Source organism: Setaria viridis, chromosome 7 (genome assembly GCF_005286985.2).
Source record: "Setaria viridis chromosome 7, Setaria_viridis_v4.0, whole genome shotgun sequence".
Lineage (NCBI taxonomy): Eukaryota > Viridiplantae > Streptophyta > Magnoliopsida > Poales > Poaceae > Setaria > Setaria viridis.
In genome coordinates, this window is record NC_048269.2 from 23,382,764 (window position 1) to 23,519,903 (window position 137,140).

Below are 137,140 nucleotides of genomic sequence, written 5' to 3' on the forward strand. Positions count from 1 at the left end.
ATGGCTCAAATGTTGACGAAATACAGTGACCTTGACGTCATTGTTGCAATAGCTTCCATACATCACATTATGATACATCACCTTGACGGCTGATTTCCTCGCACCGGCTGAGCCTAGCTGCGGAGGGAATCTTGCATGCGTGGTGCCGAGCCTAGCTGCGGAGGGAATCTTGCATGCGTGGTGCCGGAGGGAATCTTGCATGCGTGATGCCTGACCAAGTAGATACACAAATCAAACAAACAGAAAATCTTGCACCGGCAGAGCCGACTGAGGCTGATGTAGGCAACCAAACGCCCCTCTAGCTGCTGCAGCTTGCGACGTGGTGGCGTGAAGCGCGCCGCGTGATCTGTCGTGCTCTCGGAGTTCCTGGACAGGGCGAGTCTGCTGCTGCCCGCACGCCTTCCGCGGCACCTAAGGCCGGCCGGCGTCGCGCCGACCACAGGGATTGCATGCGTCATGGTCTGCGTGGACTTTGGTGAGGCCAGCACTAACGACTGCTTCATGTGCAATGTTAGCATCAACCGGTGCAGAGGAACTCTCGTGGCGCGCCGACGGGGACAGGGATACCGCTAGGGGCTTCGTTGGCTCGCTGCCAGTTTGGCACCCTCTCGTTCGAGACTTCGAGCTAAGAATGGAGGTGGCGGCGCAGGGAGAGGGGCATGACCCGTACGGTGCAACGGCAACGGTGGCGTCGGAGACTGGCAGCTCGCCGACGCATCCCTTCCTCCCCGCGCTCGCTTGGTTCATGCCATTCCGGCAAGTTGTGGACCTCACTTGAACCGAGGGCAAATTGGAATTTTAACCCCCTTTCTCTCTCCTCTAAGCAGAAAATTAATATTTTATTCAATGTGGTGTCCTCCGAAGGAACAGTGTATTCCAGCAAAGACACAAATGAACAATGTCCTGTGGCCAAATCCAAAAATTTCTAGGATCCAGCAGCAAATTTGCCGCTTCCGGTCTTTGAGTCTTTTCGTGCAACAGTTCCGACTCCAAACTCCAAAGCCAAAGTCTTACGTGGGTCCTACTCTACTCCGCTGGCTTATCTCTCCGGTTTGACTCTACCCGCCCACCGGAACGCTTATCTTATCAGAACGCGAGCGGTTCGGCGGTGGAATCGCACTGAACGCTCACGGTCAGTTTCGTCTTATCTTCCAGCACCAGACAAATCTTTTTCTCCTCCTTTAAGCTGAGGTGGATACAATCAGCCCTGATGGTAATACACGTTATTCAAGAGTTGTTGTCACGCGTTGCCAATCCGAGACGTCAAAACTTTCACTGGTGAGCTCCATGGGGTTCCATCAGGCGTTGTGTTAGAGATCATGATGTGCTAACTCATGTTCTTCAAGAACAGCATGTGCAAGGAGATCCACTCCTGCACTATGTACTAGCGAAAGTAAGCTTGCATTTTGCAAAAAAATAATAATTAAAAACTAACTAATATTATTTGAAATAAAAAAACAAATTAATCTTCGTAGCCTTAGGCTAGTCCCAGTGCAAGGTTTCATTGCACTATTTCCAAAGATGCCACATCATCCCATGAGGTGTATTCTCATGAATAAAATAGGGAGTCTCAGTGCACAGTTTCATTTCACGATTTCATAGGATGTCCATGACATTTAATTGTGAGGCACGTGATTGGATATGGTTCGATGAAATGAAACTCTATAGCCCAATGCAAGTTTCAATGTGTTTCATAGTCTTGGAAACAGTGTATACACAGTTTCATCATGATGAAACTCCTTCCCTCTCACTTCATAACTACCATGTCATGTCATCACATATGCTATGTGTCACCGTATTTAATGTGCATGAAAACTCTATAAAACTACCAGCCTTGTACACGTACTCCTACCAGACACTTCTGACCGGAGGAAAAAAAGGGTGATAACCGATACTTTACACACGCACTGGCGCACACCATGGTGGTGCCGCTGTACACGCACGATCTTCGCTTTTGGTGGCCGTAGCAAATGCACCCGGGAGAACGTCCAGTCACCGCTTCGCCCCATAAAAGGCGGCCCCGCCACAGCGGCGACGCGTCCCCCACCTGCCCACCACCCGCCCCTGCCCCTCCCACTTGCCGCCGCGCCTCCCCAGTCCCCAGTCCCCCCTCGTCTTTTCTCCCCTTCCCCTCTGCTCTGCACACCTACGCATCGCCGCCTCCTCCTCCCCCTCTCTGTCCAGTCCAGACCCCCAGAGGCTAGTCGTCGTCTTCCTCCCGTCCCGCAACCACCTCGTTCCTATCCGCAGCTACCGTTCGCCGCGCCGCGGCGCCGCGCGTAGACCTGCTTGATCCGACCGACCGACCGGCGGCCATGGCTCCCCTGCCCCGCGCGGCCCGCCTCCTCCGATCCGCCGCCGGGCGGCTGAGGTCACCGCCTCCGCCGCCGGCGCGGCTCTTATCCAGCGCCGCGGGGACCGGGACCGGGGTGGGGGCGGGAGCCGGGCGCGAGGCCGCGATCGTCGCCGCCGCCGTGGCGGTGGCCGGGTCCGGGCTCGGGCTGTGGCTGAAGCCGCCCTCGCTCGCCGACTCCGGCGAGACCGAGGCCGGCGGCCAGATCTCGGTCGCCGGCGCCGGCGCCGGCGCCGCGGAGGCGAGGGGGGAGAAGGGTCGGTTCCTGTTCGCAGGTGAGCGTCCGGTCCTCCCCGCTTGCTTCCTCGCGGCGCGCGATCTTCTCTGTGTCCGTGCTTGATGAGGGGTTTCATTGATGGACTCGCGCGTTCGTTTTTGCGGTTTTTGCTGCCACGGCGGCGCCGCCGCTATTGTTTCGTGTTGGTGTGGCAAGGCTTATTGCTTTTCGTTACGATTTTTCGGAGCTTTGCGCTGTATAAAGCTACAAAGCCGTGCCAGGTCGTCTCCCCGCAAGGCCGCAAGGGGTGTCGCTGCTTTCCATCGCCTGTTTGCACGTCCTGCTTGAGTTGCGAGCAGTACGGTCCTGTCCTGGCTGTACCCCTGTAGCGATCCAGCTAGATAAGTGACAAGCCAATTGGTCGCTAGATTCCAAACTAGGTGACGCGGCGGCACCGTACAGGAAAGTCCGTTACGATTTCTGCCTTTTGATCAACAGCACGTAATGGTGCGCTGCTAAATGTGTGTAGTGTTGCTTAAATGTTTGTCAAGCTAAGCAAATGTGAGTGGTGTGTTGATCTGATCAAAATCATATCATGTTGTCTTATCTTCAATCTGCTCGTCCTACAGACTCATTCCGCAGAAGGGTGTTCTTTAACTACGAGAAGAGGATACGGCTTCTCAGCCCACCTGAAAAGGTAATGTATGAAATTCTGCATTAATGTCAGTTCGTGGTAATTTGATCTAGTAAGTTGGCATACCAAATTTCTAACCATGGAATATTTCTGAGTAGATCTTTGAGTACTTTGCGTCTGTGAGGAAACCAGAAGGGGAAGTTTGCATGTTGCCTGCTGACTTGATGAGGGCAGTAGTCCCTGTTTTCCCTCCATCAGAGTCAACTGTAGTCCGCGAAGGGCGATTAAGGGGGGAACGGAGCCCTGGAGAGTTGCATTGTGCTCCATCGAAATTCTTCATGTTGTTCGACACAAATGGCGATGGCCTCATCTCCTTTGCCGAGTAAGTGGAATGAACTTTAGAAAAAATGTTGTATCAATCACTGTATTCGTAATATTGAACTTGTGACACTTGGACTCCTGCATAAATGTTGTCACCAGTTTGTTGTAAGGAAACCTTGAAAATCTATAGGTGTTTATATAGCACCTGTTCAGGATAAACGAAGTAGTATGTATATCAATAATCATGACGCGATGCTATAGGTATGATGCATATATTGCAAATCATGGTGCAAGCCATAGCCATTTGCTGTATGATGCATCGTTAGACAGGTATATTATTAGTTTCTAAATTGCCTGTGGTGTCTTGACAGGTACATCTTTTTTGTGACATTGCTCAGCATTCCTGAGTCAAATTTCAGTGTGGCTTTCAAAATGTTTGACGTCGACCACAGTGGGTGAGTTCTTATCCTACCACTGCACTTGGTTTTGATATTATGTTCCTGCTGTAATATACCTGCAGTGTAGCTGTTTCTTAGTTATCAATTTGTTCAGTACTATTTGTGTTTGACAAATAAACAAGAATCTGATTCGTTGAGAGAAAATTGAACTTATGTCAAGTCTAGTCCACTCCAGTTTGAAATTCCCTTTTCCTGTGTAATACGTATGTTGTTTAGTAAAGCTGCTAAAGGTACGTTTTCCCTTTAGTTTCTCTTGTATTCATGCATGGACAAGAATATATTTAAATAGTCTTGTTTTGTGCTATATTATTGTTTACCTGTGATCATTGCCTGCAGTTAATTTATCTCGCCCAGAAAAGGACCTGCTCTTTATGGGCATGTTCAATCATCTGACTTCTTAGTTGATGATAAAAGAAGGGTATGGATAAATTTTGGCCATCTTCTCACTGTAAATTTGCTGTTCTCATCTGGGACATGTCACTTTTTTTTCAGGGTGATCGACAGAGAAGAATTTAAGAAAATAATGTCACTGATGCGGTCTTTTAATAGACAAGGAGCAACCCATAAGGATGGCTTACGTATTGGACTTAAAGTTGGCCAGCCTGTGGAAAATGGTGGTGTGGTTGAGTTCTTCTTTGGTAATGATGGGAATGAACCTCTACACTATGATAAGTTTTCAAAATTTTTGAAGGAATTGCATGACGAGGTGATTTGCTGCTTTCATTCTTTTAGTCAACACATGATGACTTGTCCACAAATATTGCCTCCTGACTTGACCTGGAAGGAAAATGCATTTATATCTTTATCCAGCACCTACTTTTCACAGCATATGTATAGATATATGCCTGCTTGCAAATTGTAGTTCACTCTTGCAGGAAAAGAAGGGTTTTTCCTCTTTATTCATTGCCTCAATAATTTCTATTGAAGTCTGAAATTTTCTTTTAAGTAGGTTAAGATAAAGTTTTCTGAACTTTATCCCTTTTAAGTAGGCAAAGTAGACTATCGCAATATTTCCTAGCTTGGCTGAAGTTCTTAGAATAGCACACTTTTTTTGCATTCGGCACAGACGCACAGTTCACTTCTGACTATTTCAAGCTATTTGTATTTAACATTCTATCTGTTCATTTTCTTGCAGATTATTCGTCTTGAGTTCAGTCATTACGATGTCAAGTCATCGAACACAATACCAGCAAAGGATTTTGCATTGTCCATGGTTGCTTCTGCTGACATGAATCACATAAACATGCTGCTTGATAGAGTTGATGATTTGGTCAATGATCCTGATCTGAAGGACATGCGCATCTCCTTTGAGGTTTGATTTGCCTTCTTGGTCTCATGAATACTATTCTACTGAGGTTATTTCTCTTATTGTTCTCATGGATGCTTATCTGCCACTTCAGGAGTTTAAGGCATTTGCTGATTTGCGCCGAAGATTGGAGCCACTGTCGATGGCCATCTTCGCATATGGGAAAGTGAACGGGTTGTTGACAAAGCAGGATCTAAAACGCGCGGCTCAACACGTAAGATTTTTTTTAACAAAGTTTGGCATGCTTGTTAATATTATTTTGTAATCGCAAATTTTAGTGTTGAGACAGTGAACTTTTGGGCTATCTGATCAAACAATCAGAAGTCAGTTTTGACGTACTTGACAAATGATCAGCATCTCTCTTGGTGACTGAGCCGCTAACTGATGTTCTAGCTGTCTAATTTTTCATTTTGGTTTGCTTGTAGGTTTGCGGGGTCGACTTAACTGATAGAGTGGTGGACATCATTTTCCATGTGTTCGACACAAATCAGGATGGGAACCTGAGCTCGGAAGAGTTCTTAAGAGCGTTACAAAGACGAGAAACTGATATTCGTCAACCAACAATACCAGGTCCTTTAGGGTTCTTGTCTTGCTGGTTCGGTGGTAGGAAGTCTTCTTCACTTCGACAGATGGTGTTCTGATTGGGTCCCCCTATGATCCTTGATGTAAATGTCATGTGCCTTTGATTGTCATCTCGTGGCAAGTATGTGAAAAAGCTTGTTCTACTGTTCTGTTATGATATCCTGTACTGACTATTTTCACCGATGTTTAGGTGCAGAAGATAACCACCAAGTAGCGGACTGCAGCTGACCGTGGAACCGATTTTGCTGTAAATATCGCCGGGTGGCCGAAGCTTGCCTAGCAGCTGTAACTGTAAATAGTGTCTTTTCTTTTGTGTAGTCCTAGGACGGAGAGAGTACGTTGGTTATTCTCACCTCATGTAAATTAAACCCCATATGACGACCTTAAACATTTGAAACATTGTCAACTGTGTTCCATTTAGCCGTATTTTTAGTCGGAAGACATCAAAAGTTTATGCCCGTGGAAAAAAAAAGAACTCTCAAGTTTTCTTTTCAAGCAAATTTAGCCTTCTGTTTTCCACCATCGACGACCTCAAAAGTTTATGCCCGTAGGAAAAAGGAAGTTTCCAGTTCTCTTTTCAAGCAAACTTAGCGTTGTTTTCCAGAAAGAAAAGCTTGCAGCCGTCATGTTTCTAATTCAATGGAAGTGAAAATAAGTGGAACTGACGAACTGCTAACGTTTAACCAAAAAATCTGTGGAAGCATAGGTAAAAGAAAAGTTTCTGGCCTGGAAACGGTTTGAAGTGCCAAGAACACTGGAAATCAGTGGAAAAACTGACATGGAGACGGAGACGGCGAGGCTGCAGAAGGGGGCACCAATTTCCTCGCGGAAGTCATCACATCAAAACTGGCATAAAGCCTATTATCCTATTGAGGACTACCACGATATCAATTTACGACCAACCAAAGGTAGGAGTTACTCCGTATCTAGCAGTGCGCCAATTCTATTTACACAGCGGCACCCACACGGATAGGGAGCACGGCATATTTACAATTGTTCCTTCCCAATCCCATCACAGCATTCGTGGGGAACGGGGGTACACGGACGCAGTAGCCCGGCGCCCGTCAGGCACACCGACACGACAAAAGACCTATTTACAGACTGCTCAAGCTTGTCCTGGCAAAAATATGTACAACAGTTCAAAAGACAAAAAAAAATAATATGTACAGGTCGGCCTGCCCTAGTCAGGCACCATTTGCTTACAGTTTCAGGTCGCTGCTGCAAGAGTGCCGGCCGGCCGGCCGCATCACTCCGGGCGCACGCTGATCAGGTTGGGGAGGGCGGCCAGCCGGAGCTTCTTGATCTCGGTCGGCGTCACCCGGCAGGACTCCAGGGACAGGGAGCGCAGGTTCTGCAGCGGCTTCAGGTGGTGGAGGCCCGAGTTGGACACTCGGGAATTGGACACGTTCAGCGACACCAGCGCGGTCAGGCCTGTGGCCAGACGAAACCGTAAGACGAGAACAGGCAGCGTACTGATAAACGCGTGTTGAAAGAACATGTACCGGAGATCAGCTCCAGGGTTTTGTCCGTGAGGTTGCCGTTTTGAGATAGGTTCAGCAACGTCAGAGCTTTCAGGTCCTTGATGTTCTTCACGCCAGCGTCCGTGATCAGCCCACCACAGACCTCCAGGGACTGGAGGTTCTTGAAAACTGAAACAGCGGTGTGATGTTCAACATGCGGTGAGATTCCTTATTTACAAATGGAAGAATATTCGCTGGCATAAATGAATGCAACACTCCTGTAAGATGGTTGCAAAGAAATGAAACACCTCCCCTAGCAAGATAGTATCGCACCAAGCAAGCTGTTGCATTTTTCAGCACCAACATAGTAAGTACTCCACATGCATCATCTTTTGAGTATGTGCACTTACATCTGAAGCAATTTGTGCCAGCATCAGTTATGCGAGCTCCAAAGAGGTCAAGGTGTGTCAGTCCAGTGAGACCTGCATTAACCAAATGATTTTAGCTAATGCCATGATATGATCAGGTAATCTAAAGTCTATAACAATGCAAAACATTGCGTACTGACACTGGGAAGCCCATACTATAATACAATTTACATGTGAAACAATCATCATCGTCAGAAGTGAAAATAAGCTAATCAGAGAGATGATAACATGATGCAAAATTAATATAGCTGTCAAAAACATTTTTCTGTCAAGGAAAGTCCTTGTAGGTGATAAGATGCTTCTGTTCAAATAAAACAATCATACTACATCCAACTAATGTGAGAAGCATACTTGTAAGAGCTGCTAAACCAGTATCTGTGATTTGGCGATTGTCAAGATTAAGAGACTTCAGTGAACTCAAGCCAGAAATCTTCTTCAGACCAATGTCAGTAACCAAGGTAAAAGAGAGATTGATGCTCTGCAAATTACGTAGACCTGCAGAAAAAGAACAACATTAAGAACTGTTTTTGAAACAAACATAAACTACAATATATTGTAACAATTTAAAATCATCCTAGTGTAACAACTTAAAGTCAGAATTCATGAAGTGTATGGGTAAGAAGCATCTACTGAGAACACAGGTTAATTTTATAAAAGGCTGCAGAACCAGCAGTGTAAGTTAACAAGCCAACACGGAATCTGAACTGTTCTAGGGTGGATATAAAAAAGAAAAGAAAAAAAAACATCAACTGCAAATACTGCTAGCATTTGTGCAGGGTTAAACAAACCAGAGAGATGACGAAGTCCGTTGCTCCCAACTTCAGTGTCTGAAAGCTCCAGGCTTTTTAGCTGCACGAGGCCTACAGCACATCAAGATGCAAAGATTAGACCAACAGATGCTTAGCAACAACAAAAAAAAAACTCAAAATGGATAATGTAGTACTCCATAGCAAACAATGAAAAAAAAGAACATATAGGGGATTGCAGCAGACAACCAAGGATGATAAACAAAAATAAAATTTAAAAGCAACAGCATATGCCATTTCACAAATGGTAAGCTATGACTTACGTCTTACTATAAGAGTCTAATTATTCAGTATCTTTTGTCTTAACCTTTTCTTAATAAAATACCAGGTAACCATAAAATAATTAACAATTGCCAGCATAATGTAGAATTTACCAAATACCAAGGCATTGAAACCTCACCTTTCAGGTGAAATAGGCCCTCATCACCAATCTTGCATGAGTCCAAGTTCAAGCACTCCAAGTTGATCAAATCTGAAAGCAAAGAAGCGCATCAGAAAAAAAGCAGTTTATGCATTAATTGATACACAGTGACATTATAATTCTGATGAACTTCTAGAAGGAATGAAGGATCAATATAAGAATTGTGTGCTTCCATGATTCCAGTAAATGCTGCACTTATAGGTTTATAGCACGTGCAAAAAATATCATGCCAAAGATTACAACACCTTCCTTGATGCCTTCCAGGCTTGCATCTGCTTTCATCTTATCAGCATTACTTGTGCATGGAAGAAACAGTGAACACTGATTTATAAGGATAGCTCTGGTTATTTTTCTTATATGATATTGATCATGTTTTATGGAATACCACATTAAAATGCTTTACCAAGAAATGTGCAAACATAATTGTTACTTACATATAAATCCTAAGGTGAATCAATTTAAAGATAAAAAATGAAACAATATATACCTTTTAAATGAATTAAACAGGCATCTGTAATGTGGTTGAACCCTAAATTTAGAGCCTTCAATTTGACAAGACCTGCAAAGCAGCACCATCAATGAGCTAAACAAAAGTCGTGGCCTTAAAGGATATGGAATGAGGTTGCATACGCAGCCAGCTTGCAGCAAAACTGGTCCAAGCACATATGTTTAACAAGATATTAGGTGCAGTGAGATATATATTGATAACCTACAGTATAATTATTAATATAGCCAAGAAAAGTGATGAACCACTTCCCTATAAAAGATAATTGAGTTTGCCAAAAGTTCAGTAATCCACATCATGGTTACCTTCCAAATTCTCACAGCCTTCATCACATATGCCACACCGACTTAAATTCAACAAGACCAACGAAGCCAATCCTGCGACAGCATGACTCTTAAGTCTCTTAGTAAAGTTTTGGTATCCAAGTGCTTGACTAGTAGCTGTTTATGCAACAGTCTAAATGGATATTACTGTAGAGTCAATCAGCAAATGTGTACATGTAGGGAAGAGTGAGGGGATTAGATGTATTAAAAAATTAGGGAGTAGTCTAACAGCTACATGCCATGGTTAGGCTTCGTAAAGGAAAACACCCTTTGTCAAAACAAATGCCTCCTCCAGTCAACCAATTACTTTTGAAACTAACTACAAAATGAATTGTGTTTGCCACACCGCAGCATATTCTGTTACTGTTTTACTGTATATGTAGCGGTAACCTGTTCTATTGTAGCTGAAAGCAGTCTCAGGTTATCTAGTTGTCTACTGATACAAGCACTCTTATTCTGACCCTTATCGTAACATATGTAATGACAACTGTGTTATCAGTGATGCTTGCACATTTTCATAGGCAGGAACACCTACAAGGATTTCTCAAGACTAAATACAAGATAATTCACGGAAGACGGAAGTGACAATTGATAGCACACTATGCCTAGGGAAAGATATAAAACCTGATATAACCTCCAAACAAGCTGCAGTGACTGCACAGCCCTCCAGGTTTAGATGAGCTAGCTTGTGTAGACCTGAATCAAATGAGCAAGCAATATAAAACATGAGCTAACTTCAAATGAAACATCATGTAGGTCAAAGAAAGCAATATACTAAAAGCAATGAGTTAGTCAAAGAAAAAAATATAAATACAACTACACAAGGGCATGCAACTTTATACGGTAAAATAAACTAAAGCAAAACAAGAACCAAACATTGTAGTGAATAAAAGGAAGGAACTTATTTGTGTTCCTTGGAGTTACCTCTCAGATAAGAAACACCAAAATCAGAGATTTTGCAGGAAGACAGTTGTAGCTCTCTCAAATTTGTGAGATCTGCAGGAGGAAAATGGTGTTTGTTAGCCTTGGAGATCATTGTAAGTACCATATACTGATCTACACTTCACAACAGTCAGTTAAGGAGAGGTGCTACCTGACAAATATTTCATATCTGAATCCGTGATGCAATTACAGTATCTCATATTCAGTTTTTCCAGTTTTTTCAAGCCTGCGACACAAAGTCTGTTAACCATCCAGTGGAATTTAATTGGAATTCACATCATAGATGCATGCTAGTTCTCTTTTGCTTTACAATATGCAAAGATAAGCATTAGGCATGTTGGCACACCAAAAGGCTCACAGCTATTCAGTTGTCTTTGTAACAAATGGTTATAGGCGCGCAAAGTCTTCCAAACTTGCAGTAAATAAGGTGGCAGTCTGCTCATAATTCATAAATAACGAGCTTAGAGAGAAAAGGATACCTTTCAAGTGCACAAGCCCACCATGAATCTTTGGGCATCGCTCAAGGTCTAAGTTTACCAAATTAACTAAGTTTGCAAAGGCTTTTGCTCCTTCAGCAGTAACAGCCGCACATTTCTTAATGCTCAGTGATGTCAAGTTTGAAAAGCCTGCAATGTTAGGAGGTTATCGAGGCAGAATAACAGCTCAGAGGATATCTAATACTGAAAGAGGATGATACCAGTATATCATACAGTTGGCAGCAAACTCAGCTGTTGTGCTATCAGCATAACACTGACCTGATAATGTTTTAAGTCCATGTTCTGAGATTCGATCACAGTAATCACATGCCAAACTTTGCATGCTTGAGCAATCTTTAAGAAGATTCAATCCACTATCAGTCACATCTGAGCAAGAGATGTCAACAGATAGCAAGGACTGCCCTTGAGAAGCCACTACTTCCATCCAAGCATCAGTCACTCCAGGGTATTCTCCCAGACAAATATCCTGTTACAAGAAGATGAGCCAAGTTAGGTCCTGTTCGAAGTACCATCAGTAAGCTTAGGACTAGGTTATGCAGGCCCCTACAGAACAGTAAACAACTAGACATCAAGACCTGGTAACATGCCTTTTTTTCGTTCCCTAATAGTAAGCACCTTGTTCAGATTCCACAGGAAAGGCAGAGTTGTTTTTTTTGGAAAGACCAGGACCATTGCCGGCATATATTATTATATTAATAAAAAGAAGAGATTACATGCACAAGTTAAGCAAATTTATTTTCCTGGAGCAAGCAGACCACCCAGTCCAGGCGATTAGAGCTAAGGGACTACTCGCTAATTCTAGGAACCACCAAAGACGCAAGGGATTTAGCCCCTCAGACACTAAGTTTTCGCCTCATCCTGGATAATATTCCTTAAATTTCCACACAAAAGTGTAAGATTCCATGCGTTTAAGTTCACCCAGAATGGCGTGCCAAACAAGAACAGAATCATCACCTGCAAATCACAATCATGGAAAGCCCCAAGCGATGCCTCCGTGAGGTATCCGGACTCCACCAGCTCATTGAATATCTGCTGACTAAGATCCCTGGGCAGCTGGGAGAAATCAGAGTACCTATTCATGTCCTGCAATTATCCCCATCAATTCAGCCAAGAACAAGCACTCCTTCAGCAAACAGCAAACAGAAGGCAGTAAAATCACCTCGCGGACTTTGGCCACGCACAGCTCCATAAGCGACGGGCACCGGCCCGGCGCTGGCCCCTGCCCTCTCCTGTGCACATCAGCAGAGTTGCTGCGGGGCAGCGTGTGCAGCAGCCACTTGAAGCTGCCGCTCTTGGAGAACCTGGCGCTGTAGAGATCATCCTCGTGGACCAGCTGGCCCCTTTTCCTCGAGCAGGCGCTGCCCATGGCGACGGCGTGCGCGGCGTGCACTGAACGCAAACCAATCACCCCCTGACCCTCGATGGGCTCAAAAGAAGACACAACAGTATGGCTTCAGGCTGATGCCTGTGTGATTTTTTACGACCTTATCATCCATTCCCCCGCGTGATTACGACCAGCGACAGACTTCACTTTCTTCGTCTCCATCCTGAAAGTACCATCAAAACATTGTACGGTTTTCAGATTTTTCACTCTCACTGCAGTAAACAAGCTCACAAGCAATAGCTAGACTATGTTTGCAAGCAATACTGAAACCCCCCAATTACTCAATTCCGGGTGCAGATGTGCACGCAATTGAGCGACTAACAATGACACCTGCCAGTCCCAAATGCAATCAAACTCAAAAGAAAAAAAAATGATCCTACCACAGTAAAATCAGACATCACCTACGCAGGGAGCAAAGCATAAATCCCGCGAGAGCCCATGATCACCAAACCAAGAGGGAAATTCGCGAGCGCTGCGGCGGATCAACAACCGCCGAAAAATCGCCCAAATTAACAAGCAAGAGATCAAATCTACCCCATCGGATACGGGATTCTCACCGAGAAGCCGCTGAGCCGCCGGGCCAGGGTTTAGCCCCGGATTAAGGTTAAAATAAGCTCTGCGCCTCGAATCATCATCGCATCTAAACTAAAACGAACCCGCGAGAGAGAAGGGAAGAGGCGACAGGGACACCAAGGCGAGGAGGGAGAGGCGGAGAAGAAATGGTTAAAGCGAGAGCCGAAGCAGCGGGTGAGTTCCACGTGTCGCGAGGCCGGGCTGCGCCGTACGTCCGCTGTTAGTAAATCATCCACTGACATGCGGGGCATGAGGTATGTTGGCCACCTGTCAGTGACTGGCGCTGGATTTCGGGTTGGTGGCCGATAGAGATGAGGAGATGGGGGCCACGCCACAGGGGAGCGGAGCGGATAAGGCAAAGGAGGAGAAGCACCCGGGCCGGGCGCACGGCGGCACGGCTCCAACCACTCCCGGGTTGCGCTGCCGGTATTTGTGGGCCCGTGGCCGCTGGTCCGTCCTGTGGCCTACACGTGGCCCCCGCAGTTTTACTCGTTCAGTTACGATTTTTTAAAAAATTGGTTGTAGCGTACGGGTACTGTGGCCTCCCGCCGTCCTGCGGCCTGCACGCTGTACGCCCGCAGTCCTGCGGCCTGCACGCTGTACGCCCGCAGCGTACTACACGTACGGTACATTGGCATACTGCCATATCGGCATGGTCTGTGTGTAGATTTTGAGTGTACGTTTTTTTTCCGGAAGAGAGAAATAGTCACGAATCTGCAAAGTGGTATCCACGGGTCCCCAGGAACTTATCAGCTCTCACAAGTCGGATTACCCGACCATGCCGATCGGGTCAAGGCATGGAGATACGTGGAGTATAAATTCGTAAGCTGGGCAAACGGATTTTTCTTGAATATCACGAGATACTTGTCGGGATATTTATTGTAAACTGACTTAGATTGCTTTCCATGTAACAACTAGATCCTATCCGATTGTAGCCCTATGTCATAAGCCTATATAAGGCGGCCAAAGGGTGTCTCCCGAGGGTGACTCATCCCATCTTATGTTAACTCTTCGCCTCTGCGATCAGCAATACAATCCACTAGAACACAGGACGCAAGGTATTACTCTCCGAAGGCTTGAACCTATCTAAACCTTGCGCCCCTATGTTACCATTCGAGTTATAGGTCTCGCGATCTCCCCCGCCTACAAATCTACCACCTGGATAACACCCTGGTGGACTGTCGGTCACTAAATCCGACAGTTGGCGTGCTAGGTAGGGGTGGTTGTCAAATCCTCCTAGCGAACTTGATGGCATCCCGCCCGGGTGTCATCTTCCCCGAAAACATGAAGGACTTTCTCGCCCATCCGATCCAGCTCCACTTCGGGAGCATGTCGGTGGACTCCGACTCCACTGCCTCTTTCGCCGACTCGGCGTCCGCCGCCAGCTCGGCATCCGTCGGATCTGTTTCGACGGAGCAAAATGTTCACCCGAGAATCATCACGCCGCTTACCAGGTCAGCGATCTCTCTCTCAGAGAGAGTCCCATGAATCCTCGCGGCAACCCGCCCACCCACACCCTCCGATCTAATCGCGGGGCTCGATCGCATCAACAACATGCTGAGTGCATCAACCTCTCCGAGGTGGCACTACGCTCCAAAAGGTCGGTGTCGTTGTTTGACTACTAATTATTAGTCGACGACTCCGAATTTATTAGATTCAAACTTTATATTGTAATCTTTGACTAATAATTTGACTACTAATTTTTTATTTTTATAATGTAAACTTTATATAGTTGGATTCATGATCAAATATATTTTACCATAATTATAAGTTTATAACCATAAGTAATATAATATAAGATAAATAAATGGTCAAAGTGTTATTTGAAAGACCATGCCAAATCATACTATACCTTATAAAAATAGATGGAGGGAGTATAAAATACAAGAATTTCCTAAGAGGATCACCTATCATTTTCCTCGATCAGCACCAAGCATGCTGCTAGTGTAAAGTGAAATCAACATGTCCTTTATGCCCCATTATCTAAATAGAACGAGAACCTATAGCCAGAAAGAAAAAAAACAAATACTACTAGGGAAAATGGTCCTAAGTACCGGTTGGGAACCTCCTCTAAAACGGTACTTCCCAACCGGTACTAACCGGTACTGGCAATTCAGTACTAAAGGGGTACTTTAGTACCGGTTGAAATAACCGACACTAAAGGTATTAAAAACTTAAAAAAAATACAAACAAAATTCTCACCCAGCCCCGCCACACCCCCCCGCCGCCGACCCCGTCCTCCGCCCGCCGCCCCCGCCGCAACCACACTCTTGTAATTTATCTCATATATAAATATGCAACCATGACGAACAACTAAAACAGCGCCAGGGGCGATGAATGTAACGAGCCGTTGGCGGAGCATTTGTTCTGATGAAGCCGCCGTTGAGCTGCTGAACTGACCGAGAAATGTCTCCAGAGTTGACCCAATCCAACACAATCCCCGAGCCCAGCCAGCCTTCCTCGTCACTTCCGAAAACCCGCGTTCGGGACCCCACCCGTCAGCGCCGCACCAACCCACCGCCCCGGTCACCGGCGCGCGGGCCCAGGACCCACATGGCAGCAAGCCGCCCCCGGTTACAATATCCCGCGCGTCGGCGTCGTTTACCAGTCTCCCCTCCCGGTCGTCGGTCTCGACTCTAGAGCGACCCCGCCTCACTCCTTCCTGTCTTCCTCCGCCTCCGGCCCGGTCCTGGCACACGGTTTCCACGCCAGCAAGGGGCCAAGATCCCATCAGATCAAAAGGGAATTCCTGAGAGAGAGAGAGAGAGAGAGAGAGAGAGAGAGAGAGAGAGAGAGAGAGAGCGGAACCCTTCTTCGCCATTTCCGTCCAAGTGTTTCCCCGTGGAGTCGTCGTGCCCTGTCCGGTTTAGGTGGGCGCTAGCCGGGGCGGCGGGACGGGAGCATCGGCCGGCCGGCTGCGGCGTGGCGGCGCTCGAGTTCTCTTCTCCCCGGCGAGGCGGTGAGTTGTCGCGTAACATTCTTGGAGCTCCCAGAGTTCCAGGACTCGGCTCCCAGCTGGCGTGTTCCCGCGATTGGTTGCGGTCTGATCAGGTCAGATTGCTGTCTGGCCTGTTTTTCGGTGGATTGCAGACTAGCAGCATAGGTTACCTTTATGGCATCGCTGACAGCAATTGATCGGGGGGTGGGGGGTGGGGGGCTTGACCTACTGATTCCTGAAGCAGTGAAGCTGCTTTTTTCCCTACCCTTTTTGAAATGCTTGGAGCTACAGTTTTGCTCTAATTAGCAAGGGATACCATGTTTGGTAATTGGTACTGTATGCCATTTGAGGCCTGTGCTTCCTTTTCTCATAACTTCTTGTGCTGGTGCATGATCAACTGTCATCTGACAGATATGGATAATTTTTTTTCTCTTCTTTGCCAGTTTGATGTATCCGTCCTATTTGCCTGCCTATGCTGCAATGATTTGGTCCTGGTAAAGTCCGAGTACTTACTGTTTGGACTGTACCAATTATAGACCTCGCACACTTGCACGGTATCGGCAGAAACGAGATATTTTTCTCACTTTCCTTATTTACTCCCTCCGTTCCAAATTAAACGACATTTCTAAGTTCGTAGATATTATTATGCACCTAGACATACACTATATCTAGATGCATAATAATATCTATGAAGTAAAAAAGCTAAAACGACCTACAATTTGCAACGGAGGGAGTAGTTGCTTTGAGCCTTTGAACATGTAGAGCACCTCTAGTTGTATTGTACAATAAATGCATGGTCGAGGCTTGTGCCACGAAAATGGAAAATAAGCATTTTTGTTTCCTAACCGAATGCATGTATTGTGAATGCTTTGATGATATAAGCATATCAAGTGCCAGCTCATATTGTACTACAGTAGCTAATTATATTTCTCATTCATTCCAAGTTGCTAAACTGAATGCTTTATTGTTTTTTTCAGTTTTGATTGAACCTACTAGAAGGAAAGGAGGACAAATGAAGCACACTGCTGCACTTTGTACGAGGATTGAAGACAGGTAGCGCTATGGTAGTTGCTACAACTGCAGGAATGTTTCTTGTGTGTTTTGAGTCCCTCTGCCCCTGTTTTGGCTCAAAAAGGAAAGATGGAAGTGAAGACCATGTTCTTGCAGGACATTCCAATTCCTGTAAGTTAAAATGACATCTGGGTGATCGTGATGAAACCTCTAGGCACAGCAAAGCATGTCTAACCTGTTTGTTGGATGAAGTTGATACTAGCAAACAAGAGACATGCTTGTAATTTCTGGTGGTACAAAACAATTGCCATCGGTTGTGACATATTGCTTTTATTTTTTCAGTGAGTTCTTCTGAAATGAGGTCAATTTCTGATAGAATTCCTGGAAGCCCGCTTCGAGTACCTGCAAGTCCATCTAGATTTTCATTGTCTTCGCCTCCAAGTAGAAACGAGCCTTTAAACCTCAGTCTTGAACATGTTGTTAAACTGACACACAACTTCTCACCGACCTTGATGATTGGCGAAGGCTATTTTGGAAAGGTCTACAGAGCGGAGCTGCGAGATGGACGTGTCATAGCTATTAAAAGGGCAAAAAAGGTAACTTATTTTGTCCGGCAACGGGCAACTATACTAGCAACTTTCCTTGCTACAATAATTTAACTTTAGTCCGCATGTTTCCTAGGTAGATGGTAGAGCCATTAAGTGAACCATATTTATAGACCAAAAGAACAGTAGATGGGTGATGATCGATGAACTATGCACTCATATTCCATTCTTTTCCAGCAATAGGATATTGTTATGTGCTGCTCTGTATTTTTCTATATGCTTGTTCATAAGTTTCTTTTTGCATTGAGAATTTTATTACTCCAAGCCATTGTTTGCAGCATGAACTGTGGTTTTTATATGATTCATTTTGCAGGAACATTTTGTTTCTTTACGTGCTGAGTTTAGCAACGAAGTCACGTTGCTAAAAACTATTGAACATAGGAACTTGGTCCAGTTGCTTGGCTATATTGACAAAGCCAATGAACGGATTATCATAACTGAGTACGTATCAAATGGCACTCTTAGGGAGCATTTGGATGGTAAGCTGCAAACCGGATTGATAGTTTGTTGTATTCCTTCCAAAAATGCTTGATCTGATATTTGAAATCATCTTTCAGGTCAACATGGTCTAGTTTTGGGATTTAATCAGCGGCTTGAAATAGCTATAGATGTTGCCCATGGATTAACTTATTTACATCTCTATGCAGGTACACTTAGACTACATATGTCCATTTGTTAAGCATCAGGCAATTCAGTTAAATACTACCTAAATGTTCTTCTGCCTTTTTTTCCGATCCAACTCATGCACTTGTACTACTTCACAGCTGCAGTAAGGAAACACAGTGAACCATCATTCCTAGGGCATTTTTTTTAGAGAATATTTTCCTTTTGCTACTAATGCCTGTTTGGATAGGTTGATTAGGATACAATTCCTTAAGAGTTAGTTCAGAATTTGAACTAAACCTGAAATTGTTAGAGCAAAACCACCCAATCCAAATAGGCCACAGGAAGTTGTGACTTGCGACCGCGTTTTTGTTTGATCAAACTATTTTAATCTTCGACGTAATACCACATATGAACTAACATCATGAATATGTGAAATTGTAACTCTCTTCAATAAAAAATGATTGTAACAGATTTATGTGCTTTAGTATTTTAGTGTTGATGCTGTATGCATCCAGATAACAGGAAGATTCTGTTTTGTTCATTCCTATTGACCACCTGCATATGTTTATTAACTCATAGTTTCCTGCCATTCTCTTTTGCCTTCAGAGAAGCCCATAATACACAGGGATGTGAAGTCATCGAACATTCTACTCACAGAAGGCTTCAGGGCCAAAGTAGCCGACTTTGGATTTGCAAGAACAGGTCCTACTGAGCCAGGGCAGTCACAGATTCAGACTGACGTGAGAGGAACGGCTGGCTATGTAGATCCAGAGTATCTGAGGACAAACCATCTTACAATCAAGAGTGATGTGTTCTCTTATGGTATTTTGCTCCTAGAAATTCTTTCAGGCCGTCGTCCTATTGAGGTGAGGAGGGGTGCAACAGAAAGGATTACAGTAAGATGGGTATGTATTCACTAGCCTACCCTTGTCCTGGTACCAATTCAATCTTTGATGTTTTTGCTGATGTATTTTTGTCAGATTCCCATTAGTGTTGCCTATGAATTGGGTATGTGGGATACCTAACCGGTTGCCAGTATTTTGGGTGAGGGAAAAGGTCCTTTCAGTTGCTTTAAAGTGATATCTCCAAGAGACATAGGTCTATGTGCCAGTTAGAAGTCATTGCAAACAAATTAGTACTAATAGAATGAAACAAGTATATTATAGAGTTGAAGAGATAAATATGAGCTCATTGTTCTGTGGGTGTGGTGTTTTTTTTTTTTTTTTTTTGGGGGGGGGGGGGGGTGGGGGGGGGGGGGGGTAGTTTTTCATACACCTCTTCCTCATGTGTGTGTGTTTTTTCATTGATGCATTAAGGTGGTGTGCATGCATTACAGCATCGCTTCGTTTCTTGACCAGCAAATTGGTAATTTTGTCACAATGTAAACCAAACACGAAGCTAGTTTTCATTGGTTAAATCAGTATAAATGTACTCTAAAGAGTTAACTGATGAAAACACCAATACATTGGATTTGCTAGTAGTAGTTGTTAAGTGGGCCTTTTCTGTTGTCAACTGTATTCTAGTGTTTAAGATATCTGAGACTCAGACTATTGTTGATGCAGGCTTTCAATAAATACAACAGAGGCAATATTAGGGACATACTGGATCCGATGCTAACTGAAGTAGTAAACGAGGATATACTGAACAGAATCTTCGATGTGGCGTTCCAGTGTGTTGCTCCTACCCGTGAAGACAGACCACACATGAAAGAAGTCGTGGAGAGGCTGTGGAAGATAAGAAGGGATTATACAAAAATGCAGAGAATAGCAGAATTGACTCTCTGAGTTCTTAAACCATATGATCCTGCTTGCTCTTTTTGCTTGGGATATAGATCAGTTCCTGGTGGCTGGTGAAGACCAAAGATTCCACACAAAAATAATCCAAAATTTGTGATTTGTGAAAGTACTGGGATTTGTACAGGGTTGCATTGTTGTATGTTGTATATCGGGCTCCATGTTTAAGAGATCAATGTGCCGTACAGCGGCGAGTGGCCTGCGATTGATGATTTCCCTGTATAGCCCTAAGCCCATTAATCAACTTAATCTGTTCAGTAATCTGCATCCTCAAGGAAAGCTTCTGTGTTGTGGCTCTTGGACTCACTATTAATACGTGCACTTTTGGAGTACGAATGAAATAAGAATTACTAACTTCTCCTGGATACGGCTAGATATAAAACAAGCTGGAAGTTATAGTTCCTCATTAGTCATTCACTCATTCGTGTCACCTTGTAGGCAAATCTGAAACGCTTCTTTGGAATGTCTATAGATTCTATAATGGAATCCAAATTCCAAATGATGCAGCCAACATATACAACCAACGTGATAAATAGGACACATTTGGATGGAGCCAGAATCCAAATTCGAAACAAATGCTGAAACAATCACAAATACAAAGGTCCCAAATGGTATCGGTTAGCAGTACAAACATTCCATCAATTACAGCCCCTCATTAGGACAAAATCCTCTCAACTAGACAGCCAGTAGCTAAAACCATCTATCATTGTGCAAAGCTTCCTCCTCGTCAGAACGCCTAGGGTACATACAAAAGCTGACATGAAAAAGAAACAGCACTTTGTTTTGGTATCTCCCGATAGATTCACTCAATGACCCAAATAGGCCGGACAGATGTATGCTTAACTGTTATGTTAGAAGTTCGAGTCGAGATTATGGTAAAATGAAGCTTGCTCCATTCATGTGCTTTATTCTAATCTACCACATAAACCTTTGTGTCCCAGGCTCATGTTCCCAATTGAATGGTCGGAACAGAAACATCACCAGAGTAAACACGTCAGCAACCGCATAGAGTAACCCCAGAGCAAGCAATTTGCGGTTGCCAATTACTGGAAAATGAAGAACCATTATGACAAATGGAATTGTATAATATCTGAATTCAACCAACGGGGCAGGTACGAGAACTAGCATAACTGACAGAACAAATGATAGCACCCAAACCCTCGTCTGCGATTTCCCTGTAAGACAAGACAAATCAGAAGATACAGTTCATTATAATATACGAAAGTAGTTAGCTTCCCTACTTATATAAGTAAAGAGACCTACCTAAGATGTTGATGATTGAGAACCATGAGTACACATATAGTGGGATCAACATGTATTTCATCAACCAGTTAACTTGGATAACCTTCCTCCAAATGTAGAAGGTATAGTGTCTATTGTCAGCAAGAAGATATGGATGAGCAATGCTGCATCAAAAGATGGGTTCCTAAGTTGGGAAAACAAACAGAACATAGAGAAGAAAAGGACATTGTTGTCTGACTAAAAGAGAAAAGTGAGCTGATCAAGATTATTGTGGCATATATTTCACCACAAATCTTGTTCCACGCTTAAAATAAAGCATTATGACAGTCAAACTGTTTTGCTACTTTCCTTTTGGCTTCATTATGGTTTCAACAAAATAATGAGACAGCAATGGTAAGCGTGTAAAGGTTCAGCAGGAAGTCTTTGTGCCAGTTCTCATACTTGGATAAAAAAACCAACATGAAGGAAGTGCCTAGGTAACAAACCTGAAGAAATGTACAGCAACGAAGCTTAAACCAAGACCCATCAATACTGCCAGAAAACTACATGTTTTATTCTTTCCAGACAAGTGGAACAGGTCCAATACTCGTCTGGGAGAGAAATGCCATGGTAGGAGGGCAGCGGCTGAAACTAGACCGAAGTACAGAAACTGTGCAAAGTGGGGTGAAACAACATGAGCTTCCTTAGCACCTGCATCACTCAAAGCAAGGGAGTGCTTTTAGCAATTTTCAACCTTTTACAAAACAAACAGCTAAAGCCTTTTTGAATCACTTAAAAGTAGGAGCAAGGAGAGATAAAATTACCTAGTACAATACCACCATTCCAAATTATGAATGCAACAAATGCCATCATGACAACTGCAAATGGCGCAAAGGCAATCAAAACTTCACACTTCGAATTCCATAACTTCAAGCAGATGTCCCGTAATTCCTCTGCAAGACCTGAACATTACTCATGAGTCATAAATTAAATATATGGCATCAAATTATTGCACGTAATATAAAAACCAGAATCTCAGTAGCTGTAAATGCGAATTTCTTAATTAAAGGAGAAGAGCACTCACTGCTGTAGAGGTGACTAGATTCAGAAATAACCAGCTTCTTACTTATGGGACTATTAATTCGCCGCCTTCTCAAACCTTGAGCAGCAGTTTTGTTACCCCTGCCAGACACTACTTTGTTTGACTGATGTGTTGCTTCAATGTTCTCTTGAGAAACATTGTCCTTGGGATACAAATCTTGTATATATGAGATAGCTCCGTTGGCAGCAAAAAATATAATCCATATTACATTTGTCTGACGAAAAAGTATTGAAAAAGCACCAAACTGCAGTACAAACGAAATTCATTTAAGTTGATGATCGTCAACAAATTTATGACAAACATCATAACCCTGATTGCATGTTCCTACTCTGCAATCTATAATTTAACAATCTAGCAGTACATGCTCCCTTGACTGAGGCAAGATACACAGGGGGAAAACCCCCAAAATCAATATTACAAGGCATCCATCCTCTACAGCAAATAACTACGATTAAAATGGTTAGTCTATAGAGGATGATGTGGAGTCTCAAACAAAATCATGGATCCTAATAAGCTTATATGTGAATCCAACAATAGCATATATATTTAGCAGAAGGTGTCAACTTTTCTCACTGAATTCTATAAAGCATTGTTTGAGCACTCACCGTTGCACTGATCCAGAACTGTTTCTTCAAGCAGAACAGGTACATTGCAAGAACTGCAGCTAATGATGCGACATCAGTGTAATAAAGAAAGGTGAAGAACCAGTGAACAGGATACAACGCTACAAGAATAGCATAGATAGTTGCCTTCCTCTCTCCAATTCCTGGCCGAATGCACAAAAGCAGGTCATGAAAAAGAACAGCGCAGACCATTGCCATGACAACATTAGTTGATCTGAGAGCTGCTGTGGAGCAAATAACATCAAATGTTTCTGCTAGACGAAACATCCAGGCAACAGGAAAGAAAGAAGCAACATATGCTAGTGAAACATAATACCTGCAAAATTGTAACAACAATCCATCATGAGGTAATTTGAGCTTGAAGCAATGAGGAATTGTCAAAACTCACAGGCCAGGAGGGGTAGTGATCATGGGATCCCACGTCAAGAAATCTCCACGGCAATACTGCTGTGCTTGGGGAACATGGAAGATCTCATCCTAAACAGAAGGCATGAGTTAGCATGTCACTAATTGTATTTTTATGGTTTACTCAAAAGTATTTGTTTTTTCTACATTGCTGAATCAATGTATAACAACATGGAACGAATTACCCATTCCCCCAAGTAGTTTGTAACAAATATATAGATACCCCAAAACCCCATCTGCTTGTTCGACTTATAAAAATATTGAGAATTCCATTTTCTAGAAAGCCATGACTTATGAAAAGATGACTTGTGATGCATGCAATATTTACTCGTGTTTCTGCATGGAAAAAAAAATATGGATCATTTGTGTAAATGCTCAAATTTGTATTTACTTGTATAAAATTACAAACATACATCAAACACCAAAGTGTCTTTGCATCATTCATGGAACGAAATTAGCTCGACCCGAGATGGCGAGATCTATGAAATAGGTATACCGTCCGATTACTTGGTGGGTGAAATTATTTCCCAAAGCACAGAATGCATAGCCAGTCATTTGGCTACTAGTTCACTCAATTTTTTGCTTGCATCCTCAATAGGCCATCGAAACCAGATAAATAGCATTCCATAGAATAGAAACACACTCAACACTCACGAATTGTAATGTCAAATATCAAAATCTCTCCTCAACAAGCGTAGCAATAGCATCCTGGGAAGAGAAGGAACTCACCATGTAGGGCTCTGGCACGACGGAGTTCACCAAAGCCGCGATCGGGATCGCCCACCCGGCCACTGTCGCTGCGACAACCAGCCTTCCCATCCCCCCAGACGGCTGGCTCGGCCCTCCGATTCGTAAACTCCTCTTCAGATCCAGCACTGCGCCCGTGAATGCGCTCCCTCGGTCCTGGGTCCTCACGACTCACGAGACCGTCGGAGGCGGCGGCGCAAGAAACCGCTGCGTCGGGAATGATTAGGGAGCAGTTTTCCGCGCGATACGAGTATACGACCCGGCGTGGCGGCTCCTACGCCGCGGTGGTGCCGTGGTCTCGCCGCCGCCGGAGCGCGCAGCGATCGTTGCTCGGCTCCGGCTCGGACTAGGCTGGCGATTTCGGGCCACAAAGATAGGCCCAGCCCAATAAGTTAAGTAACCAACCTGAAGGCTTGGCCCACAACCAGTTCGAGTGTTTCGTCGCAGACGGGGAGAGAAACATCGTCATTCCTTCATCCGCCGTGCTCAGGTCTCCTACCCGATCCCCGCCCCCGAGTACGAAGACGACGGCGGCGCTCCGGCGTTTTCAGGCGGTGAGACCGCGCCCTTGCGGTCTTCCCTGGTACTCCCTTCCATGTGAACTATTATTACTTTCTTGTATGCCCAGTCCCATGTCTTGTTGGTTTTGAGTGGTCAATTTGTGTGTGGAATTTTGCCATTTCGTTATCCCTGCGTCAGTGGAGAATTTGCGTAAAGACCCACCGTTGGTAGGAGGCCATGGAACCTGAGCTAGAAAGGGCGATTTAGTTGCTAGATTTTGCGATGTCAGATGCAAGCAGGGGCGAGAAAGGTGCTTTAGGTGTAAGATCCAGCGAAATTAAATGAGCGGAGGTGTCATTGCGGAGCTTGAACTGGCTTTGCTAGGACCTTGATCCGGCAAAGCCACGGGAGCAAGGAGACATGGCTATAGGAGTGAAGTAGAATAATATTCAGATACCTTATTTGAAAGGTTTATGGTTCAATTGAGAAATTTGGAACTGATGATTAGTTTCTACTTATTCTTTAAGGCAGTTTCAATCCTATTGTTGAAGCAGTTGTCTTTGATATGATGGTGATCGACTATTCAATTACCTGTACAGTCCCTGGCACCTGAATCTTTCATAGACTATCTGTGAATAGCACAGCATACCTTAAGTCCAACAGAAACTGGCAACCATTCATACTGCTACCAGTTGATGAGCAGCTTAGAAACCAAGAATTTCCTGCACTAGACTCCAATTGCAAACTCACCCAGACTTGAGCAATTGTTGGGGCTGCTAAAGGTTTTATTCCATTCTTAGTGACGATCGCTTGATTAGCAGAAGTACAGAACTATATGAGCCCTGTGTGTGCCTTGCAATCTCTTCCATCTCTGCAAATTGATATTTTTTCACTAGATCATTTCTTTTAGCACAAGGAAACCCAATTCTGTACAAAACATAAGTGTTCCAAGGTCTTGATACAAAAGTTTCTCGAATAAGAACAGCATAGCGTTTACCTTAACTAAACTTCATGACATAGCAGAACTGAGATAACATACAGTTGCCACTAAACTGCCTAGCTTAGATTATTCGGTTGTTGGCGTTTATTAATGTAAGCCTCATTTTGTATCGTTAACTCATCAAGCACCTTGGGCAGCTTGTGTTGTACTCAACTTTCAAGAACTCGTTTTCTTCTTTGTACAGACTACAAAGATATAAGCTCTCCTGTGTGTTCATGAAGAAGTAACCATTAAATACCCTTGTGCCTTGTATACGGAAACAGAAGACATGCACATAGTTCCAGATAAGGTTACCATGGATGTAGAACCATAGTTTCATATGTTTTGTCCATCTATAATCATTTGTTCATTCTTTGTTTGAAATGTATAATTCCATCCTTTTGGGTCTAGGGTATCTGCATTAATTTTTTCTGAGGAAACTGTTTATATGTCGAAGGTTCTTCTGTTTGCAACCTCTGAAGATTGTTGTTGGAGTGAAATTAATCTAGGTGCTGGTGTGAATGACAAGTACAGCATGCTTTGTGATTGTGAGTAAGAATGACATACCGATCTATGAGGCAGAAGTTGGATCCACACCAAAAGTAAGTACTTTGGACTTCATTTCCTTCCTATATATTAGGTTAAAATTACACTTATCTATATGGCTATATCGTTCCTCTGCAATACTGCAGAGAAACTCGCTCTCACTGGTATGTGGGCCATGTCACAGTGAGACCCATACATCAGTGGAATGAATCCCTCTGCAGTACTGCACAGGAGGCTCGTCCAGCTATATCTATAACATTTCATTTTCTTTTCTCCATGATATGAACTATTTCATTTTGTTGATATGATATATTGGTATGTTAAAGAAAATTGATTTGGAAATAGTTGATAGATGAACATAATTCATGTTAGATCAGGTTCTTCATATCTTTTTTTAGAGTTCAAGGGGAAACAACCCCCTGTCCATATGCATTGCAAACAGGACAACAGGTTTAAGTAGTTACATCTCAGGGTCTCTCTTCAGTGCCTCAAGCCCCACACAGGAATTAAGAACTGTTAAAAAGCCAACAAGCTAAACAGCAGTACTACAACACTCCAACTACATTGAGAACCCCCAACTCAATTCACCTCTACTGAAACCATCACTCTCCAGCTGCACACAACAGGAGTAACTGGGAAACCCTGCTACTGTCTTTCTTTGCCTTTTTCCTGTTTTACAGCTTGGTGCTGATCATGAGGAAGCACCATCCTTCCAACAAATCCTCCCCGGCATCGCCGCCAGTGCCTCCAAGCTGCTCAGCCACGCATTGTATCTCTCCAGATGTTTTGCAGGGCACAACAGGGACCAATTCTTGAGCATTCCTGACATACTCCACCAAAGCTGCGAGAGATCCTTCCACCTGTAGTTCTGAAAACATAAGGAATTCCTCAGTTTCCAAATGGCCCACATGGCCGCGGCACAAAACATATTCATCACACAATGCTTCTTATCACTTATCCAAAATCTAGCCACAGATTCAAAATCCCTAAAGCCATTTGTGCCATCTATCTCAGCTAGTCCTACCCAAATCTGTTGGGCAACCACACACCCAAAAAACAGGTGATGAACAGTTTCAGTTTCAGCGCAGAAAAGACAAGTATTGTCTTCTAGTTTTCTTCTCTTGGCTAGATTATCTCTGGTTAGTAGTTTGTTCTTTGAGAGCAGCCATAAAAAAATATGCACCCGTGGTGGGATGTGCAACTTCCATACTGCTGGAGTATGCACAGGCACCACACCCCTAAAGTTTATAATTTTGTAGAGGGATTGCGACGAATAGATACCACTCAAGGTGTATTCCCAGGTTACCACATCATCTTCACAAGTAAATGTAATGGTGGATGCTATCTGAACTATTTCCTCCCATTCTAAACTGGCTTGGTGTAACATGTTGGCAATGGCCAAGGTGAGTTTCCTAAACTCACAGCCACTCTCTCACACGCCTTGAGGTAGAAGAAGGGATAGGAGAACAGAGCACACACACACACTCTTGAATTGAGCTGACCTGAATTGAGCTGCAGCTGCTCTTCTACTCTTTATAGAGACTAAAGTCAAACTAGAGTACATACTAGAATGAGTGCTTCTACCAACTACCTACTACTTAGTACAATACATGACAGGGCATGCTTGCCCTTCTACTCATGGCACTGCTGCCATATACGGCAGGCAGGAGCCAGTAGCAGGCTAGGAGCTCTACCAGCTCCATTGACTTTGCAAAAGGAAGAGAGAAGCAAATGAGCTGAGCAATTAACTAACATAACACACCTTCGAAAAGTACATTTCAGAGTTGCCCCATCCCACAACTCTGCAATGGTGGCTGATTGTTCATGAACCAGCATATAAATATCCCAAAACAGAATGGCTAAGCTAGTAGACCCCAGTCAGTTATCTTCCCAGAACTTAATTTGTTTTCCATTTCCTATGTGCCACCTATAACCCATTTTTGCCACTTGAGCTGCCCACATCACACCCTTCCAAAACTGGGAGGTGTTAGTGTCCCTACAAGAGAAAACATTGGGTTTCTTGGTGTTATACTTAAAATCAACGAGCTGCTTCCACAACTGATCCTCTCCACTCATGTATCTGGCAAAAGATAAATTGGTATGCTAGCTAGACATGTTTTAATTAGCACCAATCTCCCACCATAGGACAATAACCTCCCCCTCCAGCCTGCTATCCTCTTCAAAATCTTATCTACTAAAGGCTGCACATTTTCCCTCCTCAACTTAGAGTAGTGCGGGGGGACGCCTAGGTAGCTCATTGGAAGGGCACCCACTGGGCACCCCAGGACATGCGACAAAACATGTGCATGATCTCCGTCAATGTTCATTGGGACTATCTCGCTCTTACTAAAGTTCACTCTCATTCCTGATAGTCTCTCATAGCAGTTTAGGACACATTTCAGATTTCTCACTTCCCCTCTTCCGCCGAAGAGAAAAGGATCGTATCATCAGCATATTGCAATGACACAATACCCCCCTGCTTAAAGTCTCCTAACAGGCCTTGCACGAGGCCATGTGCTGCTGCCTTAGTCAGCATTTTAGTAAACACATCCCCTGCTAAGTTAAAAAGGATGGGGGACAGGGGGTCACCCTGTCTAAGACCTTTGCCAGTTTTAAAATAATTGCTATCTTCTCCATTCAAGGTGATCCCCACTGAACCCCCCACCACCACATGTTTGATCCATCTAAATCCATTCTGGACAGAAACCTCTAGTTTCTAAGACTTCAAATAGAAAATCCCAGTTCACCCTATCGTAGGCCTTCTCATAGTCTAACTTAAGAATTACACCAGGCTCTTTGCTTTGGTGTATGCTATGAACTATTTCGTGTGCAACAACCACACTTTCCAATATATACCTCCCTTGGATAAGAGCACTCTGCTGGTGGGAGATCAACCTATGAGCAATCCTATCCAATCTATTTGCCAAAAGCTTAGAGAGGATTTTAAAGCTGCAATTCAACAGACTAATAGGCCTAAACTTCTTCACGTGTCTAGCCTCATTTTCTTTTGGAATAAGTGTGATTAATGCAAAATTTAGTCTAGACAAGTTTAACTCCCCTCTATGAAAGGCTGACATTAGATCCACCAATTCTGATTTGATTATGTCCAAAACTTTTGGTAGAACAGGAAGGGGAGACCATCAGGCCCAGGTGCCCCTTCCGCGTAACTCTCAAAAACTGCTACCTTAATTTCTTCCTCTGAAAAAGGAGCCCTAAGACCCTCATTGTCCTCCATTGTCAGCATTTCTTCTGCCCCCCAGAAGTTCTCTGCCAACTTTACATTCTTTCTATCCTCTCTCCTAAACAGCTCTTTATAGAAATCAACAGCCACCGCCATCATCTCTTAGGGGTCCTCAACCAGCCCATTGGCCCCCTCCAGGACTGAAATCAACTTCTTCCTTTTTCTCCTATTTGCTCTGTAAGGGATGGATATGAAGATCAGTTCTTCATATCCATCCCTTACAGAGCAAAGCTAAGATATTTCATGGAGTAGTTTACTTCTCTAAAATTTCTTTGTTTAGACTAAAGCTGTGGTGTGTATCACTGTATATAGATATATAGAATTGTACCCTTTATGGCAGGAATTTTTTTTCTTTATGAAGTAACATATCCGTACTGTATTACTAAGATGTATGCCTAATCCTACCATTTGCTTTCTGTGGCAGAAAGAAGATCTGTCTTATGTATGCCTAATCTTGCATTTGCTTTCTGTGGCAGAAGGAAGATCTATCTTATCACCATCAGTTTATCCTGCATGCTGCGTTAGATGTTGTTCAGGACCTAGCATGGACCACAAATGCAATGTGAGTATTTTATTGGTTGTGTCTTAATGTAGGATGTGGACACAATAATTCACAACCCAAAGTTATCCTGTAACATTTTATATATTGTTTACCTCACCTAGAACTTATAATCTTTTACATTCTTTTTGTCAGGTTCCTGAAGTCAGTTGATAGATTCAATGACCTTGTGGTGTCTGTTTATGTAACTGCTGGTCATATCCTTCAAAAAGTGACAACGACAGTCCTTTTGTTGTTTTACATGACATTGACTATATATCATTATCTTCGTTTTTCAAAGTTTGATCATAATGGTGTTATTGTTTCTTTAACTGCTAGTATGACACATACCAGATTCATGTTGCTTCATGACTCACGTAGTGAAGATGGAATAAAAAGCTTTTTTCAAGAGGTCCATGAATTTTACATCAAGGTAAGACAATTATTGGTCATCTACAGTCAGGAGAATTTCCCCAATGCATTCTAGATTGAATGCATTCATGTTTATCTCTGGACATGGTATTCAATTATGATGCCTCTATTTATCTTGTTCTTTGTGGCAGACATCATTTTCAACAGTAGCTGGTGATCATGCGATTCTTTTCATTTGAATTTTCTCATGACTGTGATGGCACTTTTTTAATTCTGTATCTTGCAAGTTGATGCTGATGTGTAGTTGTATGCAGTATCCGGGATGAATTCTGGAGTGTATATAGAACGCATTATAGTTTCCAAAATTGCCTTCTTTTTTTGAAACGAAGTTTCCAAATTTTCCTTACGTCAACCTACAGTACTTATTTTGTAGTATATAATATAAGGTTGTTTATTGCTGTGCAGATATTCCTCAACCCGCTTTACCTGCCTGGCTCTCGCATCACATCTTCTCATTTTGATACCAAGGTCAGGGCCCTCGCAAGGAAGTACCTGTAGTATGTTGGCATGGGTGTTTTATAAGCTTAGCATCATAATGTAGAAGCAGGCAGCAGAAGAGGCAAAAGTTCATTGGTCTGGCGCCATTTTTCCGTGCCCTCGTAGCTCGACTCTTTGAGAAATGCTGAAATGGGATGTTATTGACTTATGCGCATCAAATCCGAGCTTCCTGTAATTTTTCTTGGCTTTGGCTTGTGTTGTGGCCTATGAATCATTTTTCAGAACCAAATGACCTATGATTTGTAACTTTTGAGAATTTACTCGATTCCGGGAATTCAAACCTGAATGGGTTGTGCTGTACATGTCAGATCTGTAAAAGGGTGACATCTCCATGTAACTTGGAAGCATTACATGATTCCCCATCTTTGTCCTGTTCGGGGCTTGATACGGGAGCATGGCTGTGCGAATTTCACTCGTCCTTTTACCCTTTTTCCTTTGTTTGACATCATACCTTATGATCGTACCTTTCACTTGAGGTTGTAGATATATGCATCCATGACCCGCGTGCACCATGCAGAAAAGATTGCTCGAGTGAGATTTGATGAGTGCCAGTCCACTAGAGAGGAAGCTCAAGTTGTGTCCATGATATGGCCCGCCTTTTCTTTCTTTCTCTCCGCTTTCTGCCAGCCGGTCTCCAGTCTTCGCCACTCAAGCTCGTCAAGAACAGCGCTCGCACGTCTTCTTTGTGCAAAGGCGTGTCCCGATTACGCTCGCGAGTCGCGACCGTGTACTCATGCCGCGCCAGTAATCACTTGCTCCTACTAGCTATCGCCAACATCGGCCGCTGTCTTGTTGCACAGGCGAAAACAGTAACCCCGATTAACGTCAAAAAGCGCGGCGGGTGGCATGACGATCCGTGGCGCCAGTCGTCGACACGGTAGGCCAAGCGGCAGCGGATTCAATAGAGGATCTTGGGGGCAGATCCGTGCCGAGCGAACACGACGAAATAACACACGACACCCTCTCTCCCTGATCCTGACGACAGTAGCCTAAGCCTAGGTAGCCACCCTAGGCCAATCATGTGATGTGCCGTCTCCCAATGCAAAACCCCGTGGCCTTGATGCCATCTGTTGGGATTAGGCCTCCTGATTTGGCTAAACTCCAGATCGAGCTGGCCTCCTGATTGCAGTCAAGCACTTGACTGGGCAAACCCCGGTGGCGAATGGCGTCGCGGCGCCAGTTGCAGTCGCAGACAGCAGGCACACAAGAGGCGAGAAAGACGTCGTGCCCGCTGCCCGTCTTTCGCTTTCCCGAGATCCTGGTATCTTGGGCGACGAGCACAGGCACTATATATCCGACTACCGAGCTCCGCTCGCTGCCCAGCCAGCCGCCCAGGGACCCAGGATTACCACGTCGCATTTAAAAATAAACCGGTGGATTAGCACTCGCATTATTGGCCCAATTGCTCCGTGCCTCCGTGTTCTTGGGAGCACGTACGGCTGCTGTGATGGGAGAGGTCCAGTACTCCAGCTGCTCCGGCACATGGCTGGCCTCCAGCCAGCGTGCGGTCGTCTCGAGGCTCAGCTGGTGTCTGGTGGCCGGCGGTGGGGGCTGGTCGCGCTCGCGGGACACGCCACGGGCACGGAGACGAGCACGCGCACAGTACAGGAGTCGCTGCGCTCCGATTTCTCTGATGAGTGAGCAAGGGGTTAAAACCGGAGAGGGACGAGACGCGCGGTCAGTGCTGGCCTTTTTGGCGGATGGGTGCGCGGGGGAGGAGTACGCGGCGGATCTTACCGTCCCGTGCCGGATCCTTGGGAAAACGAAAGGGGCGCGCAGCGCAGGGGGGCTGCTTGTTTTGTTGGGGGTTGGGTTGGGGCGACTCGTCGCCGTCGTCGGCGCGGTTCGTGGTGGTGGCGGTTGGCGACCAGGGACCATGCTACGAGAGCGCTACTACGAGTGTTGGGTCGTAGGGCGGTAAAAAGGCGTGTGCATTGGTGGTGCAAACCGGACATGAAAGTCTTCGGGGCTTTGGTCTGTGTTTGGACCTTTTTTTCAGATGTCTGTGTTTGGACATTATTGAACTTGTGGGAAGAGAGCGTTCTTTATGTCGAGAGGAAGTTTGCGCTTGGATTTGGATGGCCGATGGCACGGCTTAAGCGAAACGGATTGGCGGTAGTGCATGATAAGATGGAAGTAGTGCAGAGTGGAGTGGTGGAAATGGAGGCGCGCGCTTCTTTCGTGTTGAAGCTTGCATCCCTCTTCTTGCTTATGGCGCATCAGCTGCCGTGCTTCCAAGCGCAACAGCGATGCGTCGCTGTGACCTGAGCCCGTTCAGTCCTTTCAGAAAAGGTGCTACCTCTCCCAGAAAGGCACTGATCGATTTTCCCAGTGACGGGTGACGGCTGACGCTAATGGTTTCCGTTCAGTCTGAAGAGAATCGGCTACGGTTACACCGCACGCCACAACTTCTCTCCGCCGCTCACCGCAACAGAAAGATGCCCAAACTTACCGAAAAATCGACGGCACAAACTTACCGAGAGAAAGGTCAGCATCCACTCTAGTGCGAACTGGGAACACCCTCGAGGCCCGAAGCAAGCGCGGAGCCACGAGCCGTGTCGTTCACTTGAGTACTTGACCACGGCCTTCTCCTCGATCTCCAGGCCTAAACGCGACGCCGCCGATGCGTCGCGGTACACCAATACGATAAGAGGGAGCATGCCCAAACAAAAGCACCAAAAAAGACACGTTCCTTTCCTCCCCGATGCGGATGTCGTCGCGCCCAGTGACGAAGCTAGAGCAAAATTGAGAGGGTGGGCCACTTTACCACTAGTACAGTGATACCAATGCACTTTTTCCATATCGAATATTTGTTGCTATTAAATTTTCTTTGCAATACCATCTTATTCAAAAATTTATTGTAAATATATGAAAAGATAAGTTATTGTTAAAGTACCTTTGATGGTAAAATAAGTCCCACATACAAAATAAAATGGTAATTACATAATTTTTTGAATAAGACGAATGGTTAAACATCGTGACTAAAAGTCTTGCAGCGACAAATAATCGATATGGAGGTAGTAAATAGCACTAAAAGTATTCAAAAGTCACTAATGACATTGTTAATGTAAGGGTGTGTTTGGTACCGGGGACGGGACGGGACGGGACGGGACGGTCCCAAATTTGATAGTGTTTGGTTCGGAGTCACGAGGGACGGGACGGTCCACAAATGGGAATATGCTCCCAAGATGCGGGATGACCCCGTCCGGCCAAAACGAGCGGACAGAGTCATCCCACTTCGGGCGCCGTCTGCTCCGTCCTTCTCCGTTCGCGAGACTGGCGCGGGGCTGCTTCGTCTCCGGCAGGGCGGGGTCCTCCAGCGGCGCGGCCGGTGCCCAGGGTCGGCGGCCGGCAGGGACCTCCGACGACGTGGCCTGGGACGAGCGGCCGCCGGAGCAAGCGGGTCCAGCCGGCGGGGCGAGCGCCCCCGGCGCCGCGGCCGGTGCCCGCGGCCAGCAGGCACCTCCGGCGGCGCATCCTGGGGCGAGCGGGGGCGGCGCGGCCGGGGCGGCAGGGACCTCCGGCGGGGGCGAGCGGGGGCGGCGCGGCCGGGGCGGCAGCGACCTCCGGCGGGGGCGAGTGGGGGCAGCGCGGCTGGGGTAGCAGGGAGCTCCGGCGGGGGGCGGCGGGGCCTGGGCGGCAGGGAGCTCCGGCGGGCGAGCGGGGGCCGTGCAGCCTGGGCCTTTGGGAGCTCTGGCGGGTTGGAGAAGATAAGGATGAGGAGAAAAAAAAAGAAAAGAAGATGACATGTGGGCCCATATATGACATGTGGGTCCCACTAAACACATGTAGCTAACGGTGTTACCCGAGCCATCCGTCCCTCGTTTTCAATCCATCGTACCAAACAAAAAACTGGGATGAATTCATCCCTCTCAACAAACATCAGACGGGATGATCCCATCCCAAAAAATAGGAACGGCACCGTCCCATCCCTTCTTGTCTCCAAACCAAACGCACCCTAAAGGAAGAGGAGAAGATAAAAAATCACGAATAATGTTGGGCATTAGGTGAACAAAGCATCTGACATCTCATACTTTATTGTACTAAACTAGCTGTTAGGCTTAAGCTTAACGATGTCATCCATTTATCTATCATTATTAGATTAATACATACAAATGTCAAAGCGATAACATAAATTCAAATACTCCCTTCAAATTTATTCTCTCTTATGTGAAATAATTCCATTACAATTCTCCAATTCTTTTTCGCAAGAATCCAAAAATTGAATCTAAAACCAGCAGTTATTTTTTCAACATATAACATACGGCCTAACACTATATTGCACGGTATTTACTACAACAGAAGAACCTGGAACCCTACACTCTACAGATCAACAAAAGCTACTACTCACTAGATAAGCAACCCATTTTTTGGCTCCTGCCGAACCAGTGATCATACAATGAAACATTATTTTGCAAAATTGGATGCTTTTACTGGAAAAAGATAAAGAGACAATATAATTAGTAGTTTAGAACTTCCAAAACAAACAACATTTGAGCAGCCGAGCAGCCCATCTGGAGGTATCGTGATGGCTTCAGCGTGGGTGGGAAACGAGCAAAGGGAGTGAGTAGGAAAGCTCTAGATGTGGAGGATTGATGGATAATTGATACGTACACAATCATGCATGCTGAGCTGAACGCTACCTCGCTCACAGACCAGAGAACACGCTGACGCGGCTGTGGCCTTGGGGGGTGCATAGAGTTGGACTTAGGGGGGTGCATATGGGGTAAAACAAGATGGTTAGCTCTTACTTTTGTTTTTGGCGTGGGTGCATTTGCACCCCCCAAACTATATTGAGCTTCGCCCCTGGCCGCGCCTCGTCAACCTTTTCTCAGGGACACCAGAAAAAACAGCGGCGCCCACGCCCACCCGCCCCCACCCACGCACGCCGCATGCATGGAGCCTGGGGGGCCGATCTGGTGCGGTGCCGCCGGCAAGCGGGCCGGTCTCGACCCGCCGCTAACTTGAACTTGACCTCCCCGCTTTTCGACACGACTTGCCAGCCGGGTCGTCCCTCCCGTCCCACACGACGGAGGTGAGTGAGATGAGATGAGCGTGAGGTCCCTTTCGGCGGCTGTGGTGAGGGACGAGCCGAGCGCGACGGGTGAGTGCGCCCCGGATATGCCCGGACCTCCGGCCGGCCGGCCGCGAAACCTTGGCGTGCATCCGTCCTCCTCCGGGAACAGTCACACTTCACGCTCACGTACACTGCTCCTGAAACTGCTGCAGCTGGTCCAGTTTCCTCTGGATTATCGTGTCGTATGCTTAGATGTTGTCATGTTGATCACACGAACGATTTCTTCGTAACATCGTCTGACTAATAGCTCTCGACGAGAAAAATGGGCACGGCCGGGCACCAAGAGACAGACGGTGCTGCTTCCATGTGTTGTCTACGCACGCTTGGGGCCTTTTCGGCCTTTTGGGTGGGGAGGAGGAGGTGTAAAAAGCTGACGACGGATGCTACGCTTACGTCCCTGTTGGGCAGTTCGGGAAAGATTCCACCCGTCATGGTGTGCCTGCCAAAGCCAGTGTGTGTGCAATGCGCATATCGGCATATGTGCCTGTTCCTTCTGAATCTGGAACAGATTGCTTCCCTTCCGCTTTTTCTCCACTTTCCGTCGTCGCTTAAAACAGACAGTTCTCTTCACGGAGAGAAAATGGGGACAAGATCTTTTGTACCTGAGGAGTGAGGACATCACATGAATGGACAACTGCATGGGTCGAATCACGAACATACTAATATCCAAGCAGGACGCAACAATCCTTCACAAGCTAAAATATTTATGTTCTCCCGCTAGCTATAGGGCATTTGGTTTGAGTAAGATGGTGATGCTGGATTATCCTAACTTCAAACTTAATCATTTTTTGTTTTTGCGAAATGGAATGGACCGGCCCATCAATCCCTTTTATCTAGTTGAGCAAAGGGTGTTGCGCATTGAGCCGACGAATGGGACAATCAAAAAGATATGCTCTGATCTTTTCGCCATCTTTTCCTTTCAGCAATGTCAACACTTTTATCTAGTTGAGCAAGCAAGCATTTGGTTCACTCATTTTGGTGCTAGCTTAGAAGGGTACGTTTTCATTGGCTATCTTTAGGTTCTAGCTCAATACGACTGGACGTGCAAACGATGCATACTATCCTGCCCTCCTTGTGGCTCGGTATAAAACACATAATCTAACCTTCAATTTTGAGCCCTATATGTCGTCGTCAATGTTTCTCACTTCCTTAGCCAACTACAATCGTGCCGATACTGCCATGCCACCTCTAGACCATATGCATTATTGACTTCGCCGCCACCATGTTGTTGCTGTTAGAGATATTGAGATTGTAAACCTATAGGACTTGTATTAGAGATAACCGAGGAACTATAATTGGTTTAAACTCTAGATTGATTAAATTTCTTTGCTATATAAATACGTAACTGTGGCGAGCTAAGATAGGCAACCACGTTCTCCGAAACTCTTACATGGTTATCAAAGCCATTCTTCCCACAAACATCTAGCCTCAACAACACCCATAGCATCCTCCTCAAATGTGGCGCCCCTGGCACTTGGCCCAACGATTTCTGAGAAACTAACCAGGGAAAATTATGTGCTTTGGAAGGCTCAAATCCTTCCTAGTATCCGAGCAGCTCAGATGATGGGCTACCTAGACGAGACAACACCGGCACCCCCGATGACGATGGAGGTTGAGAAGAAGATTGTCCCCAATCCAGAGTATACAAGCTGGGTGGTCAAGGACCAGCAACTTCTTAGCTACTTGAACAACAGCCTCACCAAAGATGTGCTTAGGTAGCAACTTTGGCAACGGCAGCCGAAGTATGGACGGCATTGGACACTATGTTCTCTACCAGATCCCATGCGTGAGCAACAAACTTGCGCATGCAGCTCTCCACCTCAAGGGAAGCACGTCCATGATGGCGTTCTTCACCAAGATGAAAGGTCTAAGAGATGAACTTGCTGCTGCCGGTAAAGTAATCGATGATGACGAGATGGTCTCACATATTCTTACTGGTTTAGATCATAATTACAATCCTGTCATTTCATCTGTTATGGGCTGATCTGATCCCATCACCCTTAGTGATCTTTATGCTCAATTGATGGCCTATGATACTCGTCTTGAGATGCTTCTTGAAGGACAAGGAAACAACTATCATTCATCTGCAAACTCTGTCTCAAGAGGACGAGATAATTATCGGGGCCGTGGTGGTGGAAACTTTGGTCGTGTAAACCGTGGCCGTGGACAGTGTGGAGGTTCCAGTGGCCCAAACATGGCAAGGCAAGGAGGCAAGTACAGCAAGTGTCGATTTGCAAGAAGGTTGGCCATGAAGCACCTTCTTGTTGGTATAGATATGACGAAGACGAAGAAGAGCAGCAATTCTCCAAGACCGTCGGTGCTGCCTCAGCTGGGTATGGAGTAGATACAAATTGGTACATGGATAGCGGTGCTTCTGATCACATTATTGGAGAGCTTGAGAAGATGACCGTTCGTGACAAATACAATGATCGTGACCAAATCCAAGCAACTAATGGATCAGGTATGACAATAAGTAATATTGGGCACACAATTTTACATACCCAAGTAAACATTTGCATTCTCCATGTTCCTACCGCTAGCAAGAACTTAGTTTTTGTTCATCATTTTACATCTGATAATGATGCCTATATAGAATTTCACCCTGATTCATTCTTTATTAAGGATTAGCAAATGAAGAAAATCATCCATCAAGGTAGATGCAAGGGCGGTCTCTATCCAATAGCTGCAAATCCTTCTGAAGGAAAATAAACAAGTTTATGGCATCAATAAACCCTCCTCTTCAAGGTGGCATAGTAGATTAGGTTATCCAGCTTTCCCCATTGTACATCGTGTGCTTAGAAACAATAAGTTACCTTACTCTCCAGATGAGAATAATAATTCGGTGTGTGATGCTTGTCAAATGGCTAAAAGTCACCAGCTTCCTTACTCAAAATCAGATAGCTTGTCTTCTTCTCCCCTTGATTTGATATATTCTGATGTCTGGGGGCGGCACCTACTTTTGTTGGGTGTTTCTCTTACTATGTAAGCTTTATAGACGACTTCAACAAGTATACGTGGGTATACCTTCTCAAAAACAAATTCGATGTGTTTCAAGTTTTTCAAAACTTCCAAAATATGGTTGAAAGGAAATTTAACAAGAAAATTATATCTGTTCAATCAGACTAGGAGGAGAGTATGAGAAGCTTAATTCTTTTTTCAGCAGATTGGTATATCTCATAGAGTTTTTTTTTCCTCATGCTCATCAGCAAAACAGAGCTGCTGAAAGAAAGCATTGTCATATTGTGTAAGTAGGTCTATCCCTTTTAGCAAATGCATCTATGCCCTTGAAATTCTGGGACGAAGCTTTTCTTACTACCACCTATCTCATCAATCTCTTGCCTAGCCAAGTTCTAAACTTTCGCACGCCAACTGAAGTTCTCTTCAAAGAGCAACCGAACTATAATGATCTCTGTGTTTTTGGCTACGCTTGTTGGCCTAATTTGCGTCCATACAATGCTCAAAAACTTTCTTTCCGATATATTCGATGTATTTTTCTTGGATATAGCTCCCAGCACAAAAGCTTCAATTGCTTGGAAGTTTCTTTTGGCCGGGTTTATATCTCCAGAGATGTTGTTTTTTATGACCAAATTTTTCCCTTTGCTAATCTCCATCCTAATGCTGATGCCCTCCTTCGCAAAGAAATCCTTCTTCTACCATCGCATCTACTTGGGGATGTAAATTGTGTTGACTCAAATGTTACTAATATTTTTTCTAGTGATGATGATCAGGATGATTCAAATGTTACTAATATTTTGTCTAGTGATGATGATGAGGATGATTCAGATGATGGTGGAGGAAATTGTGGAATTTCTGGTGAAGTTTCTTGCTTAAAAACGACGACAACACCACCTGAAGCCGCACCGGATCCGAGCGTCTGATCTCAGGACAATCCGGCAGCAAGATCCGGTTCTAGATCCTAGGTGGATCTTGTCGGGGCCAACGGGGCTGCTTCGCCCAGCCACGACATCCCAGGTGCCAATGACTCCGCGACGCGTGGGGGCTGCGTGGGAGCGCATGACTCTCCCACGCCAGCGCGCGCTCATCTCGCGTCCGCCAGCCTGTCGTCGCCACGTTGCCTTCCAGCTGACTCTGAATCTTTTGCGACCAGCGATGGATCAGATGCGGCACGGGAAAATCCTACGGATACTATGGTGTTTCATCACATGCAGCTGCGACACCAGAGTTGCAAAGACCCAGGACAAGACTTCAAAGTGGTATCGTCAAACCGAAAAAATTCACTGATGGCACTGTGCGGTTTGGAAATTTTTGTGTTACAGGTGAACCATAAATAGTAGATGAAGCATTGGGAGATACTAAATGGAAGAGAGCTATGCAAGAATACTATACGGCATTACTAAGGAATCAAATATGGCACTTGGTTCCTAATACTATAAAATCAAGAAGAAATCTGATGGTTCAATAGACAGATACAAAGCACGTTGTTGGTGTCAAGAATCACGGGTCAAGACTTCGGCAAGTAAATTTGTTTTCTATGCGCGTTAGGCCCGGATGGTTGCACGAGGGGACACGGGGTTTATACTGGTTCGGGCAGGATTGCCCTACGTCCAGTGTGGGAGGTTGCTCGTGTTACTCGTGCGGAGTTTGTAGTAGGGGTTACAAACGGGCGAGAGAGGGAAGCTGGTCCCAAGTCTCTGTGGGTGTGTACTGATGCTCGTGTGAAAGGGTTGTTAGTCGGGGGACATCCGGCTCGCTCCAGAGCCGTCCCTTTCTCGAGCCTCCTGGTCCTCCTTTTATAGCGTAGGGAGGACATGGGAATTACAATCGAGCTAGGAGTAAAGGAGAGTAAAAAAGGGGAGCAAGGAAGGTAAAGTACAGGGAGACAAGCTGAGCCACTGGGGTTGCCGTTGGGTCCCATCGATGACCCAGCGGTCGGCCACTGTAGCCGAGCATGCAAGACGTGCGTGGCGACCGACAACTGTAGCCGTGCGAGTTGATGATGATGACTGGCCACCGTAGCCGTGCACGTTGCGGACGACAGGCGACCACTGTAGCCACGCGTGCTGGCCGGGGGGTGCGGCTAACACGCCCCTACCGCCAGGCCGAGCGGGAAACTGGGCGGCGCACCTTGCAGCATGGGCGATGAGTGGCCTAAGATGAATGTCACAGGGTAGTAGGGTTAGGACGGTGCAACTATAGCCCTGTGCAGTCGTGGTAGTAGTGCTCCACCCAAAAACTTTGGCGGGTCACGTCGAGGACGCGCGGGCGCCTCTCCGTGTGTCAGAGCCGTATTCCGAACGCCCCCCCCATCGGTTGCATTTATGGCGAGATCGGTGGGGGCCCACAAGATCTGCGCCCTCGTTCGCTGGTCCACGCATGTCCTTGGGCGAGATGAAGCTCTATCCTGTGGGTCTGGATACGTCCGACCCCTAGCGCCCGGGGTCAGGCGAGACGAAGCCTTGTGACGAGGGGTCGGCTGCGCCCGACACCTCGCGCCCTCCCGTCCGACCCCTTGCGCCCGGGGTCGGGCGAGGCGGAGACCTGCTGCGAGAGATCGGGCGCAGCAGGTCGGGCACGCCCGACCCCTCTCGCCCAGGGGTCGGGCGAGGCGGAACTCTCTCGGCAGGGAAGAGGAGCGGCCTCGGGGGTCGGGCGTGTCCGACCCTGTGACCCGGGGGTCGAGACAAGTCGGCGGGGGTCACTATAGCTGGAGGTGGGCCCGGACCCTTATGTCCGTCGTTTAAGAAATATAAGGAAGTCGTTAATATTTCCCCCCAACACACGCTTAGTAGCAAAAGGTTTTAAACAACAGTATGGCATTGACTACGAGGATACATTTAGTCCATTTGTTAAAATTGCTAGTTCTGTCTATTGCGATATCTAAAGGATGGTGTTTGAGGTAATTAGATGTTCAAAATATGTTTCTGCATGGTGTTCTGGAAGAAGAGGTTTATATGCGTCTGTCACTAGGATTTGAAGATCCTAGTATGCCTAATTTTGTGTGTAAGTTGGATAACGCAATTTATGGCTTGAAACAAGCTCCACGCGCCACGTGCCTGGTATGCAAGGTTGAGCTCCAAACTTTATAAGCTAGGATTTTTAGCTTCTAAGTCAGACACCTCCTTATTTATTTATCAAAAGGGACAGGTAACAATTTATATGCTAATTTATGTTGATGATATTATTGTGACCGGTTCCTCAAAGGAGGCTATGACAGCATTACGTCACAATCTGAGACAAGATTTTGATTTAAAAGATTTGGGTAATTTGCATTACTTCTTAGGCATTGGAGTAAGTAAAGTTGGAGATGGTATTATTTTATCTCAAGGAAAGTATACTCAGGAGATATTAGCGCGTGTTGGAATGACAAAGTGCAAACCTACACCTACACCTACTCCACTTTCGGCTTCAGAACAGCTATCTATTAGGCATACAGGAGAGTTCCTTGGTACAGAAGTAGTACAAGGTACAGAAGTATTGTGGGAGCTCTTCAGTATTTGGCTCTTATAAGACCTAGCATTGCTTATTCTGTGAATAAAATTTGTCAATTCTTGCACTCGCCTACTACTGTCCATTGATCAACAGTAAAGAGGATACTTAGATATTTAAAGTATACAGCTAATGTTGGATTAAAGATTCAAAGATCTAGCTCTCGATTGATTAGTGCATTTTTTGATGCTGACTGAGCAGGTAATGTGGATGATAGAAGGTCAACAGGTGGTTTTGCTATATATTTTGGAAGTAATCTTATTTCATGAAGTGCAAGAAAATAAGTGACAGTAGCAAGGTCTAGTATAGAGGCTGAATACAAGTCAATGGCAAATGCAACAGCTGAAATCATTTGGTTAGAATCTTTATTGGCCGAGTTAGGAGTTGGTCTTGATCAAACTCCGTGTCTGTGGTGTGACAATCTTGATGCTACATATTTGTCTGCCAATCCAGTGTTTCATGCCCGTGCCAAATATATTGAAATTGATTTTCATTTTGTGAGAGAAAGAGTAACCAACAAACAGTTGTAGGTCAGGTTTATTCCTTCCAATGACCAGCTTGCCAATGGCTTTACCAAGGCGTTACCAGTTCGGAAATTTGAAGAGTTTAGAAGCAATCTAAACCTTGAGAAGAAGAAAGCTTTGGAAGGTTTAGATTGAGGGAGAGTGTTAAAGATATTGAGATTGTAAACCTATAGGACTTGTATTAGAGATAACTGAGGAACTATCATCGGACTCTAGATTGTAATCAAGTCAAACTCTTGTAATTTCTTTGCTATATAAACACGTAACCGTGGCGAGCCAAGATAGGCAACCACTTTCTCCGAAACTCTTACAGTTGCATCATATGTCCTTGACTGATCCCCATATTTTCTTTCCACTCCACTTCCTCGCTTCTACTTGTTCATTTTCTACACTTCCACTTCATCCAAGCATGTGTTGGCAACAAATTCGTCACCTCAATCCACAAATACAAGCACACCTCAAGCTTCCAATCTAAAAGTGATCAATAAAACACATCATTCCTTTTTTGTCCCTTTAAATGGTAATACGTCATCAAAATATTCACTAAGACTAGCCACGCCAGGAGGCCATACTAAGCGGATAAGAACAATTATCTATGTTTCCTTCTAGCTCTCGATTATGATGAACCTCCTCCATTATCTCCTATGAACTTATGGGGCCCAAGTTGGAGAATTAGGGTTTGGGTGGGGACTCACTAAAGTCTATCCACTGCTTAAGGGGGTGTTTGGATACGAGGTGTTAAACTTTAATAGTGTCACATCGGATGTTCGGATGCTAATTAGAAGAACTAAATATGAGCTAATTATAAAATTAATTGCAGAACCCTGTGCTAATTCGCGAGACGAATCTATTAAGCCTAATTAATCCATCATTAGCAAATGGTTATTGTAGCACCACATTATCAAATCATGGACTAATTAGGCTTAATAGATTCGTCTCGCGAATTACACTCCATATATGCAATTAGTTTTATAATTAGTCTATGTTTAATACTCTTAATTAGCATCCAAACATCCGATGTGACGGGTGTTAAACTTTAACACTTGGTTGCCAAACAGACCCTAAAAGGTTTTGGGTGATGTGGGCTAGCTCATTGGTAGTAGGTACAGACTCGGCAAGATATATAACGAGGATGCTATTTACCACGATTGACGTAGATCGACGGATGAGTGGTGGCCAGTGACAACCTTGGCGGAGCCAGGTTCGCACGGCCAGGGGAAGGAGGGGAGTCAAGCAGTTTCCTTACTGACACTCCGCCCAAAAACAAAGGCGAATGGTTAGAATGGGGGCTTCATCCAAAGTTTGAGTTTTCTCTAGGAGAAGAAGCTAGAGGTGAGTAGAGCTCGGAGAAGAAAAAAAAAATGGTAACCATGGAATCTTGATCCAACTGCTATGAAAACCGAGCATCGTTTGTAAATATGTCCAGACTAGACATTGGTTTACTGTGAAAATAATCAGATGTTACCGACGTCGTGGGAGGTGAACCATGTCAAACTCTGACAAACCGGCCATGTAGGCGTGTTTAGCCCAGCTTGATTGTACGGGATCACGTAGCATGACCCGAGCTTGGGTCCAAACCTACGGCGCAGGCCGCAGGCCTACCAAAATGTTCGCGTCTCGCCGTCTCCCCCCACTTTGTTCAACATTTGATGCGGGAGCGGGCAAGGCGGGCCCACGGCAATATCCCGGATCTCACTGCCAGCGGATACGCTCGCTCTGGGCTCGCTGACCCAGAAATCCTCTGTAGGTCGAAAGCTCCTCCTGCCCCGCCATCCTCTGCGCTGTCTCCCCCGTGTGCCCACCCCTGTTGCCGCCCGCTCGCTCTTCGGCCCCTGGCCCCTGGCCGATGCCAATCCCATCCCGATCCCGTCGTGCACTCCGTCGCGTGACTGCGTCTCCGGCGAGGACCACAGGCTACGCCGGCCCAGCTCCGCGCTAGGCTAGGTTCTTCGCGCTCGCGCTGCGGATAAGGCGCAGCGGCAGCCCTGGTGAGGTGATGGATGGGCCGGGCGCGGCGGCCACTGCTGAGGTCATAGGCCGGCCACGCATGCAGCTGCGCGTACGAGCGCAGGTACTGCGCCCCGCGCGTACAGGGATGCAGTGCAGTGCAGTCACGCCGCAGCGCGGGAATCACATGGCGATGATTCAGTGTGGGGGGCGGAAAAGACGACGCGATGCCGGAGCTCTCAGCCAAATCCGCGGCGTCAGTGCGGGGCACTGTTCGACGGGATCGCGCGGGAAGATTTGCTCTGTGCTGGCTAGCTAGCTCTGGACGGAGCAGCGGCCAGCGGCTTCAGCGCGGCAGCTAGACCACAGGTTAGCGCCACGCCTACAGTTCTCGGTACTACCATTTGATTCCCATTAGTTTGGCACCGTCCAAAATACCGATGCCTTGCCTTGGAGCTAATCAAAGTCTCCACGGTTCGGTACAAGGTTTGCTCATTGGTCGGAAATGCATGTAACTTGTAGCGGCCGGATCTTGTCCATTTGTGAACGCGTACGTGCCATTTGATTCTCTTGTTGGATTCGGCAGCATCGATCACTAGTGTACCACACGCGCACACGGTGTGCCCCGTACACCAACGGCACCGGGCACTGCGTGGACGTGTCACGAGCCATTCCCTGCAAGAAAAGTCGTCATGCATGCAGGGGGATGGCCGGACGGGTGCGAGCATCGGATCCTCGCTTGCCCGTTCACTCGCTCGCCTAGTCGCGTACGCACATCGCAAGCATGCAAGCTAAATGCAAGGGGCTAGTAGGCCTGGTTAAAGGTGTCCCGGCCGTCTGGCTAGTGTAGCCGCTGCTGCTGCACTGTTCGTATCTGGTGGCTAGCTTCAGGCAAAATCTGGCATAAGATTTCCACGCAGCGGCAGCCGCGGCCCACGGCAGGATAGTAGAGGTACCAAAATCTCCAATGCTGACACGGCTACTGCTGGGCATATTACTCGTGAACAGGGAGGGGATCGGGAGGAGAGAGACGGAGAAAGAGGTTTGGCCACCGGGCACTGACCAGTGACGACCATCTAGAGTGAGTGAGGTGAGGCTAAACTGGGATCGCCATCGCCTTCTCTACGCATTGCACTGCGCAAGCGCAACGGTGGTCCCCCGGCGGCCGGTTTTCAATCAAAGGATAACAAAGATAAAAAAAAAAAACAACTCCTCCCCTCTCTATCTCGCGCGCATCCACTGAGCTACGGCCACCCCGCGGCTGTACCTGGTCTTGGCTTCCCGTGTTTATTTATAGACGCCCCCAGCTGCCGCTCAAAGCGACAGCTGGAGGAGGAGGAGCTCAGGAAGTGAGGATCGAGGGAGCAAGCAAGCAGCCAGAGCCAGGTGAGGGGAAGGGCTACTGCCTACTGGCCGGTGTCGATCTTCTTGCATCGAAGTGGCCGGAGACCTGGTCTGGGAGCGTGAGATGGGGGAGCAGGAGAACAACAACGCCGCCGGCGGCAACAACGCCATGGCGGTGGTGGACGAGGCGCCGGCAGCGGCCAAGGAGAAGGCGGGCCGTGCCGCCGCGGACCCACGCCTCCAGGGCATTTCCGACGCCATCCGCGTCGTCCCCCACTTCCCCAAGCCAGGTCCGGACCTCCGCACCCGCCTTCTCGTCTCGTCTCGTCCCGAACATAATCATTCGGTTGACCTCGAAACCGCACGCGCGGACGCGCGAGGCCTCGATCGGGCTCTCGGGTACGGCATGGCTGCTCATCTCTCTTTTCCCGGCCGGTGCCGACGCGCATGCATGCAGGGATCATGTTCAACGACATCACGCCGCTGCTGCTGCGGCCGGCCGTGTTCAAGGACGCCGTGGACATGTTCGTCGAGCGCTACCGCGGCATGGACATCGCCGCCGTCGCAGGTAAAATCAAACCGAATCGGAAACCACCCACCAAAGCCAAATCATCATTGGTTCATCATGGTTCGTGATGACCCGCCGCTTGTTGCTTGCCTGCTCGCGCGCACGGCCGTTCACGACACCCGGTGCCGGCCGCTCGCCCGCCCGCCCGCCCGCCTCTCGTTCTTTAATGCCCATGCTGCCCTTGCCGCCGGCCGCTCGTTGCTGGCGTCAATCCCTGGCGCTGGGGGCACTGGGACTGGCCGCGGCGCGGCGGTGTTCTGAGATTCCGTAATATCTTTGGGGCAGATCTTCCGTGCTCCTTTTGTCCCCCACGCTTTGTCGTTCGTTCGTTGTGATCGGCCGATCAGGTCATGTCATGACCGTCACCACCACCTACGCCAATTTTTTTTACCCTCGCCTCCAATCTACTGCTCCTACTCCTACTGTTTGCTGTAAATTAAAGCTCCCGGCAACTGCAGCAGCTGCGCAGCAGTTCGGGTACTAGGTGAGTTCAATGTTGATACGAGTCCTGAAAGATTGGTGATACCATCTGGCGTTCTGGGCTTCCGGCCCTGGGCAATAAATCCAGGGGGTCCAAGTCCAATCCTCCAATGCCGCTCGCTTGGGAGGGGAAGGGAGAAGCCGAGAAGGTAGCAACGAGGTCAGGTCTGGGGTCTCCTCGCTACGTGCGCGCGCGGGCGTGTGCATTGGTTTATGGCCGCATGCCATGGCCCAGCCAAAGACGGCCGGTCTCGCATCAGTTTCGGGTCGCGTCCGGCCGCGCCGCACCGCGCCACGCCACGGCGACCCGGGTGGCCGGCGGGGGGTTTTTGCCTCGGCTCGGTGGTCCACCGGAATCCGGCGCATTCAATGCCAGGATCGGAGGGCATGTAGACGGGTGCTGATTGGGGGGATCGGTCGACCGAGCTCAGCAGCTCGGCGCGACCTCATGAGTAGCGACAGCGCGAGCGAGACGCACCTCGTGTGCCGGGGGCGGGGACCGGCGCCGTGTGGGGGGGATGGGCAGCGGGCTGGTCCGGTGGTGGGGCGCCGCCGGGGATCCTGATCGGACGGCTCCAGGCGTGCACATGCGGTGTCGGCTCGGCCGGTTCGAGCGATGGTCGTGCTTCCTTCCCCTTGTACTCCTAGTCCCGCGTACGGGCCTGGTCCCGTGCGGGGCTCTGCATGTGCGCAGCGATCTCCTGCTGTCTTGGGTAGCAGCCAAGTAGAGCACCACTTCTGCTGGACTGTTGCTGTTCGATTGGAGGATTTGGTTCATCAATCGCTTGTCCGGTGCGCGTATTCCTTGTGTCATTTTCTTGGACGGCATTATCTAGCCAGGACCTCTATTTTTTTTTGCACCATAGACATCACTGCTCACATTGTGTTATCAAGTTACTCTTTTCATCACATGGTGAATGTCGAAACTGTTTTTACCATGGCCGTAATCATGCTCAACTCTAACTTCATATACTTGTCCCAAACTTAATTTTGCTAGGTATTGAAGCCAGAGGCTTCATCTTTGGGCCAGCCATTGCGCTGGCCATTGGAGCAAAGTTCATACCGCTGCGTAAACCTAAGAAGCTTCCAGGTGATGTCATTGAAGAAACAAATACGAACCAAAATTTATAAATATTAGGTCACTGCAATGGAAAGAGTGTAACAATTTGGCACATTTACTTCAGGCAATTTTGCCTTCATTAGTGTTAGCCTGTTAGGGGAAGCAAAGAGCAACTTCGGAAAAAGAATATAACACCAATATGCTACATACTTTACAACCATATCATGCCATATCAACCACATCAGTGAAAACAATTATGATGCATGGAGTTGTCGCTTTTATTGCACTGTGAAATCCAAAGATACCAAGACATGACATGCCGTAGAAATCATATCATCTGATTGTTACAGTGTGGAAGTATCATCATATAAATGTATATTAACTACTATTTGTCCAAAAGAAAACCATAACTAGCTAGATTGAACTGTAAAATGCAGCTTTTGTTACAGTTTGAGGATGTCCTAATGATTGCTGCTTTTACAATATTATAGGTGATGCATTTTCTGAAAGTTATGTACTTGAGTATGGGACGGATTGTTTGGAGATGCATGTTGGAGCTATTGAACCGGGGGAGCGCGCAGTGGTTGTTGATGATCTGGTTGCAACTGGTGGAACTCTTTCTGCTGCAATAAGACTTCTTGGTTAGTACCTTCTTAATCACATGCTATGTTCAATCTGATACATATGCAAATGCAATCCATCTACCTGATAAAAATCAGCATAAAAAAATTTTAGAGATATATAGGTGCTGCACATATCTTCGTTGTTGATGTTCGTTGTCTGGTACTGACAATGGATTCAGACAGAGAAAAAAGTAGATCAAGGCTTCTCACTTTTTATATGTCCAGGGTGAGAAACTTATAAGGACTACAATTTAGTTCCAGACTTGGTTGTTGATCAAGGCTGTACTTTGCATACTAATTCAGAGATTGTTGCGTAAAAAAAGTACACTGAGTATCATGTGGTGTTGACAAGCATCTCAACAACTTAGTGATGGCATGTAGAGTGGAGGGCATCATGTTCTTTTGACTACAATCGAAGTTTGTCCTTAAGCGGGACAAACTGTTTATTCAGAGGACAAAATCTTGTCTGAATGATGCGTCCTATGGGATAGCTAATTACCTATAGGCATGATTTCGATGAGACTGGATGCACAATCGCGATTTTTTATGTTACAAGTGAAAAGTTTGTGGATAAGAATTGAGCACTCATGTCTCATAGAATAATCAAACAAGCTTTGTCACTGTTTTAGAAGTCCTCCTCTCTTTCCTCTTCTTATTCAGTTTACAAAATCTTTTTTTCCATAGACTATTACATAGCCATCGATCTTTACATTATTCGAACAGCGTATGTTCTGTCGTTTAGGTACTGAGTTCTCCGTTATATCATGAGTTTTGAGAACTCTCCCTCTAAATAAAGAAGTTAGAGAAAGAAAATGGCTTTTCACTAACCTTTTCATGCCTTCTCAAATTATTTGCATTTCCAGAACGCGCGGGAGCTGACGTGGTTGAGTGTGCATGCCTCATTGGGCTTCCCAAGTTTAAGGTACCTATATGTATATTCTTTTTTGTCATGGTCCACAAATATACTCTTTACACGCGCAGTTTGTTGAAGGAAACTGAGGAATTCCGAAATATTCCACCTTTAACTCAGTCTGAAGGAAGCAAAGCCTCTTAGAACATGACCAGAGTTAAAAAAAAAAGAACTAGTCTACATGTTACTATTCCTATGTGACTACAGATAATTTCTTTAAAAGAATGAAACAAGATCAGCTAGCTGATAAGTAAAACTCTAGAACTCTAAGATCAAACAACCTATGGCTATCCTTAGGCTGTAACTTTCAGTGATATAGGTAAGTATGGTCAGGGCTTAGTTTTTCATAAATGGATGGCAACAGCTTACCTTAGTTTAAATGCCGAATGACCATGTACCTTTCCTATGGATAGGGTAGCCGTTGGCCACAACAAAAGTAATATGTAAGAGCTGCACTCTTTGGAATCTAGCATATATAGCATGACGATATTTCCGGATATGATGAAAGAGAGCGTGGATCTAGCCTAGTACACTCAAGTTCGCCTCCTATCCTCCTTTAGGCGAATTTGGATGACTATTTTTTCTTAAAGTCACCTTGGTTGATTCAGTTTTTTCTTTAATGAAAGAGAGGCATAGCAAGGTGTACTGGTCCAGCATATCTCATAACAGGGCTTGTAATTTTTATATGCAGGATTTTTACAAGCTCAACGGAAAACCAGTTTACATTCTGGTGGAGTCCCGCAAATAGGAACGTAGAAGATCAGGCAAGTACTGCTCTTAAGCTCTTTTATTCTTGAAACTTCTCCTGGTACCCAACCCTTCTAAGTTTTAGTTATTTTTCAACATATCATTGCAAGTACAAAGCTAGGCAGGTTTGCGAATTCGCGACTTAACTTTGCTAGAAAGATCACTCACTAAATCAAATTCGATTTTTTGGTGAGCAGCAGCAGCAGCAGTAATAGCACTTGTGTACAACCCTATAAATTATGGTTACTAATACCGGCTTTCTCTTGTGACATTTTCAGAAAAGCTTTCCAGCTTTTCCACCAAAAAGGCTCACAGCTTCATTCGTTCGCAAGCGCAAGGATGAATGGCCGCAGACCGCCGAGTGAGAGCAGTGTAAACCGTGTGGAGGCCAAGCGGCTATGTATCTGCATGGAGAGGGTGAGATGGATTGGGTGAAACGTTAGTCCTTGTAGCACGTCCCGTCTAGTGTTTTTTAAGTAGCCGTGACTGGGGAGAGTTTGTAGCTATTCCCGCCGGGAACATCAGTGTTAGCCAGAGAATCGAAGGAAAAAGGACCATGCTGATGTTGCTCGGTTTTTTCTACGAGAATCCGTACGTTTTCTGTGGTCAATTCAGCTCGTTCTCGCTAAAGGCTGTTCAACAACAATCATACGTAATGCCCGAACAAAGGACATGTCTTTTGGAAAACTAGATGGCAGTGCTAGATTGAAGCTTCCAAAGCGCTTGTTTAATCAAGCTCCCAAAGAATATGCTTGGGTGCCGTTGTACTCCACCTCCACCTGGCTAGATGCCCAGGAGTTCCGATCTTTGCTTTCCTCCAGCACACTAAAATACTGGGCGAAGCATTTGATTATCGGAACATGCGTGCGTGCAACTGATGAGCTGCGCAGGTGTTTGGTAAGGGCACAGGTGTTTCTTTTTTCTTGGATTCCCAGACAAAGGGCACACGGGGCGTTGCAAAACCTGGGAGAGGTCGGCTAACCTGAGGTCCGAGGAGGGCGACACCCGGAGGAGCCGTTGCCAGCCTGCTGCAATCGCTGGCGCAGATTCGCGTGTTTCCTTACCAGGTCTCCTCCAACGGTATGAGCTAGTACCCTAACACTTAACACTTTAAGAGACAATCTTTTCAATGATCTAGCTTTTAGCACATAGCTCATAATATAAATAACCCACACGTTATCCCCACGTAATCTTAAAGTGCATGTATGAGACTATCTCTCGATCTACCTCGGATCTCTCCGTTTCTCCTCTTCTACACAGCAACGGGTCCCGTAACGAATCGGAGGATGTCCAAATCAAATCATTAGCAGTACTGCTGGTACGCTGGCAGCCTAACACCGAGCACTGCATCCGTAGCAAACGCACGGATAGCTCGGACGCCACACATTGCAGAACCTGAACCGTAGATTGTTTAGCTGTTATGCCAAAAGGCAAAGATTCAAAACGCGTTGTCGCATGTTGCAAAACAAGGATGAACGTTGCAACAAAATAAACGGTTATCCCATGCTACAATGGAAGTTTCAGTAACTTAATAGAGCCAAAAGATCAGCCTTTTTTCGATTAAAGGCATCGCCAAAAGAGGAGCCTGGTTCAGAGTTCTGGTCGCTCCTTGGGAAAGAAATCTTGCCACGACGCCGATCTTGAAACGCCCAAAGGGCAGAGCAACTGCTCGGAAGATGACCTCGACATGCCGCCGTTGACGGTGGTGGAGCGCACCGCGAACTGCTGCTGGAACACCGCCCTCCGCATGTGGCTGCTGGAGCAGAGCGATCGGGAGCCCGGCGCCGCGGCAGCAGCGCCGAACTGCTGGCACGAGGCCGACCTCGGCATGCCAGCGCCGCGGTGAAGCCGGCACCGGAAGGAGCCTGGGTGCGTCGTGGGCGAGCATATGCATTGCCTCGCGTCTGCCGGCGTATCGGCCGGTGCGTCGCCGCCGTTGGTAGCCATACTATGCCGTAGTACCGTGTCGATATACTATGCCGTAGTACCGTGTCGATGAATCGCAGGCAGGCCCAACTTCTCCGAGCTTGAATTGCCGGTACGACACCGTTTGCTTTGGTTACGGCAGGCACGTGATATTTATCCTGCTTCAGTTCCGAGTAGAATCCTGGATCGGTAAGATTTGTACAGAAACCGTGACGGATTTGTACAGCAAGAGTTGGTGGGGAAGCTCGTCCATGGCGCGGAAACTCAGCTCAGAATTCGCATCGATCCCTTCGCTTCCCTGCATTGTTCCATAGGCACCGAGCCACCAACTCTTCACAAAGCAAGCAAACTCCACATCATGGGATCGAGAATTTCAGATAACAGATAGCCGAGACATATGGGCATAGGAGATTAGCATTGAATGATCAATAAGAATAAACTATCGACTTCATCCGTGTTTCATTTTCATGGACACTGTATGAAGAACTCCCGGCATCTTCGGCTAGTCCAGCTTCAGGTGGTAAATGCCGGGAAAAGTGGATGAAAAAATGTACCAAATCATACTCTCCACCAAGAGCTGCACGGTTACAACAAATCTGAACGGAATTATACTACAAAGCACAGCGTGGCTGCGTGGAACAGCGTCCATATTCAATCTAAAGAATTGGACCGAACAAATCAAAGAAAAACAAGCAAATCGTGGGAGCGCGCGAGATCGATCGATCACAGCATGGGGAGCATCATCTGGAGCAGGGGAGCCTGCCGGGACCGCCGCTGCCGCGCCTTGAACTTCCTGATGGCCGCCTTGAGCACCCGTCTCCAGCCCTCCTGAACCCGCCCAACCAACCAGTGGAAACGCCGTGATGCTCGCGAAGATTTTAGCAAAGCTTAATGAAGACGGGATCAAATGCAGGTGGCTACTACCTTCGCAGGGGAAGGCGCCGCCGGCGGAGAGAAGTCGAGCCTGGCCCTGCCCGTCTCGTGGAGGTCGAGGAAGGACCCGTCGCGCCGCAGCCGCCGGCGGCGCCACCTGGATTTCCCGCCGGCGCCGGAGTCCTTGAGCCAGCAGCCGCCAGCCCTCGCCCTGCGCTTCGGGTTGGCGATGAGGAAGTCCGTCGAGGAGGCGGCGGCCTCGGCGTCGGCCGCGCAGGCGCCGCCGGCACGGGAGGCTGGAGCCGGCGAGCCGCGCGGGACCTTGTTGAGCGGGGACCAGATGCCGCTCTGGGAGTAGTCGAAGTCGAAGGCGGAGGAGTCCGGGAACTTGCCCAGCAGCTCCCGCGACATGGACTGCTCCAGGTACTCCACCGTCACCACGCGCTCCACCACCACCACCGGCGTTGCGGTGCCGCCGTCGCAGCCTCCGATGGTTTCCTCGGCCGCGTTACTCATCCTGATCGCTTGATCCTTGGAGAGGTCTCGCTCGGGAATTTGGGAGAGGGGACTGAGTGGTGGGGAAACAGAGGAGTGGATGGATGATGGGAGCGCAGCGTTGGAAGGGGGTAGAATGCTGTTCGCTGCGAAAGTAACCGTTGCGATCGCTTGTCTGTTCGCGGGCACTTGACCGTTGGCGTATGGGGTGTCTCTGCCTCTGACGAGTGGGGTCCTTGTTTTGCAGAAAGGAGGCTAGGCCCCTCCCTCTGAGCTTGGCAAGTGGTCCATGTGCCAAGATGGTGTAGAACTGTAGATACAAGTACACTGTACACCAACTCATAAATTTCTTGCGACGAAGCACACCGTGTCATTAAATACCATGTGCAGATGTGCTTTTCATTTTAAAAAAAAAACATGTGCCTATCAGCCCAAAAATAAAATTACGCCTTTTGTACTTCCTCCGGCTTAAAAGTTGCTGACACGATATTTTTTTTAAAAAAACCCTTTTTACCGTTTTTTACCTGCAACTTGTTTAACACCCAATATAATTACTCCCTCCGTCCGCAACTCTCGCTTCCCGAGAAGTCAACCAATTTTAAATTTGGTCAAATTTATATAAAATGGTACTAATATTTATAGTACAAAATAAATATCAATAGATTAATTATGTAATATATTTTCATACTAAATCTATTTAGAGACGTGAATGTTAGTCATTTTTTGTGTAGATTTGGTCAAATTTGAAATTGTTTTGACTTCTTTGAATTTTTTGAGGGGCGGAGGGAATACTTTAAATATCCTAGAACAATCAGAATGTTACCATGAACCTTTTAAGAGGACACTAACCATTTCTCAGGGCTATAGGATGAAATGTATCAGATTGTCACTAGATAAACGTACCTTTTAAGTGCATATTACTATGGAGACTAAAGAGAGAGTCATTTATGCAGAATTACATAAGCAGCAACTGATAATTCACAAGTGAAGCTATTGCTCTTGCGAGAATCTTCTCTTGCTATGAATAGGGAACATTGCAATGTGGTGATAAACCAACAAATCTCACCTTGGTTATGGTTAGCTTGGTTCAATCCAATAATTAAGAATGCTTTCTGATTGCGTTTTATTTTTATTTTTCATGAAATGTACTTAGTCCAACAGTCTCACCTTTTTTTTCATGGGTATTGATAAACAGCTCTACAACAGCTACGTCTTTGTCCTCTGTCTCTTTAAATCTTTATCCCTTATTTTTTTTATTATGGGTCACAGTTCCATCTCCTATTTCATGATGTTAAAGTAGTATCACAGTTACAACCAGGGGTTTGAATTTCGGTTTCATAAATTTTTCGTTCACTGAAATTTCGTCGAAATTTTTTTAGAGTGTCAACCGAAATATATATTTTTCTAAAGCTTTTAGATCTAAACAAATGGTTAGCATGGTACAAGTCCTCTGAAGTTGTTTAGTAATGTTAACAGTCTACTCTAAATACTCTCAGTGGTCATAGACACTTTGACCAAAACCATACTGTACTTTAAACGTTTTAATCACGAATAGTTCTTTTATAATATTTAGTTTGGAAAAAAAAGTGTGTATAATTGAAGCTTGAAAACTAAAAAAAAAACGGTATGAGGTATATATGACAACAGTCAGTAACAGAACACAGAAGAAGTCCACAAGGCGATTGGACTTTATTATCATAACACCGGGCAGCGGGCATATCGCGCCCTGCCAGGGGCATATCGTGCCGCTCGTGTGCTCGGCGCAACGAGCTAGAAAACGCACGTCTCCCAGTGAAACAGCCCACACAAAACTGTGGAAGCAAAAAAACTGGGCAGGTCCAGGCAAGCCTCAAGGGTGGTGACCAGGTGCTACGCTGCTACTCGTCACGACCCCCGTACTTGAGCCCGAACTCGTGAAGGCCGATCTCCAGGTCCGCGGCGGCGATGAGCAGCTCCACCGCCTGCGCGGGCTGCAGGATCTCCACCGCCTGCCTCATCGTGCGCAGACGCAGCGCGTCCGCCCCGCGCAGCACCGCTCCTAGCCGGGCCACGAGCGCCCCCATGTCCAGGGCCACCTCTGGCCCGGCGGTCACCACGCCCCCGCGGTCCTCCTGCACCCGCGCCATCTCCCTCGACAGCGCGTCCTCCTCGGCCACCGCGCGCCGCTGCAGGGCGTCGACCCGCGCCAGCTGCGCGGGGCCGAGGTCGCCGAGGTTCCCCGGCCACCGCACGCCCAGCAGCAGGTCCGGGAGCTGCGCCTCGAGGCGGCGCCCGGACTCGGTGTAGAGCAGGTGGACCAGCGTGGTGGAGCGCCACCCGGCGAGCCAGTAGGCGGCGCTGCGCTCCGCGGCGGTGGCCCACGGCGCGCACAGCGTCACGACCGGGTCCAGCTCGGCGCGCGGCGTGGTAGGACTCCAGGTGGGCCACGAAGCAGCCCACGAGCGCGGCCAGCTGGGCCGGATAGTTGGACCAGCGGGCCGACCTGAGTTCGCCGCGCAGCGACCGCAGCCCGCGAAGCCAGAGCCGGTAGCGTCGGGTCGCGGCGTCCGTCTCCATGCGGCGGCAAAGCTCACTGGAACGCGTGGCCGCGTGGGGGCGTGGCGGCGGGTGGCCGGGCCATCCGAGCCATAGAGAGGGGACCGACGGGTTGGCAGGGTTGCTGCAGGAGCTAGCGCGCCGCCCGGGCGTAGCGTATGAGGTGGCGGACATGCAGGACGCCCGCGTGTGCCCGGAGAAGTACTGGCTCTGGACGACGGCGACGACGCCGTCACGCCGGGAAAGCGGAGTTCAGCCGAGCGTGTGGCCTGGCGTGCCAGTGGGTGAATTGACGTTTGGTTGGCTTGGTTTTTTTTTTTTTGAGACCAAACCAGTTGACTTTTTCCGAGGGTGGAGGTGAGGTCTGGGCCTCTCCGCCTCTGGGCTGCCCGATCGTCGTTCATCGCTGCACCGCAGAGAAAATATCAGGCATTCAGGCCCCTCGTTTCCGGACGTGTTTGGTGAGCTGATGCAAAGAAGTTTGGGCAACTTGGAGCAGCGGTTTTTCGCTCGTTCGGTGATCTATTCATCATTTCATCTGGCCGGCTCTGCCGAACGCAGATATTTTCGATGGAGGCATGGAGCGAGACAACGCTGTCGATCTGCCTATCTAGCATTTGCTGGAAAAAGAAGGCAGAGGTTGTGGCCTGGCATGCCAATATTTTAGGGGCAAAGCCGCAAAGGCAACGTGAATAGCGGTGTTGGAGTATACCGGTGGAGTAATTTCCAGCTGGTATAAATAATGGAGCTTTATCTGCCGATTATGGCGGCCGGTGTGGCCTTTTCGAAGCTTTTGTTTTGATCTTTGGCCTTTCTGGCTAGTGGCAACAATTTATAATTCTCGATAATGTGAAAGTCTTCCCATATATAGATATTTTGACGCTGTGATCAATCTTTTAGAACTATGATCGTTAATAGAGCTGGAAATTAGTTTTGAAACATAATCAAGCATATATTTATCTTGAGATGAACGCACTTCGGTCATCGTAAGTCCTGTTTGGATTTACCGACCGGCTAAATTCAGTTGCTATGGATCCAAACAGAACCCAGCTAAAGTTTAGTGGGCTAAAGATTCTTTTAGCTGGTTGAACCCAACTAAAGGGGTGTTTGGTTCCGGGACTAAAGTTTAGTCCCGGTCACATTGAATGTTTAGATACTAATTAGAAGTATTAAATATAGAAGTATTAAATATAGGTTAATTACAAAACTAATTGCATAAATGAAGACTAATTCGCGAGACGAAGCTATTAAGCCTAAATAATCCATGATTTGACCATGTGATGCTACAGTAAATATGTGCTAATAATAGATTAATTAGGCTTAATAGATTCGTCTCGCGAATTAGCCACGGCTTATGCAGATAGTTTTATAATTAGTTCACGTTTAAAAACATCCTTCTAATTGATATTCAAACATCCAATGTGACCCCAACTAAAAATTAGTCTATGGATCCAAACACCCCCTAAACTTAACTAAATTGCTAAAGACCAAATTATCCCTCCACCTTTCTCGGCAAATTGTCCCTCCACCTTTCTCGGAAAAAGTTTCTAAAGTAGGAGGAAGGGGTAGAATAGACAAATACCTTTTCAACTATCATTTAGCTAGTGGATCCAAACACTCCTACTTAAGCTTTAGCTATCTAAACTTTAGCTCTTCCGCCGCCTCGTCCGCCGCCGGGCCCCGCTGCGGCTCCCTCATCGGCGCTCCGTAACGCCCGTTGCTGTAGCCTGCTGGCTCTTTGCGCCGTTCTTGCTACCCTGCTTCCCCGCGCCGTTCTGCTTCCCGGCGGGACCTTTTCCGTTAGCTTGGTTGGCGGCCGCCGCGGCCGGCTTCTTCTTTTTGTTCTTCTTCTTCTTTGCCGGCGTCGACGCTGCCATGGCTTTGGACGCGGGCGCCCAGGGTCCTTCTGCCGCCGCCGGCTTCTTGGAGGCTGCCTTGTCCTCCTTGGATTTGGCCTTGCCGATCACGTCGCCGGGGTCGTTACTGTCGAGCAGCGTCCAGGGGTTGAAGCTCGCCATGGCACCCTCCATGTCGCTCGACGATCAAGTCCTCGTCCGGATCGATTGATGATATGATGATGCTTGGACTCGACGAGATGGAGATGCGTGTTTGGTGCAGGCGATTATGGACGCATATATGGAGGCCGGCAAGGAGCCGGGAGCGAAGGAATCGTTTACGAGTTGGGACTTGGGAGGAGACGGAGAATTGCGGAATTTACGCTACAATGCTGTGCGGACGGGAGGCGGACGGAGTTGATTGGTTTGCGTTTTGGGTAAGGTCTGATTGATTTGCTGTATAGGAAGTAGAGGATCAGTACCGGTCCCGCCTATCGAAGTCACGCTAGAGCAAAATTCTTGGTGTCGGCGTAGTGCGATCGTGCGCGTCTAAATTATTGCATTGTGCATAGTCCTGTATCTTATGTATATATGCTTTTTCCTTAACAATTTGCTATGCTACTTAACTCTTGTTTGGTCGATTCTTTTTTCACACTCATCAAATTTTGAATCATAAATAACGAGTGTTTGTTTTTTAGGGAACATGAGAACATTGGTTAAGAAAATATGACATTTTAACTTTGCTACGTTTTATACAAGTTATGCAATACGACAGTAATAGTCAAATTAACAATTTTATTTATTCTGTTCAAAATAAATAAAATTATTGTCCATGATTTACACATATATGCAAGTACTTTCAAAGATTCGTTATAGGCATATATAGTTTAGTTGGCTATGTTATTTGCCGCGCAATTTGTTTACCCGGGTTGAAGGGCATGCTTTGTTCCCTGCTGCATATTGCCATGACGCAGCTGTGGGGCGCCAAATATGCGGCGCTGATTTCGGACGAGAAAGTGAAGTAGGCTGAACAAAAAGTTGTGGCGCGCCGTTTCTTACCGTATCTCTAGCGGTCCTCCAATAAATATTATCCAATAACTGGTTAATAGGGTATTATTAGAAAATTCACCTTTAGTCCCAGTTGGTAAGGGACATAGATCCCGAAAAATCAACCGGAACTAACTATTCGGGATAAAAAAGCCTCGTCTTTAATCCCGAATCATTCACCCAGGACTAAAGACCACCTTTAGTCCCGGTTGGTGTTACCAACCGGGACTAAAATGGTTCAAAAAAATAAAAAAATGGGCACCCATGCCGGCCTCTTGTCGCTCGCCCACCCACCTGGAAGAAAGAGAGAGGAGGAGGGGAGAGAGGAGAAGGAGGAGGAAGAAGAGTTAGCGCTACTAGCTGCATGCGCGAGATAAGAAAGGGAGAGAAGGAGATAAGATGGATAGAGAGACGAGGGGGGCGCATGAAAAGGCTTCGGTTGGGATTAAAGGGGGGCTTTTAGTCCCAGTTGGTGTTTTCAATCGGGACTAAATGCCCCATTAGATTTCCTCCATTACAATCGGGACTAAAGAGCCCGTCGGAGATGGCCGTCGGTGGCTGCAAAGTCAACCGGGACAAAAAGGGTTGGATGGAATGTGAGTTCTCTAGTAGTGGGATATCCTAATATCACTTTCACCATTATTGGAAGAGTTGCTTTTACTGTCTCCCAATAATCTCATCCAACTAACGTATTGGGAGAGTCACAACTACTCCTTTATTTAGGGAGAGTTGAGGTGTATTATTAGGTTGTCCCAGTAATTACTGGGAAAAGGGAAAGGTAAAGGGAGTATCAACTCTTCAATATAGTAGTTGGATTGAGAAAAGGGAAACTAATGGAGATGCTATTAGCAGCCAACCAAGCAGTGGCACGGTTTTTACGTTAGCGTCTAAGGTCTCCTCCAACAGTAAGAATCAATATCAACACTAGCTTATATGTCTACGTGGCACACTTCATATCAATAATAAATGGTACAAGAGATAACCCACCGAGAGGTCTAACTTTTAGTACGTATCTCAAATATAAGTGGCCCTTGCACTCGTACTCTAAGCTTATTAAGAGATAGCTCATCTTTTATCTTCCTCTTCTCTTCTAACTAGATAAAAAAATATGACGTGGCACTTTTTTTGAGTTAGCTGACATGTATTCTTCGAAGCAAGGCGAGGGATGGCGGAAATATCCAAATGCGCCTCAAGTTCCTGAATGTGACGGGTGCTAGCATTTAAGGCTACTTATTATTTGAATGGTAAGCAATGTGGCTATAGACAGTAGGGTACTTCTAGAGTTCTAGTGGTTGCATCAATCTAAGATCTGTTACCCAAACCTCTCGAAGGTGTTAACAAGATTAGGATGTCTACGTAGGTGAGCGTCTCTGTCTATATAATGTTTCACGACGTCTAGTGGTGTGTATGTATAATATGTATAATGCATGTGTCATCCTCGTATATTTAGACCTCCTCCAGTAGCTTATATCAGTAAAAATATAGCATAAGAGACAACTTGTCCAATAATCTAACTCTTGACACATAACTTAAAATATAAATTGATCCACGTACCAGTCCCCCATAGTCTTGGATACGTGTACGAGAGATCAAAAGATAGCTCTTCTCTCCCCTTTCTTTCTTTAGCAAGGTGGAACCAAACATCCCTAAAATACTGTATTTTAATCCAATAATAAGTTAGCTGATATGGCACCATGAGAGGGTTTTGAGCCTTGAGTACGTTGCAGGGAGAATCAAGATCAATACAATATGCACTATGTTTTCGTTATGCTCTTTGAATTCCAAAACTACAAATATTTGAAGTATATTGAGTACCACTCACGGCATCCGGAGTGTGCAGGATTCACCGGTCTTAAGGCCCAGCTGGCATCGCTAGGGTCGGCCTTAGAGTAATGCAGAGTGTGGTCGAGGCTTGCAACGTCATTTCAGCGACACGCAACAATGATGCTTGGCTGTTTGATACACACAGCTAAACTTTAGCACCTATCACATCAGATGTTTGATATTAATTAGGAGTATTAAATATAGTTTAATTATAAAACTAATTGCACAAATGGAGTCTAATTCACGAAACAAATCTATTAAACCTAATTAGTCCATGATTTGACAATATAGTGCTACAGTAACCATTTGCTAATGATGGATCAATTAGCCTTAATAGATTCGTCTCACGAATTAGACTCCATCTGTGCAATTAGTTTTGTAATTAGTTCATGTGTAATTCTCCTAATTAGCATCCGAACATCCGATGTGACCCTGCTAAAGTTTAGCACCTCGTATCCAAACACCCCATGTGGTAACGATGCTGAAACCAAACGTGGGGCCCATCCACAAATAAAATACACCCTCTCCTCCTCTAGAGAAACTACTCGCTGTGCCTCAAGATCATCTGCATTTGGAAAGAGTGGGCATTGAGGAATCGCTGGCGCCGGTGTGAGAATGTTTGGATCCTGGAGCTAAAGTTTAATCCGTGTCACATCGAATATTCGTAAGCTAATTAGAAGGATTAAATATAAGTTAATTATAAAATTAATTACACAGATGGAGGCTAAAGGCAAGATAAGTTTATTAAGCCTAATTAATCCATCATTAGTAAATGGTTACCGTAGTAGCACATTGTCAAATCATGGACTAATTAGGTTTAATAGATTAATCTCGCTGTTTAGCCTTCATCTGTGCAATGAGTTTTTGTAAATAGTTATATTTAATACTTTTAATATCTAAATATTTAATATTTAATGTGATAGGAAGTAAAGTTTAACGGGATCGCACGTCGCAGTGTCAAAAGCGATGCTAGGATATGAAAGAGAATATCCAAGCATCGGCATTTTACCGCACTGCGGCTGCTCTTACACACCACACGCAGCGACCTTAGCTAAAAAGGCTAGAGACCGACCTCAGGCTTGAGGCCGGGTCTTAAGAAACAAAAAAAATAAATCAACTCAGCAGTTATTGCGGGCCCAAAGAACGCTGTGGAGAGGGAGCTCTGCCTGCAGCCAGTGGGAAGGAGAAGCTGGCGTCAGTAATCTGGAGATTTTTTTATTCACATTAGGACCCACCATTAAGACCTCCATAGGCATTATACATAACGCTGCCGGCCTTAGCAATATGCGGGACCCACCTTAGGACCCCCTCGGCATTATACACTCCTGATGCCTAAAACAGTTGTACAGTTTGAAGCCTAAACTATTGGAAAACATCGATTCATTGACTCACGGTAAAACATACAGCAATGCCACTACTTCAGGGGCGGGAACTGGTTCAGATCATATAGCCTCAGCGCGGGGGCCTCGTCGTCCACCGCCTCTGCATTGACGTGATGATCTCCCTGCTTCCTCGCACCGCACTGCCGCTGGCCGGAGCCCTTCTTCTTGGACACCCGAGCGCCGCCGGCCGTACCGTCTCTCGCGTTCGCCGTCCCAGCAGCGCCGCTCTGCTGCCTCTCCCTGTTGCGTATGATCCTCCCAGCAGAAGGGTTGGCCCTGCCGAAGAGCTCCTGCGCAAGGTTGGCAGCGGGTTGCTGCTGCTGATTGTTCTTGCTATCGAGGTCGGCCAGGCGTGTGTCGCCGGGGTCGTCACCCTCGAGCCACGGGAAGTAGAAGGCCTTGGAGAAGCCCATCTTCCTCGCTACGCCCGGCGCGAGATCGAGACGGAAGGAAAGCCTTGGGAGACTGAGACGGCACGGGTGGTCGGTCGACAAGATCAGAAGATGCTCGCTTGTTGCCGCTGCCTCTGGTTTGGGGTTTGGGGGCTGCCTGATATATGTAGCCATGTAGGCCGGCTGGTGGAGACGCCTAAACCGCCCTTGTTCCAATTTGTCTCGGATTCTTTGGTCGCTTCGCAAAACAGCACGAGACGCTACGAGTCCGAAACTACCGTGGAAAGAGTAGGACTCGAGTTCGGGGGCATATGGGGGAGTTCGATTTTCGTAGGCATCTCTTCTCTCCAAATCGAAACCTCTTGCCGTCCCGTGCCAAACTGGTTTCATAGGTTGGGCTCTGAATCCAGCTGTGGACTGGTGGGCCAGTCGTATATGGGCCTGCACTGGAATTTAAGCTCTTTTATTAGCCCAGCCAGAAGTCAGCACAACTCTACAAAATAATGGAAGGTTCAGTTACCCAAAACCAAATTTCTAAATATCAAGATGTCGTGTTCGAATTTTTTTTTCCGAAAACATGCCTGACCATGTATTTACAACGACGCAGCAGAGCTGCCAAAACACAACACTACAACTCAAACGCCACACAGCACAACACAAACTCAAACGCCGCCACACTACAACACAAGACAACGCTACAACCCAAGCCCAAGAGTAACCAGCCAAACAACTCAAAGACGACAAGCTTGAACAGACGGAACCACCAAGCGCGAAGTCCTATCCTTGCTGAGGAGAGAGCCACCACCTAAGCACATCTCTTGCCGGCTGCAGCTCTCCAACGTGTGGCCTCCGCCACCTATCGTTGATCTGCGCCAGATGAGGGGCAGGATCCATCTCGGCAAGCGTAACGCCAACCTCATCGCGCTTCTCCGGACCTGCCGCCTCGGCTCGACGTTCAGCGGCTCCGCCATGGCGCCATGGCGACGGTATAGGAGGAGCCGAGGAAGCAGCTGGGAGACATAATGGCCTCACGCTCGCGGAGTCGCAGTCGCGGATCATGACAAGGCAGCCCTCCACCAGGCGGAAATATTGCAGGAGGCCCTGCATCGATCGACAGGAGGCCGGCGAAGATTTATGCAGAAATTTAGATGCATGGCATCATGAAGGCAGCAACCGATGATGGACATTGCTGGATGGCAATGCGATGAACAAAGCTGCTTACCTGGATGCCGTTGGGCGAGTTGGCCGCGGTGAGCACGGCCGCACGCTCCGGCGAGACCTCGATGCATGGCTTCCGGCCGGAACACGCGAACAGCGGGCAGCGTCACCCCGGGAGGCGCGGCGCGCGCGAGGAGGGACAACTTGTAGGCGTCGGCGTCGAGCGGGTCAGCGGGGAGCGCGGCCAGCACGTGGCGCGCGACGGACGGGCCCGTGAGCTCGAACCACAGGCACACCGCCACCCGGGGAGGAGGAGGAGGAGGAGGCGGCCGCTCGTGGGGTCGCCGCGTACTCGCGTTGGCCAGGGGCGGGGAAGAGGTTGACTGGCGTGAACTTTGATGAATCTGCCTGGAGAGCTACGGGGACGTACCATGTCCATGTTTGTGGCAACGGATCGAAAACGACGAACGAGCGTTAAGTTAGCAATTAGTTACTCACAGACGCATGGTCGCATCGCAAGAAAGATGTCATGTGATGTGTCATGGACAAATAAACATGATCATTACAATTTACATTTATTTTTGAACACGTTCAGTCGTTGACATAATGTAAGCTAATATACTGTATATAACAATCCTATATACTGTATATAACAATCCTATACAAGAAACAGAGCGGCAAACTACGTGCGAGTCCACCAGCAGCGGACGTACCAAAACCTCTAGATCCATCACTAAAAAAGGAACTCTGGGTACTGCAAGCTGTGCCTCGGTGGCGAGAGAGGCTTCACGCGAGCCGGCGTCCACCCTTCTTGTCGTCTGTCGGTGCGTCGCCGGCCACGACATTTTTTTTCGCGTTAGCCGGGCCCTTCTGCTTTCGGCTTCCATATATGAACGCGCGGACAGAATTAGCATAGGCAAAGAGCTGGTCGAAGAGGTTGCCACGCGCGGGCGCGACCGGCTGCTGCTGGAACTGCTCGTTATCGCCGGCGTTCGCCGTGGTGTTGGCACGTGCTGTGGATGCGGCGGCGGGCGGCTTCGGCTTCATGTTCATGGAGGCGGCGGCGCTGACCTGCGCCCTGGATGGCACGGCAGCCTGCGGCGGCTTCTGACCTGCAACCTGTATGTTCTTGCCGATCTTGCTGTGACCACGACCGGGGCCCTGGATGGCACGGCCGGCTGCTGCGGCCTCCTGCTCCTGCCGGCGGTGTTGGTCTTGGTGGATGATGCGGCCAGCTGCTGCTGCATCTTCTTTTTGGCGGCGGCTTCCGCTTCGGCCTTGAGCTTGTTTTTCTTCCACGGGGACATCTCCGGCTCCCGCCTCCTGTAAAATTTCCGGGGCCTCTTCTTCGCAGCGGTGTCGGCCTTCTTGGCCTGGGCGGCGAGGTCGGCAAGGCGCGTGTTGCCGGGGTCGTCGCTCTCGAGTAGCGCGAAGACGTTAACGCTGGATATCAGCACCGCCCCCATGTCGTCGGGTGACGGGACGAGCAAATCCTGGCTGGCGACCGGCGACGCTGACGGCTGAAAACTTGGTGATGCAGTGTGGCCGGCCGGTCGACGAGATCAGAAGACAGTCGATCGCTTGTTGCTGGTCTCGGGTTGGGAGCGGCGGGCTGGGCGACGATATATAGGTCGCGGGCGGGAGACACCTGCAAGCACGGACTCGGATCGATCGGTTGAACCACGGAGGCCGACTCCGTCGTGGTAAGTTCCGAGACAAAGTCGTGTACTCGTGTTCGGGTTTGCACCGACCGGCAATTGGTGGACAGAAAATAGTGGGAACCCCGTTGGGATCTCACGTGTTAATTTACGAGTAGTTAACCTCTGCGTAAGCATCGATATGTGCCCGCGTCAAAGCACAACAATGAACCGATCACCTAAACAGCTGCGTGACTGACACTAGCTTCACCGAATGACATGGCGAGTGGCACTGGAGGCAGCTAGCCCCTTTTCTTTCCAAAAGGAAAATTAACCATCTTTTAATGACGACACAAAAATGTTACATCCAAAAAGTCCCTGCTAATGTAACCGTATTAGCGAATTATTCTCTCTTATCACAAATAGCGACATATCGAACAAGATTTATTCATACTTTTAAGGCTTACACACACACAGAGAGAGAGAGACAGACAGACAGACTAGTGAGTTTAAAAATATTCGATCTGAAAACATTAGAAACATGTGTGTATGTCTGTTTTGAAAATTTCTTCCATATTCTAGAAATCTATTACATGCACTTCATAAATATATCCTAATATATGGTCAGATATACTGAGTTTGGAGACTGTCTCTTGTCCATAATGTCAACTATATTTGACTGGGAATCTCAAAAAACTATACGAAGCGTTTGTAAGTGAGCGACTATTTGCTAGTTCAGCTCTTTTTTTTTTTGGGGGGTCCATTGCCGCCTCTGCTAAAGTGCCGATAGGAAAATATTCCTCATGTGCTATTGAATAATCACCGGAGACCCAGTGATTATTCTATGGCACGGGAGGAATTAGCCCCCTGGTAATTGGTGTATGGTCCTGTTTGGTTTTTCGGTGCTTCCCTTCCCAACGTTCCTATCACATTAAATGTTTAGATACTAATTAGGAGTATTAAATATAGATTAATTAAAAAAATCAATTGCACAGATGGAGACTAATTTGCAAGATGAATCTATTAAGCCTAATTAGTCTATGATTTGACAATGTGATGCTACAGTAAACATGTGCTAATGATGGATTTAATTAGGCTTAATAGATTCATCTCGCGAATTAGCCTCCATCTGTGTAATTAGTTTTATAATTAGCTCATGAGTCCTCCTAATTAGCCTCCGAATATTCGATGTGAAATGAACTTTAGTCCGGATTAAAGATCCAGACACCCCCTATGTGCATTTGATGCACACAAGTTCAGCGAGATCGGCTCCCCACAGTTCAAGCTCACGGCCTGCACGCCACGTGCTGGCTGCGCTTCCCTGCCGGCGCCACATGCGTGTTCCTGCACAGCCCGCTCGACGCCAAGGGCATGATTGGGTGCCTGCATTTTGGTCATCCAGGGCCGTGGGGTGCAAGGTGTACGTGATTGGTTGGCGTGGCTAGGCCCTCGTCATGCGAAAGCTGTCCTTCGGCTTGGCTCGCGGGATGCAAAATTTTTCCTTGTTTCCGCTCAGCCAGGCTCGCGCAGTGCACCGGTGTGCACTCGAGCGACACGAAGAGGAGCAAAAACTGCTGCTCACGCTAGTTTTGCAGGCAACCAATCAATGTCTCCTGTTGGCCTGGCTGTATCCACGTGGGAACCAAACAAAAAGATCTCAACATCTCGAGAGCCTGGTCAACAGGAGCCTACACCGCTAGTACGAGCCAGGCACCGGCCGCCAATGCTAACAAGTTGACCCTCCTTACGCGCGCCGATCCGTCCGAGGTGACGCTGGCTGCCGTCCGTGTGTTCCGGACGGAGGCCACCGAGGATATGCCCGAGCGCGCTGCTGTGCTCACTGCCAACTTGCTTAACGTAACGACATCCAGGTAAACAATTTTGTTCATTGCATTACTATCTGGTGATGTTCATCATCGGTTGCTGCCTTCACCAAGCTAGCCATGATGTGATGTGTACCACATATGTGTTCTTATCTTTCTTCTGGTCATGCGATGTGCCAATGTGTTACTGAGTTTACCTGTTGATCTCTCACCTCTACATCTATTTGAGCGGTCCATCATCTCCAAACACTCGAAACGTGGCCCTTTTGAAATCAGCCGCAGAGTGGACGTATTGTTTTGCTCATTATTAAATAATCCTCCCGTCCTAAATTACTATTCATTTTAGTTTTTTAGATGCATAGCATCTACGTACCTGGACATACCGTACAAATAGATGCACAACAAAAGTTATGTACCTAGAAAAGTCAAAACGAATAGGACCAAGCTAACGCGCGACCCTATCCCACTGTCTAATGAGAAATTAAAGCACAGTGATAGCGCATGAGTATTTTATCACCCATGCAAGCGGGAGGACAACCATGTGTGAGCATCGCTTTCAAGATGATGGAAGGCTGATGTTGACATAAAAAAAGTAGATGCATTTTATTTTACAGACCATTACTCTCTCATTAGCGTTCATTTTTAAATCTGTTTGCACCATTATGTTCCTTGCAACGAGATCTACAAAATAAGATCCACAATCAATATATTTTGAAGTTGTTTTACATGGCTATCAATTTGTATTTATGCATAGTAGTTACTTATGTACAAAGCGTGTAACAACTTCTGTAAGAAACTTGACGTACATACTAAGAGACGATTTTTATAGATATAGTGTAACAACTTATGTGTAGGGAATGTATTAATCTTGTATGGAGATTATGTAGCAACTTATATTGTATTGTTTGTCTACTTGTTTAGTAATAAATTTATATAGAGATAAATGTGTCATATTGTACAAAAGGACTGTAACAACCTGTATGGAAGTAATATAACAATTTATGTAGTATGTCTCGTATTAAGTCATATAGTGACGATATAACAATTTATGTAGACACTTCATGTAACTAAGCAACATGAGTATAAAATATGTTTGTAGCAATTTATCTACATAATTTGTTGAGAGGTTTGCACATAAATTGCTACATACTTAGTACATAAATTGCAATATAAATTGCTATGCTATAAAATATATGCATCATGGGTCTTGTTTTGTAGATCTCGTCATAAGAAATGCAATGGTAAAAACCGAATTGAAAATAGACACTCGTTGTCTCATTTTTTAATGTGAAACAAAAAAGGAAAAGCATGGGCTGTAGCAGCCCACCTTCGTACCGCTAGTTGCAGCAGGTCGCGCGCTCATGCATTGACGCAACCCCGCACATAATAGCTTTTTCCAAACGAATAGTAATCCCATAATTTGGGATGAAGGAAGTAAGTCATTACATTTCTGAATAACCGAATCTTTGATTATTTTGCAATGCTCACTTCTTATGGTTGGTCAAATAATTCTAACCCTTTGGGTATCAGATTTTGTATCCAACCTTATTGCTTTCAAGAAAAGCAGAGTTTATCTCTTTAAATAAAAGAGAGCTTACATTCTGTATCAATGACCCACCGGTACACGAGCTGGGTTCAAACCTGACCCATGCATGGAACCATTTTTTTTCACGAGAGGGAGGTCAAGAGTTCGGAGGCCCACCAGTCCACCTGGGGACTCGAGTCTATTCTTACCACGAATCCATGATAGTGTCGGACTCTCCGATCCAATCGCGACTCGTGCCGTCAACCAGTACGACGGGATATTTAATTTTTTTTGCCATCCTTATGAACACTCTTCAAATACTAATTTAATTTTAGAATAGTCCTAATAAATTTGCCATGGGAGAGAGATGATTCCTTACATATCTGCCAAAATTGCTTACGTGGCACAACATGTCGGACTGCTATGGTGTATCTTGATTGCAAATTGACCATCTTGCCCCTGACCTTCTTCTCCAATGCGCGCGCCATCTCCATATGCTCTTTGGCATGCTCTGAGTTATGCACAATGTTAGGAACATGCCTAGGATCTCTAGATGGGGATCACGATTAACATAATGTTCTTGAGATTTCTGGTGTCGACCGAGAGCGAGAGAGAGAGGGGTAGAGTACCTTCACCTCTAGGGGTGGTAGCAGCGGAGCTGCTGGCCATCTCTGCGTTCTCGTGAGGAAGTCTGCGCAAGGCAGCGACGCGCAGTGCCGTGTTGAGTCGCCAGTGTGGCGGCAGTGGTGCTTCCCGTCACTTCTGCGCAAAACCTAGATTGGTAGGTGTGTCGGTGGGGCGGCTGGCAACGGCGAACCTCGTGTGTCGAGCCGTGGTCCCCACCCTGTTTATATAGCGCAGCGCGACAGGGGCCCACCACCCAATGTTAGGGTGGGCGCCCCTGATCAGGGTGCAGATCAGGGTCCCGATGGACCTTTGGACCCATTGGGAAGGAGATCAATCTAACACACAATCACTCCTCCCTCATAACTCACAAGAATACCATGGCGACAAAAATGCAAGGTCATCCAAGGAAAAAAAACATCACGATGCTACAGAGCTACCAGCGAACATTACCAGAAACATTTTTTTTTAAAAAAAGCACTTCCCATGAATGGGATCCCATTGATTGACGCCATTATCGCAAATGGGAAAGCAAAATCTCGTGGGGTAGCTGCACACCGCCGTCCCCCCGGGACAAGGCAACAGCACGGGCTCAAGCCCTGCCGCTCAACCTGGATACCGCCGCGACAGCCGTCCTGTCCTTCGGGAAATCGGGCGCAGGGCCCACGACCATCCTGTGACTCATGTTCCTCTGCAGGGTCAACGGCTCATCGCCGGGCGTGTGGCGAAGCCGGGACGGGCGGCGACGGCGGCGCGGACTTCGTCGTCGGTGGCGGGGCCCTGAAAACAACCTCTGCTCGTTCGTTGCCTCTCCACCAGAGCCGGGGACGGCAGCTCTCGCCCCCTGGCGACGACCTCCTCCCAATCCTCCTCACCATCGTGGACGCGGTGGAGCCGCGGATCGAAAACGGGGGAGGTAGCGATGTGGCGCGTAGCAGGCAGCCCCCGACGTGCGATATGGAGCAGCCAGCGGCGGTGGCGGCAGACGAGGAGAGGACTCGCACCAAGGGCAATCCACGCGCTGGTGGTGAGGTTTTCCTCTCCATGAATCACGAGGTCGCCTGCGCGGCTCACCCAGCACAAACGGGCGGCCGTGGCATGCTTCTGAGACAGAGGAGAGCTGGAGTAGAGGAGAAAGATGATATGGAAGAAGAGCGGGAGGGGTATATTTGTCCTTTTGCATCCACATGCCACGCTGGAGGTCTGATATGTCGTGCTACGTAAGCGATTTTGGCAAATATGCAAGGAATCGTCTCTCCTGTGGCAAATTTGTTAGGGTATTTCTAAAACTAAGAGTGACCGTATGGAAAAAAAATTAAATATCCCGAGTGCCACTGCGACTGCGCGACCGAGAATCCGACTCGGACCGGAACAAACAGAGCCTAGAGCCTACATATCCGCGCGACCGCGCCCACGTAACCAGAGTTCAGAGGCAGCACCGCAGCAACCACCATGTCACACCCGATTTTAAGGACAAAATCGAGTGCATTGAATACATGTGCGCCAGGATCAAGTTACACACATGTACAACAATAGTGAATAGCAAAGACAGTGCTAAATCGAATTAAGAGAGTATTAACCATTATTACATGACCGAAAGTCTCACATAAACCACAAAGTCTAATTATTACGCAGCGGAACTCCAAAGACGACGACAACTCCACAGGCAGCTGACTGAAGAAACGTACGCCTAGAACTCCTCGAAGTCGTGTAGATACTCCTCTTCCCAATTAACTTGGTCTGAATAGCGGTTTGCAAGGGTGAGTACACTTATGGTTGGTACTCAACAAGTCGTGGGGAATAGTGTAGTGTAAGGCTAATTCAAGGTATGGCTAAGGCATAATTAGCATTCACTTTTAATTAAGTTGGTCAAGTTTTATTAGCAATTAACTAAGTATAAGTTCATACCACCCGAAATTAAACATGATCATAAATAAAGTAAACAACAAATGCATGAAATGATAACAAGTTAAGTTCATCTTCCGATAATATTATCATGTGAGGGTCCAGGCCGCTCTTAACCGTGAGCACGGCTGATCGATCAGTTTAACACTCTGCAGAGGTGGCACATCTTTACCCACAAGTCGCGTAAAAGTTCAAAAGAACTTTGGACCCAACCATGCGGTGCTAGCTAGGCACCATACCACACTTCCGAGGTGTGATTGCATAGGGACGCTACGAGGCCTTTACAAAGATTCGCTAGCAATGCGGTAACCTGCTAAGGTTTCAGGTCGAAGCGAAACATAGCAGTCCCCTAGTGGGTATAGTGTCTTAGCCAAGCCCACTTCCCAAGAGAGCGAGTGCTATATTCCATCAACGCCTCCCCTCTTGCCCTTTCGGTAAGGTAACCGCAAACTAGAGTTTCTAATTAATCAGCCAAGACCAGAGCCATTTAGTCTTGTGGTAGCACTGTTTTCCTGGGTGGTCGCTCCATGTTCCGATTAGCAAATAATGATCTTGTCTTAATGAAAGGTATAACAGAAGTAAAGCAAGATTAAGCATTGTGTTTAGTTAAACCATCATGTACCAAGTAAGCACTAAGCATGAGCTACCCAACATAAAGTAAACCGGTTGGTCAAGGCAAAGGTAAATCAATCTAGGCGAACCTTAATTGGGACCCATCAATTTACTCTTAACATGTGCATAGCATAAATGTTGAGTACGAGAAAGTAAAGGTGTATAGGACGAAAAGGTAGTGATCAAGGACACGACTTGCCTTCTTGGCCTTGCTCCTGCTGTTCGTACTCCTCGAAGGCTTGATCTGCAACTCCCTCGAACTGCGGGGCGTCTACACGCAACACACGAGCACATACAAGCAAACATGGGCAAAAGGTAAGAAAACAGTACACCAAACATAGTTAAACAGAGAAAATAAGCTTAGAAAGATGATCTACGCTTTAAAACGAACACGTGGATATAAAGAACGCGAAAAACGGAGTTAAGATGCAAAAGATATGATTAAAACAAGATCCAGGGACTTTTTTGTGAGAAAAACAAAACTTTTAGGGCCTATCCGCGAAAACCGAGGGCTTATACGTAATTATGCGTATAAACCGAGGGTCTGACGCGTAAAAACATCAAACCCGGACGGCGGGTTGATTTCTGGAAAGCTCAAGGGTTAAACCGAAAAATGCGAGGGCAGATCTGTAAATATTTTCAACGCGATCTGGACCGCGAGTTGATTTGCGGAAAAGGTAGGGGCTAAAGTGCAAAAGCGGCGCGGCGCGGCGACGCTGACCGGTACACGGTCTGATTTGACTCGCGATCGACCGTCGGATCTTGATCCGACGGCTACGGTCGACGACGACTCGCGGGCGGCGGCGGAAAAGGAAAGCCGGCGACGGCGAGCGGCGGCGGGTCGCCGGAGTCGACCGAAACGGCGCTCCGGGGCACCATTTGACGCACGGACTTCACCAGAAGCAAGAGGAGAACACGGCGATCCCGTTTTGGGGGTCCTCGTCGGCGGGTGCTCACCGGAGGCGGCGGACGACGGCGGGGAAGCGGCGGCGGCGCTTGAGCTTGTGGCGGCTAGGGTTTGGGGCGCGGGTGCTGGTGGAGGAGACCGGGAGGGCGGCAACTTTTATAGGCGCTAGGAGATAGCGCCGGCGCGGGTTTAAATCCCCCCGGAGGAGACGGAGCGGATGGAGTCCGAGGCGGAGAAGGCGCGCGGCGGTTGCGGGAGTCCGGCCGGATTCGGCCGGAGGAGGAAGACGACGGGTGGGGCCCACCCGTCAGCGGGCGCGGGCGGAGGCAGGCCGGAGCGGTGTCGCGGGCCGGCGCGCTCGTGGGCCGCGAGGCGGGGGTGAGCGGCAGGCCGGGGCGAAGCGGTGGGCCGGCGCTTCGCGGGCCGCGGAGGAAACACGAGCGTGCGAGCTGCGGAGCAGGCCGAGCGGAGGTGGAGGCGGGGTGCTGGGCCGCGGAGACGGAGCGACGGGCCGCGCGGGCGCAGAAGGAAAAGAGGAGGGGGAGCGGGCCGAAAGGAGAAGGAGAAAGGGATGCGGCCCGGGTGGAGAAGAAGGAAAAGAAAAAGAAAAAGAGAAATAGAAAAAGATTTGGAAATTGAATTCAAATTTGAAAATTCAAACTTTGATCAAACTCAAGCAATCAAAATTAATGCACCAGCATGAATGCACAAATAAATCCTATGATGAATTATTTGAATTAAAGAAAATGAATTTAAATGCCTAGAATTTAAATAACACCTTAATTTGAGCAAATTTTAATGAGTTTGAATTATTGAAATTTTGGGTGTTACACACCAACAAGCCAACAAGCGAGCATCTTCGGATATCGACCGAACTGCCGTGTGTCGAGGCTTCCCTTCCGTCGTCAGATCAGAGACCGCCAGGGCTCGCTCGCGCCGGACGTAGCAGGCCGGATGGCCAGCGTCAGTGTCAACCACTTCGCGCTCCTCGAGAGCGACGATCGCGGTGACACGCGCCTCGATGACAAGAACCAGCAGCAGCCCGCTGCCAGCCTTGCCCAAGAGCTCTTCGGCAGGGCCTACCCTTCTGCTCGGAGGATCATACGCAACAGGGAGAGGCAGCAGAGCGGCGCCGGCCAGGCGAACGCGAGAGACGGCGGCGCTCGAACGAAGAAGAACGCCCAGCAGGGTGGAGCGAGGAAGCAGGGAGGTGGTCGCGCCAATGGAGCGGCGGTGGACGCCGAGGCCCCAGCGCCGAGGCTGTACGATCCGAACCAGTTCCCGTCCCTGAAGTAGAAAGACTAGGACGAATCTTTGTTAGTAGCACAGGCAATGCCGTATGTTTTACCGTGAGTCGATGAATCAATAGTTTCCAGTAGTTTTTGGTGTGTAGATCGTACTGGTTCATGAGTTGAGATGTTTGGAGTTGGAAATTGATGCCTCCAACTGAACGGCATAACGAAAACATGGGTTTATCGTGTTTTATCCGCAAATAATAACCATTGCATATTTGAAACCTTCCATGGTCTCGAGGCCTCGAGAACGTACACGGATCCCTGGCACGTCACGCGTAGTCGCACCGTAGATAGAGTGATAGACTCGTGCAAGGCGCCTTACATACTCGGGAACGGTGCTAATTTTAGGTCCGTAACATAGGGACAGATTTACACTCCCTTATGGCAAATCAAATCTTATCGAAAAACGCAAACCAATAATCAACCACCTCTTGAATCAACAATCCTGGAGCCACGGGCGTTAATTTCCTACTTGAATGAACGTTACCTCAAGGTAACGAGTATTAGGTTGAATTTCAGGATAAATTTTTAAAAACAGTTGGTTTCCTACGAATTTCAGTCTTGCAATTCGACGAGTCCCATCTGATTCGCAACCTGCTTACTTACCTGCAGCATTAGTACGTTTCTTGTGAAGATCAGGTCGTAGTCCATCTAATTGCAACGTGGGTGCGAGTTTGCCACTTCTTTTCTGGAAGATTACTGGCATGTTAAAAACTAATCATCTGCGAGGGAAAACATATCTGATATATATGTACATGTTGGAATGATGGGATTGGGGGCACTATTATATATACACAAGTATCTTCATAGTTAGAATTGATCATATTTTTGAATTTCAATAATGTGATTCCAACACCAAAAGCTGCCGAGTTTTAAATTCAAGCGCGAATTTTCTTTGCTTCTGCATCATGTTAAGAAAAGTTACTTCCCACATGTAAAAGATTAGCTAGATAGTCTCAGTTACTTTTTTTAATCAACTTGTTATATTTTTAATGTATAACCAGTAGTGTCTGGCCCCTCATGTCTCTTTTTTTTAAAAAAAAAATTGGAGGCAAAGTAGAACCATTGGAGCACATTATTCGGTAAAATTTCTTATTTTCATTCAATCTGCCAATAACATTGATTATTACACTCGATTTCTGGAGACATTGACCGTAAGATAACACTACTAGCACGTACTATTAAGAAACGGTAACAATATCTAGCTCTACGCTAAGAAATACGAAGCACTTAACATCAGCTCTACTTCAGGGACGGGAACTGGGCCGAGTCCTCCAATTTCGGAGGCGGCGGCGGTGGCAAAACAACCTTTCTTGTCGTCCGTCGGCGCACCGCCGGCCACGCCGTCCTTCGCGTTAGCCGGAGCGTTCTGCTTCCGATTTTTGTATATCAGCGCGCGGGCAGAAGGGTAGGCGTTGGCGAAGAGGATTTGGGTAAGGTTGGCAGGCGCGGGAGGCTGCTGCTGAGACTGAAACGGCTTGTTGGCGGCGTTCCCCGCGGCGTAGACGGGCTTGGATGCGGCCTGCTGCTGCGGCCTCTTGATGTTCTTGCCGGTGTTCACCGCCGTGGTGCCGATGACCTGGGCCTTGGATGCGGCCGGCTGCTGCGGCTTCCTGTTCTTGCCGGCTTGCCGGCGCTCGCTGCGGTGTTGGTCTTCGTCTTGGACGCGGCTGGCTGCTGCGGCTTGCTCTTGGCGGTGGTGGCGTGCTTCGGCCTTGAGCTTGTTTGCCTTCCACACGGACATCTGCGGCTGCTGCTTCTTGTTAATGTTCACGGGGCGGCTCGCGGCGGCGTCGGCCTTGGCTGCGGCGCCGAGGTCGGCCAGGCGCGTGTCGCCGGGGTCGTTGCTCTCCAGGAGCGCGAAGACGTTGGCGCTGGGCTTGAGCGCCGCCGCCATGACGCGTGACGGGGCGAGCTGATCCTGGCGATCAACAACGCTGGCGGTTGTCGAAAATCTCGCAATGGGGTAGCTGATGCCTGATGATGCGAGGGCCGGTCGGCGAGATCAGAAGACGGACGATCGCTTTGGGTCTGATTCCTTCTCTGCCGAGCCTGACTCGTTTCCAGGAACCAGGCCCCCGCTAGCCTGGCTGAGTTGATGCGAGGGAGCATTGATTGGATAGCAGCATGCATGCATCCTGGCCAGACAGAGCTTTGCTCTGATTGCAGCACGCATAGTTGTTTGGACCGCTATGCATGCACCCACGCGCTCCACCATGGGAGCCTGACTCCTAGGAAACGAAGGATTTGGCCGCATCGCCGGAACCAGGCTCCAAGCGGCTTTTGCACGCCGCGAGCCACGCCGGCGAGCTAGGACTAACAACGAGTTCAGGTAACCAATCGTCCGGAGGTCGCATACGGGGAGCCTGTATCCAGGGTGGTGCAGGAACCAATCGCACCTTTTGTTGATGCGGTTTGGTGCAGAGAGAGAGGTCCGGGCGTGGATATAAAGGGCGGAAGTACGCTAGGTCTGTTGTACTCTGCATGGCCTGAAGTCTGACAGAGCTAAGCCACGAGGCTCCATCTTTTTGTATTCTTCCTTGTCCAGGACAAATTCTGTTCGGGACAAATTCGGTTTGGGTTTGGGTTTGCGTCTATAGCCCATGGGCCGCAACTACCGCGTGCGCGATGACGTGGGCAACGGGTAGGATAGGGTACGCGTAAAGCATTTACCCACCCGTTAGTATACCCGCCTATCTCTATTATACCTGTACCCGCCAAACATAACATGTAAAAATCCTTACTCGTGCCCGTGCCTGTTAGGTACCCGCCGGTATTGAACACAAACATGTCAATGAGTTCATATCCAAGAGTACAACAATAATTCAATAGCTAAATAAGTTTCAAACTTCACAATCACACACATAATGACATAAATAAGTCTCAAATTCTCAACTCTCAAACAGTCACACATGCATAAGTCCCAAATTGCCACACAAGTCAAATAAGAAATTACAACATAAAATCAAATACTGTCCTACAAGGCAGCAACATAAGCCAATACTATTCATTTGCTAGTCATGGATCAATGACGTCAGACTCAACATCATAGGACCTATGGAGACGGGCCGACCGGAAGAGGCGGCGTCGGGGCCTAAGGTAGGACCGCAGGAGACGAGCGGGGGACTGGCGGCGGCTGAGGAAGTGAGAAACGAGGTTACGAGGATAAGGTCCATCCGGTCGCTTCGCCTCGCAGATCGCCACCTTCCTCATCTACCTCTCGCTCTCACACGTGCACACGGCCGCATTGCCGCATTCTCATCTTCTCGTGCACCTGTGTTCCTTCCCTCGTCTTCCTTAGTCAGCAAGATCGACGGCGGCGGCAGCGGCTCCCTTCGGCGGATTGCACACGGGAGTGGATCCTCGGCTAATCTAGTGGCCACTGCTTGTTGTGGATTCAGATTGATTCTATTTCAATTATTTAATTTGATTTCCTAGAATTAACCTGATGCAGCTGGATTGGCTGCTCGGTGTCTGTGCTGTGGTTGCTGAAGCTTTAGGTGTAGGAAATTTGGGTTGTCCACTACTTACGAGTATATCTTTACTTGGTCGATTTTATTTATGTGAAGAGATTTTTCATTTGTAGATAAAACTCCATGTCAGAAGCGGAGTCGTCAGCTGCAGCAATTGCCACCCGTGAAGTAGTCCACAAGCATCCTTGGCCTGCCCCCGGCATCTAGCTGCACATGAGGCCTTGCCAAAGAGGCCATCAAGGATGTTCCTGAAATCTGTATACATCGAATTGCCGCAGCAACAACGATCAATCAGCCATCAATGGTGTGTGATCGGTTAACTTGATCCCTTGGTGTTAAGTTTGCTATTGATGTACAAAACATCATACGTGGATTGAATTATCCAGAACAACTACATAGCTTTAGTAATTTAGTAATGCAGTTTCTAAGCAATGGTTCATCCAGTTAGTCATGAATGTTTTGTGTTACATTTTTAGTTTATGTCCAACATATCACAAAACAATTACCGCATAATCATCTAGGTTCACTGGTTCAGGATCACGTAAACTATTTTTTACCTGAATCTCTCTGTCGAATTTGCAGGTCGATGCTATGTGCCCTATTGAGCTAGGTGGCAAGCATATGGCTTCCTATTGCTGAGTTTGGAGAAGACCTGGACAAAATTGTTTGGACATCTGTTTTCTTTTCCCTCAAGTGAAACTTTGGTGCTTATATATCAATTGCTTATTCATACCTTGCTTTTTCTATTCTTTGAGTTAGCCTCCCTATGTTCACAACGCAAGCATTGTGCACATTCTGATGCATACTGCACATGTTACATCTTCGTCTAAGATTATTACATACGTTGGGTCGTACCGTTGTAGCAATGGTACTGGGTTTAATTACCCAACTAATATCTGTGGTGATGTTATATAGTCCGGAAACAAAGGCTCCTTTCTTATATCAAGAAGAAAGTGCCTTCTGTTTTATCCCTGTTCATGCTGGCTCTTTTCCCATGTGTCAATTATCTGAATGTTCTTTTCCTAACTTTTGAATTTTCCTTTCAGATTAAAGGTTGTTCTAATGGTAGTGCAAGTCTCTGTGCAGATTTTCTACTGATAGTACCAGATAAGTCAATGCTTGCAGTGTGTAACTTCCAGGTAATCATTCAATTTTAGCTACCCCACAATTTGCTCTTGCAAATATAAGCTTAAAAATTCAATGTGGTTATTTGCTAGCTGTATGTCCTTTATATTTCCCATTGAGGCGAAGTACCGCATAGAACACAAGTGTACGGCTAATTTCCCAGTTTCACCTCTTGCAGTTTTCCACCTTTTCTTTAATGCTGTTGCTGGCAAACACCCTAAATAGCACTAACATCCTCCTCCCCTGTTTGTATTCAGGTACATTCAATCTGGTAGCAAAGAAGTTGAAACAAGAGTGTGCTACAAAAGGACAGGTAAAGAGCTTAGCTTTGGGATGCCTCTTCATTTTCAATCATGCACAAGCAGCTACAATGTATGTAGTTGTTGTCTGCTTTACCATATTTGCAAACCAAATGAATGTCCATACTTGATATTTGAGAGAATAGTAGACTGAGAAATAAGTAATTACGGATTCCAGTAATTCGGTTCTCCACATAAATTTGCATTAACTAGATAAAGATATGTAATTTATTGTTAAGAACTTAAGCTAACTACTGTGGTTTTATAAGTGGTTCATATGTGCGCTACTGATGCTTTATGATATATCTTAATATTGATGGACTAATTTTGCAAGGCTAAAAAATCATAAACATTCATATTGTTAATTGAGGGCCTAAAACGGCAAGCACTAATGTAGAATAGATATCTGGTTATAATAAAAAAAAAGAGAAAAACAAAAGGTGTGGGCTCAATTCTTAAAAACGTAAGGTGTGGGCTCAATTCTTAAATGCATCATACCACTCCGTGTGCCCTTTATAACGGGATACTTAGCAAACATGCTTTGAAGTGGGAGTTGGGAGCGATTGTATTTAATTGAAATTTGAAGGGAGCTTTTCCTGGTTTGAAGATGCAAGAGGGTTATTTTAAATCCTAGATTTGTAGTTGTAGAGCTCCCTATTTTGCTTAGAAATTTAACTTTATTGCTCTGGTAGTACAAGAAGTAAGGATCCCTGTTATGTGAAGATCGTGATTACTTTGATGTAGCTATGGGATCCTCTGATTTCTTTCTGAAAAAAAGACCAATTACAACTGAAAAGAGTATACTGAAATATTTTTAGAAATACCAATTTTGTGGACTGGGAATACAATTTTGCAGAAATCTTACTTTGAATTAGTTTTATGAATGTAAACTCATGCCTTCATTTGCCTCCTGCTCTTTCTTATTTTAGATTTTAGTGAAGTTGATGTGCGAGTCTCGTATAGCAGTTAATCCTTCTATTCCCAATTCAATCAGATTTCCAACATGGTTTCTTCTTATAGCGTAGCATATTTTATAGACTCTAGAGTACAATAAATGTTTCTATCACTGTGTTGCAGTGACAATATACTAACTCTTGCACTTTACACACAATTCAACTATGATACAGACGTACTCGAAGAGGCTTATGAAACGCAGTATCAAGAAGGTACACGTTGTCTTCTCCCTTAAATATCTTTCTCTATATATAATTTCTAATTTCCATTCTGTACAATGATAAAATGTTTTAGATACTAATGTGCCAAACCAGCCATCTATACAGATTCTCATCACCTAATTCATTTAAACAAACCATATACCTTGCTCTTGTTGGCATATGATACTAGTAAAAAATTGCATCTCCAATTACGACGGCTCCACGGCACAAAAAGAACTAGAAGCTCCAATTGATGACACCAATATAATCTTTTGATGACCTTTCCGATCGTGCTGTTAATATATTTTCATACAAACTTTTCTTATTTCATTACATTTACTAATAAATCATCTTACAAGCATCTTCCACCTTTCTGCAGTGAAGGAACCAACACCGCATCTACGAGTATATGATGTCAGCGCTGATTTATTTACTCCATATTATCAACTCTATTGATTCAATAATAAACCTGAAGACTGCTCTTAGTTAATTATGCAAGTTCAGACTCGAACTTATTGATTTTGGAAAATATATGTACCTATCCGTACTAACAATGGTCAAGCTTAGTAGTCTCAATACGTGTCATTTTTTGCTTATTCAAACAAATCAAATGTAAAATAGTGTAGGGACCTGTTTGGATGGAGGCTGCTAAAGTTTAGCACCTATCACATCGGATATTTGGATGCTAATTAGGAGTATTAAATATAGTCTAATTACAAAACTAATTGCACAAATGGAGTCTAATTCGCGAGACGAATCTATTAAGCCTAATTAATCCATATTTTGACAATGTGGTGCTACAGTAATCATTGTCTAATGATGGATTAATTAGGCTTAGTAGATTCGTCTCACGAATTAGCACATGGTTATGCAATTAGTTTTATAATTAGCTTATATTTAGTCCTCCTAATTAGCATCCGAACATTCGATGTGACACTGCTAAACTTTAGCACCTGGTATCCAAACATCCCCTAAGCGCGCATGGCGTGCGCCAACCACTAGTAAGTAACCTACCCGCGGGTAAAATTCCATAACAGTTTGGGTAAAACTGCCGTTCGTAGACCCGATTCGGACCTGGTCCAGCCTCGCACGCATTCGCTGCTCACGAGACGGCGTGAGTGTGTGACGCGAGTCACGTGACTCTCTCATCCACTTTGCGTGCGCGGTGCGTCGAGCCACGCCGCGGGCGCCGTGAACCCGAGGGAGACGCCACTGTGATTACCACTCCAGTTGTCTGGTTCCGGCACCGAGAGGGGGAGACGGCCATGGCGTGCTACGCCGCGCTCCTGCACCAGCCGCTCGCCTCCTCGCTCTCCCCGTGCTCATCCTCGCGGCGCGCCGGCGCCACGCGAGCCCCGCCGCGCCCCCAGCGCGTAGCAGCTCCCTCGCTCGCCTCCGCCCGCGCTCTTGCCCGCGTCAGGATCTCCCCCCGCTGCGCCGCCTCCGCTGGCGCCGGCGCCCATGGAGAGTCGCCCGCGGCTGCACTCCGGCGGGTGCTGGAGACGCCGGGCGCACACCAGGCGCCCGCCTGCTACGACGCGCTTAGCGCGCGCCTCGTCGAGCGCGCCGGGTTCAGCGCCTGCTTCACGAGCGGTATGTGCTCGCTCTTTTGCCTCTGCGGGAGTAAGGGGCTACCTCTCGGTTCTGCAACCCGCAAAAAATTACCTTTCTCACACTTGACACCTCTAGCTGGGGAACGAGCAACGAGCATTTCTCTAAGACTCTAGCTATGCTCGTGTTGGTTGCGATCTATTGCTATTGCTAGCCTGCAAGCGCTGTAGAAGGCTGGCGTTACTGATCACTGTTCCGTTCGTTGATCCATATTTTCCACTGCAGGTTTTTCAATATCTGCTGCACGGCTTGGATTGCCAGATGTTGGTCTCATCTCCTATGGGGAAATGATTGATCAAGGACGTCTAATCACTGAAGCAGTATCAATCCCTGTGATTGGTGATGCTGATAATGGTTATGGAAACTCTATGAATGTTAAGAGAACAGTAAAAGGATTTATTAATGCTGGTTTAGCTGGAATGATTCTTGAAGATCAGGTATGCTTTCAAGTGATAACAAGTGCAGATTTCTCCCCATAGATTGTGCTTGTTCTGCTTGTCTAGAAATTCGTTTCCTTTACTTTCACTTACTCTTAGGATCATGTGTTCAGTAACCTTTAGTTTTTCTTTTGGTCATAACAGCCTTGACTGAAAGAAGTTGTTAAAGCCCACCAGCGATTGCAAACTATTCTCTTGAGGATAATATTTATGTTCATCTACAAGACTGCTATTAGGAAATATTTTTTAATTATTTTTCCAACATGGTATTTCCAGGAAACTCTAGGTTACTCTTCTAAAACATGAACAGAAAAGGTGACATTCATCTTGCTAATCTTGTACAAGTTTGAGATCTGTTGAAATCTAGCATTGATCTGAATATTGTGTTAGTCGAATTGTACGGCTGTTTTGCTTATGTGCTGATATGTTGAAGTTACCATTTAGAATCTTAAAATGGAACATGCATTGTGAAACAGTCATAGTTGTGGCAATTGTTATAGTTTGGAATCTGGAGCAGGCTTGACAAGTTGACATCTCACATTCTCGGGTTCGCAGGACTTTGATAATTTTCAGAGCAAATATAGGTTTTATCTATGTTATGAAATTGTGCTCCCAAGCGATGTAACCTTTACCGATTATCTATGATGCAGTGATAGATATTTATTTGAAGTTTCTCTTATAGTGATATGATATATAGTATTCTGAAGGTGTCGCCAAAAGCATGTGGCCATACACAAGGAAGGAAGGTTGTCTCAAGGGAGGAAGCAATTATGCGAATAAAAGCTGCTGTAGATGCTAGGAATGAGAGTGGCTCTGATATTGTTATTGTGGCAAGGACAGATTCGCGTCAAGCTTTGTCTCTTGATGAAGCATTATGGAGAGTACGAGCCTTTGCTGATGCTGGGGCAGATGTTCTATTCATTGATGCCCTTGCCTCAAGAGAAGAGATGAAGGCGTTTTGTGCTATTGCACCTGGAGTTCCAAAAATGGTTAGATATGCTCTATGCACCAGTTCTTTTCAGGTTTTCCATATACTTGCAATGCCCCCATCATATATTCTGTAATCCAACTGCAGGCCAACATGTTAGAAGGCGGTGGTAAAACTCCTATATTGAGCCCTGTTGAACTTGAAGAAATAGGTTATAAAATCATAGCCTATCCATTATCTCTAATTGGGGTATCGATGCGTGCAATGGAGGTTTGTTGTTTATCTATATTAATTGCATGTTACTGACTCTCATTTATGTATGTCATTATTTCACTACACACCTAAGTACATCCTAAGGGACCCTGCACATTGATTCTCCTTAGCAGTTTTGGACAACAGGATATATCAGCATTTGCGTATGCATTCATATTATCTTGTGGCATATATGCAGGAGCTGTTGTGTAGTTTCTAAATTTGATGTGCAGATATATGCTGAATTTCCACTATGAACTGAACTGTGTAAAATGCATGGTCTGCAGGATGCTCTTATTGCTATAAAGGGTGGTCGCGTACCTCCTCCAAGCAGCTTGCCATCATTTGAGGAGATCAAGGATACTCTTGGGTTTAATCACTATTATGAAGAAGAAAAACGATATGTTGTGACACCAGCCCAATCATCTTACAGGACTGGTATGGACCTTAAGACTTCGTTCTACATTGATTATGAATGAATATTTGTAACCTACAGGTCCTCAATTATTGGATATGACTGATGATTATACAGGTGAACCAACCAGTCCAGGAGATGCCAGGTCGACGACTGAAAAACCACAAGAACCTGTTATTGACATATTGCCTCAGCTCTATGATATTGGTTCCAGTGGCAGAAGAGGACCTTCAACTGGAATTTGGTCTCGAACTCTTCGACTAAAGATTACAGGAAGAGATGGAGTCCAGAAAATTGATGCCAGGATACCTGTAAGTAATCATTGCTCGATTCCAGTGTTCAATATCTGGTAGTCAGATTCAAGTTCTGATACCACGTTAAACTCAATTAATTTAACTGCTTGACGCTGGGATATACATATGAGCTCAGTTGCTATGTTAGTTTCTTACTCCTGTTTTCTGCAAATGTCCTGTAATCTAACTGTTGCGTACTGATTAAACGGTTGTTCCTTTAATTCTTCTTGTCTACTACAGGCCGGGTTCTTAGAAGGGATGACGAGAATTATTCCAGGTTTGTACTTATATTCTTAAGCGAAGCATGATTGTGTAAATGTGCTTGCATTTTAGGAAGAAAAGGAAAGGGAAATCTGTAGATGCACTTGTCCATGTTTTATGTGATGATCTCCTTTCTCCTCTTTGCAGGCTTGGCTGGAGCTAATATAATGGAAAGGCTTCGAAATGCACCTATTGACGCAGACAATCCCCAGAATGGTCAGATACTGCTTGATTTTGAGGATGCCATGGGAGATAGGATCCAGGTTTTCATTGCTTGAACGCGTGTATGCTATCTATGCTGGTACTGTCAAACTCCGAAAGTATGGGCGTTTCAAGTAGCATCGGGGCCCTGACATCTTGTTCAAGCAGGTGATTTAGACATTGGTTATGTTGCGATGAACTATTTACACCTGACTAGGCCTGTTCCTACTGCTTAAGGCCTTTCCTGCCTACATCCAATTGGTCAGGCAAGATGTTAGCCTAGCTGGGTACTGCAGGATTAGTTTCTCTGCAGCCTTTTTTCTGTGACAGAAATCCTGAAGTTGATTTCGAATAAAGAAGTAGCTCCCGGTGACTTATGAAATAACATGTGCATCTATTTGCACAATCTGTGATGTAGCAAGAGCAGTAACTGAGTGTGTGTGAGGTGACTTATGAAATAACATGTGCATCTATTTGCGCAATCTGTGATGTAGCAAGAGCAGTAACTGAGTGTGTGTGGGGTGCGTGTTTGTATGGTTATTTTAGCTTTTTTTCCTTCTATCTTAATGCAATGATTATTTGAGAAATTTTTTTTGACTGCCATCGACCCATATTTGAATCTCACAGGATCCCACTATTCTGTACAGTAGTACATCTTTATATTTCACAGTATACCTAGGATGGGACCGGAACACTAGTATATTTGAATCTCACAGGGTCCCATTATTCTGTACAGTAGTACATCTTTATATTACACAGTATACCTAGGATGGGACCCGGAACACTAGTATACGCACACAACTGCATTACTGTCTATTCACCGTTCACCAGCAATGCTCCTGCCGAGTGCCGCTGCTGCTGCCATGTTTCATCAAACAGATCCAACAGGTCGCCGTCGTTGTTGCTCTCCTTGCCGCTGGTTGGCACTTCCAGCATCTGAAGAGGCAACCTGTTGGCTCTCAACCTTCACGAGCCCCGTGCTCTGCACCTGCACGGCCTCCATGGTTTCAGCAGCGTCCGCCGCCTCGAAAGCCTCCATGGAGCGGCCGTCCTGTTCCACTCTCACCCCGTCGTCGCGTTGCCCGGCGCCTGGTGCGTAGAAATTCATCTGGTCTCCCTTTTCCGTTGCCCTCGTCAGAGCCAGGCTTCTCTGCCTCGGCACGCGCCGCTTCCATGCACGAGCCTGCGCGGCACCGTCATCGTGGCCAGTCTCGTCGATGCTTGGCCTGAAACGATCGCTTCCCGCGTGGCCGCGTCCACCGCCACCATGACAGCGTCCATGCTTTCCGTTCCCGAAGACACGTCCTCGCGTACCTACCTTCTCCACGTCCCGGTGCGCCGCGCCTCCCGCTTCCTCGTCGCACCGGATCCGGATGTCCCTGAACACGTTGTTGGCGCACGGCACGCCCGCGTCGCCGGAGCGAGCCCCGCCGCGACGCCGCCGGAGACCAGCGCCTCGAGCCCGTCGGCCGCGCCGTCGAACCTCGCGGGCAGGGACTCAACGAGGAGGACGAACCCGTCGACCCTGCCGAGCACGCGCTCGGCGCGCTGGAAGAGCGCCGCCGCCCTGCGCGGCGACGAGCTGGCGGTCGGCAGGAGAGCGCGGAGAGCTATCCGCTTTCCGCTCTGCGCAAATTGCGACGCCATCACAAGGCTGTGAGGCTGTGAGTCTGTGAGACTGTGACGCGGGCCTCGCTATTTGTTAGGAGCCCAGGCGGTCGTGTTGCTCGTGTGGGCCCCTGGTTTCCCAGCACGCACCCGAGACCCATTGGCCCGGGTATAAACCCCGCGGCCCAAACCCTAGCCGCCCGATGCTCTTCGTCCCGCGCCAAGTCGCCCTCGCCGCCGCCTCCTCCTCTTCCTCCTCCCAGGCCCGCGCCGCCGCCGCCATGGCCAAGGAGGAGCCCAAGAAGGAGAAGAAGAGCAAGAGCAAAAGCAAGGCGGCGGCCAAGGAGAACACCGCCGCCGCCGCCCCGGGACCGAGGGCCGCGGTGGTCGCCTCCGTCGCGGCCTTCCTCGAGGCCGGCGGGTTCCCGCGCACGCTCGCCGCCCTCCAATCCGAGGCCGACCTCGAGGTAGCTGTGATTATTACTCCCTCTCCTCCGTATGCTTGTTGCCGTTTCTATGTACTTTTGCTGAGCCGCTCGATTGGGGATTTGCTGGTTGCAGGCAGGTGCTTGGAGGTCGTCGCCGGTGAACCTGGAAGAGTTGGTGGCCAAATTCTTGGACTCGAGGTAGTTTGAAACATCCACCCAGTATTCATCCCTCGTTGTCACATTACTTCATGGTGAGTATGTTTTTGGTGTGATTCGATCGATTATTGATTGAAATTTGGTTGTCACTTGTAGCAATCCCACTCCGATGGCTGTTGTCATGGGAAGCGATGAGCAAGGTAGCATCTTTGGTCACTATGCACTGTTGGTATCTGACATTGATTGTCACCTTGTTTATGTTTTAGTTGGTGCTGACCTGAATTTGCTGGTGCAGGTAAAGCAACTGATGGTGTAGCAGAAGACGGTGGCAAGAAAAAGAAGGGGAAGAAAACTGGTGCAGACGCTGGTGAATCTGAGAACAAAGTGAGCCCTTCTGCTCACGAGAAGCCCAGTGAAAATGCGGGTGGTGAGGCCAAAGAGAAGAAACAGAAGAAGAAGAAGGATGAAACTTCAGCTGCGAATGCTGGTGGTGACGAAGCAACTGAAACAGTGAGGAAAGATGATCATAAGCCTGATGGCAAGAAGAAGAAAAGCAAGAAGCAGGAAAAGGAGGATGACGTTGAAGCAAGGCTGGACAAGGTGGAATTAGCAATAAAAACCAAGTTTGAGGCAGCAGAAAAACTCAATGGGGATGGCGATATGTCAAGAGAGGAAGAACCGAAGGTTCAGGATGATGATGCTGACAAGAACAATGGTGCTGTAGAAAAGGAGAAGAAGAAGAAGAAGAAGAAAGACAAATCAGCCACCGAGACTTCAGTGAAAACTGATGCAGGAGCTGTGCCTGCTGATGCTGATGGTGCCAAGGGAAAGAGTGGCGTTGTAGAGCCAGTGAAGGATGATAATGAGAAAAAGGCCAAAAAGAAGCGGAAGAAGTCTGACCCTGAAGAAAATGTTCAGGTGGAAGGTAAAGAGGTTGCAGGGAAAGATTCAGTCCCAAAACCAGAGGATGAGAACAAGAGTGGAATGGAGATTGAAGAAGGTGATGATGGAAAGCCATCAAACGAGAATGCAGTTGCTGGCAAAAAGAGGAAACTAGAAGAAGTTGAAGGAAGCAATCCCCCTGCGACAGTGAAAGAAGATAACACAGCTAACCAGAGTTTAACCAATGGTTTTGCAGAGGATAAAATAAACCAGGACAGCAACATAAAACCAAGTAAGAGGCAGAAACATTCGTCTGAGGTATGTCACTTTCTATATATCTGTCATTGCTTCATGTGGCTGGTTACGTTTGCACCTTGTTTCATGTATTTTAGTCACCTTTGCAGGTGTTAACCATAATTCTTAGATCTTGTTTATACATGATGCATCATTTACTACTAGCTTCCTTAGCAACATAAGCATTATGGTTCCACTATTTGTTGACAATAACTGATTACTGGTCGATTGTATAATGTCCATTAGTGTGAATTCACCATGAAGATGTTTAACAGTTCATTACATTTGCTGATGTGAGAATTCATACATTAAACTCTGGAACTGCAGAAAAAATTTCCAACTTGTATGTCAATACCTTGGATCTAGATATTATGTACTCCCTATGTTCCAAATTGTAGGTCGTTTTGATTTTTCTAGGTTCATAGATATTATTATGCATCTAGACTATCTAAGTGCATAGCATAAACTATGCACCTAGAAAAGTCAAAACGACCTACAATTTGGAACGGAGGGAGTAGGTAGTTCCACCAGTGATACCCGATGCCATTGCTGATCTTATGCTTGTAATGCTCCTGATAATGATCTTATTTGGTCTATTGACAATTGGATATAGTTGTTTTGTTATTAGACGTATAACAACAGCAGTAGCAGTCTTTTTTTTTTTTGGTTCCAAGCAAATGTTGACATTCTTAGCATTTCTTTTTATTCATTTACTACAGCCAAAAACTGTGAATCCTTTTCAACGGGTGAAGCTGGAGGATGTCAAATTTGCAGATGAAAGGCTTCAGGATAACTCATATTGGGCTAAGGTGCTTTACTGCTTTATAGATCATGTATGCCGATGCTGATAGATAACATTGCCTCGGCTAATGTCTTATGTGTCTTATAGGGTGGTGCGGATACTGGTTATGGTGCAAAGGCGCAAGAGATCCTTGGCCAAGTCAGAGGAAGGTTAGCCCTTATAGGGCTTCCTGTTCTCTTTTCTGTTTGAGAATGACAATATACCAATGTAGTGGCAAATGTTCCTTTCTGATTCCTCTACCCTTACCTAAGACTGGGTTTGTTTGATTTTTCTGCTGCAGGGGTTTTCGGCATGAGAAGACCAAGAAGAAGCGTGGAACCTACAGGGGTGGACAAATCGACCTACAAACCCACTCGATCAAGTTCGAAAATTCGGACGAGGAGTGATCACTTAGCTTCCCCTATGATGGAAGGAGTCTACAACATTTAGCAGTTCACCATTTTTTATGGCCATTACCTATCAGTCTTGCTGGGAGGAAGAAGTGAGGCGCGGTGGGTGGTGCTACGTGGTAAAGCGGAGGGCAATTGTTGCAATGTGCCGGTTTGTTGTGATGGACATCCTGCTAAGCCTGAGGCGTGGATGTTTTGGGTTGGGCTCACTGATGTATCGATCAATTTTGCTACTGCTGATGCGACATAACGTTGCAACTACATGCATATTGTGAACTTACCCGTGATGCGCATTCAGTCTGTAATCCTTTTGGTTGCCTTGTCATATGTGATCTGGCTTGCCTGTGGTTGTGGGCCTTTTTAAATCATGCCTGGAGATAGATATGTTCCTGTCCACTTCATAATCAGGAACAGCCAGAATTATGGTTGCACTTGCATCATCTGGAGATGCAGCCTGCTGGCTCTCAACCTTCACGATCCCCGTACTCTGCACGGCCTAAGGTTTCAGCAGCGTTGGGCTCGACAGCCACCATGGAGCGACCGTCCTGTTCCTCTCTCACCCCCTCGTCGGGTTGCCCGGCGCCTGGCGCGTCAAAATCCATCTGGTCTCCCTCTCCGCCCTCGTCAGAGCCGGCATCTTGCTTCTCTGCCTCGGCCTGCGCGGCATCGTCATCGTGGCCACTGGCCAGTCTCGTCGCTCGGCCTGAAACGATCGCAGCTGGTAGAAGATATGTGTGGCTCCAACGAAGGCGAGGCGGCGACAACCGTATCAAGCTGAAGCAGCAACTTTTTTAGTCGGCTATATGGGAGGGCGACCACAGGAACTGTCAATTTGGACTTGCTGGGCTATCCGCGCCGCGGGGAGACAGAGAGTTTCCCTAGACCGAGCGATGGGAGGAGATAGCGGTGGCTGTGGCTCGATTAGGCTTCGTGAACAGACGCTCAATTAGGCGGAGGCATGCCGCGATGGCCTGCTTCTCCTTCAGGGAGACGGCAGGCGCCATGTCATCGAGGTGGACTCGAAGGAGCTGGTCAATCTCTGGGGGAACAGGAACTCCAGGTCGGAGATTGGAACGATCTTAGAGGACATCAGGGAGCTGAGTCGCCACTTGCAATCCTTTGAACTGTGCATGTAAATCGTAGTGCGAAACTGCGAATTGTGTAGCTCATGCTTGTGCTCAGCAGGCTATTGTTAGCAGGGCTAGCAATGTGTTGTCAGGCGATGCGCCTGCTTTCTTACTGCAGCCCTCTGCAGAACGATTGTAATCACGTTGATTAATCAATGAGAAGCTGTGCTATTCACAAAAAAAAAAAAAAAAAAACCTGTGACGCGGGCCGAGCCATTTGGAGGGCTGGCAGGCGGAGGCTCAACGCACTCCTGCATGCGGCATGCCTCGCCAAACGATTGCCCCAACCCCAAAGTCAGAGCACTTTAACTACACATGTCCAGGGCTCGACTTCGTGGGTGTCTAATTTCATGAGAAAGGTTACTACCGCATAATTTTCAAAATAGTTCTCATATTTCCAAAGCAACCCCAGCTCAACTCCGTCCAACGTTGGCAATAATGTAAAGAAACAAACCAACAGAGATTGAAATCCAAATGTTGCTAAATTACTTGGGAGTTAGGTAACATGAATCATAAGACCTGACCACAAGATATTCCGCACGAAAAAGCATTTAAGTTTCTTCTCACTCAAATTGGAGTAGCAAAACTTTAGATAAGGTGCAACAGACAGGTAATGTAACCAACGGCCCCCAACAGTACTCAAACTTGGAAACAAGTACTTTGCCTTAACGGCAGGACACCAGACAGCACAAAATAACACCTAAAATCCAGTATGGAAATGACTCACCCAAGTCCAACCATAGGAAGAAAAAAAGAGGCAATACTGTCATGTGCCGGATAACCTCTGGAAACACCACACGCAATTGCAAACTGAAACGTTTGTCTTCAAAAGTTAGGAGATAATGCCTTCGGTCAGTGATAACGCAGCAAGCTGACTGGTCGGGGTGTTTGGATTCTGCTGATGGGCTACATTGCGGAGAACATCCATCGCCTCGGCAACCTTGGACTTGAGAGCCTCGGGGGACTCGAGCAGGTGGAGAACCTCAGTCTGATCCATCTCCAATAGCATTCCAGTGACCTTGGCCGCTTGGTTTGGTTCCAGTTGCTCAACCAGTGGGTATAGGTTTTCACCAAGTATCTAGATGAAAAAAAAGTACATAGATAAGAAAAAAGAACATTGCTTAAGGACAGAAATAAGAATGCAGTGGCTGTAAACTCCTTTAAACCCATAAAACTTGCAGAAGCAGATACCACCACTCATTTCCAAATTAACTTGATATTTGTTGCGTAGTGTCAAAATGTAATGAAACAATCAACTGAACACCATGTAGGAGATACTATGGCCTATGCAGAATTATTACTTAACACCAAATAAGAACATACCGTTCTTTGCTGCTCAGGAGTAGCATTTGCAAGGGCAGAAGTCAGAGTCCCAATTTGGGCAGAAGGTGATAAGGCTGCATCTCTCACAGGGAAGCCTCCCATATCATATGGCTGAATCATACCTCCAGCAACACCTGGCATTGCTGGAGCTTCAGGCATGTTGCGGCCGGTTGGGTAACGGTACATCCGTGCTCGTGGAACCATCTGAGAAACATGATAAGATACATCACTTCAGATTCACTACTCCCCGTAGAACAAAAGCCAAAACTGTCCCACCCACAAAACCAAATATCATCAACAAAGGAACTGAGAGAAGCATGGTGGAAAATTGGCAAGACAAAAAAGGCTGAACTATAATGACTGACAATTTAAGTGATATCACATTTTCTTCCCAGTTAATCATTTTTCGCTAACAAAGTAACATTCCAGCTACCCAAAATTAGAATAACAGTGGGATATTTTATGGGAAAATACCTGTTGCTGAAATGATGGCACAGGTTGCTGACCCTGGGCCCCAGCTCCACGCCTCATACCTGGGCGTGGACCCTGTTGGCCCTGTTGGACAACTGGAACAAAGTAATTTGGCATATGGGGACCCCCAGGTCTCATGCCTGGAACAAGCTGCTGCTGGAAACCATATCCCGGCTGGAAAAAAAAGTGGGATTACCATCAATATCCATTTAGTTCAGCACACTAACATAATTAAAATGCTTCGTGCAAAAGAATTAGTATATAACATAATGATCAGACAGTACAAGCGTTTCAAACTGACTGTAAAGATAAGCAAATTGTTCTTGCATGCAAACCAGAACTATTAAAACGGAGGACAAGTCATAAAAGAATTACATAGCATCACTAGAATAACCTCGAACAAATGCACCCAAGATTCCACATGGAAGAAAGAGCAATGTTGGTCCCTACTTATTACCAACATATATTTTCCTGATAAAGAAAAAGATTGTACACAGCACAAATGTTGCTAACCAACTTAAAGTGATAGAACTATTAAGTGGAAAACTATAAACTACGCTGCACTTTGTATGCCTGTTTCAAGCACATGGAATATGATAAAAAAAATCATAATTAAGACTGCAAATATCAGTGCTGGCTAATCTTGACAAAAAATGGTAACATGCTCATTCTCATGTTAAAATTGGAGATAGGGATTCAACCTGTGGGTAATGTTAGGTTCTAATTAAAGAAAAATAGAGCTTCCATGGTACCTGAGGGGGTATCATAGCTGGCGGAGCTTGTCCATAGAAGAGTTGCTGAGGAGCCATAGGAGGGTACATTGGAAGGCGTGGAGCCAGAGTGGGCGTCATTGGTACAGGAGGGCGCATCTGAGAAAATTGTGCCTGGATAATATAGGATGCGGACCGTCAGCAATTTAATACGCTGGATGTACTCCCTTCTTTTCATTTTGTAAGGTGCGATTTGGATCCTCCAACGTCACACTTTGACCGTCAATATGTTGTACATTATAATGTTTATGACCATGAAATTGGCATCATATGAAAGTGTTTTCAAATATGAATTAAATGATACCACAGATGTACGGTATAATCTACAAATACAAAGTGTTGGTCAAATCAAATATTAAAAAGTTTGAATCTTGGGTTGCATGTGTGCCTTACAAAAAAAAGGAGAAACTGCAACAAATTTGTACAAGTTCCAAACTATTTACGCAAGAAAAAAAAGAGAGTCAAGAACAGGTAGCGTTATCAATGAGCTTAGTACAAAATAAGACATTTGTATCACAAGAGGAAGCCATGCACACCAGTGTACCTCTCAGACCAAACAAAATATTTAGGCTCTGAACTCTACTTCAAAAAGTCTCAGAAGACATATTAAGTTCAAAGGAAAAGACCTCACCAGTTACACATTCTATTTGTGTGAGGGTCTTCTATTTTGAAGGTAAAAAACAGGCAGTAGGAGAGGCCAAATTATAACATGAAACAGAGGTGGTATTCCTTATAAGGTCAATATTTCTTTGTTGCTGCAACGTTGTTCCAGATGGTAAACAGTCAATCATTTGCCAGATATTATTTTAAGTGAATATTTTAATAAACATGCTGCTATGTGCCAATATATATTAAATACTAGTGTCCTACTTTCACATTTTATACTAGCACAATACAAACTCAGCAGGTTTGAGGATGATTACCTGTAACATTGCTTTTCTATCTTCTTTACGCTGTGCAAATGCAACATACAATGGCTTTCCAGATATCATTTTGCCATTCATTTCAGTCAACTGTATAGAAAGAAAACTTGTCAACCACATGTGACATCAACTTGCCCCAACTCTTTTCTAGAAGCCCTAGCTGGCAGTTAGTACAATATCCAGGAAGTGAACTTACAGCCTGAGATGCTTCCTCACGAGTTGAGAATGCAACAAAGCCAGAGCCTTTGCTAAGACCATTTTGGTCACACATCACCTATTTAACAAATTCAGTCAGCAATCATATACCATTAAGCAATATAGAGGTTGAAAGAAAAAAAATGATGATTGGAAAACGTAAAAGCACCTTGCACGAGGTAATTTTGCCAAAGTTAGAGAATAATTCACGAAGTTGATCATCTCCAATGCTATCATCCAAGTTCTTGAGGTACAAGTTCAGCCCTTGATACTTGTCAGCAGCATCTTTCAAGCTTTGCTCAAATCTCCTTTTTAGTTCCATCTCTCTTTCTGACTTCTTCTGAGCTCTTCCAACATACCATTCTTTGTCATTTATCTTCTTTCCATTAAGTTCCTGAACAGCACGGGCAGCAGCATCTGGATTCTCAAAATTGATGAAACCAAAGCACTTTGATTTGCCATCCATGCCAATCATCACAACCGCACTTGTAATACTTCCATATTCACCAAAAATTTTGACCAGATCCTCCCTTGTGGTAGACTCAGACAGATTTTTCACAAAGACATTGTTAAATTTTGTCTTATCAAAAGAATGATCTCGCTCTTGCTTGCGAAGAAAAGGTCCAACAAAAACAGGCTTATCATTGATAAGCATCCCATTAAGACTTTTTATAGCAGCCTGTGCAGCTTCTTCTTTTTCATACTGAACAAAACCAAAGCCTTTGGATTGGCCCACTTCATCCATGGCTACCTTACATGAGAGAATGGTACCAAATGTGGAAAAGGTCTCATGAAGAGTTTTGTTGTCTATTGTCTTGTCAAGATTCTGGAGAAAAGACAAACTAGGTCATAAACCGAGCTAATTATTTCTGGATGACAACACAAACTAAAGAAACTGGCAGATGATCAAGTACCTTGATGAAAATGTTAGCAGATCCGCTCCTGCGGCTGCTTGGGTCACGGTTTGAATACATCACCCGGATGGGCTTGCTGTTAAGCAGAGCAAAGTTGAGCACTTCCAATGCTCTTGCAGCTGTAAAATGGAATAGTTAATCAGCCATTGCAAGTCCTTTGCCTTGACACTAGTAATAGGCTAATTGCAAGAGTACATGACATAAACAAGTTCCAAGGCACATTATATTGCAAGGTAAGACACCACTACATAACAGCAAATCCACTTGATCATGTCTAGCAAAGTTACACGTTGCCTTCCTTCATTTTACACGCAACTTTTCACTAGAGTGCCTTATATCTCCTCTACTAAGGGCTTTGGATATTGGTCAGCATTGTCAAATTTGGAGTAAAAATCCTAAAAATTTCAAGAGCAACCTTGCCTTACTATAGAAAACTAAGATGGATATCTCGACTGTGCCCAGGTTTAAGTTTGATATTTATTTAATGGGGGCTGTTACATTCCTATTATGTCTTCATAATCTATCAAACAGTTAAGAAACACATGAAGGCCAGCTGCATAGAACATTAGCTCCCATCAAATTAGAACGGCATCAATTTTCCAGCGTGCAGCACACCCATGTCCATATGTACCTTAAAAACATAGCAAATAAGACTGAAAGAAAATTCTAAGCCACTTAAACCCCATAGCTTTATAGTAACATTGAAGAGGCTATATAGGATTATAAAATAATTGCCCGTCATCATCCTCCCCACTTTCTCAGAACAAAGGTATTCAAGTGACCTAATCATCCTTCCCGATACCCAAAACATAATAAATCACAGTGGCATTGCACCAAGCAACATCCCGTTATGACTTAACAAAGGCATTGACTTCTGCTAGAATGAACCGTTCAACATCTACAGAAACTATCAAACGCAAACAATCCATCACCTAGCAAGTACCAACTGAGAAAACAATGGTGATATACAGTTTGCAGATGTAATCGAAACCACCGAATCATACGAAACCCAAACCTAGCCCAATCTGACCAGACCACAATTCAACAGCGCCCAAACCTCAACCAATCCTCAAATCCGAACAGATAGAGAGCGAGAGCCGCGCGAGGAGGAGATCGCAACAATACCATCCATGGGGTTGCTGAAGTTGACGTAGGCGTATCCGAGCGAGCGGCGCGAGGTGACGTCCCTGCAGACGCGCACCGACACCACCTGCCCCGCCTGGCTGAAGAGCTCGTACAGCTGCGAGTCCGTAACGGACCCCTCCAGGTCGCCGACGTAGAGCGACGTGGTCGGGAGCGGCTGCGCCACGCCGACCCCGACGCCGACCGCCCCCGGCGACACCACCGCGGGGACAGCGCCCGCGCTCCCGTTCGCCACCACCGCCGCCGCCACTTGCGCCGCCATCGCCTCCTACACCCCTCGACCAAACTTTTTTTTCAGATTTTTTTCGAAAAAATCGGATCTAAACCCTAGCAATCGGATTGGTAAGTCGCTCGATACTGATAGATCTCGCGGATTTGGGGATTTCTAAAATTTTTTTTGGTAGTTTTTGGTTGCGGGATACAGAGGCCGCAGGCGGAGAGCACGCGGGGGGGACGACTCTCTCAACGAGGAGGGCGAGGCGACGGGGGTGGGGAGGTGGTTATAGGAGAGAGAGAGAGGCGCCCGCGCCTAGGGTTTGCCCGCGCGCGCGCCACGGTGGGCTCGGCTCTCGTGCACCAGCTGGCGCCAGCAGTGGCGTCTGATCTGGTTGGTGCTCCAGGACTGGGTCCGCCCGGTGCACGGCTACCCCGTGGGGGCTCTGCGGTGTCTGTGTGCGCGCGCATGGGTGGCTGGCTTTCGTTGCTTGGTCTTTTCGCATTCGGGGCGGCGGTTGGATTCGAGTTGGCACTTGGCACGGAACCGAATTTGCTTTGGGGAACGAGCCGAGCTCGCTTGGTCTTGCGTCCTTATGGATGTCCATTCGGACCACCCGGCCCAACTTGGCACGGGCCCAGCAAGGTCCGGCCATCGTGGTGCTGGGCATGGCCCGGTACTACGACGCCACCGTCCCGTGCCGTGTCAGCGCACAGGCTGCACCGACGGCCCAAGCACAAGCCTACGAACCCTTTTCTTTGTGGGGCCGGTCGGGCCGGCATGACCACCATGTCATGTTCGGGCCCTGTTTCGCCCGCACCGCTCCTTGGAGGCCGTGGTCGCCGCTCTTAAGCTCCTCGTGGCCGGCTCCTCCGCCGCTGCTTGAGCTCCCAGCGCCGCAGCTCCAGCTCCACGCTTCCGTGGCCAGCTCCTCGCGCTGCAGCTCTGGCTCCCCGCGGCTTCCCCCGCGCCGTCGCTCCCCACGACCAGACCTCCACACCGTCGCTCCCGCTCCACGCGGCTAGCCCCACGCCCCTGCGGATGAGAGGGGCGATGAGGCCAAGGGGAGGCCGTCGTCGGAGCCCAGAGGTCGGAGGGGAGGCCGGGGACGCCAGCTGATGCTGAGATGGAGGTCAGATAGGAGGAGGACGGGGAGCTGGGGAGGCGACGGACAGTGGTAGGTAGGAGATAGGGGAGATCAAGATTGTGAGGAGGAGATTAACGGGCCGACAGTAAAAACCGGGCCATGCCGCCTGTCGTGCTGGGTGGCAGCCCACGCCCAGCACGTGTTACTGGGCCGGGCTGGCACGAGCATGGCAGCCACCATGGCGGGCTGTGTTTGGGCCAGACAAAAAAAACGGGTCTCGTGCCGGGCTACCAGGCTGCGGGCTTTTTGCCATCTATGTGTGTCATGTTGAATCGAGCCTTTCCGATTTGGGATGGGGAACTTTTGCGTGGCGTCCCTGGACAGTACGAAAATTATGTTCTAGTTCTTCCTCAGCATGCAACAAGAACCAAGGTCTGTTCAAGATTCAGCAAGTTCATGGTATGAATTATGAAACCTCTGAGGTCCAGACGAGATTGTAGACCGACCAGGAGCCCAGAACATAACATAATCGTGCATTTTCCATTCAAAAATTGACGAGGAAAGTTTCGTTAAGTTCTGTTTTGGTCTCAAGTCTCAGCTCTCAACCAACAAGTAACCATGCGTTCAGGAGTGATTGATTTCAGCTGTTCTCGAAAAAAAAAAAGTTGATTTCAGCTGTTCTCGAAAAACAAAAGTTGATCTCAGCTGTTCTCGAAAAAAAAAAAGTTGATTTCAGCCCAGAGCACCCTCGCGGGCCTCGGCACTCGCCGCTCGGCGGCTCAGCGGCGTGCGTGCTGGCCCGCGTGTGACGGTGTGACTGATACTCATACACAGTAGTCCATCGCTCTGAATCCTCTCCGCTACACGTAAAAACTAGCTATAAATCTTTCGACAACAAAATCGTAAATTAAGTCGCAGAAATAAAACATCGCAAAATCCAACGGCAGACCCAGTTGATTCCGGAACTCGATCAGTTTCAGTTCTCTCTTTGTGAGAGTCGTGGCTGAAAGATCCAATCTCTGACATGTTCCCTTCTGATCCTACCACCTCAACTATGTTTGCTGTACATCATACGAATCGATCTGCCTCCAGGTGTATCTCTGTTTTCACAACGATCTTCTATTGACGCTAGGTGTAGTTGCATCACCGTCGGTTGCTCAATGAAACTGGGGAAATGAACAGTAAGCGGCTAAACCAACCAAGGACAAGGATCCAGGCGAGGGACGTCGAGTACAGTATCTCGCAGGCTTTCGTCTCAGTTCTTCTCATCAGGTTCCAACTGTGATGGTTGAACGCCCAGCTCCATATCTTCCTCGACGGGCTCCGGGTAATCTCGGCACTCTTTGCCTCCAGGTCTCGAAGATGCATGATTGTACCAAATCATACCCACAATAGCCAGGATCATACCAAATGCGACATGAACATTTAGGCCTTCTCTTCCGAAGAGGATGAAACCCAGGGTGAGCACAAGGATCGTCTTCATGTGGCCCAGAACTTGAAATGAGACGGCCGTGAATCTTCCAATGCATATGAACTGACTCAGATTGGTTCCAATCGCAATCACGCATGACAGTGCTATGAAGAACTGGAAGGGGTGCGGATGAAAAGGAAATATCAGCATCAGTTCACCCACCTACTGTGAAACAGTAGCATAGTGTCCTAAGTTCTAAAGCAAAATTGTGTAAAGCAAACTTGTTCTGTGTGTTTATAGCCGTCTTTTTCATAAATAAGATTGCTTAGATATTAGTGTTTACATTATCATCTCTATACTCCATCCACAGAATTTACCAAACAAAATGCGCCACTGCACATATAACTTCACAAGGTAGATATATCATATAGTTCCAAATGGAGTGCAAGAGAAATATTAAGGCAGATCGTTAGTAGGCTGAAGTACTGAACAGCACTTACCGTCACCACGTTGTTGTAATGGTAAGTGTCAACTCTATTATTGGTCAGCCAAAGGTCCACAAAAGGCCCAAGTAGTAACAACGATGCTGCTTGGGCTGGAGCAGTATGACCCAAGAGGTCGAATGCACTGAGGGAATACTTCTTTTGAAGGTGATGGATGTACTGCAGAAAAGAAGGCCAAAGTACTATAAAATTGTAAAGATAGGAAAAGGGAATGAAAACATGTCAAACAAGCTGACAAAATGAATAATGCATGAGTAGGAATACTGTATGTTTTTGTCTAACATGAAATCTGCTCAGATTTCTATTGCCATCTTGAAGCCTGAGGGAGCAATATACTACAATTTAAAGAATCAGAAGGCACGCATACAATAAAGGAACTAGATGCAACATGTAATCATCGACCTTGAGCTATTAATAACTTGGTTAGTTTTTAAGTTTTAACTGAGTAAGGGTACCTTTAAACTGGCCTTGAATTCAACTCCAATGCTATTCAAATGCACCACAAGAGCCAGTAAGCAACCAAATAATGAAAACATACAGATGGAAATCAGCATGTTTACAGTGATTGGACCCGACCAATGCAAGCCTAAACTATCTATACCTACATGGTTCATGCTGCAGGATATGTTTTCACATAAAAAGGAAAGTATTGTACAAGAACCCGCAAAATGAACGCACAAATTCTAGTTTTAACAATACTTACATGTTGCTGAAAGGCAGTGCTGCAAACAGCTACTGCAGCAGCTATCAATCCTTTGGTATTTACAGTAACATCAGTGACAGTACATATCGCAACCCCTCCTAAGACAACCATTATGCTAAGCTTTGTTCCCCTTGAGTAACGGACACTGTCAAATAGAACTTCCAGCATGCATAATACTGGAACCATAGACAGCTTGGATATCTGGGGGAAGAAAAAAGATGGTGCCACAACTTAGTATACATGCATAAACCAATCTAAGTGCATCAAACACAAAATCATTATTTGTTCACCTGATAGAACCCAACAGAATTCCACATCAAACTCGCATTCATCCCAACAACTGATATATTTGCAAAAGCGACATACTTTATAAGCTCTGGAAGAGGTAAATAAGATGGTTCAAGATATCCCAACGATTTCAGTATTAATGTCGCTAAAGCTGTAGTTGCAAAGTGAATCCCAGGCAATATCGTAACTGCAAGTGTGGAATTTATAGAAAAGATTAAATGTAGGACAAAATGGTACATTAAAACAGTATGGGTTAGAACATCCTCAGTTTCCAGCATAAGCTTTCAGTACGTATTTGGCGCATCAATACTAGTTTTTCGCTCCATGAGACATAGTTTCAGTACAAAATTTTCGTATTTAATACGACTGATAGGTAATAAGCATTAGCTGAATGAAGCAGTGAAGCCAACAATATTGCAATACAGTGTGCTTGTCAAATTCCATTTGTCAGATATTTCTCCAATCAACTGTATAACTAAGGGCAACCAGCTGTTAAAGTTTAACACCCGTTACATCGGATGTTTGGATGCTAATTAGAAGTATTAAACATAGGTTAATTACAAAACTAATTGCACAGATGGAGTATAATTCGCGAGACGAATCTATTAAGCCTAATTAGTCCATGATTTGACATTGTGGTGCTACAGTAACCATTTGCTAATGATGGATTAATTAGGCTTAATAGATTCGTCTCGCGAATTAACATAGGGTTCTGCAATTAGTTTTATAATTAGCTCATGTTTAGTTCTCCTAATTAGTATCCGAACATCCGATGTGACAATGTTAAAGTTTAACACCTCGTATCCAAATACCCCACATTAAGAACACGCATGCACAGGAATTTGTGGATATCAATTCATGATGCAAAAATATGATAACAAATTTGCAGCAAATTTATTGAATTTCCCACCATTGGAACAATCGCATTTGCTGGCAGGCAGCAAGCATTTCAGCCAGGTCAGTCCTATTTGGATTTCAGAATACGGGATGAGTGTTCAGCGCTAACATTAGCATGCCACTCCATTAAAAAACAACAACGACAGCATGTCACTTTCCATGACAACATCCAAAAACAAAAAAGATGCTGTCGGAAAGATTAACACTGTCGTACCACATAAGCATTGTTTAGTATATTTTTAGAATCAGGTGCGGCACACATCCTGCACAGAAAGAAACTTGTCTTACCAAAGCCAAACCCGTGAGTAGCCATCAGGGCCTTGTTAACCATGATGATACCGACGGAGGTGACGATGTTGAACACCCACGCCGCAGCATCCCCCGCAGCCTTGTTCACCGGCCTGCCTCCTGGCGCCGCACCCATGCTCCTCTTTCCACGCAGGAGCCTTCACCGATACAGATTTCAGAGCACCTAAGCACGGAATCACCAGCGAGGAGTCCATCAGGGTATGGCAGTGGCACCAAACAACAGAACACAGAAACCCCCAGCATTTTTTTGAAGGCCCCAAATCTAGTCCAATTTGCGATACCGCCGCTCGCGGAATTCAGAGATGCGATCGATCGCAGATTCATAGGGGACGGGGAATTCGAGCATCAGGCTTCCACCCCTGAAGAAAGCGGGTGGTTGGACTCATCCTCGAGTCACGTGGGTAAAACGCTGCACGAAGCAGAAGAAAAACTGACAAAACCCCCCAACAACTATGCATCGGGGAAGGGCGGAGAAAGCAAAGCAATCCATCCGACAAAACCCCAAAAATGAGAGATGAGATGGGGGGCGAAGCGGAGAGGAGTGGTGATCATCGGTGGTTTTACTTACCGGCGACGCGATGGAGGAAGCCGCCGTCGCCGCCGTCGGAGGCGGCATGCGAGGCAGACGGAGCTCTCGACCGGGGAGCAGAAGAAAAGGCAGCAGAGCGACGAGCCGACGTCGCGAGGGGGTTTTGAATGGCGAGTAGTGGTGTTGGATGCGGGGGTTGGGCGGAGTGATTAGACGAGTGCGTATGGGTCTTCACTCTTCACGCCCGTCCCGCAGCTATCGGAGTCGACGCTCGAGTCGCGTTCGCACGGGGAGGAGGTCGTTTCACCCACGCGCGGCACGGGGACGAGGCGAGAGGGGGAGCGAGGGAAACGTGGTCTGGTGTGCGCGGCGCGGCCCGGTATCGTCACGTCGCCCGCGGCATTGCGGCAAGTGTCGAGTGTCGTGTGTCGTGTGTGTATCCAGACCAGAAACTGTCAAAAGGATAACGTCGGGAAGAAAAATGCTGGTGCCGTCCGCCCAGCCGGCTGGTTTCTGAAATTGTCGATCAGGCTCAACTTTGGTGCAGCGCAGGTGCTAAACACCTATCCCTGTTGGGTTGGCCTGCATCAGGAGGAGCACACGCCTAGAGCCCATCTGCGCTCCCGATTCTTGTTGCGTTGTTGTATATTTGCTGTGTAATCGTTAATTCGACGATGTTTCGTGTGCGTGCGCTCGATTGACCCGCGTTGTAACAATGTAATATTTTTTTTTCTTTTCAATGCAAAGGTACGCAGCTCACCTTCGTATTCTCGAAAAAAATAATTCTACAGGAAATTTCGCAGACCTTCTGTAGCTGGTGGACCGAGATCCGAGAACGATTTTGGGTTGCAGAAAAGCAAATTTTGGTGTTATAAGGCTGGCAAGGAGGCCCAAGGGGTAGATCTAACAAGGCCGTCCAAGGTCACGACCCACCCAACAAATCTGTCCTCGCAGCCCAAAAAATTCACCTGCGGCCGGCCCAAATGGCCTGAACGGCGTTAAGGTTGCAACACATGCAAACCATCAATTGGTTCAGTGTAAAACTGGATGGTAGTAGGCGTGCACACTGATCCATGGAGTCCAGTAGCATCAGGCTGAACAATTCTGTAAGCAAGCAAGGATAGGAAGCTATATGTAATTATTGGACACAAACCACCGCCGGGGACACCAAACACTACTAGGGCAGCTGGGCAGGTCCCCTGACACCGGCAACAAGAGAAACCCGATCAAGCTAGGTTAACATTGCTGGCGCACCTATCGGCCTCCACGCAGGCGCGCAACCGTACTTCCCGAACAAAGAGTTGACAGTGATCACGCACGCGCGCAAGATAAGACGCAGCATCAACGGCACGTCCCAGCGCACGCTGTCGACGCCGCAGCTGCTACCGAAAAGCGACGGAACTGATCTGACGGGGCGGACGCAACTGGTGATCAGGCCGCAGTTGCACTGCGTCAGCCGAGAGCCACTCCCGGCGGGAGCAGGATGCGCCAGCTGATCTGCCTGCCGGACATCTCTGCTTGCTTTCGTTCTTCCCCCGACCCGATCCACTGCACCGCTCGCGCGTTCGCCTCGCGAAAGGCCCATCCGCGCTGTAGCTTTGAAACCTCGGCTCCCGGACGGCCCGGCGCGCTTAAGTGAGGTGGTGACGGCGGATTTGCACGTCCCACCTCTCGCACCAACCGATCTAAAGGCGCTCGTGCAGTCTTCTCCAGTAGTCCAGTTCCATCCGCTGCATTTGGGTTCTTCGTCAGGGGTGGAGTAGCCTTCGCCTAGTTTCTTCTTTCCGGTGTAATGTGCCAGCAGTTCAGTGGACGGAACTAGCCAAGAACTACCAAGGGATCGGGGTACTGGAAGAAGGTACAAGGTCTATATGCTGGTCTTTTCACTGCTCGTGAATCGTGACGATCGTTTTCTTGTTCTGTTGGAGTTCTTGAAGTAGTGTTGATTTTTGGCAGAACTAGAGTTATTGCCGAGTTCATCGGCCAGGGGGTAAACCGGTGCGTGCATTTTTTTTTCCATCAGACTGATGCTGATGCATTCCTTTTAGCCTTTTGCTTTCTTAAACGTATCATGGCAAAAATTATGAGAATTTTTTCAGTGTGCTACAAATCATGGCTTGAACTGCCTCACGCGTTTTCATGTTTTTACAACCAACGTCACCACGATTGATAACGGGGTGTCATCTGTCATGTAGGGTGATGAAACAACATTAGAGAACTGTCAATGGAAGCCTGGTTAACTGCTAGTTAGACCCATGATGACGATCATTTTTTAGTTCCCATGACATCATGTCAATATCCAGTCACAAAATCAAACACGTATACATTTTTGTTACAAAAGGAAAAGTCTTATGTGCCATTTTCTTTCATACTATTGCTCGATTTTTTTTAGAAAAAACTCAGCTGCTGGGGAAAAGAGCCCCCATGAGTTTCATTAAGCCGAAGCTCAGCCTCCCTTCCTCCCTCCCCCTAATACTTTACAACTATCACAAAGAAAAGGCCTTTCGGGACTTGTTTGGGCGTCACCTCCCGTAAGAGGCTGCTCCATAGCTCCCCCACTAGAGATGGTAGTCGTGGCTGTAGTTTAGTGGCACGAGCTTCCTACTTTCGGAAGTTGTATACTTGTTCGTGTATTCATCTTCTTGGTATTGGCCCACTTAAGTATGACACTAATATGAGGTTTCAATGACGTTAAATGTGAGATGTCAACATTTCACGAGCTTGAGAATTCAAAACTCAAGGTGAAGTTTGAGGCTATAAACTTGTTTAAGCATCTATTTACTTTTGAAGCACTCATCGATAAGTGACACGGTCCAGCCAGCAGTAGTACAATACTGAAAGTTATCTTCGACCTTTAAATTAACCTACATCATATCCAGTGCTATGAATAGAATTGCAAGGGCGGATAAAAAAAAGGACCAACTGGATATAGTAGAGGATCCGGTGGATATGGTAGAAGATCGAGTGGGGGCACATGCCCCCATATTTTTTTTGAAAGAAACAAATGGATTCTGAATTGGATCATACTTAAGAAACGAATGTACTGGTTTTGCCCCATATTCTATGAGTATTTTCATCGTATTGATTTGGTATCGCAACACTTCGTGGCAACCTAATTGGTTATTTTTTGGGTAAATATTACAAAATGGATTTTTGCTTATACTGGTTTTAAAATAAGAAGGTAACTTTTGGTGAATTCGGTTAAACTTTTTCATTTGGTACCTTCTATACATTCTTTACTTCGTTTTCCATGCTTCTGTTAAGCAACTAATGTAGTAGTTAAGAAAACGCACACACCCCTAACATCACATAACATTGTAACTCCGGTTATTTCAGAAGATGCTTGATAGCTACACTTGACACTTCGTAGCGGATGAATTATCCAGGAAGAATGAATGAGACCGGAGATGCTCTGAGGTCATGTATGGAGCAGCTACTGCTTTTTAGGGACGAGAAGGAGCGCCTTGTAATTGAAGCAGCTAATGATCTCTCTTCCGAGCAGAAGAAAACACAAGATTTGAAGCAAAAGTTTGAGGATGCAAATAAGCAGTTTGAGAAGGTCATTGCTGAAAACTACAATCTTCGCAACACAGTTGACTCAAAGGAGAAGTTGATCAAAGAGCTGAAAGAATCCAAAGCACATTCAGAACAAAAGTTAACCGATGCAACAGCAAAGCTCGAATTCTCACAGAAACAATGCGCATCCCTTAAGTATGAGGTGCGCATGCTTCAGGAGGAACTTGAGATTCGGAACAAAGAGCGGGGATATGACCTCAAATCAATACATGCCGCTCAGAAGCAGCAGCAGGAGAGCATCAAGAAGATAGCTGCACTAGAAGCAGAGTGCCAGAGGCTGCGGACCATGGTTCAGAAACGCCTGCCAGGTCCTGCAGCGTTGGCAAAAATGAAAGACGAGGTCAAGCGACAAGGTACTAGTTCCGCTGAGAATGGAACGAGAAGGCCCCGTGCAGTAGTGCAGCCACAGCTGGGGGCGAGGCATTCTGTGTCTGAAGGTTACCAAGTGAAGCTGAAGGAATTTGGTGATGAAAACAGACATCTCAGGCAGTTATTGGCCCAGAAGGAGAGTGACATGCAGTTTGTTCGGTGGAAGTACGTAGACGAGGCATGCAAGCTGTCAATGCTACAAAAGCAGCATGAAGAGTTGTCTGATAGCCATGGTTTAACAGAGAATAACCATCCAGAACGAATGGTCATTGCATTAGCCAAGCTGGATCACTCAAGATCAGGGAAGCAACAGGTGTTTCAGATGAGAAGTAGGGGCAGAAGAATCACAGGATCTGACATTCAACTGCTTGTTGATCCTGTGGAGATCGAGAAACTAGAGAGGGCATCGAGGCCTTCAAGTGCCCCACATGAGTGTATGGACACACCTAATGCAGACTCAAAAATGGTTGTTTCAGAAACAGTTCACAGAGATATCGTCCCTGATGATGGTTTCTCTGACAAGTATCCTGAGTTGATTCAGGATGTTTTGAAGGTGATCATACATAAGCATCAAGTTAGTAAGATAAGTGTTGCTAGCATTATTGATGAAGTAACACATGCACTGAGGAGTGAGATTTCTGCCAAAGGAAATGATGATGCAAGCTTATCCTATGACAGGGAAGAATTAAACAAAATGGTGGCCACTCTGAGAGAAAGAGTCAGTAGCATGGTTGAAAGATCTACTAAAAGCAATGTTATGAGGTTCCAATCATTTTTTCATGAGAAGTCTGAACTCACCTTGCGACTTGCACACCTGGTTCATGTCTGTAGTGACGTGTTAGATGGAAAGGCTAATCTTGAAAAGCTTGCTGATGAAGTTTGCTTGATCCTAGAGTGGATAGTGAGCCAATGTTTTTGGTGTCTTGATGGACTAGATGTTACGGACTACATTACTAATAATTCTGATGGAAATGAATCCTTGTGGACATTAAGCATACATGAAAAAGATGCTATGCAGAGTACAAATTTAGAAATGGATTTTGGAATGCAGCAAGATAAACAAAAAGAATTGATCGAAACAACTGAAGGCCAGATTCCTGATGTAACCTTACGAAATCATTCTCAGATTGAGTTCATCTCCAAGCTTGATGCAGAGTTATTGGCTGTTAATGAAGGGCAGGGTGGTCGTTGTCAGGAGCAGCACCTGGTATACCGTGAAACAGAAAGGTATCTTCTGTTTTTGGCCTTTTGGGAATCATCTATGATGCTATTATTTGCAGCACTTCTGCATCGTTACTGAGAACTGTATAACGTGCTTCCCTATTATCTGTGATGCAGTGCTGCTTCTGATGAAAGCAAAGAAAAAATAGCAGAAGAGGGGAAAAAACTAAAGACGGTAATCTCCGATGTCCTCCTTGGAAACTCCTGTCTTTCTACAAATAGCAAATCTTCTATCCATACGTACACAAACAGACCTTTTCAATGAGAGCACAATAACTATAAAATATGACACTGTTTCCTGGACATTTACTAATTTTGTAGAGATATAGACTGAAAAATCTCGCTGACATTCTGAATATTCGAGAATTACCATAATGATTATTACTCTTGCAGACCTCAGCAATATCTGCAGCAGCCAAGAAGCTTGCGGAATGCCAGGAAACGATCGCTAACCTAAGCAAGCAGTTGCATGCTCTAGAAAACCCGGCAAATGCAGATGCATCGTACAAAGAGAAGTGTGGCACCTTACCTCCACCAGTTGCAAACCTTGTTGCTGAAGCGGATCCCAAGCCTGAGGGTCTCAGTCCTCCCACGTCTGAAGAAGCAACACGCATCAAAGAGCATAGTGAGCCTGATGCAACTGAGAAGAGCCATGAACATGGAGAATCTGGCACAGGTGCAAAGGCTCGTAAAAATGGTTCAGCCCCAATCGTCATTCGTCCAATGGTTCCAAAATCACCCAGAGCATCTGTTTCAGCTGACGCGAGAAAGAAGAAGCGCCGTGCCAGCCTGCTGAGCCTCCTGAGTAGCCACGGGTGCAAAGGCTCGTAAAAGAAAGCATGAAGCGGTTCCCGGAACGCTGATCTACAATGCTCTGCTGCTGCAGTGGACATCAAAATTAATTAAGCTGCCAGTATGCCATCAGTATACTTGGGTTCGTTTTTGCGTTACAAGTTATACCTTACCTGGTCTAAGTTATTTCCAATAAGTTAGACCAGGCAGTATTTGGATGTGAGCAATACTGTACTTGAGAAGTTTGTTGGAACCTGTTCACTACAAAAGTTTGTTAGAACCCGTTGGTTCAATACATACTCCCTCCGTTCATCGAACCTAGAAAAATTAAAATAATCTATAATTTAGAACGAAGGAAGTATATATTTATATATATTTTTTTAATCTACAATGGCTCTGTAGAAAAGAAATTGCATGACGGCACCGTTGCACTTGCACACGTAGCTCAGCTGCTATTGCTGTGTGCAACGATGAGAACGGGGTGCAGACCGGGTGCTGGACTGCTGGTCATTCTTCGCTTCAGATTTCTGGGAGCGTGCCGTCAGGAGGATGAACGATCATTTCAGCAAGCGGTGTATTAATCTGCTCGCCGTCAAGCTCTTGACCACAAGTTCACAACAGCAGCCAGTGAGCAACTAGTAGGCTATCGGACTCATCTGATGAGATTTACTCCTTCTGTCCTAAATTGTAGGTTGTTTTGACTTTTCTAGGTACATAGTTAAACTATGAATATAAAAAAGTTAAAATGATCTGCAATTTAAAATAGAGAGAGTAGAACGCAATTGCTTATGCAGTTAAGCCACAACGGTGCAAAAGAAAGCAATCCAATTCCAGCCCATCCGTGGCGCCTAGCCACCTACAGCTGCGCAGTTCCTTTCCTCGTACATATCAGCCAGCTGCCGCGGTACGGAGACCGACAGCGAGCTGTGGAGTCCGGTGGCTTCCCGAGAGCCGCGGGCAGCATGGATACGGGGAGTAGCGGACACCGGCGCCTCCATGGGCCGAGGGACGACGAAGATGAGCAAATGAGGGCGGAGGAGGCGACCGCATTACTACTCGCACCAGCAGTTGGACATCACAAAAGGAGAAGGCGCACAGTACAGTAGTTCAGAGCTTCAGGTGTGTGGTGGCGCGTACTACGGTTGCGCAACAGGGAACGCTTGATCGACGCACAATAGTAGCCATGCGTGCACGATGAAAACCAAGGCAACAACCTAGTCTGAACCAGTGAGCCGCAGAGCGGAGCTGGCCCTCGCAGCGACACTGCCCTGCCGCGCACGGCGCATGTGCAGGGAACAACAAGCGCAGCCCCTGTCCTCGGCTCCACCCGTAGCCGGCAGGTCGAAGCTACAGCTCTCCCCTCCTCGTCCGCGCGGGACGCACCGATCGGCCGAGCCCGCGCGCCGCGGGAAGGGGACAACGGCGCATTATTGTGGCAGCCCGTGACCACGGGCAGGCAGGTCGCCTTTTTTTTACGTCCGTGCTGCGGTCAGCTTGGCTTTGGCCGGACTCGCCCGACACCCGGCGCCGCCGATCGCTAGAGGTGTGGGTGACGCCGAGCGAAAGGGAGCAGCCGAGCCGGGGCAAAGGAGCGCGGAAAGGCCGAAAGCGCCCACGCAACCACCGTAACCACCGCCGTAGTCCGGCACGCCGTAGCTGACAGATAGCTAGCGCCGGTGGAAGTTGCGGTCGGCTCGCTACTTGCCTACATTGCCGGGGTAGTAGCCGACTTCACTGGTGGAAGTTTAGCAGTCCGTGGCCTCGTGCAGACTTTATTTTCTCGGAAACACGCTGAAATTCATGCAAAATTCAAGAGCATACCTACGAATCGTAGATAGAAACAAGACGGATTCTTCCACTTGTTTTCTTTTTTCTGAAGATTTTTTCCTGTCAAATCGATCGTAATTGAGCTGTGGCATAGCCATGCGCTCTGATCATGTACTTCCGGTTCTGGATCACATTTTTATAAAAAAAAATTCTACATATTTTGTCTTCTACTCCATTAGGTAGGGTTATGTATAGGGCACGAACCTATCGTCGTCGGTGTCGAGATGACGCGCTCCAAGTTGCCTAATCACGACGGAATGACACTGTTTTGGTTGTCATTTTCCCTTAGAACATTACCGATAAGATATATACGCGTAGTTTTTTTTTCTGAGCAAAAAGTGCGAGCAACTAAGGAATAAATCATCTCACCGTCACGTGCTCAATGATAGTTAGGTCCATATACTTGTATAATGTGTATTCGTCCCCAAAGGCCCAGAATTTGCAAATTTTCACTCTACAGTACTTTCACTAAAATTGGCTTCGGTCCCAAATAATTGTGAGAAGTTATCTTTCTAAACATGGAACTTATCGGATAAACTAGTTAGCCCAAGCAAAGACTAGTTACCAAAGAACATATCCAGAGTAAATATCTCGGCTTGAGACATTCAGTCGGTTAGCTAGGTTTTACAAACAAAAAAGTGTTGCCTTTCAGTCATCCCCCCATCCCTGCATACGCTTGGATTTCAGTGAGACCGGTGAAATCGGTGATTTCAGCACCGTATCAAGTCATCTCGGTCATCATGTTGCTGCCTTTACTGACTACTCAATGTCTGATTGTACTGACAAGTGACTAGACAAAAAAAGCGCCCAATGCTATATACCTAGAAAGGTGAATCGTGTAGATGCTGAACTTGCACGAATCTACAGAAAAGTGGTACTACACGTCGTACTTTTGTTGGTCTCACCTGAAGCAAAAGAGCTGGTGAGATTCAAGACTCAAAAGGGCAGCCGACTGTGTAACACTAAAAACAAGTCAATGTAAATGGTTAGACTGATCTAGCTGAATCTTATCACTTCAAAGCACCTTTTACTACAATAACACAGTACAATTGATAACTTCTGAATCAAACGTTTATGGTTGCTTTTGATAAATCACTAGCTCAGGCTCAGTGACAGAGCTAGGAAACTGAAGGCTTTATTGATGATAATGGCACAGTAGTAGATCACGTTCGTCCTCCCTAGGAGGCTCTGAACAGATTGATTCTACTCTGCTTCCCCTCTTCTACTGTCGCTCAGCTTATATGAGTGACGGCCACTACAAATCTCAATTAACTCCTCTAATCCTTATCTCAAGCCTAACAAACTACTGACCCAGCTAACAAACTAAATCAACCAGGCACCTACTCAGCCACTAGAGGCTGTTGGCGCCCTCTTCCTCCTGCTGTAGACTTTCCCGACAAAGGCGTCCACAACAATTCCTCCCTCCTTTCGAAACAGCTCGTCCTCGAGCTGGAAGTCTGGATAAGTGGATTTGAATTCTTCCAGCCGCTCCCAAGTAGAATCAGTAGCACTCTAACCAAGCCAATGCACCCGGGCTTCCCAGACACCACGGTTGAGGCGTGCACGGAGAACTTTATCAGGTTCAGGAACAGCATGACCGTGCACAATGGTAGGTAGGGGAGCAATGGCAGTCGGGGCGCACCATGGAAAGGCTTCAAGAACACCACGTGGAACACATTGTGGATGCGCGCCTTGGCAGGAAGCTGGAGGCGATAGGCGATAGAGCCAATGCGCTCAAGCACTTGGAAAGACCCGTAGTAGCGAGGAGCCAGCTTGGCATGCTGGGTATTCTTGATGGACGCCGCCGCGCGCTGGTGAAGAAGCCATACCCAATCACCCACAACAAAAGTTACATTCCGATGTGCCGTATCATGCTGCCCCTTCATAATGCCTTGCGCTAGGAGGAGTCGTTCCCGAACAACAGCTAAGAACGCATCCCTCTCGATGAGCTGCCTGTTCAGGGATGCCACTCGCGACAAACTGGGCTGATAAGCGGCCAAAGTAGGAGGCGACCGACCATACACCACCTCAAACGGGCGTTGCCTTGAGAGCCATCTGGTAAGACGAGTTATAGCATAACTTGGTCCATGGCAGCCACCGCAGCCACTCCTCGGAAAATCGCCGGCGAGGCAACGAAGGTAGACGCCCAACACCCGATTAGTTACCTTTGACTAACCATCAGTTTGTGGGTGGAAAGCGGAGCTAAGACGCAGTGTGATGCCTGACAGATGAAACAGCTCAGCCCAGAACGCGTTGGTGAAGATCAGGTCCCTGTCGCTGATAATGGAGCATGGCAACCAATGAAGCCGTACAATCTGGTCGAAGAATGCCTGGGCAACTGATGTGGCGCTGTAAGGATGGCCGAGGGTGATGAAATGCGTGTACTTGGAGAATGTGTCCACCACCATGAGGACCACTGATTTGCCGCCCACCTTGGAAAAAACTTCAACGAAATTCATGGCGATGTCAGCCCAGATAGTGTGGGAAACATCCAGCGGCTGCAGCAAGTCAGCCGGGTGCAAATGCTCCCTCTTGTTCTGCTGGCAGTCGGCGCAGCCCTGCACGAAGTCGCAGACACATCTGCTGGCTTGTGGGGTGTAGAAGGAGGCGCGCAGGTGGTGGAGCGTCTTCTGGACGCCTTCATGACCAACGCCGTGTGCTGTGTGCAAGAGCTGTGGCCAAAGTGCCGAGGAGTCGGGAATGAAGATGAGGCCATGGTGCATGACGAACCCGTCGACGTCGGACCAGTTTGCTCCAGCAAGGCCCTGGTCAATCTCTTAGTGCTTGGCGACGATGTCTTGCAGCGTCTCAGCCTCTCGTCAAAACTCGTTGAACAGATCAAAGTTCGAACAGGAGAAGGCGCAAGTGCCATGGCTGTAGTGTCCTCCTCACGGCGTGACCACGCATCAGCAACCACGTTCTGGCATCCTGGTCTGTACTTGTTGATGCCGGATTTTGACACGTGTTTTGAATTGGCGTCAAAGAAGGAAAAAGGTGGGCCGATGCGGTGGGCTAAAAGCTACAGTTAGGAATCGGCCGATTGAAGCTATAGTGTTTCGGCCGACTGGCAAAAGGGATCGGTGAAGGTTAGCCGATTGGAAGCTGGAGCGGCTTGGCCAGTATGGGCCTAAGGTGGGCTAGGAAAAAGATCAGCTGAAGAAGGAGATTGGCCCGTGGGGAGATAATAACCAACTCTGATACGAGTTGTGTTTGTAAATATTTGTTATCATTTATAAATAGAGATACATACTAGTCGGTTAGGAAATCAGTTGTAAACAGGCTATAAGTAGCCACCTCTAGAGGTTTGAAAAACAACACATCAATCAATACAACCAATCTACTTTTTTCTCGTACTTTACTTTCAAGTCGGCGACTTCGCCAAAATACTTTTTTCTTCACGAGTTCGTACGGGTTGGTAGGGCTACATCGACACGATCTTAGGCCAATTCTGTAAGTTTCGTTTATCGAGTAACATCTAGGCTTTAGCTTTGGGCGTATCGCTGTCGTTTCGTTTAGATTTATTCATCAGTTATCGATATCAACTAAAATCATAGGTCTTACCTGTTACTTTAGTTTTTATCATCAGTTATCCAGCTTGAGATACGAATCGTCAGCTTTTATCACTTTTATTCTTCGTTATCATATAGCTGATTAGATCTATCCCAAGTATTGCTTCTCTAGCGTTGTTTAGTTTGCTCTAGTAGTTTTTCTTTACAATCGCTACGCGGTATCGGCTGTTTTATAGCTGGTCACATCTACAGTAAATCGGCCGATTCGCCGATACGCTTTTAAAGACAGATCGGAACTGTAGCCGATCGGAGCCCTTGGAATTTAATACTTTTGTTTCCTTGTCAATCAACAGGTCAGATTGACTTGCATGCTGCGCGAACCGCACCAGGACGATAACCCGAATAGGAGTTAAGCAGATTCTCTCGAGTCGTGTGTCCAACGCTGAGGATCAATCAGCTGATTTTCAGCGCCAACAGTACTCCACCATGAAGTCATACCCGAAGAGCTTGCTAACCCAAGTGTGCTGGGGAATGGTGGAAAGGTGCTGGTCCAGGAGAAACTTCAGGGCAAAATGGTCGGTGCGGACGGTGAATGGCCGTGCCCAGACATACGGCCGCCAATGGCGCACGGCTTTGACCAAGCCGATGAGCTCACGCTCATAGGGCGCTAGTTTGGCATGCTTTGGAGTCACCGCACGACTGAAGAACGCGATCGGCCCCGCGCCTTGGTGGAGGATGGCACCGAAGCTGGAGCCGGAAGCGTCGCAGTCGATGAAGAACGACACTGTGAAGTTAGGCAGCTGGAGGACCGTACTAGATGTCGGTGCTGCTTTGAGCACGTTGAAGGCAGTGGCGGCGGCGTCGGTCCAGTAGAAAGCCTCCCGCTTAAGGAGGAATGTCAGGGGTGCAACGATGATGTCGTAGTTGTGAATGAAGCCCGTGAGGCCGAGGAAACTGTGTAGAGCTCAGACGGACCACAACGTTGGCCAACCTTGTACTGCCACAATTTTGGCCGGGTCTATGGCCACGGCATCCTTGGAGATGAAGTGGCCCAGGTATTCCACCCGACGCTCCGCGAACGAGCACTTGGAGCACTTGAGGAACAAGCTGTGGGAGCGCAGGGTGGTCAAGACCGCTCGGATGTGTTGCGGATGCTCGGTGAGGGATGTGCTGTAGATCAAAATGTCGTTGAAGAACACGAGCACAAAGCAACGCAGGAAGGGGTGAAGGACCTCATTCATGAGAGATTGGAACGTCGCCGGGGCGTTTGTCAAGCCGAAGGCCATAACCATGAACTCACAGTGGCTGTGGTGAGTCCGGAACGCCATCTTGTGAATGTCACATCGTGCATCCGGACTTGGTGATAGCTGCTGTGAAGGTTGATTTTGGTGAAGTAGGTGGCGCCGTTGAGCTTGTCCAACAGTTTGTCGACGACTAGGATGGGGAACATGTCGCGCACCATCTTGGCGTTGAGGGCGCAATAGTCAACGCAGAATCACCAAGAGCCATCCTTCTTGCGCATGAGGAGGACCGGTGATGAGAATGCTGATGTGTTGGGGCGGATGAGGATATGTTGTAGCATCTCTGCACACTGGCGCTCGAGCTCATCTTTGAGCTACTGGGGGTAGCAGTAAGGACGGACCATGACCGACGAAGTGCCTGGGAGGAGATGGATCTGGTGATCACAGGGCTGAGCTGGAGGCAGCGAGGATGGTGGGGCAAAGACGTCGCTGAACTCAGCGAGGAGCAGTTGGAGGAGGTCCAGGCGTTCGACGGTGTGAAGGGCCAGATCTCTGGGCACTGTGACGCTGGTCCACTGGACGTGACGGTCCTGTCGCCAGAACGCCATGGTCTAGCGCTCAAAGTCCCAAAGGATGGGGCCCAGGGACTTGAGCCAGTGGTAGCCCAGCACAAGCTCGTAGTCAGGGAGGGGAAGGATGAAGAGGTCGATGAATAATCCCTCATTGCCGATGGTGACAAGAACGGCGGCGTAGACTCCAGCGCAGTGGGCGCGATCCCCATTGGTGACCCCCACGATGAGGTCTGGGCGTGGCGCTGGCTGGAGAACGAGGTGGCGGGCTATGTCCATGGCGATGAATGAATGCGTAGACCCCGAATCCATGAGGGCCCAAAGGGAGGCGCCGGCGATGGAGGTGGCCAGGTGCATGGCGTCAGCTGTCTTGATTCCAGTGAGGGCGTGGAGGGAGATCTCGATATCGTCGGAAGGAGCTGGCTCCGTCTCCGCGTCATTATCAAGCTCCATTAGGTACAAGCCCTTAGTCGTGCAATTGTGGTCCTTGGGGAACTTCTCGAGGCAATTGAAGTAGAGGCCCTCTGCCCGGTGCTAGGCCATCTCCTGCGGCGTCAAGCGCTTGAAACGAGCGCTTGCTGGAGGGGCGGTCTTGGTTGGGGTGGACAGAGTTGACGGCGCTGTCTTGGCGCCTGGCGGTGGCATCTGGGGACCAATCGGGGTGTGAAACGAGGGCGACCGGACCGGGGGGTTGGTGTAGGCGGGTGAGCGGGCCGGTGCCGCAGCGCCATCGTCATTGTCATCCAGCTGCAGGTGGTGCTCGAAGGCCCGAGCAAGACCCATAGCGTCATCGAGGGTGGCCGGGTGCTGGAGCTCGACGTCGGTCTGCAGCGGGTTGTGTAGGCCGTTGGTGAAGAGATTGATTTGATCTTGCTCCTGGAGAGTGCGGCAGCGGGCGAGCAGGGGAAGGAACTGCGCCTTGTACTCCTCCACTGTCCTGATGCAGTGAAGCTTCATGAGAGCGCTGAGTGGATTGCTGCGCATAGGAGGACCGAATGCCCGTTGCACCTTGTCGACGAACTCCGACCATGTGGGGGCGCCATGGTTCTGCTCCAGGTGGTAATACCAGTCCTGGGTGGCGCCTTCCATGTAGAAAGAGGCAAGCCACAAGCGCTCGTCGTTTGATGTGCGGTTGGCGCAGAAGAATTGTTCCGCCTTGTAGAGCCAAAGGATCAGGTTCGTGCTACCATCATAGCGCGGGAAGCGGAGCTTGTGTTTGGTGTGCTCACGCGGCGGAGGAGGAGGCGGGGCGGTGAGGGTGCCGCTGTGGGAGGCACCGGAGGAGTGGTGGTCGGATTGCAATCTGTTGACCGCCACGTTGAGGCGGCTCTGGTTGCCCTTGATCGTGGACATCTTGGACTTGATGGTGGAGAGGTCAGCGAGGATGGTTTCCAGGGCGTGCTTCAGATCATCACCCATGGTGGCGGTGGAGCAGTGGGGGCGCGCAGGGGAGTCATGGGTGGTGGGCGCGGTGGCGGTAGCAAGCATTGGCCAAGGAAAGTCCCATCTGATACCAGATGATAGAGCTAGGAAACTGAAGGCTTTATTGATGATAATGGCACAACAGTAGATCACGTTCACCCTCCCTAGGAGGCTCTGAAGAGATTGATTCTACTCTGCTTCTCCTCCTCTACTGTCGCTCAGCTTATATGAGTGCCGGCCACTACAAATCTCAACTAACTCCTCTAATCCTTATCTTAAGCCTAACAAACTACCCAGCTAACAAACTAGATCAATCAGGCGCCTACTCAGTCGAGGCTGTTGGCGCCCTCTTCCTCTTGTTGTAGACTATCCCAACAAAGACGTCCACGACGCTCAGACTAGTCAAGCTGTCCAATATTGGATTCGAGTACTGCATAATTGCATATGCACAGTCCAACAGGCAACAGGACATGCTCCTCGTGCAGTCATGCGAAAGACTGAAACAACAGCGGCCAGGACAGTGAATACCGAACAGAATTACAGTACAAAAGGACACTGCTTCCTTTCAGAGCACTGCAGTTACTGAAGCAACATACCACAACACTGGTGCACACGCGAATTGCCATCGCAGGAAAGATCACACTTGCCGCTCCCAACTACAGAACCTTCCAGGCTGGTCAGAGTGAAGTGGTTAATGCAAGCGCGCACCAACTCCCTCGTGCCGCCGCGCCGTGCGGGTGTTTATATACCCCCGCACGTCCTGACGGCCATGGCATCGCGAGTTTCCCACTCGATCGCGCCGGTGGCGGTCGAGCTCCCTCCAGCACCATCCGTGTCGCGGGGAGATTGCCAAGAGACACCGGGCCCGCCCCGAACCGGCTGGCTCTCTCGGCTCGGGTGAAAACGCACGACCGCACGCGCCTCGTCGTTTCTCTCGTCTTCCGCCACCGACGCTTCCCGTGATCAGAATCCGGGAAATGGCAGGTCCACCACGCGCGTCGCGGGGCCTCGCCCTCCTCTGCTTCCTGTTCTCGTGCGCCGCGCTCGCGGCGCCGCGCGCCGGAGCGAGCCGGCTGAGCCGGGAGGACCTCGACGTCAGCCTCGGCAGCGGCGGGGGTGTCGGCATCGGCATCGGCATCGGCGGCGGCGGCGGCGGCGGTCAGGGAGGCAGCAGTGGCAGCAGCCCGGCGCCGTCGCCGTCGGGTCCGCGGGCGTGCGACTTCGAGAACGAGCGGCTGTACCGGGCGTACCTGGTGATCCAGCAGTTCAGGCAGACGGTGACGTGCGACCCCATGGGCATCACCCCGAGCTGGAGCGGCACCGACCTGTGCTCCAGCTACAAGGGCTTCTTCTGCGAGCGGCCGCCCAACGTGACGGACCGGACCATCGCGTCTGTCGACTTCAACGGCTACATGCTGCGCTCCGACTCCCTGCAGGGCTTCATCAACAGCCTCCCGGACCTGGCGCTGTTCCACGCCAACTCCAACGACTTCGGCGGCGCCGTGCCGGCGCTCGGCGGCCTGCAGTACTTCTACGAGCTGGACCTGAGCAACAACAGGCTCGCGCCGGCCCCGTTCCCGACCGACGTGCTCGGCCTCACCAACGCCACCTTCATCGACATCAGGTTCAACAGCTTCTACGGCGAGCTCCCCGCCGGCGTCTTCTGCAGGTTCCCGCGGATCCAAGCCATCTTCGTCAACAACAACCAGTTCTCCGGCAGCCTCCCGGACAACATCGGGCAGTCGCCGGTGAACTACCTCTCCCTCGCCAACAACCGGTTCACGGGGGAGATACCAACGTCCATCTCCCACAACGCCGGCACGCTCCTCGAGGTGCTCTTCCTGAACAACAGCCTGAGCGGGTGCCTCCCCTACGAGCTGGGCCTGCTGGAGAAGGCCACGGTCATCGATGCCGGCACCAACCAGCTCACGGGCACCATCCCGGCGTCGTTCGCGTGCCTGCGCAAGGTTGAGCAGCTCAACCTGGCGGACAACCTCCTGTACGGCGAGGTGCCCGACGCGCTCTGCCGGCTCGCGTTCGGCCGCCTCAAGAACCTCACGCTTTCCGGCAACTACTTCACGTCGCTTGGTTCATGCTGCTGGGACCTGATCAAGGAGGGGAGGCTCAACGTCGACCGCAACTGCATCCAGTGGGCGCCCAACCAGCGCTCGCACGAGGAGTGCGCCAAGTTCCAACGCCAGACCAAGTCCTGCCCCGTCAACAGCTACCTGCCGTGCCGCCCCAAATACCGCGGCTCCGGCGAGCCAGCCGGCGCGGCCGCACGGGCGGCGGCGGAGGAGGAGGACGCGGCGGCGGAGTACAGGTACCTGACGTACTCGGCTCTGCATCCTTGAGGGCCCAACCCGGGGCTGCACAGGTTGAAAAGGCGCGGAGCGCGCTGTGCGTCTCGCGTGACCCGTGAAACGACTGATGAGTCGATCGCTTGGCCCGTTGTGTTCGACGGGTTGTATTGGTGTGTCGTGTGTCCCTGTCTGTCTATGTTCTCCTTCTCTCTGATAATCCATCCACTATTTATTACGGCCCACATAATTCAGATGCACCATGCATGATGTGATGCCAGCATGTCTTTGCGGCCACGATAGCCCAGTATTCCGCCGTTTTGACTTTTCTAATATATATATTATTATGTATCTAGGCATAGAGTATATCTAAGTGTATAGTAAAATCTATGAATCTAAAAAAATCCAAAACGACCTATAATTTAGAATGGAGGGAGTAATAAAGCCCCTTTGGTTGAGCTTCCCAACCTGCTTTTGCTTCTTACAAAGTCAAAAGCCAACCAAAGGGGTGGCAAACCCATAGGTGCTTTGGGCCAAACCTACTTTTCCTCGGTACAAAACTCACAGGAACTTCCCCCATGCTTTCTCCGGCTGCGAAGGTGGGCAACTTCAAAAAAATTACCCACCTGTCACTGGTTATGAGATACCGATTCGTTTTCCCCCTTCTATTCCCATCCGCCGCCGCCAGCAAGCTCGGCCCTCCGCTCCGATGCCACGGGCGCCTCCGCTCTGACGCCGTGGGCGCGAGCTCCTCCGGCTGTGGGCGCCTCCGACGCGAGCTCCTCCGGTCACGGGTGCGAGCTCCGACGCCGCGGGCGCCTCAAACACTGGTGCGAGCTCCTCTGGCCGCGGGTGTCGGGAAGGCCTCGCCGACGGCCATCGGAGCCGCGCACGACTCCCCTCCTCCCTTCTCCTATCAATCTGTGCGCTGGGAGGAAGAAGAAGATACTGGGTTCGCTCGTCAGTGAGAGAGAAAGAGAGTTCAGTGGGGTGGACTGTGAATGACATGTGGGGTTTACTCGTAAGTGTTTCCAAAAAGTCACAATTGTTTCACCAAACGGCTTTTAGCTTTCTTACAGCCCACAACCTATAACAACTTTTCCATAGCCCGCTCACAGTTACTTTTTGTAAGTGTTTCCAAAAAGTCACAATTGTTTCACCAAACGGCTTTTAGCTTTCTTACAGCCCACAACCTATAACAACTTTTCCATAGCCCGCTCACAGTTACTTTTTCAAAAGTCACAGCTTAATCAAACACACCCTAAGCAAACATACCAGTGCATGACTATGAGGATCACCAGAAGCTTGATGCACATCACTGGAATGTGCACTTCATGGAGCAGAAGCTTGCATATTAGGCAGCTGAAGTATCTAATTGATGAAGTACAAATAATATGACCTGTAGAAAACTATTCAGGCAATCATACATGCTGCACCTTCCACCAGAAACTGAAACTCTAAAAGACCATCACCTGTGGCTGTGATAATATCTCATGCCAAGATATGGTCAAAATTGTCACCAAACATTATTAGATTTTGAAGCAAACAACATCAGTCTCCAGTTTAACAAACGGTACGGAAATCGAACACGCAGCGTCATCAGATGGTTTGATGTAGCGCGCACAATAATCCTTGTGCATTTATTCTTAAGCAACAACACATGACAATTTGTAGACTAGTTGTTGTCATGCAGTCTCCCCTTGAAAATCATATCCCCAAAGCTAAATAAAACCAGGGGGTAGTTTATCCATCTCACGGAGCATGGGACGATATGCAACAGGCGAAGGCCCCCTTCCTCTTCCCCTTCTTCCCCTTCCCCTTCCTCTTCCCCTTCCCCTTCCCCTGGTCACAACCTATAACAACTTTTCCATAGCCCGCTCACAGTTACTTTTTCAAAAGTCACAGCTTAATCAAACACACCCTAAGCAAACATACCAGTGCATGACTATGAGGATCACCAGAAGCTTGATGCACATCACTGGAATGTGCACTTCATGGAGCAGAAGCTTGCATATTAGGCAGCTGAAGTATCTAATTGATGAAGTACAAATAATATGACCTGTAGAAAACTATTCAGGCAATCATACATGCTGCACCTTCCACCAGAAACTGAAACTCTAAAAGACCATCACCTGTGGCTGTGATAATATCTCATGCCAAGATATGGTCAAAATTGTCACCAAACATTATTAGATTTTGAAGCAAACAACATCAGTCTCCAGTTTAACAAACGGTACGGAAATCGAACACGCAGCGTCATCAGATGGTTTGATGTAGCGCGCACAATAATCCTTGTGCATTTATTCTTAAGCAACAACACATGACAATTTGTAGACTAGTTGTTGTCATGCAGTCTCCCCTTGAAAATCATATCCCCAAAGCTAAATAAAACCAGGGGGTAGTTTATCCATCTCACGGAGCATGGGACGATATGCAACAGGCGAAGGCCCCCTTCCTCTTCCCCTTCTTCCCCTTCCCCTTCCTCTTCCCCTTCCCCTTCCCCTGGTCACAACCTATAACAACTTTTCCATAGCCCGCTCACAGTTACTTTTTCAAAAGTCACAGCTTAATCAAACACACCCTAAGCAAACATACCAGTGCATGACTATGAGGATCACCAGAAGCTTGATGCACATCACTGGAATGTGCACTTCATGGAGCAGAAGCTTGCATATTAGGCAGCTGAAGTATCTAATTGATGAAGTACAAATAATATGACCTGTAGAAAACTATTCAGGCAATCATACATGCTGCACCTTCCACCAGAAACTGAAACTCTAAAAGACCATCACCTGTGGCTGTGATAATATCTCATGCCAAGATATGGTCAAAATTGTCACCAAACATTATTAGATTTTGAAGCAAACAACATCAGTCTCCAGTTTAACAAACGGTACGGAAATCGAACACGCAGCGTCATCAGATGGTTTGATGTAGCGCGCACAATAATCCTTGTGCATTTATTCTTAAGCAACAACACATGACAATTTGTAGACTAGTTGTTGTCATGCAGTCTCCCCTTGAAAATCATATCCCCAAAGCTAAATAAAACCAGGGGGTAGTTTATCCATCTCACGGAGCATGGGACGATATGCAACAGGCGAAGGCCCCCTTCCTCTTCCCCTTCTTCCCCTTCCCCTTCCTCTTCCCCTTCCCCTTCCCCTGGTACGAATAGCCTTGCTGCTCCTGGTAGTAGTCCCTGCAAAATATGGGGTCAATAATAAGAGATCTCAAATCTACAGCTCAATGTTCAACGACATAACAAAATGCCACATTTTTGTAAGTTGAAAAGGAAACACTTCAGCTCTCCATTTTAAACCTACTAGACAATGTTTTTCTAACTACTCCCTTCGTCCCAAATTACTATTCATTTTTGCTTTGTATATAGCTTTTGATATGCACCTAGATACTATGTCAAGATACATAGCAAAAGTTATGTTTATAGAAAAAATAAAACGAATAATATTTTGGGACATAAATGAATCCATGTATGTCTTTCAAGTCTATTGTGTAAAAAGTATTAAAAATGAGTAGTTTGAATCCGTACCACAACTTTCAGCATCATCATGGTCCACTGTTCTCTGCGAGACCAAAGAATGTATCAAAATAATGTTCATGAAATAAATATAAAACAATAAGTGCGTGTATAATGAAAAGGAAAAATTCGACCGATAGTAAACTGCTGGTGGGATTGAAACTGTGAACTTTCTATTTGAGGAAACCAGATTTCCAACTTCAGAGCACAAAAGGGAATCTAGTAGTGGTCTAGTGGATAAGAAATACAATTACCTTTGATGGGATTTTCTAGAGAAACATGATTACCTTCTCTTGCAGTTTTCTTCCTTCGAACGTGGTTGCATTTTCTAACAATCCCTTTAGAAATAACTCAACTTTAGGTTTCGAGCGGAACTTCCTCTTGAATCTCCGATGAGAGTAAAACTACAAGGAAATAAATGTTACTGTCTAGCAGTCTTGGGATTTTGCACCAACCATTTGCAAGTAAAATAACATATCAAGCTAATATATAATTAGTTAAAAGTGTTGGATTACAATCATGTACAACACAATGCCTCAAGCTAGTGTAATAGGCTAATAGAGTGCGTGCATAATCAATCGTATGCAAATTGGAGGATTTCTTGCTGATTGGTGCCAGGATTGTAGCCAGATTGTGCGAATCGTGTTGTAACGTGGGTTACTAGATTGAATAATATAACAAAGCCCATTTACTGGAAATAGGACATTACTCGAGATTGCAGTTTCCCATGCTTGCATACACGAAAGTTCAGTTTCCCTGCTCTTTACAATTTCTTCTAGTAACAACAAAACTTTTAGGGTTCTGGACACTTCCTAATTATCCATTTGATTTCTGGCGGAGCAATAGCTACTTTTGTATTTGCAAAAGCCATAGCCTTACATATATACATTGTAATTCAGTTTGGTTGTTCACCGGTTGATTAATGTGATCGCTATGGAGCAGAGGGCTATTACTCTCCCATATTCTTCCTTTTTAAGGAGATTTCCTTTTTGTCATTGTCACGCTTCCCCTAGCTTCTCCTATGTTATTTGGTGCATTGTCAAATGCGTATGAAGCCACCCATTTGAGTTTTGTCATTTAAGGCTACTTGATGTTTCCCGGTACACCAAGTATGTATTATTTAAGGAGACCAAGCTACTAACGTTCTAAATTACATTTTTACAATTCATTTTTTTTCATCTATGCCTTGTGGTGCATAATATACAGCTTCCCTTATATTGAAAATATCGTTGTGACTATGAAATGCAGATCACTTAGCTTTTTGTATGAAAAGGTTCTCTAAGGAATGTATTAGCTTATTGTAGGAAAAATGGACACAAATCCATTGAGGAGATTTTCAAGGAAGAATAATATCAAACTTTTTGGAGCATGGCTACCTCATCTTTGGATGTGGCAAATTCTACCAGATTGTCCATGGATAGGATGGATGAAATAAGTCCTCAAATTGCCACAAGGGTCATCTTAGTTTCTATTAGTCTTTTCATATTTGTGAAACTTTATACTCAGAGATAGAGAAAAGGGTTTAACATCTAACAAAAAAAAAGAGGAGGAGCAATATTGTTCTTTCCAACCATTCAAACAACAACGTTGTCTCCTCTAGCAACTCCATCACAAAGATCAACAAATTCTCATCCTCGGACAACTTGCCACCCATGATCCATCTACCACATCCTCCATCACAAGCATCTAAGATAATTAATATAGCACTCTCAATGCCTATCTTTCCAATATGTCTCCTGTCACGGAACTAATTTAGCCGGTTCATCACTAGAAACCCCTACTCTAGCCACCTCAACAAAAATATAGTCTTCAATCATTGTGTGATCAGAACCTTGGGAAGTCTAAAATCTAACCTTAACAAACAATAGACTTAGTTATTTCTTTCGTTCCCTAGAAAAGGAACCAACTTCACGGAGAGGCGTGTCAATTTCCCCATTTTTGGTTGGTGCTATCTCTATGGCTGGTGAGCTATAATTGAATAAGAAATTATACCTTATTAATCACATTAAGGAAACTTAACTTTAAGTTATTATGATTTTTTATATGCCTTGTGGTGTTTTTGTTGACTCCATCTTTTTATATTGAATAAATCATAGACAATGTACCATATCTTTATGATTAGTATTATAAATTTCTAATTTTATATGCAGTTATATTATTTTAAGATTCATTAAATATAAGTGGTCATGAATTTTTATATAAATATAAAGAGGATTGGGTGTTGCAAGGGTCATCAACGATGTTGAATAGTAGATTAAAGTAGGAAAAATAGGCAAATTTTTCCATCGATTTTTTTGGACCGAATTTCGTCCAATTTTCATCCGAGGGTCAAGTTCACCCATCACTTTTAACTTGGACCAATTTAGTCCTCCAACTATTATTTTCAGATTCAATCTCATCCTCATCCTAGTTGGCCATCCACGTTGGCATGCCATGTCAACGTAGGCATGTGTTCCGTTGAGTGATGAGTACCGTATGTCATATATGCCCCTTGTTATTCACTCGTATCAACACTCTCAAATTATTTTATCCACTCAAATGTCATGAAATGTTGTTAGGAAGAATACCATTGTTAGTTCATTTTCTTGGACACATGGCATTTTCGTATGTTTTTCTATTGTAATTGCCGGTGGCCTCTCGATGGTGTTGGAGTAGCTATGTAGCCAATGTCAATTTAATTATGACTACAACGTGGTGAATGCAAAATGTCTATGGCCTTCTAGTCTCTTAGATTTAGCATGGAATTTGAATGGAAAAGTGAATTGAGCTTGTCCAAATTAGAGAATAATAACAAGGGGCATATAAGACATTTGGTATTGATGACTCAGTGAACATGGCATGCCAATGTGAATGACCGATTAGGACGACGGACGAGATTGAGCTTGAAAACATAAGTTGGAGGACTAAATTGGTCCAAATGAAAATTGAGGGACGAACTTGACCCTCGGGCAAAATGTGAGGGATGAAATCACCTATTCTGCCATTAAAGTAGTATTCCAACCCAACTTCTAGCCATCTTCTTTTCCTAGTTTTTCATCATTTGTTTTTAAGAAAACACAAAGCTCTAGAACTCAATTAAGGATGAGGTGGGTGCTTGAAGATCTAAGGTGGGAAAGGTAGTTGGATGCCCCCATTATCAATTGGTGAACAGGTACTGTGTATTAGTATTCTTCCCATGAGGCAATATTAGGATGATTGTCAGCATTTGTCTGATTTTACTATTTCGGGGCCAATTTGGAATGATTGTATTTAAGTTTTAGCTTAGGTTTTGAATAATAAGTAACACGATGCATAATCTATATGAATTTAATATCGATATACTTGAGCAATTTTATTTTATTTTTATTTAATTTTTTTAGTTTTACAAGGAGTGTACAAGGTCCATAACAGAGATCTTCAACATTGAAATAGATTAATTTAACTACAATTCTTGCATTTGCAAGACGAAAATAGTAAATATTCAAGTACATTCTATGGTTACACCACAAAGAGGGTGAATCCATGGAAGTCCGACCTGTTTAGAAACCACACTTCCCATTGAGACCTAACCTATTCATGGGTGGAGAACAACATACTAGATTAATCGGGGACATTGAGAATATTGCTTGAAAGGTTAGCTAGTAGAATGATGTTGTGAACTTTGCCAGTCTCCCCTTACAATGCAAGTCATGAATTCGTGCCCTATGATTAACTCTACCTACCTCATTCAAAATGGTAGGCTTCCACCTTCTTTGAAAGCTCCACTTCATTTACCAGTGCAAAGACAATTATAATTCTTGTGCCTTCTCCACCACCAAGTATCGTTTGACGGATTGAGCTCTAATATCCTTCATTCTTCCCAAATGTGAGCATAAATTATTGCACCTTTTAGCTTGGCTAATAGTTTGGAGAAGGAGGTGTTGAAAACCATATTGAGAATGCTCATCATTAACTGCACAACATCATGACTAATGACAACCATAAGACAAGATTCCATGCAACATGGAGTATTCATAGAAAATTTGGTTGTTGATGTGCGGCGTAGAGAAGATGATGGTTATGAAGGGCACAACCCACACACAACATCACTAATAATGATGTGTCTTGTTATGGGAACAAATGAGATAGCTCATATGTTTATAAGTCCATCAACACATCTATTGGACTGCCACAGATCGTTGACACAAAAAATGTATCTACAAGCAAATGGGAGAGTATAATCCATTGTAGCATGCATAGATGCACCATCTAGCTAGCTAGCTAGCTCACAACCTCTTGTAGCACTCACACATCAACCTCGAGGCATGTGTGACAGTCCTGCTTAAAAATAGCCATAGATGTAGACACCACGGAATTAGCATTATCATAGGATAGAATGGTGAAGCCCTTTAGCATGGTGACGGAGGAGAGCAGTCCAAAGAGATCACTAGGTTTGTAACCAAGTAGATGTAAGCAACAGCTACTCATGACGGCGTACTAAAATAGGCCAAAATGAAGTGAACTACTCCCATATGGACAAAGGGCATTCCTTTTCTACATGTGCTTTTACAAGGACTAATGATGTCCATAGAAAATCTTGGTGGAGGTTGTTTTTTCATGAATATATGTTTTTAGCTGCTAAGCAAGGTGTAAAGAAGACAATAGAAGGAAATCACTCCTTGACCCCTTGGCCGTATTTATATTTATTGGCCTCCAAGGTCCGAAGGGAACAGTTACAATTACACCCCTACATATCATCACATGGTCCAAACATGGGACATGAGAGTACAAGTTCTACCATACAAACCCTAGCTTCATGACATTGTATTGTAGACCTTGTTCATTATACATATTCTTGAATGTGTATTGCCAGTGTTCTCTATTTGCTTATACAAATAGATCTACTTCAAATGATACCATTTGGGAAGTTATTGATTTTCCCTAGTGGATTGTATTCATGCTTCTTTCATCCTTGAAAGACATCTTCAAGCCAAGAACCCCTCAAAGGATGTTTGAATGTGGAGCACCTTCAAGGGAACTTGATTGAACTTGCTCCACCATGGCAATAGCAGTGTTATCATCCATCAACCCTGGGGGTGCCAAATCAAGCTTATGGATGGCGATCACGCTGTGACCGAGGGATCTCATCTTTGTACATCATCCCGGTCATACCCATGCTTGCCACATTCCCCCCTCGATGCACATGAGCATGTTGGAGCTGCTAAATTAGCATTGCTGGTACGTCATCAGCTGCCACGACTACATTTGAGACTCCGTGCTGAGATTTCGCCAACATAGTTGCCTACACTTACTATAGGTGGTATGCATAGGATCATAGCACCTGTCAAACAACAACAACAACAACAACAACAACAATAACAACAACAACAACAACAACAACAAGCAACACCTAGTAGTCACCCACACCCTACAGCATTGGCAGACAATTCACTGGGATTTATCAATAGTAGAATACTTAGTTGGGTGTCTATGGTGGCCGATGCATCTGTGTGATGACTGCTTGCATAGGTCTTGTCAAGGAGAGTCGTCAGCATCCTGCGCATCGAGGACCCATGAGACATGAAATTCATGGAAGGAAAGAATAATGTGGAAGGTGTTGTTGTGTGGGAATCAGAAAGTGTAGTGGTTTCCAAGATTGCAATACAACCTTTGTAGGGGGATAACAAATCAGAACGTGATTATAATTTGGGAGGAATAAGGTAACGTGGGATGGAAGAGAAAGGAGAGGAGGTAATGTAGGATGGAAGAGAAAGGGGAGGAACCATTTGGAAAATAGACCGCTTGTTGAATGGGACGATAAACCAGAAAATGGACAGATGCATTGCTTGCTTTAGAAGTAGTATAGATATTTAAGCCTTGGGCCCACCATCTCCAAAAGTTAAAGCATCAAGGTCTTTAATTGAATTATGTCCTAGAAAAAATACACATTGTGATTCCCTAACTATTGTGGGTTGGAATTAGCCTAGACAACATAGAGTAGACTACAAATTGCCCACTACTACCACATAAATTTCTCAACCAATTCTCTATTTTCCCTCCTGCTGGCCAGAACACTCTAGCCTCCCAAACTCTTTTCTCACTATACAACTATTTCCATAATGTTGCACACCATAATTGTTCTTCTTGATGGTGAGCCATGCTCTCAGCATAGAGCTCTTCCTCAAGGGTTTGATAAGCTACCTGTAACGACCTTGGTTAATCAGCCGAGTTAATCTTCAACCGAAAGTCCCTAATCCCGTTGTCCTAGCTCTCCTGAGCTTAAGCGCTCAAAACCGGTTCTCAGTCTCGACCCCTGAAAACCCAACCTAAAACTGCCGGTTCATCTCTAAGTTCAGAGGCAGTGTTCCTTCCCATCTTGGAGCAGTGGAGAAACCGAGACTGACTGGTGGACCCAAAATCTTTCCCCGGATCTCCCGAGGCAGACACGCCTGAGCAGCATGCGCCGTTTCAGAGCTTCCCCGCCGCGTGGCTCAACTCCTCCGACGTCCGCCGCCTCGCCCAGTCGCCGGTCGCGACAGGATGGATCAGCGCGCCCTCCTCCCCAATCGCAGCGGAAGCCCCTTGCAACCCTTTTCTGCCTCGCCTCGTCTCGCTCGCGCCCTCACCGGCCGTGCCAAGGTGCCCCGTCGCCGCCGTGGCAGAGTTTTGCCGCTACTGCGTCAGACCGCCTCGCGACCCGCGCCCATCATCTCGCCCGGATCCCCAGCTGCAAGCCCTGATGCCTTCTGGTTTTTCCGCCTCTCAACAATTGCGCCGCCCACGAGCTCGCTCCGCGATGATACCTCCCCCGCCAACCCCGACTCCGGCCGCGATAGCTCCTTTTCCCGCCTCGCCAGTAATGTGCCCCGGCATGCCGCTGTTTCATGCTCGCCCGCGCCGCTGCTCGCCCTATCACTTCGCCTACTGCAACCACGCTGGCAGCGCCTTTCTCCCTATCACACGCCAGTCAAATCCACCGCTCGACGCGACCAGACCACGCTCACCTCCACCAAATCTAAATCCTGGCAAAGCCGCGCCTGCGCTGGCCTTGTCTCCTGTGTCCAATGGCCGAAGACCCTGTCTCCAAGGCTCTGTTCTGCCTCCCATCGCCGCTCAATCGCCGCCATGGCAGCGCACTTCATCCCTTCTCTTCCTGGTCTTCGTGCTGCTTGAAATCTCTCTCTTCCGCGCAGCTATAAAAGGGAATACCAGAGTCCCACCGGAGTTTCCTTTGCCATCGCTGTTTCGCCGCCCATACTCTGAGCGCACTTGAGCACTTCTGCTGAGCTCTTGAGAACTTCCCCTCTCCGCTCAAACCCGCTTCTCCCCCCCAATCCACCAAGCCGTCTGCTCCTCCACGTTGTGCTAGAGCTTTCTTGTTGCCCACAAGAAGCTCCGCCACCGCCGGAGCACCGTCAAACCTCGCCGCCGCTCAAGCCTTAGTGCTTTAGTCTTTCCGCCCAAGTCTGTTCCTTCCCGACCCCAAACCTTCACCAGTAGACCTGAAGGTAAGCTGCCGACCCCTTTCCGGTTCGTCCGACCCCTTTTTCCGTCTCGCCCGACCCTGTCTGTTTCGCCGACCCTTATCCACCTCGCCCGAGGGCTCGGCTGTATCTTTTTCCTTGATCCGAGAGTATCTGTGTAAATTATCGGGGACTTCCTTGTGTTAAGTCTGAGGACCCCAGCACAGTTATTCCTTAAGTTTAAGGGTCAGATCATGAGTTTATCCCCACCCGACCCTTTTATCCTGTTCTCCACCAGCTAAAGTTGAACTCCCCCACCTTTTCTGTAGCTTTGCTACAAGTGTCTGAGCTTTAACTTGCAAGTGTTGTTGAATTAGGGGGTGTTTGGGAGAGGGGTGCTAAATTTTAGCACCCCCATTTTAGTCACTTTTAGCCACTAGTGCTCCCAAACACCTAGGCTAAAATGGAGGGGCTAAATTTTAGCCCCCCATAATCCATTAGCCCCTCAAGAGGTGCTAAAATGGACTAAAGGGGCTAAAAGTGGTCCCCCTTATCCAAAATTCCTCCCCTTGCCCCTCTCTCTCTCCTCCTTCTCACTCCTCCAACATGGGTAAATAGGTCTTTTGTCAACATAAGTGCTAAACTTTAGCCCCTTACCCAAACACCCCAAGGGCTAAACTTTAGCCTCAATATTTGAGAGGGCTAAAGTTTAGCCCAAGGCTAAATTTTAGCCCCTCCTTCCAAACAAGGCCTTAACCGTCTAAGTGCTAAATCCTGCTTTTGCATTCGTGTAGAGTTACATCTCGCCGACGGCACCTACGAGCTACACCCAGCGCCTGAAGACGAAGCTGTAGCAGAGCCGCCAATCCCAGAAGCCAAAGTAGCACCAGCTGAAGACCAGTTCCCCTCCCCTCCACTTGAAGGCAAGTCCCGGAGCATGCACCCAACTTTCTAAACTTGCACATGCCTTCCTTCTCATGATTGTGCATTTACGTATAGGAGTTGTTTGCAACCCTAGATGCATGACATAGTTCCTTTGATCTGAACACTAGTCTGTTGGGTTCGAGTAGTGTCAATGCTTAAATAGGACTTGGTAAAAGTTGAGTGATTGCCTGTCACTCATAGTTATAGGAGTTGGTTGTTCTCTTTTGTTTACAACTATAAGGACAATGGACGGGGCAGGGTTTTGGTGAAATCTTTTGGTGGTCGGCTGATCGTCCCGTTTGTTTACTCAATCTGTTAAGGCCCGACAGTGGTGGTGTTCGTGATCAAGTGTTTGAAAGTACTAACCTCATACCTATTATGGGATGGGGAAGCCTAGTACCTGATTGAACCTAAACGTGAGTGGTTCGATCCACTGTCTCTGGAATGAAGTTCTCCTGCGGCCGCACGTAGTGGCAAGTGTGGTCAAAGAACGGCAGAGGCCAAGTCTGTGGAACATTGCACCAAGGGAAGTGGGCCCGACACGGGTTAGGGTATTGATGGGGAAGGCTGACACAGGAAGCGACCCTGAGTGGTGCGCGGATGTCATGAGGTTAGGTTCACCATGCATGGTTAAAGAACTCGAGTCGATTCGTCTACCTCTCATAGTTTGAGACTGCTTGATCGCTATGCTACACTGAGTAATAAAGAAGTCTGATGATGACATGGCCTTGATGTTAAGCTTGTATACATAAAGTTGGATCTCTGATTGCCTAGTATAAGTTGCCAACATAGACTGGTGAACTTAGAATCTGAGCTAAAACTTTGAAAGCAAGGACTTAACATAGCCGCTTTTGGCAAACAAAACCCCTCAGCCAAAGAGTCTTGCATGTCTAGACGTGGTGGAGTAGTTTTCCCACCGGTCGGTTAAGTCTTGTTGAGCTTAGAAGCTCAGCCTTATTTGTGGCTTCTCTTTTCAGGTGAAGTTGAAACTTCCAAGCTTGCTGTTGGCACTTGGCCGCCCTAGCTTCCTCCTGGGTGGACGGTCGAGTGGGATCCTTCCTCGGACGGTGGGGGAATGGGATCATTGATGTCCTGTCTGGCCTCACCAGGGACATCCGACCCCGACGATAGCTTCCATGATGTTTTTACCTTCTGTTATTTTCCTTCATAACTTGTAAAACTCTGATTTTTAACTAGTGTGCCAGGAATTGCTAATCAAATGGTGGATCTGTTGTATTCTCTGGAACCACTCATCTTCGTATGAGTTATGCTAACTCGGTCCTATTAAGTGGTTAAATCGGATGAAATCCGACGGCACATCGAGTTAACTTGATTAAGGCATGAGTATCGCGTGTCAAGCGACTTAACCGTGCTTTAGTTAAGTTAATCCGAGGTGTTCCGCCACAGCTACCACACATCAAGCATGCCCTTTAATGATGGAAATAACCCACATGCATGGTGTCCTCCAATGATGGCACTACCCCTAGCTTCTTCCCCAACGTGGTGTCCTAGTCGTTATATGTCATCAACTCAGTAGTGGGCCCCCAACGCCCTTTTCACTCATGGCTATTGAGAGTTGCCTAACACCATATAGCAGCTTTAGAAAAATAAGTTTTCCCAGGTCATAAGACAAGGGGTATTTTGTAAAAGTGATTTTGAAAATAAAAATAGCTTCTCAAGGTCACAATACAAAAGCAACTTATGCAAAACCTTGTGCCTAAACAAACAGGTCCTAAGTTTACACTTTAAATTAAATGCATAATAAAATGCATGCATCTTGAATACAATTATATGGCACTTAGGAAGCAAAAAAGTCAGGCAACTTACAAATATAAAAAATTGATATAGTCTTAGCAACTTCATTTTGGATAAAACTTAGAGGTTTGTGCATCTATGCATATAAATCCTTATAGGACTTTACTCACCTTAGCTCATTTTTATAACATTTTACCACAAATTTTAGATAGTGAATTTTGTATGAATATTCATAATATTACTAATATTATTAATAAGGTCCATTACTCTATTAATTTTGTATCAAACACATATCTAGGAACATATATTCATATGCTCCCATGCATTAGATATCAAATTCTACCTCCATTAATGTTTGTTGTTGGAAACTACAACTACCAATACATATTCAGAAACAAAAGGCTAGAATAAAAAGGAGGTTTCCATATGTTGTTCAAAACTTCAAGATACAACAAAACTTAACCACTTACCCAGTCATGTCTATTAGTCCCATCAAACCTTTCCTTTATGAATGCCTGCCAGTCTTCAACATTGCATAGAGGATTCTCCTTCAACCACACAGGTATTGGGACCTCCTGGAGGCCGAAGAAAACATCATCATCAGTACTTGAATCTTCCATTGAACTTTGGCTTGTTAGGGGGGTTTCACTAGTTATAGGTGCTAGAAGAGAGTAAGGGAATGGAAATAGGCAAAGACCGGTGTGCATCTCATGGGAATAACTGAATATATAGGGGAGAAGGAAGAACTGATTTGGCTATAATAGATGTGTGCATCTAGAAGATTTTATAGCATTTACTACATAGCTGTGATTTGGCTATAATTTTCCTTGTTTGGAGTCCCACAATCAATGCTAGGTTGCCAGGTTGCAAGTCACAACACATAATCTACCCTATGGATTGAAAGAAGGTAGCAGCTAGACTATTTTTTCCTGCAATAATCAATGCTCTTTATGGTCTTCAGCAGAGCCAATCTAGCTATAACATATAATATCTCTACAGTCCATCCCCCTAACATTATTTAATTCCTCAAAAGATCTCTCCATATCCATCTACATCACTTAGATATGATTTGGATCCCTGCAATCAATATTAGGTTGGAAGGCACAGCTTCAGTGATGCCAAATCTATAGTCTACAATATCTATACAATCCATTCCTGCAAACGTTATTTAATTCCTTGAAGATCTCTCCATTCATTCACACCCCGCAAACAAGGAAATCATTTATTTTTTTCTATAATCAATACTTTATATACTCTTTAAAATAGCCAATTCTATAATTTATAATATCTATATGAGTTATCCCCCACAAAAATTATTCATTTCCTCACAAGATCTCTCAACATTCATCCATGGCATTAAAATATGATAATTGTGTGATCTTCATCACTCATTTAGATCTAGCCATTCGTATTATTTTTCATGCAATCCTTATTTGTTGGATCATATTTTTCCTCTCGTGCCTCTCTTAAAAGTACGGGCTCACTAAGAAAACAAAGTACTATGTGCTCTCCATTGGCTCACTGAGAGCATTCTTTGCCTCCAATGCCATGGAGGCACTAAGTGTTGTCACAACCCAAAATCAATCTCCATCTAGCTAGACCATCCACTTGTTCATTGTCTTCCAATTCTTCACCTTGCCATCTCTTAGGCAATGTAAATGCCGGTTGAGGTGCCTCATGGAAAGAAGGAATAGGCGGAAGACAAAGACGTGTGGCTCAAGGAAAGATACAAATTAGAGGAAGAAGTCAATGCATAGCTATGATTTGGTTGAGCAATGTACAAAATTGCCTTGTTTGGAGCCCTGCAACCAGTACTAGGTTCCAAGACACAACAAAAGACCTAATCTAGTAGCCCATCATTTAATTTTGACTCTCAATACTTTCAATTGCTACGGAGTCACCATACCTACCCTCACCATTGCAGATGCCAACTAGCATATCAGCTCCTTACAGGCCACCACGCCATGCCTCCTTTCCATCATTGTAGTATGGCATCATAAACACACTACTTCCACCATGATCATCACTAGGTGATGTTGTGGTTGCTGTTGAGCTCGCTAAGAAACTCAATGCCTAGCTATAGGGTGTTGTTGCAGCGAAGAGATCTAAAGTGGTTGGAAGAGGTGGTGAGGTCAATTGGTCAAGCCACAGTGGAGCACGTTCATGCCTTCTTGGATGAACATGGTCTTTTTGGGTGGGTACTAGTGACCGAAGACGAGGATAGGTGTGACCTCACTAAGGACTTCTCGAGCTAGGCAATCTTGACACACATGTCGAGTTGCTCAAGGGGGCTTTATTTGTGATGGCAAGGTTGTACTTCTTGCATTGTCATGGTGCACGTTTCATAAGAGTCAGGCCTCCATGACATGGAATACCATGTTGCAATCCCTGAGATGGTGCACATCAAGGCAGGCTTGGCTGAATCTTGCTGCATGGAGCTCAGGCATGTGAAGCGTCCAACGCGGATGCGGTAGCGAGGAAGAAGGATGCTGATGAGGTGTCGCATGATGGCAGCGGTCGACATGGGATAGATCAGGGTCCATCGGGGCAATGATTTATTTGGATTGTGAGGGAGAGGCGAGGCAAGGTGTGAAAGAGAACTACACATAAGTTATTAGGTGATTTAGATCCCAATTATAGTTATCTCTGCATAAACCAAGCAAAACAAGGAATCATTTATTATGTATCCTCACCGGTGATCACATACCATTTATGTTTGCGATTCAATTTGTGAACCAAAAAGTGTTTTCAGTATCATTTCTGATCTCACAATGCCTTGATTTCTGCTAAAGAGGATCGGAAACAGAATTTGAGTCATTGCTCAAACATATCGCTATTAGAGTAATGCAAACATATCACGCAATAATTTTCAACTGAAATGATTCAAAATATATTAATAACAATGGATTATATGAGTTCTGAAAAGGAACAAATTATAGGCTGGAGAAAGAATATCCACTAGAGGTTATAAGGAAACTAGTGAAAAAAAGAAAGAAAACAAAGATGAAGGAGGAAATGAATAGGAAAGGAAAAAAAGAAAATGAAAAGAAAGAATGTAGCTTATATTAATGGGTGAGGCCAACAGTGACCCACCTTTGGGACAACACCTGTTGCAGAACTCCGCAATTGAAATTTGAAGCAAGGTATCTTTTTAAGTAGGAAGTGGACAAACTAGATTTTAATTCGTGAATTGAATTTGAATGGTTGAGTTAGAAGACTCAAAACAAAGATAAAGAATATTGCTTAGCCATATAGTCCCTTTGTCTTAATGAATGATGTTTGGGTCAAGATAATAAGTTTTAAACATTACTTGTTTAAGGAGGGATGAGGTATTTATTAGTAAAGTACGAAGAAGCAGGTTTGCTTCTGGTAGTTTCTTTGAAAAAGAAAGGTTGATTCTCTTTTCTTTCTCGACTTGGGGTGCTCAAATTTTTCTGCTTTTATTCTACATATTTATGATGCTATACATTTAGTGGTAGGCGACGTGCCTCTTAGTGTCGAGTGAACTCTTCATCGAAAAAGGAAAACCTTATGTTTGAGGGATAGGGACATAGAGCTAAGGTGCGCATGCATTTTTCAAAAAATCATCCCCTATACAGTGCAGGTGCTTCTCTATTTATAGGTATAGGAGTCATTTATTTTTCCCAAAATGTCTTTGCTCACATGCTACATTTTTGGAATATGCCTTACAAATTAGTAAAAAGAAAGTAAGTAAATCCGACTTGTATCCTTCATCGTGGTCATGTTTCTCACACCGCTCTGCTGACCTTTAGCTCCTCATTCGTTTGTTATTGCTCGTAATAGGCCTGCAATAGCTTTCACACATCTGAAGATGATGGTGATGCCCGCGCTAGCTGATGACTCCTCCAACCGACCCTGATGGCACCCTATATACAAAAAAAAGATAAGAATTGTTTGATTGGGCCTACAAAGGTCAACCGACATGGCAGTCGGCCATTCTGCGAAGGTAATGAACCGTGTCAGTAATAACCTCTGAGCGAGGGTGTCTCCCTTTGTCTAGATCTCCAACATTGCCCATCGACAGCGAGGCATCTGTGGTGACTTCGTCAATCTCAAGGTCAACTGGCTCAGTATCTCAAAGGTGCTCGTAGGGATAAGATTTGCGCGTGTGTATTCATAAGGGTGAGTATGTGTTGGTACATATGAGCATTGCCATTTGTATTTTGATTCGAAAAAAAGAAAGTAGGCATTGTATAGTGGTGACAGCTAACGGTCGTCCAAGACAGGTCACAGCGCTCTCAACTTCGTTGCTTAGTTGTTTACAGCCGCTCACTCAACTCCGTTGCTTGGTTGCTTACAACCGCTCAGGGGTGAAACCAGAAATA

General features: G+C 46.7%; 13 protein-coding genes, 2 long non-coding RNA genes, 1 other non-coding gene and 2 pseudogenes across 30 annotated transcripts in view; 10 read left to right on the forward strand and 8 right to left on the reverse strand.

The window, feature by feature from the left end:
• The first annotated feature begins 2,065 nt into the window (after positions 1–2,065).
• LOC117865874 (calcium uptake protein, mitochondrial) lies at positions 2,066–6,277 on the forward strand. 4 transcript variants are annotated; one of them, XM_034750135.2, is made up of 9 exons: positions 2,066–2,628; positions 3,200–3,267; positions 3,363–3,586; positions 3,897–3,980; positions 4,476–4,689; positions 5,119–5,295; positions 5,384–5,503; positions 5,715–5,954; positions 6,062–6,277. In XM_034750135.2, the coding sequence occupies exons 1-8, from the start codon at positions 2,316–2,318 to the stop codon at positions 5,928–5,930; spliced, it is 1,416 nt and encodes a 471-aa protein (XP_034606026.1). In that variant the 5' UTR covers positions 2,066–2,315; the 3' UTR covers positions 5,931–5,954; positions 6,062–6,277. The 4 variants fall into 4 exon arrangements, 2 of the variants coding, with proteins under 2 accessions (XP_034606026.1, XP_034606025.1); XR_004642662.2 differs by having other exon boundaries at positions 2,067–2,628; positions 5,715–5,992; XR_004642663.2 differs by having other exon boundaries at positions 2,067–2,628; positions 5,715–5,988.
• A 521-nt stretch (positions 6,278–6,798) lies between these two features.
• On the reverse strand, positions 6,799–13,355 carry LOC117865873 (uncharacterized). Of its 2 annotated transcripts, none has more exons than XM_034750132.2 (16): positions 13,195–13,355; positions 12,413–12,800; positions 12,208–12,336; positions 11,512–11,719; positions 11,236–11,382; positions 10,908–10,982; positions 10,739–10,810; positions 10,439–10,510; positions 9,797–9,868; positions 9,474–9,545; positions 8,966–9,037; positions 8,548–8,619; positions 8,111–8,254; positions 7,742–7,813; positions 7,374–7,520; positions 6,799–7,302 (listed from the first exon to the last, which is right to left on the reverse strand). In XM_034750132.2, the coding sequence occupies exons 2-16, from the start codon at positions 12,617–12,619 to the stop codon at positions 7,118–7,120; spliced, it is 1,746 nt and encodes a 581-aa protein (XP_034606023.1). In that variant the 5' UTR covers positions 12,620–12,800; positions 13,195–13,355; the 3' UTR covers positions 6,799–7,117. The 2 variants fall into 2 exon arrangements, with proteins under 2 accessions (XP_034606023.1, XP_034606024.1); XM_034750133.2 differs by lacking the exon at positions 13,195–13,355 and adding an exon at positions 13,039–13,160.
• A 2,489-nt stretch (positions 13,356–15,844) lies between these two features.
• On the forward strand, positions 15,845–20,424 carry LOC117865865 (calmodulin-binding receptor-like cytoplasmic kinase 3). Of its 2 annotated transcripts, none has more exons than XM_034750122.2 (7): positions 15,845–16,261; positions 17,126–17,330; positions 17,502–17,755; positions 18,078–18,243; positions 18,322–18,411; positions 18,977–19,275; positions 19,933–20,424. In XM_034750122.2, exons 2-7 carry the CDS (start codon positions 17,210–17,212, stop codon positions 20,152–20,154), a joined length of 1,152 nt encoding a protein of 383 aa, XP_034606013.1. In that variant the 5' UTR covers positions 15,845–16,261; positions 17,126–17,209; the 3' UTR covers positions 20,155–20,424. The 2 variants fall into 2 exon arrangements, with proteins under 2 accessions (XP_034606013.1, XP_034606012.1); XM_034750121.2 differs by having other exon boundaries at positions 15,846–16,169.
• Positions 20,425–20,711: 287 nt separating this feature from the next.
• On the reverse strand, positions 20,712–24,600 carry LOC117865864 (dol-P-Glc:Glc(2)Man(9)GlcNAc(2)-PP-Dol alpha-1,2-glucosyltransferase). 4 transcript variants are annotated; one of them, XM_034750117.2, is made up of 8 exons: positions 24,244–24,600; positions 23,498–23,586; positions 23,092–23,425; positions 22,469–22,730; positions 22,209–22,337; positions 21,891–22,095; positions 21,427–21,569; positions 20,712–21,338 (listed from the first exon to the last, which is right to left on the reverse strand). In XM_034750117.2, the coding sequence occupies exons 1-8, from the start codon at positions 24,331–24,333 to the stop codon at positions 21,079–21,081; spliced, it is 1,512 nt and encodes a 503-aa protein (XP_034606008.1). In that variant the 5' UTR covers positions 24,334–24,600; the 3' UTR covers positions 20,712–21,078. The 4 variants fall into 4 exon arrangements, with proteins under 4 accessions (XP_034606008.1, XP_034606009.1, XP_034606007.1 ...); XM_034750118.2 differs by having other exon boundaries at positions 21,427–21,536; positions 22,209–22,346; positions 24,244–24,598; XM_034750116.2 differs by having other exon boundaries at positions 22,209–22,346; positions 24,244–24,596.
• An 88-nt stretch (positions 24,601–24,688) lies between these two features.
• On the forward strand, positions 24,689–31,408 carry LOC117865866 (uncharacterized). Of its 5 annotated transcripts, none has more exons than XM_072295164.1 (6): positions 24,689–24,844; positions 26,199–26,343; positions 30,008–30,090; positions 30,223–30,283; positions 30,413–30,499; positions 30,904–31,408. In XM_072295164.1, the coding sequence occupies exons 2-6, from the start codon at positions 26,263–26,265 to the stop codon at positions 30,994–30,996; spliced, it is 405 nt and encodes a 134-aa protein (XP_072151265.1). In that variant the 5' UTR covers positions 24,689–24,844; positions 26,199–26,262; the 3' UTR covers positions 30,997–31,408. The 5 variants fall into 5 exon arrangements, with proteins under 5 accessions (XP_072151265.1, XP_072151262.1, XP_072151266.1 ...); XM_072295161.1 differs by having other exon boundaries at positions 24,690–24,844; positions 30,005–30,090; XM_072295165.1 differs by having other exon boundaries at positions 24,697–24,844; positions 26,251–26,343.
• Positions 26,767–27,971, reverse strand: LOC117865867 (uncharacterized). Its single transcript, XR_004642657.2, has 2 exons — positions 27,569–27,971; positions 26,767–27,155 (listed from the first exon to the last, which is right to left on the reverse strand). It is a non-coding gene; the product is annotated as an uncharacterized lncRNA (long non-coding RNA).
• A 6,562-nt stretch (positions 31,409–37,970) lies between the features above and the next one.
• Positions 37,971–38,109, forward strand: LOC117866070 (small nucleolar RNA Z247). Its single transcript, XR_004642764.1, has one exon. It is a non-coding gene; the product is annotated as a small nucleolar RNA Z247 (small nucleolar RNA).
• An 8,139-nt stretch (positions 38,110–46,248) lies between these two features.
• Positions 46,249–51,333, forward strand: LOC117864303 (adenine phosphoribosyltransferase 2). Its single transcript, XM_034748353.2, has 7 exons — positions 46,249–46,625; positions 46,793–46,903; positions 48,381–48,473; positions 48,935–49,084; positions 49,930–49,988; positions 50,668–50,740; positions 51,002–51,333. Exons 1-6 carry the CDS (start codon positions 46,460–46,462, stop codon positions 50,722–50,724), a joined length of 636 nt encoding a protein of 211 aa, XP_034604244.1. The 5' UTR covers positions 46,249–46,459; the 3' UTR covers positions 50,725–50,740; positions 51,002–51,333.
• A 1,714-nt stretch (positions 51,334–53,047) lies between these two features.
• LOC117864305 (uncharacterized) lies at positions 53,048–54,188 on the reverse strand. Its single transcript, XM_034748354.2, has 2 exons — positions 53,574–54,188; positions 53,048–53,477 (listed from the first exon to the last, which is right to left on the reverse strand). The coding sequence occupies exons 1-2, from the start codon at positions 54,036–54,038 to the stop codon at positions 53,373–53,375; spliced, it is 570 nt and encodes a 189-aa protein (XP_034604245.1). The 5' UTR covers positions 54,039–54,188; the 3' UTR covers positions 53,048–53,372.
• A 1,465-nt stretch (positions 54,189–55,653) lies between these two features.
• Positions 55,654–56,573, reverse strand: LOC117865887 (protein DOG1-like 3; annotated as a pseudogene).
• Positions 56,574–81,758: 25,185 nt separating this feature from the next.
• Positions 81,759–85,554, forward strand: LOC117863688 (uncharacterized). The gene is made up of 8 exons (XM_034747497.2): positions 81,759–82,162; positions 82,406–82,617; positions 83,325–83,606; positions 83,693–83,815; positions 84,085–84,235; positions 84,330–84,523; positions 84,746–84,782; positions 84,914–85,554. Exons 1-8 carry the CDS (start codon positions 81,835–81,837, stop codon positions 85,042–85,044), a joined length of 1,458 nt encoding a protein of 485 aa, XP_034603388.1. The 5' UTR covers positions 81,759–81,834; the 3' UTR covers positions 85,045–85,554.
• A 1,209-nt stretch (positions 85,555–86,763) lies between these two features.
• Positions 86,764–89,806, forward strand: LOC117863687 (uncharacterized). Its single transcript, XM_034747496.2, has 7 exons — positions 86,764–87,042; positions 87,137–87,201; positions 87,316–87,359; positions 87,455–88,359; positions 89,055–89,144; positions 89,225–89,286; positions 89,418–89,806. Exons 1-7 carry the CDS (start codon positions 86,779–86,781, stop codon positions 89,521–89,523), a joined length of 1,536 nt encoding a protein of 511 aa, XP_034603387.1. The 5' UTR covers positions 86,764–86,778; the 3' UTR covers positions 89,524–89,806.
• Positions 89,807–91,186: 1,380 nt separating this feature from the next.
• LOC117863686 (polyadenylate-binding protein 2) lies at positions 91,187–96,872 on the reverse strand. Its single transcript, XM_034747495.2, has 9 exons — positions 96,375–96,872; positions 95,250–95,368; positions 94,505–95,161; positions 94,337–94,414; positions 94,141–94,230; positions 93,200–93,331; positions 92,451–92,621; positions 91,977–92,180; positions 91,187–91,731 (listed from the first exon to the last, which is right to left on the reverse strand). Exons 1-9 carry the CDS (start codon positions 96,652–96,654, stop codon positions 91,486–91,488), a joined length of 1,977 nt encoding a protein of 658 aa, XP_034603386.1. The 5' UTR covers positions 96,655–96,872; the 3' UTR covers positions 91,187–91,485.
• A 1,742-nt stretch (positions 96,873–98,614) lies between these two features.
• LOC117864778 (UDP-rhamnose/UDP-galactose transporter 6) lies at positions 98,615–102,574 on the reverse strand. The gene is made up of 6 exons (XM_034748874.2): positions 102,373–102,574; positions 101,784–101,967; positions 100,601–100,785; positions 100,311–100,511; positions 99,605–99,766; positions 98,615–99,278 (listed from the first exon to the last, which is right to left on the reverse strand). The coding sequence occupies exons 2-6, from the start codon at positions 101,917–101,919 to the stop codon at positions 98,949–98,951; spliced, it is 1,014 nt and encodes a 337-aa protein (XP_034604765.2). The 5' UTR covers positions 101,920–101,967; positions 102,373–102,574; the 3' UTR covers positions 98,615–98,948.
• Positions 102,575–103,911: 1,337 nt separating this feature from the next.
• On the forward strand, positions 103,912–108,603 carry LOC117862849 (filament-like plant protein 7). Of its 3 annotated transcripts, XM_034746379.2 has the most exons (5): positions 103,912–104,191; positions 104,290–104,331; positions 105,670–107,505; positions 107,617–107,674; positions 107,893–108,603. In XM_034746379.2, the coding sequence occupies exons 3-5, from the start codon at positions 105,707–105,709 to the stop codon at positions 108,328–108,330; spliced, it is 2,295 nt and encodes a 764-aa protein (XP_034602270.1). In that variant the 5' UTR covers positions 103,912–104,191; positions 104,290–104,331; positions 105,670–105,706; the 3' UTR covers positions 108,331–108,603. The 3 variants fall into 3 exon arrangements, with proteins under 3 accessions (XP_034602270.1, XP_034602271.1, XP_034602269.1); XM_034746380.2 differs by lacking the exon at positions 104,290–104,331 and having other exon boundaries at positions 105,720–107,505; XM_034746378.2 differs by lacking the exon at positions 104,290–104,331 and having other exon boundaries at positions 103,916–104,191.
• A 9,012-nt stretch (positions 108,604–117,615) lies between these two features.
• LOC117862515 (uncharacterized protein At4g06744) lies at positions 117,616–119,409 on the forward strand. The gene has a single exon (XM_034746008.2). The coding sequence runs from the start codon at positions 117,837–117,839 to the stop codon at positions 119,211–119,213; it is 1,377 nt and encodes a 458-aa protein (XP_034601899.1). The 5' UTR covers positions 117,616–117,836; the 3' UTR covers positions 119,214–119,409.
• Positions 119,410–133,264: 13,855 nt separating this feature from the next.
• LOC117863320 (uncharacterized) overlaps positions 133,265–137,140 on the reverse strand; it is a 7,134-nt gene continuing 3,258 nt past the window's right edge. Inside the window, exon 3 of the long non-coding RNA XR_004642198.2 lies at positions 133,265–133,369. This is a non-coding gene — a long non-coding RNA (uncharacterized lncRNA). The remainder of the gene's footprint in view (positions 133,370–137,140) is intronic.
• Positions 136,738–137,140, forward strand: part of LOC140223302 (uncharacterized) — a 1,903-nt pseudogene continuing 1,500 nt past the window's right edge.

Coding starts and splice junctions, on each gene's coding strand:
- LOC117865874 (XM_034750135.2), top strand. CDS start 2,316: ATGGCTCCCCTGCCCCGCGCGGCCCGCCTCCTCCGATCCGCCGCCGGG. Junction 5,296..5,383: donor ACATGCGCATCTCCTTTGAG/GTTTGATTTGCC, acceptor CTGCCACTTCAG/GAGTTTAAGGCATTTGCTGA. Junction 5,504..5,714: donor TAAAACGCGCGGCTCAACAC/GTAAGATTTTTT, acceptor GTTTGCTTGTAG/GTTTGCGGGGTCGACTTAAC.
- LOC117862515 (XM_034746008.2), top strand. CDS start 117,837: ATGGCAGGTCCACCACGCGCGTCGCGGGGCCTCGCCCTCCTCTGCTTC.
- LOC117865866 (XM_072295161.1), top strand. CDS start 26,263: ATGACAAGTACAGCATGCTTTGTGATTGTGAGTAAGAATGACATACCG. Junction 30,091..30,222: donor GCATGGACCACAAATGCAAT/GTGAGTATTTTA, acceptor TCTTTTTGTCAG/GTTCCTGAAGTCAGTTGATA. Junction 30,284..30,412: donor CTGTTTATGTAACTGCTGGT/CATATCCTTCAA, acceptor GCTAGTATGACA/CATACCAGATTCATGTTGCT.
- LOC117865865 (XM_034750122.2), top strand. CDS start 17,210: ATGGTAGTTGCTACAACTGCAGGAATGTTTCTTGTGTGTTTTGAGTCC. Junction 18,412..18,976: donor TTATTTACATCTCTATGCAG/GTACACTTAGAC, acceptor TTTTGCCTTCAG/AGAAGCCCATAATACACAGG. Junction 19,276..19,932: donor AAAGGATTACAGTAAGATGG/GTATGTATTCAC, acceptor TTGTTGATGCAG/GCTTTCAATAAATACAACAG.
- LOC117864778 (XM_034748874.2), bottom strand. CDS start 101,919: ATGGGTGCGGCGCCAGGAGGCAGGCCGGTGAACAAGGCTGCGGGGGAT. Junction 100,786..101,783: donor TACTCACGGGTTTGGCTTTG/GTAAGACAAGTT, acceptor CCACACTTGCAG/TTACGATATTGCCTGGGATT. Junction 99,279..99,604: donor ATTACAACAACGTGGTGACG/GTAAGTGCTGTT, acceptor CACCCCTTCCAG/TTCTTCATAGCACTGTCATG.
- LOC117865873 (XM_034750132.2), bottom strand. CDS start 12,619: ATGGGCAGCGCCTGCTCGAGGAAAAGGGGCCAGCTGGTCCACGAGGAT. Junction 10,983..11,235: donor TGGGCTTGTGCACTTGAAAG/GTATCCTTTTCT, acceptor TTTGTGTCGCAG/GCTTGAAAAAACTGGAAAAA. Junction 8,255..8,547: donor CGGACTTCGTCATCTCTCTG/GTTTGTTTAACC, acceptor CTTTTTCTGCAG/GTCTACGTAATTTGCAGAGC.
- LOC117863687 (XM_034747496.2), top strand. CDS start 86,779: ATGCTCTTCGTCCCGCGCCAAGTCGCCCTCGCCGCCGCCTCCTCCTCT. Junction 88,360..89,054: donor GGCAGAAACATTCGTCTGAG/GTATGTCACTTT, acceptor CATTTACTACAG/CCAAAAACTGTGAATCCTTT. Junction 89,287..89,417: donor CTTGGCCAAGTCAGAGGAAG/GTTAGCCCTTAT, acceptor TTTCTGCTGCAG/GGGTTTTCGGCATGAGAAGA.
- LOC117864303 (XM_034748353.2), top strand. CDS start 46,460: ATGGGGGAGCAGGAGAACAACAACGCCGCCGGCGGCAACAACGCCATG. Junction 48,474..48,934: donor TAAACCTAAGAAGCTTCCAG/GTGATGTCATTG, acceptor ACAATATTATAG/GTGATGCATTTTCTGAAAGT. Junction 49,085..49,929: donor TGCTGCAATAAGACTTCTTG/GTTAGTACCTTC, acceptor TTGCATTTCCAG/AACGCGCGGGAGCTGACGTG.
- LOC117863686 (XM_034747495.2), bottom strand. CDS start 96,654: ATGGCGGCGCAAGTGGCGGCGGCGGTGGTGGCGAACGGGAGCGCGGGC. Junction 94,231..94,336: donor GTGAGGAAGCATCTCAGGCT/GTAAGTTCACTT, acceptor CTTTCTATACAG/TTGACTGAAATGAATGGCAA. Junction 92,181..92,450: donor TGCCATCATTTCAGCAACAG/GTATTTTCCCAT, acceptor CATGTTTCTCAG/ATGGTTCCACGAGCACGGAT.
- LOC117863688 (XM_034747497.2), top strand. CDS start 81,835: ATGGCGTGCTACGCCGCGCTCCTGCACCAGCCGCTCGCCTCCTCGCTC. Junction 82,618..83,324: donor GAATGATTCTTGAAGATCAG/GTATGCTTTCAA, acceptor AGTATTCTGAAG/GTGTCGCCAAAAGCATGTGG. Junction 83,816..84,084: donor TATCGATGCGTGCAATGGAG/GTTTGTTGTTTA, acceptor CATGGTCTGCAG/GATGCTCTTATTGCTATAAA.
- LOC117862849 (XM_034746379.2), top strand. CDS start 105,707: ATGAATTATCCAGGAAGAATGAATGAGACCGGAGATGCTCTGAGGTCA. Junction 107,506..107,616: donor GTATACCGTGAAACAGAAAG/GTATCTTCTGTT, acceptor TCTGTGATGCAG/TGCTGCTTCTGATGAAAGCA. Junction 107,675..107,892: donor AGGGGAAAAAACTAAAGACG/GTAATCTCCGAT, acceptor TTACTCTTGCAG/ACCTCAGCAATATCTGCAGC.
- LOC117864305 (XM_034748354.2), bottom strand. CDS start 54,038: ATGAGTAACGCGGCCGAGGAAACCATCGGAGGCTGCGACGGCGGCACC. Junction 53,478..53,573: donor CGGCGCCTTCCCCTGCGAAG/GTAGTAGCCACC, acceptor GGGCGGGTTCAG/GAGGGCTGGAGACGGGTGCT.
- LOC117865864 (XM_034750116.2), bottom strand. CDS start 24,333: ATGGGAAGGCTGGTTGTCGCAGCGACAGTGGCCGGGTGGGCGATCCCG. Junction 23,426..23,497: donor ATCACTACCCCTCCTGGCCT/GTGAGTTTTGAC, acceptor ACAATTTTGCAG/GTATTATGTTTCACTAGCAT. Junction 22,096..22,208: donor GAATGGTGGTATTGTACTAG/GTAATTTTATCT, acceptor TGAGTGATGCAG/GTGCTAAGGAAGCTCATGTT.